This window comes from Marmota monax, unplaced genomic scaffold (genome assembly GCF_021218885.2).
Source record: "Marmota monax isolate L192 unplaced genomic scaffold, Marmota_monax_Labrador192_F-V1.1 WCK01_AAM20220418_F8-fsc00228, whole genome shotgun sequence".
NCBI lineage: Eukaryota > Metazoa > Chordata > Mammalia > Rodentia > Sciuridae > Marmota > Marmota monax.
Genome location: NW_026695240.1, coordinates 516,507 through 636,844, shown reverse-complemented (window position 1 = coordinate 636,844; position 120,338 = coordinate 516,507). Strand labels below are relative to the sequence as shown.

General features: G+C 49.9%; 5 protein-coding genes across 16 annotated transcripts in view; 1 reads left to right on the top strand and 4 right to left on the bottom strand.

The window, feature by feature from the left end:
• The first annotated feature begins 5,927 nt into the window (after positions 1 to 5,927).
• Map3k10 (mitogen-activated protein kinase kinase kinase 10) lies at positions 5,928 to 20,853 on the top strand. The gene is made up of 10 exons (XM_046440183.2): positions 5,928 to 7,018; positions 10,155 to 10,335; positions 13,164 to 13,312; positions 13,770 to 13,945; positions 14,534 to 14,780; positions 16,138 to 16,254; positions 18,081 to 18,255; positions 18,346 to 18,458; positions 18,806 to 19,489; positions 20,253 to 20,853. The coding sequence occupies exons 1-10, from the start codon at positions 6,337 to 6,339 to the stop codon at positions 20,573 to 20,575; spliced, it is 2,847 nt and encodes a 948-aa protein (XP_046296139.1). The 5' UTR covers positions 5,928 to 6,336; the 3' UTR covers positions 20,576 to 20,853.
• Positions 20,854 to 21,010: 157 nt separating this feature from the next.
• Positions 21,011 to 23,370, bottom strand: Ttc9b (tetratricopeptide repeat domain 9B). Its single transcript, XM_046440182.2, has 3 exons — positions 22,935 to 23,370; positions 22,151 to 22,333; positions 21,011 to 21,220 (listed from the first exon to the last, which is right to left on the bottom strand). Exons 1-3 carry the CDS (start codon positions 23,353 to 23,355, stop codon positions 21,117 to 21,119), a joined length of 708 nt encoding a protein of 235 aa, XP_046296138.1. The 5' UTR covers positions 23,356 to 23,370; the 3' UTR covers positions 21,011 to 21,116.
• A 3,176-nt stretch (positions 23,371 to 26,546) lies between these two features.
• Ccnp (cyclin P) lies at positions 26,547 to 30,861 on the bottom strand. 2 transcript variants are annotated; one of them, XM_046440181.1, is made up of 7 exons: positions 30,300 to 30,861; positions 30,037 to 30,216; positions 28,375 to 28,464; positions 28,141 to 28,296; positions 27,443 to 27,601; positions 27,209 to 27,360; positions 26,547 to 26,796 (listed from the first exon to the last, which is right to left on the bottom strand). In XM_046440181.1, exons 1-7 carry the CDS (start codon positions 30,303 to 30,305, stop codon positions 26,631 to 26,633), a joined length of 909 nt encoding a protein of 302 aa, XP_046296137.1. In that variant the 5' UTR covers positions 30,306 to 30,861; the 3' UTR covers positions 26,547 to 26,630. The 2 variants fall into 2 exon arrangements, with proteins under 2 accessions (XP_046296137.1, XP_046296136.1); XM_046440180.2 differs by lacking the exons at positions 30,037 to 30,216; positions 30,300 to 30,861 and having other exon boundaries at positions 28,375 to 30,003.
• Positions 30,862 to 35,010: 4,149 nt separating this feature from the next.
• On the bottom strand, positions 35,011 to 84,946 carry Akt2 (AKT serine/threonine kinase 2). Of its 7 annotated transcripts, none has more exons than XM_058577674.1 (16): positions 84,785 to 84,946; positions 76,646 to 76,760; positions 65,893 to 66,017; positions 55,978 to 56,106; positions 54,381 to 54,492; positions 43,440 to 43,593; positions 42,888 to 43,019; positions 42,097 to 42,162; positions 41,541 to 41,600; positions 41,100 to 41,168; positions 40,208 to 40,330; positions 38,740 to 38,868; positions 38,366 to 38,580; positions 37,803 to 37,890; positions 37,586 to 37,688; positions 35,011 to 36,609 (listed from the first exon to the last, which is right to left on the bottom strand). In XM_058577674.1, the coding sequence occupies exons 3-16, from the start codon at positions 65,936 to 65,938 to the stop codon at positions 36,530 to 36,532; spliced, it is 1,506 nt and encodes a 501-aa protein (XP_058433657.1). In that variant the 5' UTR covers positions 65,939 to 66,017; positions 76,646 to 76,760; positions 84,785 to 84,946; the 3' UTR covers positions 35,011 to 36,529. The 7 variants fall into 7 exon arrangements, with proteins under 7 accessions (XP_058433657.1, XP_058433659.1, XP_046296126.1 ...); XM_058577676.1 differs by lacking the exon at positions 84,785 to 84,946 and adding an exon at positions 79,075 to 79,093; XM_046440170.2 differs by lacking the exon at positions 41,541 to 41,600.
• Positions 84,947 to 98,009: 13,063 nt separating this feature from the next.
• Positions 98,010 to 120,338, bottom strand: part of CUNH19orf47 (chromosome unknown C19orf47 homolog) — a 25,905-nt gene continuing 3,576 nt past the window's right edge. Inside the window, exons 3-12 of one of the 5 annotated variants that reach the window (XM_046440176.2) lie at positions 119,430 to 119,481; positions 114,852 to 114,939; positions 114,641 to 114,755; positions 113,828 to 113,909; positions 109,933 to 110,070; positions 108,466 to 108,618; positions 106,730 to 106,800; positions 104,621 to 104,674; positions 104,117 to 104,465; positions 98,010 to 103,420 (exon numbers count right to left, since the gene is read on the bottom strand). In XM_046440176.2, the coding sequence (XP_046296132.1) occupies positions 103,323 to 103,420; positions 104,117 to 104,465; positions 104,621 to 104,674; positions 106,730 to 106,800; positions 108,466 to 108,618; positions 109,933 to 110,070; positions 113,828 to 113,909; positions 114,641 to 114,755; positions 114,852 to 114,939; positions 119,430 to 119,481 (1,200 nt within the window). In that variant the 3' untranslated portion in view covers positions 98,010 to 103,322. Of the gene's footprint in view, positions 104,466 to 104,620; positions 104,675 to 106,729; positions 106,801 to 108,465; positions 108,619 to 109,932; positions 110,071 to 113,827; positions 113,910 to 114,640; positions 114,756 to 114,851; positions 114,940 to 119,429; positions 119,482 to 120,338 lie in introns of all 5 variants that reach the window. The other 4 variants (XM_046440179.2, XM_046440175.2, XM_046440178.2 and 1 more) reach the window with 4 other exon arrangements.

Below are 120,338 nucleotides of genomic sequence, written 5' to 3'. Positions count from 1 at the left end.
ATGCCAACCTGGGCAATTTAGCAAGACCCTGTCTCAAAAAAAGGGCTGGGTAAAGACCCCTGGACTCAATTCGCACTACAAAAAAATCGTTTTGTTTTGTTGTTTTAAAGGAAAATGAATCTATCATGTAAAGACTGGGAGAAGGAAATAATAAAATACCTTAGACTGGGTAATTTATAAATAATAGAAATTTATTGCTCACAGTTCTGGAGGCCGGGAAGTCCAAGACCAAGGTTCTCACAGATTTAATATCTGGCAGGGGTCCTTCCTCATGGATGGCAACTTCTCCATGTCCTGCCAAGCTGTAAGGGAAAGTCAGCTCTGGGGGCCTCCTCACGAGGGCACTAAGCCCACCCCCATTCCTCCCTCTAGGCTAAATTGGTGTCTGAAAAGACAGCCTGGAGACCATGCTGATCTGCTCAGGCTGCTCAGGGCCCTCAAGACTTGAGAACCTCCCGAAGGCCCTACCTTCTAATCCCATCACCTTGGTGACCAGGTGTCAACATAGGAATTTGGGGGACAAAAACATTCAGAGCATATATAGCACTGGTTTACTAAGGAGAGGCAGAGGAGGTTTGGAAGCCAAGACACCCGGCACCACTCCTGGGTCACCATTAGTTCTTGCTCATCTGACATCATTCCCTGTCTGCGATTCCCCTCATGTTTCTGGACCCCACAGTGAGGCTTGCTCGGGGCTGGGGTGGTGGCTCAGCCGCAGAGTACCTGCTTAGCATGCGCCAGGACCTGGGTTCAAGCCCCAGCACCACAAGAAAGACAATTAATAGTAATGCTTTGTTCCTGTGCCAATTGGCTGGAGGCAGCTTCAGGTCTGAGTGTTCCTCTCCCTCTGCCCTCCCCAACTCCTGCTGTTCTCACCTCTCCCCCATCCTTCTTCTCCTGCCGCTCCCAGAGTTAGCCCATCCCAGGGCTCCCACACAGCATCTTCCCCCAGGCGTCTGCAAGTCTGGAGCTTTGGTAGGATGCTCTATGTCCCCAGATTCATTCCTGAGTAGAAAGACTGGAAACCCTCAGAAACAAGAGGCCTCAGGGTGCCTCAGTGACGCAACTAGGCTTGGGCTCCTTAAGTCTGTCAGTCACACCAGGATGCACTTTGGGTGTGATGTGGACAGCTTTGGAAAGGTTTCCCCCACCCACCCCTTTGTCACCCCCATTCCTCCCTCTAGGCTAAATTGGTGTCTGAAATGACAGCCCTGGAGACCGTGCTCATGTGCTCAGGCTGCAGTAGCAAAGTTCCACTGGCTGGGTGGCTTCAGCAACAATTAGTCCAAGATCAAGGCGTTTGGTGTCTGAGGAAGCCCCTCTCCTTGGCTAGCAGATGGCCACTCACGAGGCCTTTTCTCTGTTTGCACACACACACCCCTGGTATCTGTGTATTTAAATTTCCTCTGTGTGTGTGGTGTGTGTGTGTGTATGTGTGCACACACATGTGCACTGGGGATGGAACTGAGAGCCTCGTGCATGCTAGGCAGCTACTCTACCCTGAGCTATACCCCAACCCCAAATTTCCTCTTTTATAAAGACACCAGTCAAATTGGATTAGGGCCCACTCTAACAGCCTTATATTAACTTAATCATCCCTTTGATGGCCCTAGCTCCAAACACAGTCATGTTCTAAGGTGCTGGAGGTTACAGCTTCAGTGTACAAATAGAGGAGGCACAGAATTCATCTCATGGTAGGAATGCCTTGGATAAGGTATGACCAATCCCTTGGGGTTCTCAGAATATCAGCAAAAACTGTTGCATGGGTGAGTGAATGAGTATGGTGTCCCATGAAAACCAGGGATGTTTAAATGAATAGGTACAATCACTTCAATGTCCACTACCTTTCTGATTCAATAACAGAGAACAGGTAAAGCTGGAGGGCACAGACACCTGGGTCCTTCCTTTTGGCTGAGCCACTGATGAAGGAGACACAGGATACCTTAAAGAAACCAGAAAGAAAAGAAAACAAAAGGATTCTAAACTTCAGAATTCATATCTCAAAGCAGCCTCCATCCTTACAGAACTTTTAAGCTTATAACCAATCTTGCCATGTTCTCTGTGTCATAGGAGTTTTGTACATTTGGGCAGAGGTAGAGCTTGACACTCTCCTGGGCACACAGTAAGAAGAAAGGAAGTGTGGGTCACAAGTCCAAGGACTGAATATCGGGAAAAACCAAAGGAAATACAGTCACGTGTTACTTCGCAATGGGGATATGTTCTGAGAACTGCATCAATGGGCTGTTTTGTTGTGCCAACAACATAGCAAGCACTGACACAAAACTAGATGGTATAGCCTACACCACAGGCTCTATGGCAGCCTGTTGCTTCTAGGCCACAAACCGGTATAGCATGTCACTATACGAAACACTGACAGCAATTATAACACAATGATATTTGTGCATCCAAATACGTCTAAACATAGAAAAGGTACTATAAAAAGTATAAAGGATTTTAAGATTATATACCTGTATAGGCCCTTACCATGAATAGGGATTTAACCCAGGGGCAATGGGATTTAACCCCAGTAACCCTCCCACCCCAATCCACTGATGGGGAAAGGGGGGATGAGAATGGCTTGGCATTAACAGATTAAAGCAGAAAATCTATCTAATCACATCAATCAATACTTACAAAGCATTTAACAAAATTCCACATCATCTTTAAGAAATACTCTTAGCAAATTAGTAATAGAAGATAATAAATTAGATATAGGACTTCTACTAAAAGTCTACTGGAAACATTCTACTTTTTTTTTTCTTTTGGTACTGGAGATTGAACTTGGAGGCACTCAACCACTGAGCCACATCCCCAGCCCTAGTTTGTATTTTTATTTAGAGACAGCATCTCACTCAGTTTCTTAGTGCCTCACTTTTGCTTAGGCTGGCTTTAAACTTGAGATCCTCCTGTCTCAGCCTCCTGAGCCACTGGGATTACAGGCGTGCACCCCCATGCCCGGCAAAACATACTTAATAGGGAAATCTTAGGATCATTCCTTTAGAAGTCAAAAACAAGACAAGGATTGCCCGTTAACACCACTGTCATTGAACACTGTATTAGAAACCAACCCAAAGGGGAGGGGGATGAGAACTTGCATTACAAGGACTGAAAAAATTGAACTGTAATTTTATTTATTCATTTATTTCCAACAACAGCATCATCGAGCTAGAAAAGTGAGAATTATCTGTGAAGCTATTCTAGAATGAGTGAATTCAACAAAGTAGTCAGATCCTAGATCAACATTTTAAAAAATCAACAGAGCCAGTCACCATAGTACATGCCTGTAAATCAAAGTGACTCAGGAGGCTGAGGCAGGAGGGTCACAAGTTCCAAGGCCAGCTTCTGCAACTTAGTGAAATCCTGTCTCAAAATAAAACATAAAAAAGACTGGGGTATAGCTCAGAATAGAGCATCCCTGGATTTAATGCCCAGTACTGCAAAAATAAATAAATAAATAATCAAAAGCAACAACTGATTAGAAAAATAAAAATAAAATCCCAGCCATAAATAAATTAAAACAATAAAGTCCCAGTGAGTGAACTGAAGGAAGCATGTTCAAAATATTTTGAGAAGAAATTATCCAAAGATGACTCAATAGTACAAAGATAAAAGTCCTCCTTAAATTAAACTCATTACAACCTCAATCAAAATCCAAAAGGTTTTTTCATGAAATTGACAAATTCCATGCCATTCCTCCCCATTCCCATTGCAGGGCCCAGGTTTAGAACTAAGTCCCTTTCTTCACCCAAGTCTAGGCTCCTTCTTGGAGAAAACCTGCTCCACGGCCCATCTGCTTCATTGATGTTACCACCCTTTAAGTAATGAGGTCAGCTGAACCCAAGTTCATTGGTTAATTTGCAATTTTCTCTAGGAAGCTAACATTTTGAAGCAATGAGGGACAGGCAAGCTTTCTCACAGGTAAAGGAAGAGTCTTAGTAATGAAAGACCTTCTTTCATGAGTCCTGCAGAGGTTCAGTGACTTGTTCAAGATCCATAAGCTGGCAAAATTATAAAATGGAGTTTGTAAAATTATAAATCTATGAAAGTGTCTTCACTTTAGTGGTTGGTTTATGGCTTTCAAAATGACTACACTTGCCACCATATTATGCCAAATGGCAAAGCTGTAAATGCAGATGAAGAAACTGCAAGGCTATTTCTCCTATATTAAAACAAGAAATTAATTAAGACGGTTACACCTTGAATCACATTTTGAATTTTGATGCAAACAGTCTCCATCAAGTTAATCTTGCCAGGGCTGGGGTTGTGACTCAGTGGTAGAGTGCTTGCCTAGCACATGTGAGGCACTGGGTACAAGTTCAACACCACATTAAAAAAAAATAAAGTTTTTAAAATTACTTTAAAAAATTTACTCTCTCACACCAACATCTGCAAGGAAGCAGCATAAGCCCCTGACTTTAGGCTGCAAAGTGTTGCTAGAGCAAATGCCTGAGGAAATTAAATTGTACTAGCGTTTCTATTAGGATCTTTCTTGGTTTTGTAGCAAAGTTTATAAAGTTGCTTGTGTTTTGAGCAATCTGTCCCTAACTATTTCCCCCATAAGTCTTGTTATTTTTAGTGCACTTGTTTTGCAGAACTCCAGATTGCTTAAAAAGAAAACAATGTATATGTCAGGCTATAGAAGAAATAAAAGCCTGTACTCAAAAATGAAGCCAGTCTTCTCTGCCAACTATCATTCCTCACAGGTCCTGAGTTTTCCTGAGAGGTAGCCAGGTAGCCTCCAATTTCATCTGAGTGAAACAACTTTGTGTGAAGCTGTGAGGACAATTCTCTGGAATTTGGGCACCAGAGGCCCTTATAATTCCTTTCTTCTCTCCTCCCTCCTGACCTCCAGGCCATTTAAAAGAGGACAACTAAAAAGACCCAGTAATCTACCCCTTCCAAGCTTACAGAATTTGAACAAGTCACTGGCTTAAAAATCATGGTGGTTATGACAGGAGGTAAATTTTTAAAACTGCCCTTGATTTTTGTTTTGCCAATTTATGACCTTGGACAAGTGACTTCGCTTCTCTGTGAGTCACCTGTAAAATGGGGCTCTTCGTGAAGATTTATGATACCACCTGCACAAAGAACTTAGCACAAGATGCGCATTTAACCCCCCAAACTGAAACATATTAAGGGCGGTGGGGGATTCTGGAGAGTTCTGACTACGGAGGCAGAGGAACCCCGAGCTGGGGAAGCAAGCGACGTGGCTGTGGCATTGCCGGGAACAGAAACGCTTGGGCCGCCCCCTCTTTCCCGAAGAGGCAGGCCCAGCCACTGATGGGACCCGGGCTTGCTCCTGCCACCATCGGCTCCCCGAAGCCCGCGGTTTGGGGGCCGCCTCCGGCAGCACCCGGGCGCGAAGGCGGACTTCATTTCCCGGCGTGCAGCTCCGGCCGGGGACCCCTAGGGCCGTCCCTCGTGGGGACTTGTCCGGGCTGCGTTCGGGGACCCGGGCAGTAATCGCCATTCGCTCAGCTTCTATATCGCGCTTCGCTAAGGGAGTCGGTTCCCGCGGACCCCACCCTGGGCCGCGGTCCCCACCAGGTGTGTCACAAGCACTGGTCCCCTCCCCACGCCCAGCCCACCGGGCCCCAGGGAGGGTCCGAAGCCGGGATCATCTCCCGCGGGGTCCCCCCTGGAGCCGAGCGCGTCAGCGGGAGCCGGGGCGGGGATGCGCCCCGCGCCCTCGCGGCCCGGGACTACAACTCCCAGGCGGCACCGCGGCGGCGGCGGCACGTCACTCCGGCATCGCCGGCGGCCCCGGGAAGCGGCGCGGGCGGGGGCAGGGGCTGGGGCCGACCGGGATCCCGGTGCCAAGGATGGGGGCCGCCCGACCGCCCCGCGCGTGAGGAGGCCGAGGGGCGCGCCACCCCGGCCCGGGGCGGCCGCCCCCCGGGCCCCGCCACCCCCGCCCGGCCCGGCGGTCGTGGCCCGGGATGCGGAGCCGGGGGCCGCCGGTGGAGCTGCGCGGGGTGAGAGGCGCGAGGAGGGGCGGCCGCCTGCTGCCCTCACCCTCGGCCCCCACCGGCGGGCCCCGGCAGGATTTCGGGAGCCGCGCGGCCAGGCCCTCTTAGCGCCCTGACATCCGAGGGGGACAGGTGAACCTGCCGCCCGCTCGCACCCGCTCCGCCCGGACAGCCGAATCAGAGGAGACGACCCTGCCGGTTAGAGAGGTTCCTTCTTGCTCCAGCGGAGGCCTTCCCCCAGCCATGGCCCCCCGGAGCCCCTTCGGACCCGCAGGGACTGCCCCCCATCCCGGCCGCCCGGGCCCGCCCTCTGCATCCCGCGGGCAGCCAGTGTGAAGCGGCCTCCCGCAGCCCCCGCCCCTCCCCCATGGAGGAGGAGGAGGGGGCGGCGGCCAAGGAGTGGGGCACGACCCCCGCGGGGCCCGTCTGGACCGCTGTGTTCGACTACGAGGCGGTGGGCGACGAGGAGCTGACCCTGCGGAGGGGCGACCGCGTCCAGGTGCTTTCCCAGGACTGTGCCGTGTCTGGCGATGAGGGCTGGTGGACCGGGCAGCTGCCCAGCGGCCGTGTGGGCGTCTTCCCCAGCAACTACGTGGCCCCTGCTGCACCCGCCGCGCCCGCGGGCCTCCAGCTGCCCCAGGAGATCCCCTTCCACGAGCTGCAACTGGAGGAGATCATCGGTGTGGGAGGCTTTGGCAAGGTCTATCGGGCCCTGTGGCATGGGGAGGAGGTAGCAGTCAAGGCCGCCCGGCTGGACCCTGAGCGAGACCCGGCAGTGACAGCGGAGCAGGTGTGCCAGGAGGCCCGGCTTTTTGGAGCCCTGCAGCACCCCAACATCATTGCCCTGAGGGGCGCCTGCCTGAGCCCCCCACATCTCTGCCTGGTGATGGAGTATGCCCGGGGAGGCGCACTGAGTAGGGTGCTGGCAGGTCGTCGGGTGCCCCCTCATGTGCTGGTCAACTGGGCTGTACAGGTGGCCCGGGGCATGAACTACCTACACAATGATGCCCCGGTGCCCATCATCCACCGGGACCTCAAGTCCATCAACAGTAAGTGGTATCCTCTCCCCAATATCCACAAAACTTGAGGTCAAGCCTAGATGGCAGGAAACAGGGCAAGGGACACCAGATGGCATTGTGCCTGGGGCAGGAAGGAGCAGCAGCAGTATACCTTTAGGGCCAGGTGAGGCAGGCCTTGCCTCTATTGAGGAAAAGAAAAAGGTTCAAAAAGGCTGAAAGACTATTCTGCTTCCCAGGTTACGGTCACAGTAGATCAAATAAGTATCCATAAACATGTGGACAGGCCCTTCCTTCCCTGTGGCAACCAGGACAGATGCAGTGCTTGCCCTCTTGGTGCACACCATCCAGTCATGATGCTAGAGTCCACCTGGCAGAAACAAAAAGAACCTACCTATCTGGAGTCAGGTTTTTTCCAGCCTGACTCTACTGCCATTTGTATCTGGACCATTGTGAGAGCCGTTGTGAGGGCTGTCCTGTGCATTTTAGGTTGTTAGCAGTGTCCTTGGTTTCTGCCTACCAGAGCCCATCAGCATTCCCCATACCCAGCTATAACAACCCAAAATGTCTACAGACATTGTCATACATCACCTGTGGGGCAAAATCGCCACTAGGTGAGAACCACTTCCTGATCCCTGCTAGGTCTCTAATGTAAACTGGAAAAGATGAGAGAGGAAGGAAATGGATGTGGCTTATATAAAAGCTCCCAGACTGCCAGGCCTAGCACTCAGTCTCCAGTGTTAATGAGTTGGTTGAATCAATAATGGACCCATCTTAAGGCATCAGCAAATATTAGTTGAGCATTTATTACCTTAGGATCTCAAGTGACCACGACAAACTAACAAAACTCATAAACTACACATTCATTTATTCCATGGATCATTCTGGAATGCTACGTGCCAGATGCTGTCCCAGGGATACAGCAGGGGGAAAACGCTTACCTTCCTAGCTCTTCCATTCTTGTTCTGTCCCATCTACTCCATTTCATATTTTTATTCGTGTCTTCGTTTTTTAATTTGGTATTTTCAAGGCCAGATTGTATACGAAGCAAAAACGATCGATCCACAGTTAATGAGGCCAGCGTGTTTCCTGCCCTCACATGGCTCACGCTTAGGCCCAGAAAAGTGAGGGTTCCCCGTTTTCCCTTGACATTCCTGTCTCATCCATTCCTGTTAGTTCTACACCTCCAAATTTGTTTGAATCTCTATCACTATTTTTATGTTTTTTGTCTGTAAGTCCCTAGAATCGAGGGGCTGAGTCATCCTCCCCTCCCAAGCCTGCCACTTGTACACTCAGCAGAGAGCTACCGAGTACCCATAACATGCCCAGGCCATGCCTGGGCTAGGGGACTGAGCGAGACAGACACAGCTGGTCCCTATCTTCATGAATGCCTACACTCCACCTCCTCTGGAGCATTGGGGCTGGAGTGGAACCATCCTGCATCGCCCTCTTGAAGGTCCTTGGCATGGCCCTAAGGTCCTGTATCCGATCTTCGGCCCTGCCCCTGAGTTTTTCTGTAGTGAATGAACCTGGACAAAGGTGGGTGGAGCTTTTAAGGCTGGGGCTTCCTCCAGGGCCAGTGGGACTGCTCCCTGCTGGAGACAGAGAGCACAGGGTGGCCATGGCACTGTTCTCTCATGGGGGCTCTTCATCTGGTGTCATTTGTTCATTGATTTAATGATTCTTAAGCACCTACAATGTGCTTGGCACTGTTGTCAACTCTGGGATTTCAGATGTGAGCAAGGCAAGGTCTGTGCCCCTCCCCAGATGGTGCTTATATTCTAGTAAACAGGAACAGATGACAGGTAGACACCTGTGGGTGGGTGAAAGGACGGTAGATACCCAAGTTTCAAAGAGTCCCAGGAGCTTTCAGGAAAATAAAGCAAATCAGGGTGGGGCAGAGGGAATTCCTTAGATCAGGTGGTCAGAGAAGGCCATGTTTGAGCAGAGACCTGAACAAAAAGGACCCAGCCTTACAGAGATCAGGGAGAATGTCCTGAGATGGGTATGAGTTGCCTCAGTGGAGAAATAGCAAGTCCAGAACAGCTGAGGCCGAGGTTGGGGAGAGAAGATTGGATGCAGGAGCCAGGACCTTAGGGCCATGCTAAGGACCTTGGATTTTTATTCCATGTAACGGAAGTCATTTGAGGTCTTTAAGCAGGGGGCGATGTGGTCAGATGTAGATTTTTAAAGAGGACTTATTTAGGGCCAGCCTGAGAGATGCAGAAATAAAGTATAAGCCCAGGAGGAGTTCCCTCAGTCGTGGGGCTTCACAAACAGGAGAGCAAAGAAGGGAGGCCATTTTCTAGCCATATGCTTTTGGCAAAGTGACTTCTCTAAGCCTCAGTTTGCTAGTCAATAAAAACAGTTTGCTTGTGAGTCAGTTCTTATAAAGGACTCAGCCTAGTGCAAACAGATCCATGACTTATTGTTGTTAGGAATAACCCTAGGTGTGGGTCAGCTGGAACCATTCCACATGCTTGGGGTTGTATCAGTCAGATTTTCTCAATGCTGCTGCATAACAAACCACCCCAAAAACTTGGTGTCTTGAAACAACCACCACCTATTACTGTCCATACCTTTGCCAGCCAGCTGGAGTGCTCTTGGTCAGCTGGAGAGATTTTGCTCCAAGTATCTCCCATCTTCCTTGGACCAACAGGCTAGCTGAGGCATGCTGTCACGGTGATGGCAAAAGTGCCAGAGGGCAAGCAGACACCCGAGTCTCTAAGGCCTAGGTTTGGAACCCTGCTGTGTCCTCTTTGTTCTTATCAAAAACATATATGACCTTAAGACTGTCCCACAAAGAATAGGAAAACACAGTCTGCCTCATTGGGTAGAAAGAACTGCATAGTCACATAGCAGAGCGTGGACTCAGAAAGGGTGGCATTGGGGACCTATTGTAGGAGACCATATTCCTCTCTTCTGCTCATGGTTTGCAGTGCCACTTTCAGTCTGGTTAGAAGGCAAGGTTGGGACCAATGGGAACCAAGGCTTGGCCTTTGGCATAGTCTGCAAGGAGGGACTGTAGGGGTTGGGGGACCCCAGCCCGACAAGCAGCTGCCACAGAGTAGGGCCTCTGGAGAGAGAAGGGAGAGCCACACTGAGGGCCAGGAGTCTCAGGTCTGCAGCCCCACAGGTCGGGTGACCCACCTTTCTTCCTGCTCCCCAGTCCTTATCCTGGAGGCCATTGAGAACCACAACCTCGCAGACACGGTGCTCAAGATCACAGACTTCGGCCTCGCCCGGGAGTGGCACAAGACCACCAAAATGAGCGCCGCTGGGACCTACGCCTGGATGGCCCCGGAGGTTATCCGTCTCTCCCTCTTCTCCAAAAGCAGCGATGTCTGGAGGTGCTGAGAGGCGGGCTGGGTGGCATCAGGGAAGTCGTGGTGGGACGGGGGAGGGTGCTGTAGGAGGGACAGTTTCCTGATGAAGCACAGGGCCTGGCACAGGGGCCCTCCTGCCCATTAGCACAGCACCAAACAGGCCAAGCAGTCACCTGTGCTGGCAGCAGAGGTGGCCCCTGAGGAGAGACCTTGGATTTTTTATTCCATGTAATGGAAGTCATTTGAGGGTTTTAAGCAGGGGGCAATGTGGTCAGATGTAGATTTTTAAAGAGGACTTATTTAGGGCCAGCCTGAGAGATGCAGAACACAAACTTCAAATTATAGATAGGCAGAAAGTCAGCCCTGAGAGCCCTCAGACGGCAGCCAGAGCCCGGCCCATTAGACAGGAAATGGAGGCCACTGTTCATTCATTGGCTTTGTAGTGGCCCGGGCTGTAGGGACACAGCAGTCAACAAAAGTAGTGTGGCTGCCCTCAGGGATAGTAACTCTTTCAAAAATACACAAGAAACTAAAAGAATAAAAGCTGTCTTTAAGTTAAGAAAATGATAGCTAAAGGATAGTGAAGAGGAGCATTAGGGGGCGTGAGCAGCCAGGAGGGAGGCGCTTCGAGAAGACTTTTCTGAGAACTGCTGCTTTAGCTGAGTTCTCAATGACAAGGAGCCAGCCACGCAAAGTCTGGGTGCCACAAGGGAGGTGCTAAGGTGCAAATGAGCATAGTGTGTTCCAGAAAAAGGCAGGAACCTGTGTGGCCGGAACAGAGCGTGTGGAAGCCGGGTGGCGGGCAGACTGCCAGGCAGCCTATGCGGGAGGGACGCCTCGGTCTGAGTCAGTGCGGAGGAATGCCATCAGGGCGTTTATGAGTGACGTGATCCACCTTAGCACTTGAGCAGCTCCCTGGGCTGCGGGTGGAGAGTGGTCTCAGGAACAGTGAGCGTCGGTGGTGGCACAGAAGCTTCTCAACCCAGGCCTTCTACTTAGTTGGAGCCAAAGCCAGGGTCCCCTCACTGACTGTCCCCTCAGGGCCCAGCTGAGGCTCCAGGTTGCCCAAACAGCACATTAATGGACTTGGGGAAGACCCAAATCAGACAAGAAGTCTTGGGCCAGCCTGGAGCGAGCAGCCCTTGGGAGCAGCCCCGCTGGCCTAACCAGGCACCAGACAGTTCCTTCAGCCCCAGGAGGGAACCACAGGAGCGAGGCCGAAGTTCTGGTTCTTATGGGAAGCTCCAGGCTCCTGGGTGGCTCCTCAGTGTGGCGCAGGTTACTTCTTCCTCGTGTGGTCCTATCCCATACTTTTCAGGACACTAGATATCCACAGCTCCCAGCCACCAAACATCAGTAACGCTCTCCATCTACTGTGACACTCAAAACGTCCTCACAGGTTCCCACGTACATGGGAGAGCGGGGATGACACCACCTCCAGGTGGAAACCAGAGCTATTTTTCCCCACCTTGGGCGGCCTCCATTCCCAAGTTCACTTCATAGTCCAGAATGGCTGCTGGAGCCCCAGCTTTTATTGTCCACATTCCAACCAGTGGGAAGAAGAAACGAGGGAAGGGCGCCCCTTTTCTTTAAGGCCACTTGCTGGAAGCTAACTGCCCTCCACATACCTCATTCCACTGTGCAGCACAGTAGCCCTCTGGACATGCTCAGCTACTAAGAGGGACAGAACATGTCTTCAGGCAGCAACGCCCAGTTCAAATTCACCAGTGCTGTCGGCTGCAGCGAGGTCTGTCCTGTTCTGGTGCCTAGAACAGTGCCGAGCACACAGTTTCACTTAATACAAATGTTGAATGAACCTCAGCAACTTATTGTGTAGCCACCAAAGGCACTGTTGTGTCTCAAAATTTAAAAAGGATCTGGGGATGTAGCTCAGTGGTAAAGTGCCCCTTGGCTCCGTCCCCAATATACAAAAGAAAGAAAGAAATGCGTCAGTGTATACCGGGATCCACTCCAAGTTAGAAACTGCACAGAGAAGTGATCAGGATGGAGGAGAATGAACAGTTCACTGGGGAAGACAAACACACAGCCAGTGATGCCCACTCTGATATTGTGTAGCACCAAAGGCTCTGTTGTGGGCATCAGGCAGACCTGAGTCCATGTGAGGCTCCGTCACTTATAGCCGTGTGACCTTGGGCAAGCAGCTTAACCTCTCTGAGACTGTGCCTGCTCATCAGATAAAGTAGGGGTCATACCGATGCCTTCTGCCTTACAGGGCTGTTGTGAGGATTACCGAGAGTGCCTAGCACAGTGCCTGGCCTGGAGCAGGTGCTCTATAAGTGTAAAATAGTGTTTCCTTGTTTTTAGAGGTAAGTGCTGTGGGCTCTAGGGGAACATAGAGAGGGACCTCCACCTCGCACTGAAGGCTGTGGGATCAAGAAAGGCTTCCTGGCAGAGGGGGCAGCCCAGTTAGCACTTGAAGGACAGTGACATAGAAGGAAGAGCGTTCTTGACAAAGGGGATGGCGTGTGCGAGGCCAGAGGTGGGAAGAGCAGGTCGTACTCAGGGGTTCCTTGGGGCTGCAAGAGGAAGCTGGGGTTGGAATGGGGTCCAAGAGTGTTTAGAGGTGAGGCTGCAGGGGTCACCAGAGGAAGATGAGTTTGCCCAGCAGGATGGGAGACCCAGAGGTGTCCAGGCAGGCAAGGGACAAGAGGCAGAGCCAAGGGGAGACATCAGAGGACAACTGTCAGAGAAAGGTCCCCGCAGGGTCAGAGCGGGTTCTTGTGGCCCCATCTGCTGGGCTGGATGTTGGGGTGAGGGAGGCCCCCATGGGGTAGGGCTGGGTAGGTGAGGATTGGGTAGGCTGCAGCATAACCCCTCCTCTCCCCCCACAGCTTCGGGGTGCTGCTCTGGGAGCTGCTGACGGGTGAGGTCCCCTACCGAGAAATCGACGCCTTGGCCGTGGCATATGGCGTGGCTATGAACAAGCTGACGCTGCCCATCCCCTCCACCTGCCCTGAGCCCTTTGCCCGCCTACTGGAGGGTGAGCCAGGGCCCCATGGAGAGGGTAGGCTAAGCTTTGGGTGGCAGGGGCCCTTGAGCCCAGTTCTCTCCCCTTCATACCTGCCCAACACCTGTGGGCCAGGAGTGAGGGAGAAGGTGCTGGAACACAGGGGCTATGGCTGCGGACACTCCCAGCAGCCTGCTCCTTGCTTCCCCAGACCTTCTGCAGGCCAGAGCCCTTGAGGGCATCCTGTCAGGATCCACTGGCCCTGGGGTTCCTGCCCAATCCCATCCTTGATTCCACCAAGGGCCCCCCATAGGGAGCAGGCCCGGGGCTCCTCTCCCGGTGTCTGAGATGTACCGGAAGCTTAGCTTGGAGTCCTTCCCTTTGGCTCCATGGGAGCTGTTTGTCCACAGTCCCCAGAAGCCCTGCCTTCCTCTGAGCAGCCCGATTCCCCCAGCCTGACTGCTGACAAGCCATCCCCCTCCCACCCCAGAATGCTGGGACCCAGACCCACATGGGCGGCCAGATTTTGGCAGCATCTTGAAGCGGCTGGAAGTCATAGAGCAGTCAGCCCTGTTCCAGATGCCGCTGGAGTCCTTCCACTCCCTGCAGGAGGACTGGAAGCTGGAGATTCAGCACATGTTTGATGACCTTCGCACCAAGGAGAAGGTGAAGGAGAGGGCAAGGTGGGGGGTGGCGCAGGATCCATGAGTTCTGTTGCCTTTGGTGCCTCAGCCCCGCCCCCTGAACCCCAGCCTTTGGGTCCATGCAGGGTCTTTTGCATATTAAGAAAAGACAGCCTCTGCTGGTGGATTAGTAAGAAAAAGCCCCCTGTGCTGAGTACCTACAGGTGATATGCATGGTGTCTGGAACTGGCTTTAAATATACAGCAAAACTGCAGAGAGGGCGACTGAGATTGGCAAAGTACAGATGATTGTTGAGGTTGGATGATGGGTAGATGGGGGGCACTATTCTCTGCTTTTGTGGATGTTTGAAGTTTTACAAATTGAAGAGTTTAAAAAGGAAGGGGCGGGCGGGTGCGGGAGGCAGCCCTTTCTTGAGCTAACACACGCCCTACCCTGGCGCCCAGCTTGGCTCGCAAAGCGTGAGTTGGAGTGTGAACCCAGTGTGCCTCACAGCCGGGTGCCCTTGTGCCGAGGTGCACCTCGAAGACCCAGCGGCCCAGCGGCGGGGACGCCGCCTGGGGCAGAGTGGCTCGGCCCCTCCCCAGCCTCTGCGTCTCCCCGTCTCCCGCAGGAGCTCCGCAGCCGCGAGGAGGAGCTGCTACGTGCTGCGCAGGAGCAGCGCTTCCAGGAGGAGCAGCTTCGGAGGCGGGAGCAGGAGCTGGCGGAGCGTGAGATGGACATCGTGGAACGGGAGCTGCACCTGCTCATGTGCCAGCTGAGCCAGGAGAAGCCCCGGGTCCGCAAACGCAAGGGCAATTTCAAGCGCAGCCGCCTGCTCAAGCTGCGGGAAGGCAGCAGCCACATCAGCCTGCCCTCCGGTACACCCCGATCCTTGAGCATCCTCCGAGGGGCCTTGGGACTGTCTCTGACTCAGGGTTAACTCTTCCCTTGATTGATTGATGATTGATTGATTGATTGATTGATTGCTGTGATTTGGTTGGAACCCAGGGCCTCCAGCAAGCCAGGCCAGCACTCTACCGCTGAGCTACATCCCCAGCTCTCTTCTGTTTTTCAACTTTTCCCCAAAGTCTGGCTCCCAGATAATGTGTCCACCCATCAGAAAGCACATAATGCATCATGTCTGGTTGGTTCTCTCTGTGATATTACAAGCCATAGAGCCAACCCTGTAGCAGGAGCAGCCTATGGAAATGTGGCCAAGTGTGTTATCTTAAACTTTCTAGCAGCCACATTAGAAAAGTAAAAAGAAACAGGTGATGATCAATAGCCTTAATACATCCATGTAACCAGTACCCCAAAATTGAGATAGTTTACTTCCTCTTTTTTACACTAAATCTTTGAAATCCATTGTGTTTTTAATATGTATATCACATCTCAAGCTGGTTGGTAAATTTTCATTAAAAATTTGAATCTGGGGCTGGTTGCAGTGGCTCACACCTGTAATCCAAGCAGCTGTGTAGACTAAGGCAGGAGGAGTGCAAGGTCAAGGCTAGCCTGGGCAACTTGATGAGACCCTATCTCAAAATAAAAATATAAAAGGGTTCAGGATGTAGCTCAGTAGTAGAGCACCCCTTGGTTAAATCCCTACAACCACACACACAAAAGTATTTTTCATCTGGGGGCTGGAGATGTCACTCAGTGGTAAAGCCCTTGACTAGTATGTGGCAAGACCCTGGGGTCCAGTCCCAGCACCACCCCCCAAAAAATTGTCTGCATTTAGATTTCATAAAATTGAGAATTGGAAAAAACTAGATTCACATACTCAGGTTGTTCTAAGCATGCTTTTATCCCCAATGACCAAATTAAGTGTTTGTTTTAAATTTAAACTTAATTATAGTTAGGTAAATAAAGGTTAAACTCCAGTTCTTTAGTTGCACCAACCATGTTTCAAGTGCCCCTTTGATGGAGCCGATGGCTACCATCTTGGACCCTTGGACCTAGATCCTTAGCCCAACATGTGAAGATCTAAGCCTCACCCCCACATTGCTAATCAAGGAAGAGAGGGCGTATTTGCATTTCCAAGAGGCTTCCAGCTGCTGGTGGTAGTGCTGGTCTGGTCTGCATGTTAGAACCACTGCAGTAAGGAATGACAGATGTGGTGTTAGGGAATGACAGATGTGGTGTTCCCATGCTGTCATTCCTACTGTACTTCTACAAGGAAACTTCCCTTCTGTTACCAGAGAACCATTTGCTTAGGAAAGTCTCTTCATTTTGCAGGCTTCGAGCATAAGATCACGGTCCAGGCCTCTCCCACCCTGGACAAGCGGAAAGGATCCGATGGGGCCAGTCCCCCTGCCAGCCCCAGCATCATCCCAAGACTGAGGGCCATTCGCCGTGAGTATCTGCAAGGCCCCATCAATCAGCCAGTCAGTCAACAACACCTCTGAGCATAGACCTGGCACCAGGCCAAAGGAATAACAGGCAAGATCCCTTCCCTCATTCTTATCAGGGGGAAACAGACAACCAATCAATAAGCTGAATAATTTCCAGTAGAAATTAGGAAAGAAAATATAAGAGAAGACTCCGGGGCTGGGAGTGTAGCTCAGTGTTAAAGCCCATGCTTAGGATGCACGATTTCCATCCCCAGTACCAAAAAGACAAAAGAGGAGATGTATTAGGGTGCTACAGAGATATGGAATCAATAGGATGTCTTTAGATATATAGATAGAAAATTAGGGATTGGCTCCCAGGATTATGGAGGCTAGGAAGTTCCCTAATCTTCTGTTTGCAAGATGGCTTCCAGGAAAGCTAGTGTTGGGTTTCCAGTCCACGTCCAAAGGCCTGCCAATCAAAAGCACCACGTACAAGGGCAGGAGATGGATGTCCCCGCTCAAACAGAGAGAGCGCCTTCTTCTGCCTTTTTGTTCAGCCCAGCCCCCCAAGGGATTGGGTGAGGCCCACCTACTTTGGTGAAGGCATCTTTACTCTGTTTACCCACTCAAATGCTAGCGACTTTTCCCAGAAACCCTATCACAGGCACACCCAGAAATCACATCTGCAGCTCTCCTGGCATCTCTTAGCCTGGCCTCGTCAAGTTGACACATAAAATTAGCCATCAGAGAAGGAAAGTCTGTCCGAGGAGGTGAGGTTTGAATAGGCCCTTCATGGAAGAAATGAGACATGTACCAATCTGAGGAAACAGAGAGAACTTCAAACACGAAAATCTGGAACAAGCCTGGAGTGTTACCAGACCAGAGGCCAACATGGCTGAAGCCTGACAGGGTGGTGCACACCTGTAATCCCAGCCACTCAGAAGGCTGAGGTGGGAGAGTCAAAGTTCAAGGCCAGCCTAGGGAGGCCCTCGGCAATTTAGCCAAACCCTGTCTCAAAAAATAAAAGGGTTGGGGGTGTAGATCAGTTCAGGCTCTAGTACTGGAGGGTGGGGGAGAAGGCCAATTTGGCCCGGACAGAGGGAATGGGAGGGACAGCATTAGTTCAGTGGTCAAGGGGCTCCCAGGGACCAGATCATACAAGGCCTTGAGATCCAAGGTAAGGAATTTGACTTTTTTCCCCAGTGCTAAGGATCGAACCTAGAGTCACACATGCTAAGCACATGCTCTACCTCTAAGCTCTGCTGCCAACCCCAACATCAGGAAGGCCACAGGGGGCTGTGAGCAAGGCTTGATGTGATCAGATTGACCTCTTTCCACTGGCTACTGTGAGGAATAAAGGCAAAGAGGCCATTGAGATGACAGGGACTAGACCTGGGTGGGGGACTCAGAAGGAACCGATGTTCACAGTCCAGGTCACACTCAGAGTAGTTGATGAATGCAAAGCTGACTCCTGAGTCTGTCCCACCTATAGTGCTCCCCAGCCTGCAGTCTCTCTGCATGCTTCTCTTTGGACACCAGATTCATAATAGTCCCGGAAGGTCACGGTAGCAAGGGACACAGAGACAACCATAGTAGTTGCAGATACTAGTGTTGGTACATTCAGAGTGGGATGGACAGGGAAGCGAACAGCCCAGGGTCCAGCGATCTAACCCCTTGAAGATGGTGGAGAGCAGCTGGGTCCCCACAGCAGGGGGGAGGCCTGCAAAGATTACAGTGTGGCACTGGGGTGGGAAAGAGCCCTCAGGCTCCAGGGGGGAATGGTTTGGAGGTTAGAGGTTGGGACTGAGTTTCCAAGACCCAGTAACCAAGTGGCTTTTCTTGACCCAGTGACTCCTGTGGACTGTGGTGGTGGCAGCAGCAGTGGCAGCAGCAGTGGTGGCAGTGGGACATGGGGCCGCAGTGGGCCCCCAAAGAAGGAAGAACTAGTTGGGGGCAAGAAGAAAGGCCGGACTTGGGGACCCAGCTCCACCCTGCAGAAGGAGAGAGCTGGAGGAGAGGAGAGGTATGGGCCTTGCCGGGCTCAGGGCCCCTGTGCCCAGCCTGGGCCAGGCAGCCATGGCTGACCGCCCCCATCTCCCCATGCCCGCTGCAGGCTGAAGACTCTGGGGGAAGGGAGCAAACAGTGGTCATCAAGTGCCCCCAACCTGGGAAAATCCCCCAAACACACACCCATCGCCCCTGGTTTTGCCAGCCTCAACGAGATGGGTAAGAGGGTGTGGGTGCTTGAAGAAGAAGTGTGGTGGGGGGAGTCCCTGCCAAAGAGGAGGAGGACACAGGGCAATGGGGGAGGGCAGGGCTCTAGAGCCTGGGGTAGGAGGCATTCTTAGAAAGGGGGATGGCTGGTCCCTGGGGGTTGGAGGTCTTCCCCCCCCCCCCGCAAGGACCCCACTACCCTGAGCCTTTTGGGGGAGAAAGATTCAAAGACGTTGCCTGGGCATCTGGGGTCTTGCTGTTGGAGGGGTCATTGTGGGCCCCTGAGGTCCCTGAGGGCAGCAGAGCCAGGGCCACCCTCACCCCCACCCTAGCTGATTGACATCCCTCTCTGGTCGCAGAGGAATTCGCCGAGGGGGATGGAGGCAGCAGCGTGCCCCCTTCCCCCTACACCACCCCATCCTACCTCACGGTGCCACTGCCCGCCGAGCCCTCCCCAGGGGCGAGGGCGCCGTGGGAATCGCCTCCAGCCGTGCCCCTGGCCCGGCCCTGGCACGGCACGCGGCGGCGCTGCGACCTCGCGCTGTTGGGCTGCGCCACGCTGCTGGGCGCGGTGGGCCTAGGTGCCGATGTGGCCGAGGCGCGCGCGGCCGATGGCGAGGAGCAGCGGCGCTGGCTAGATGGCCTCTTCTTCCCCCGCGCCGGTCGCTTCCCGCGGGGCCTGAGCCCGACCGGGCGACCCCCAGGACGCCGCGAGGACTCAGCCCCTGGCCTGGCGCCCTCGGCCACCCTTGTGTCCCTGTCGTCCGTGTCCGACTGCAACTCCACGCGTTCTCTGCTGCGCTCCGATAGCGACGAGGCTGCACCAGTCGTGCCCTCCCCACCGCCCTCCCCCCCTGCGCCCTCGCCTAGCAGCAACCCTCTGGTGGACCTGGAGCTGGAGAGTTTCAAGAAGGACCCCCGCCAGTCGCTCACACCCACCCACGTAACGGCCGCGCGCGCCGTGAGCCGTGGACACCGGCGGACGCCTTCCGACGGGGCGCTGGGGCAGCGGGGACCGCTGGAGCCCACCGGCCACGGCCCGGGTGAGTGAGGCACCGCGCAGCCATGGCGCTGAAAACCACCCTTCTGTCCCCACCATGTCCAGAGTCCGTGCCCAGCCGCTCTCTAAGGCTGCAGCCTCGTACTTAGCGCAGGGGGAAGCCTCTGTGTCCCCATGCACCACACCGCATTGCTGGCAGCATTGTGAGTTACACCGGGGTGACTGAGACTTAGGATGAATTAGGGGTGGCAAACTGCAGCCAGGTGGTTCTAACTGCAGCGGCGCTCACGGAGCTAACGCTTAAGAGCTACTCCATCGCTATCCGCGTCAAAGGTGAAGGCATTGGGCGGGAGTTGAGTGCCTATCAGGCTGGGGCTGCTGGTTTGGTTTGGCTAGTTACGGTTGCTTTATTCAGTCCTTCCCTAGGTGGTGAGGTGCTGTTTTGATCCCGATTCAGAGACAATGTCATGCCTACTGTCTCTCCCTTATGTCTGTCTACCTGCACCCCGCACCCCGCCCAGTGTAAGAGGGACAGGGCTTTGGCTAGAGGGCAACTAAGAAACCTGTTTCAAAGGGCTAAAGCACATGCCCAGAGTTGAGTGAGCCATGGGAGAGGTGGTGGCCTAGGGCAAGAGCCCGGTGCTTCCCGGCTTCAGACGGCAGTGGCCCTGCCCTGCTGGACAGTGGGCTCACCATCTGAGCGTTTTTCAAGGGAAGCCCAAAATTCCACTCTGCTGTAACTGTTGCTGACTTTGGAAGTTCCCCTTCACCCACCCCACTCACCTCATCTGATCCTCTCTCCCCAGGCCCTCGAGACCCCCTGGACTTCCCCCGCCTACCTGACCCCCAGGCCCTGTTCCCCACCCGCCGCCGGCCCCCCGAGTTCCCTGGCCGTCCCACCACCCTGACCTTTGCCCCAAGACCCCGGCCGGCTGCCAGCCGTCCCCGACTGGACCCCTGGAAACTGGTCTCCTTTGGTCGAACACTCACCATCTCGCCTCCAAGCAGACCAGACACTCCAGAGAGCCCTGGGCCCCCCAGCATGCAGCCTACACTGCTGGACATGGACATGGAGGGCCAGAGCCAGGACAGCACTGTGCCCTTGTGTGAGGCCCACGGCTCCCACTGAGGCCTGCCCACCACCGCCCGCCTGGGCAGCCATGAATGTAGCGTCCCAGGCCCCGCCCCGGCCTGCCGTCTCCCAAGGCGGGGGAGGCCCTGGGCAGGATACTCACTATTTATTGGGGAAGGAGGGAGGGGGGACACTTAATTTATTCTTTGTACCCCAGGGGGTGGAGCCCTGTGCCCACCCTGCAGTCGGGAGGAGGGTGGGCAGGGATACTCAGGGACAGGGCATCATGGGGGATTTGGCACAAATGCAGCATTAAAGGTAACCCCTGCCCCCTACCTTGCTTGGCTGAATGTCTTTTCCCCAGCCCAGGCCCCCTGTGCTGGCTCCTCCCTAGTGGGACACTCCCACACCCATACTTCCTCCCTGGGCTTCTCTGGGTTTCTGTGGTCAAGGGATGAGACCCAGGCCCATGTCCCCTCCCTGTCCCCACAAGAACAACACACAAAGAGGTCATCAGTGACAAGTGCTTTACCAGCAAATGCAAGAGTCTGGGAAGTTCCATGGTGAGGTGGGGGTGGGGGTAGGCAGCCCCTCGCCCTCAGCCAACCACATCCCGGGCCCCAGCGCCACTGTCCTCCCGCTGGAGGCTGCAGCGGTTCATCTTCAGCTGGGTCAGCTGGATGTAACGAAGGACATTGGTGTCTGCAGGGGAGGTTGCAGGGCATTATCTGGGTGTCCCCTGGGTCAACAGGTGACATCCATGCCACCTCAGCTTGTACCCATTGTCCCCCATTTCCAGGGGCTCCCCAACAGCCCATATTGCCAGAGCCATTACCCAGAAGCCCAGCTGCAACCAGCAGCCAGAAACATTTCACACCTCCCTGCTCACGCAGCTGCTGCACCCTCTGCCAGGAATGCCTCTTCAGAGGCTCCTGCCACACTTCCACCCATCCCCAGTGACATCTGCGAGGAGTCTGCTCTCCAAACCACTTAACAGGGAAGTTAATCTTGCTTCTGCTCCAGCTCTGCACCATGCACCCATGGTCAGCCCTCCTCTCTCCTGACTCTTGATACAAAATCAAGTGTCTGTATGCTCGTGGGGACACACATACACCTGGCCATTACCTCCAGAACGCCAGGGAACCTGCCTGGAGTTCTGCCACCCCTCAGCCCGTTCCTCCACACACTAGTATCCTGGCACCACCTGCCCCGGGTGGATGAGTAGGTGAATGAGCGAATGGTTAGTGAACAAGTGAAGGATGAGTGTATTTGGGGTGGGAAAGTATGGAGACAGGATAACAGTGTGGATAGGGAAGTGGCTGAGTAGGTGAACGGGAGGTACCAGGATAGGTCAGTGACAGACTAGATGAGGAGTGACCAAGTAGATGGCAAAGGAACGGTGGGGTAGCGGATGTTTGGTGGAGGGTGGGTGAATGAATGGGCGGAGTGAGTGGGTGGGCGCAAGGAGTAGGTGGATGGGGAGACAATGTCCAGTGGGGGGTGCAGCACTCCTTCCGGGCAGCTCTGGGGCGGGGGGACTCTGTTTTGCCCTGATTATCCCGACCCGGTTCCCTCTAAGCCCTTTCCCAGCCGGGGGCCCAGCCATCACCTCCTTCCCGCCCTGCCCCTCACCTGTGGGCTCCCGGCTGCGGGCCTCCTGAAGGTATCTCAGCGCACGTGCGTAGTCGCCCAGGTGGTAGAAGGCAATGCCGGCGCGGTAGGTGGCCTTGAAGTTGCCCTGCTGCTTCTCCAGCACCTTGAGGCAGTACTCCCGCACGCGCTCATAGTTCACCAGCTCCGACTGCAGAAGGCAAGCTGCAGGGGCGCCGCGCGTGTACTCTTAGAGTCTGGTGGCAAATCTAGAACCCACGTGACTTCGAGGAGTCTGGTCTCCCACCTACAGGGAACCTGGGTCCTACCCCATCTCCCAAGGGGGCTAAGGCCACCAGGAGGCGCCAATCTGCTGTCCCATCAGAATAGGCTCAATCTGCAATGCCGCTAGAGGGCGCGAAAGACAGATACGCCCCGGTGATTAGCAAGGTTTCGGTAGACAAGAGTGTTAAGGGTCGCCGCAGAGGCGAGGGACTAGGCATAGAATGGCTAGCCCTTCTCATCTTAGGGTCACTATTGGCCGGGGGCAGAAAAATGACAGGGGAAGTGGGATTCTGAAGACCCAGATCAAAGCCCATTTCGTGCATCTCAGCTCCCTCCATTCAGAGACCCAGAGCTTTGATCATCTGCCCTCAACTCCTTGCCTTGATCAAGTTTCTGAGGTCTCTCTCAACAGACCATGCATGGCTGTGGCCCCTTCAGCCTCCAGCCCCCGCCCGCGGTCCCCAAGACCTCCTGATGGTCCCTCACTTCCCGCTTCTCTCACACATGCCCCTCTGCGTGTCCCCCGATGGTGGCCCCGTACCCGTGAGAGAGTCATAACATTCCACCTCCGTGTTCTCCACCAGGCGCCGCTGCTCCTCGCTGAGGCGTGCGGGCCCGGGGCTGGTGGCGGGCCCGGGGGCGGGGGTGGGCAGGCCTCCAGGGCGGGCCCCCTGCGCCGCCTTCAGCTGCAGCAGAGCCCGGTGGTACTTGCCGATGGCTTCCCGGAACTTCTTCTCTCGATAGCAGCGCTGGCCCTCCGCCTTGAATGCCACGGCGGCCCGCAGGCTGCTGTCGAGCGCCGCAGCCAGCGCCCCCGACGGCTCTGGGGCAGGACCCGGTCGAGCCGAGCCATGGCGGGGGCCTGGGCCAGGGCCCGGCGGGGAGAGGGCGGGAGGCGGGCGCGGCGGAGGCTCCGGGGCAGCGCTGAGCATCAGCACCGGGGACAGCGCGCCGCGCTGCATTGTGGGAAACTCCTGCGGCCGCCGCTGCAGCTACCGCATCGCCCCCCGCGGGGCCGGTCCCCACCCTTTCTCCGCCCCCGCACCTCCGGCTGCCGATTCCGGCTGCCCCCTATGGGTCTAGAGAAGCCCCTCAAGACTTTCCCTTCTTTTCTTCAAACCAGCCCCAGTCATTCTCCTCTCCCTTATTCAACACTCCTCTCACCCGCCCGCCCTCTGTCTGCTCTCCTCCCCCGTGTCCAAAGCTCCCGAAGATTTTCAGCAGGAAAAGATGGGCCCAAGGGGAGGACCTGAAGATATCAACCTCGCAAAAAGCTGGTTTTCAGCCCACTAAACATTTGGTGTATTGGATATAAACACGGAATAGGGATTCAAGCTGTCTACATCAAATTCCCTTTATTTTCTCGCTAGTTGTATCTCACTTAAATTACCTGGAACTCGGAATCCAGTCACGTGGGTTAATAATATCCACCTTGGAATTCATTCACTTATTTATGCAACAAACAACTATTCACTTTATCTTTTCTGTGCCTGGCTCTGTTCTGTATGATTCTGGGATGCACTAAAGCCCGAGGACTTCAGACCTTACCCTCACCAGGCCCCCCCAGGCCAGAAGAGCGGCAGACCTGTGACCAACAGTGACAGCCCACAATGGACTAGCTAGAAAGAGCAAGAAGAGAGTTCAGGACTGAGATGGTGGAGGCATAACAGAAGGCAAGGGCTCAGAGGAGGCACCTGCCCTTGGCAGAGGTGGCGAGTGAGGGCTTCCTGGAGGAGGCGATAACTCTACAACCGAGAGAGATCGGCCTCTTGTGCTCAGCGAGCTCACCTCCTGTGAGAAAGCAGACACGTCCCCAAGAAGTCCCTGAGAGAGGGGCACACTAATGAAAGAATATGCAGGGAAGGAGATGTGGGAGGTTCACAAAAGCAAAATGGGGTGAAGGGGACGATTGCCCTGCAGCCCTCCTTAGCCCCCCACTCAGCTGTGTGACCTCTGCCAAGTTCTCGGATCTTCCACTTCGACTTCCTTCTGTGACACGAGAATGACAAGTAAGTTTACCTTAGGTGAGGACTGAATTCTATCATGCAGGCAAAGCACTCAGCACAGGGCCTTGGTACAGTCATGGGTGATTTCTTACCATTTTATCCTCAGGTATTTAGCCACAAATACCTGACTTGGCCTCAGCATTGGTATGTACTTGTTTTTTAAATTTTTACTGAATTATGGTTGCACATAATGGCAGGATTTGTTTTACATATTTGTACATAATGGAACAATAATTTGGCCATACCTTTCCCCAGCATTTCCCCTTTCCCTCCCCCTGTACTGATCTCCCTTCCATTTTCATGAGACTCCCCTCCTACCGCCACACCTTTTCTTTCCTTTTTCCCCCTCTAGCTTCCAAATAGGAGAGAAAATGTGGCCCTTGACTTTCTGAGTTTGGCTTATTTCACTAACATAAGGTTCTCAAGTTACATTCATTTTCCTGCAAATGATAATTTCATTTTTATGACTAAAACTCCATTATGTATATGTGTATATATATGTGATACATGTATAGATGTATAAACATACATAGACGTACATATGCATATGTATCACATTTTCTTCTCCCATTCATCGACACCTAGGATGGTTCCATAGTTCAACTATTGTGAATTGTGCTGCTATAAACATAAAATGCAAATGTCATTAGACTATGCATTTTATGGAGGAGTGGTATGGCTGGGTCATATGATAGCTTTATGTCTAGTCTTTTGAGGAACCTCCATACCAATTTCCATAGAAGTTGTACTAATTGACAATTCCACCAACAGTGTAAAAGTGTTCCTTTTTCTTCATATTCTCTCCAGCGTTAACATTTATATCTAATTGTCGAATTAGTAGTGAATAATCTTATGTATCTCCACTGTCACCTTAGGGGCACATCCTCTCCCTGGCAGAGTTCCAAAATTCCATGGCAGGCCCCACTCAATAGCCAAAACCTGAAATCAATACCTCCCATCCCAGTGGCAGCAGCTGACTCTGTTATTGTAATTTTTGTAAATTTCTTTTACTGAATAAATCCCTCCCCTATTCCCCGGGTCCAACATGAACACCCCAGGCATGGAAATATCTTCCTCTCTGCACCTCCAAACCCAGGTTTAGTTAGGAGTCTAAAGTCCCCGAGTGTGAACCCCAAAATCACACTAACTTTTCTGCACCTCAGGGGTGTCTCTGTGTGTGTGTGTAGTTTTTTTTTTTTTTTTTTTGTAAATGGAAAACATGGAAATCCATTGATTTATAACCAATGTTTTCTGACCTATTAACTAGCTAGGTGCTAGGGCACAGTGGTAATTGTGGGTGGTTGTACCTCACTCCCAGTCATTCTAGGATACAATGCAAACACTTTTACTTCTATTGTCCCCCTTGCCCTAAAGCTTTGCATACATATTAACTCACATACCACACCACTGTGAGGTTGCTGCTCTAGGTTACTGACATGTGGCACTTTCAGGGTTAACTAAATCAAACTCCATTTATTGATTTCTCTCAAGGACTCCAACCAACTGATGACCTTCACAGGCCAGCATATATGATGTGTTGGGCTTGTACAGCCATTAAAAAGGACTAAATGATGCCAGGAATGGCGACTACCATATGTATAATTGCAGCTGCTCAGGAGGCTGAGGCAGGAGGATCGTAAGTTCAAAGTCAGCCCCAGCAATTTAGTGAGGCCCTAGGTAACTTAGCGAGACCCTATCTATCTCAAAAAATAAAAAGGGCTGGGGATGTCTCTCAGTGGATAAGAGCTCTTAAGTTCAATCCCCAGTACAAAATAAATAAAAATAAATAAATAAGTTAGAGTTTGTTGAGAACATAAGGCAGAGATGTTTATGGAATTGCAGATTTTTAGACTCACTTGAGTGAAACCTGAGAAGCTGGCACCATGAAGGTAGAATTCTTCAGGACTGGGGCGGGCATCTCGGTTGCCCTCAGTTCCTGTGTTCCCAGCCCTGAGGCCCCGTTTTCCTAGCTGAGGCTCCGGTGAAGTCCTCCAGTGCCCCCTGGCGGAGGAGTTGAGAATTTGCATTTTCTCTCTCCTCAACTAAGAACTGGGTAAGGATATCCAATCAGAGGGAGGAGAGGCCTAGGGAAGCGACCAATCAAAAGCGAGAAGGGGACAGAATTGGACAAGTAGGACCCAGCGCGCTCAGAATAAAAGAGACTCTTTTATTAAGGTGGGGACGAACACACAGTGAGAGTTTGCGTTTGTTTTCTGGGTGGGTCGTGGCGCTCAAGGAGGCCCAGGCTGGGGGCGCCGGAGCAGGAGGGCGGCGGCGAGGCTGGTGCCCTGGCGCTGGGGCCGCGCGTACTTGAGGAAGACCGCGGCGCGGCCCGGCGCCGGGCCCCGCAGAGAGGCGCGGACCATGCACCGCTCGAGGGGGTCCAGCTCCGCGGAGCTGCAGTGGAGAGAAGGGGAGACTGAGGCAGGGAAGGGGCGGGGAGAGCCTATCCCCGGGCCGAAGGCTCGAAGCTGAAAAGATGTTTGACACGGGCCCCGGGGGCGGCCCCCTCGAGGTCGTGATGGGGGCACTGAATGCGGCCACAGGGAACCCAGAGATCCCATCTGCCCCCCGAGGCAGGCCGAAGGGCCCCCCCCAGCCTGCGCACACACCCCTATCCACTCACATCCCCCAGAGAAAGACAGACCCTTCCGGGCATCCTCTCCCCCACCCAGAGACATCGAGTCCAAGTTGCTCCCCGTCCCAAATTGTCTCATCCTGACATGGGAAAGACCCAGAAGGGAGCGACCCAGAAGGGAGGCTATCTGAAGCGGCGGAGACCTACCACCGCCCTCTGCCAAGGCCACACCTGTAAAGCATTGGCTTGGGCCTGGAGCCCGCTCCGTCGAGCATGCGTTGCGCCAGGTTCAGCGCCGCAGCTGCGCGACGACCAGGCTCCCATCCCGCAGCCTCAGCCTCCAGTAAGGACAGCTCCAGGAAATAGGTGGCCAGCAGCATCACCTGCCAGAGAGGCCGGGTGAACCTCAGGCTACGGCTGGCCACGCTGCTCCCTCGCACAGGCCACGCCCTTACCCATGCGCACCTGGGGGCCACTCCCGGCCAGCGCGGTGAGCAGCTCCAGGCACAGCAAGGGCCCAGGATAGTGCAGTCGGAAATCCAAGCGGCTCAGGATGCGGCGCTCTGCGCGCAGCAGCTCTGCCCTCGAGAAGGAGCCGGCACTCAGAAGGCAGAGGGAGGCAGGCTGAGGATTGCGGGGAAAGATGTGAGGTAGCCTTGGACTCCCAGCCCTGGAGCACCTGGGGTCGGCTCAGTCCAAGTTTCAGACCTCAGTTTCCTGGTCTGTAAAACGGGGCCATTGACTTGTGTCTGAAAGTCGTGGATGTCACTAGCATCAGAGTCATAATGACCGGGTTCAATGTACCATTTATCCACTATGTGACATGGGACATTCGTTTCCGCTTTCCATTTCTTCTTCACCCTTAAAACCGAGATGATACTCCCTACTTCATGACACAGCTTTGAGTTTATGCATGTTAACGCTCAAGGGGGACTATGACTACTGTATTCAAGATGGAATCCAAGTTTCAGCTGTTTAAATTCCGGGCAAGAGTTCCCTTATGGTCCGTTTCCTCCTCCTGTTAAAGGGACACATTAGCAGCCCCGTGCCTCGTACAGATTCGTTAGGATTCCAAGAGTACACGAAGAGTTTGGCGCACGGTGGGCATTTAATCAGTGACTACAGCAAAGGCCCCACCCTCCCAAGCCCCAGCCCTCGAATACCTCGGGAAGCACGCACTCTTCCATCTTGCACGCCAGGAACAGGCAGGCCATGCCCAGCAGCTGCAGGCGGTGAAGGCGCACTCTGCCGGCACGCAGGTAGGAATCGAGCAGGTGCACCGCCAGGTAAAGTGTGTCTCCTGCCAGGCACAAGTACTCCTGGGGAGGGGCACAGGTGACCATCAGGGTCTCAGGTAGTGACAGGGAACCAGCCTCGCACCCTCTCCACTTACGTACGTGCACCTGGACCAGCCAGTCCACCACTAGCGCACGCATCTCTGGAGTCACTGGGCGGGGCAGGGGTCTCCGGGGCAGCGCGTGGCACACCTGGGGATGGGCAAGACAGGCCTCATTCTCCACACCTGTGCTTCTGTCGCTCTTGAGCTCCAGCCCGGGGTGCAACAGCCTCCTCCTGCAAAGTTGGATGTAGCAGGAGTGCCACACTGAAATCCGCCTCAGCTGCACCTCTTCCACAACCCCATCTGGAATCCTGGACTTCACTGTAGATACCTCCCTATCCACCTGTCCACTGTGGAGCCCCCATGGCCACACAGCTTCCTGGGCATCTTCCCCTGTCTGGGTTTTCAAATTCCACTCTTGGCCACCAATCCTCAAATCCATCCCCCTCAGAGCACCCAGAAGGGTCCATCCAAAGACAGATCTGACCAAGGAACCTCAGACCCTTAGGAGAAAATCCTAATTCCTGTCAGACTCTCAGACCCTGCTCCCAACCGATGTCACCTCTTCCCTCCCAACCCACATTTCGGCTACACCAGCCTTCTCTTGTTTCAGACTACATCAAGTTTATTCCTACCCCAGGGCCTTAGTGCTTACCTTGCCTCTGCCTGTAATTGTCTTTCCCTTACTCTTTGCATTACCTTCTGAGTCTTCAAGTCTCAGATAAAATTTCCCTTTCTCCATACTCCTCCCTCCATCCCACCCCTCATTATCTCCTATTTCCTTAGTATTTTCACTAAAGATAGCCATTGTTTCCCCGTGTGTGTTGTCTGCTGGCCCTGCTAGGCTGCCAGCACCACGAACGCCCTGAGCTACATACCCCCAGCTCTTTTTGAGACAGGGTCTGTTAAGTTGCCCAGGCTGGCTTTAAACTTGTGATCCTCCTGCCTCAGCCTCGGGAGTTTCTGGGATTACAGGCACGTGCCACCATGCCCAGCTCTTTGGCCCCTTTTGTAAGGACATCATCCCATTCATGAGGCTCGGTCTCTCTGGTCTGGTCAGCTCTCAAAGACTTCAACCCCTAATACCTTCCTACCGGAAATGTGGGTTCAACCTAAGAATTTGGGAACACAGCATTCAGCCTCCAGCAAAGGCTGAGCCCTGTGTTCCGATCACAGGGGCATCTCAGTTCCTGGCAGAGAACCTGGCCCTGGGGAGAGACTGGCGGGTGTTGGCTAAGCTCGCTCCAGCACCTCTTCAGGCAGTGGCATCTCGTGGAGACGGACGCCTGCCACGACCTGTGTGCTGGCCTTTGTGGCCTTCTGTAATTATCAAGTATATTTGCTAGCTGTCTCCCCAGAACGAGGACAGACTGTGGCTCATCGCAGCAGCTCCGGTGCCTAGGACATGCTCAAAAGCGCGATAATAAAGGGTTAAGTGAACTCAGGAGGCACAAATAGGGTAGCCACGGGCTTTCGAAGGAAGGGCTGCCAACAGCCAGAGACCGCGGGAAGGGGTTTCGGTAACTGTGCGAGGGGAAAAAAAGAACCGCCTAGAACTTGAGATCTGGGGTGGGGGCCGGCGCTGGGAAGCCGGACGCGAGGCTGCAGCGCCGCAGGTGTGGACGCCCCGCGGAGCGGAGAGCCCGCCAGGCCCGGCGCCATCCAACCCGAACCCCGGCTGCGCGCCAGGAGTGGGACGGCGCCAGGGTCGCCCGCTCACCATGACTTCAGCGAAGATGTCCCCAGCGTACTCGCGTTCCCCCTCCAGCCCCAGCGAGCTCAGGGCCTCCTCCAGCCCCGGCGGCGCGCACAGCCTCTCGGGGCGTCCCGGGGAGACACTGGTGTCCCCGTCGAGGACTGGGGCGCTCGGAAGCTCTGAATCGAGGGAGGCATTAGGACTCTGAAGGGAAGAGGGGCTGGGGTCAGTCCCTGGAGAGAGGCCCACGCGGCAGCTCGGCCCCGTCCCCGGTCCCTGCCCCTCACCAGCATCCTCGGGCCGAGGCAGCGCGCCAAGCCGAGCCGGCGCTTTCAGGAAGGGCGGGACCCGCGCCGGGCGCTTTAATTAGTCCAGGCGCATGCGCAGTGGGCTCCCTTCACCTGAGCAGGTGCAAATGCAAAGACAAGGGTCGGTAGGCAGGCTCTGCCTCCTCCACAGGCCTAAGGTCAGGGGCTAGTGACAAATGCTCATCCTGCTGCCCAGAAGCCGCCGCCCTGAGCCTCGTTTTCCTCAACCATAACACAGGGATTGCAGCCAACAGGGCTGTCCTAAGGATTTCCTAGGACTGTGCAGGGATCAGCACGGAGCCTGCTACCGGAAAAGCTGAAGGCGTGGGAGTGTTAAGGAACGGCTCTGTGCGCCGGCTCTTCAGTGATTGAATCACCTGTGGGTCCTGCCTTGCAGCTGCTCTCCCTGGGTCCATGCCCCACACTTTGTGCCCAACATGCAGCCAGAGGGATCCTGTGCACACCTAATGCAAATCACACCCTCCGTCTGTTCAGAGCTACACCAGGGCTCCCTTCTCCCTCAAGTTGAAGGCCCAGCTCACCTATGTCTTCTGCTTCCATCCCCCACATAAGCCTCTGAGCTCATCTGTCCATCCCCCTCACTCAGTCCCCCCCAGCCACCCACACTGGCCTCTTCCTCATACCTGAGGCCTTTGCACTGAGTGTTCCCTCTGCCAGAAATGCTTTTCCCTCAGACTGTTTCCCTCCCAAACTTCCTTTAAGGTATTTATTTAGATGTCACCTTCTCCATGAAAAGTGCCATTCTAAGCACTTCTCATCCCATATTCTCTGCACTTATTCTCTCCTTAGCACTTATTGCTTTCTAACCAACCAATGTTCGTGAGCCCCATGATGGCAGGGCTTCTTGTCTACCATTCTCCTATTGCTGTATCCCCAGTACCTAAAACAGTGCCTGGCACATAGTCAGTGCCCAATAAATATTTGTTGAAGGAATGAGTGAACAGGCTAGACATAATTTAGATAGTGGCCCAGCATGCCTTTCTGAGGTGGGACAATGGAGCTGAAACCTGAAGGAGGAGAAAGATCCAGACTATAAAGAGAGGGCAGAATATTCCAAGAGGTGGGACCAGCATGAGCAAAGGCCCTGAGGCAGGAAACAGCTTGTTAGTTTCAGGCACCAAGTCAACAACACTGGGAAAAGTGAACAGGAGAGAGAATTGGATATTGGATCAGTGGCTTCCAGTCACACAGTGAAACCCGTTTGCCCATTGTTACATGTGTCACCTCATTTCCTTCTTTTCCCCCACCTCCACTTGAGAAATCCTGGCCTCTTTATGTCCCCCAGATGGTGAAGAGACCCGAGAGATACTACCCTAACCAAGAGATCAGAGTCATCCCCAGTTAAGGGACAAACGGTCATCCTGTGCCTCCTCATAGTGTGATCTCAGGAAGGCATGTCACTTCTGGAAACTCTGTCCCAAATAGTTGGAATTTAACCCTGGGGAAACATCAGGCAATAAGCTCTGATTGAGAACAGTCTGCAGTATACTTACCCTGTGGGCTTCCAACCTGAAGATGCAGTATGGAAACCTGGTGGACCCATTAGCCAGGGCTTTTTATAACTATGAGGACATTACATGTGACTATTAGTAAAATTTGATTAAGGTCTGTTGACAAGAACATTGTGGCAACATTAACTTTCTGACCTTGATAACTGGACCCTGGCTATGTGAGAAAATACCCTTGTTTCATTACAGATACCTAAATATGAACAGCAGGAAGAGAGAAGGCCAAATAAATGTGATAAAGTGCTACGCAGTGCAGTTTTTGTCAATTAAGAAAGTACTACGAGAAACATGGGTGAAGGATGTATTTTATGTTTTTCAGCCTTTTTTTTTGTTTTCCTTTTCAGTGCTGGGGATTGAACGGGGGGCAGAGCTACACCCCCAGCCCACCCCACTTTCTGAGACAGTGTCTCACTAATTTTCCCAGACTGACCTCAAATTTTCAACCCTCCCGTGTCAGAGATGATGGGATCACAGGCATGTGCCACTATGTCTGGCTATTTTATGCACACACATAAAATTTTTGAGACTTACAGAAAGCTGCAAATACAGTCCCCATCATCCCCACACCGTTTCCCCATTAACATCTTGGTGTGGCACATTTGTCACAGTTAACTGATACTGATGTCATTCACAGAATCTATGCTTTATCCGGTCTTCCTGAGCTTTTCCCTCAACCTTTTGTTTTTTCCCTGCCCCAAGAGCCCATCCTGGGAACTAGCCCAGTCAACACTTACGCTCCTACTGGCTCTGCCACATTCTTAAGAATTTCTTCTAAAGATCTTGACAGTGTTAATATTTTTTTTTTAGTTGTAGGTGGTCACAACAATACAATCTCTTTATTTTTATGTTGTGCTGAGGATCGAACCCAGTGCCTCACACACATGCACATGCAAGGCAAGGGCTCTACCACTGAGTGACAGCTCCAGCCCTGGGTGACAGTTTTGAGGGCAGGTCAGCTATTTTGTTATGTCTCCCAACTGGGCTTTGATCAGCTTTATGTTGGTTCGACTGGAGTTTGTGTTTGGGGAAGCCCAGAGGCGGCCAAGCGTCACTCTAGTGACACTCTAGAGCCAGAACACAATGGCTGAGGGCGACCTTGACCGCCTGGCTGGCAGAGTTTGTCCAGTCTTCTCTGAAAAATCACTTTCTTCCCGTCCTCTGTCCTGTGCCCTTGGAGTCTAGGGCTGGGAATATAGCTTGTCTTGCATGCACAAGGCCCTGGATTCCATCCGCAGCACCACAAACCAATTAAAAAAAAAAAAAAAACAACTAATTTTTTGACAGTCTAAGTTCCCCGGGCTGGTTTCTGACTTGGAATCCTCCTGCCAGAATTACAAGTGTGCACCACGGCATCTGGCCATGATCCCCTTTTGAAAGCTATGTGACTCATGTTAAAATCCAGGAATGCAGAACACAAATGCAGTTAAGATGTACAGTAAGCTTCATTGCAGCACGCTGGTAGCAGAAAAAAAAAAAAAAAAAAAAGACCACAACCAACCAAAAAAACCTGAAAGCCAAGTAAATTCCTATCAACAGGGGAGACAGGCCCACTTGGGATACATCTGCAAAGTGTTGGCAGGGATGTGCACCAGAAGTCCCTCCAAAGGTGGATGTGTGAGTTAAAGGAACCTCATTCTTACCCATCACCTGATATGCAATATAAATACACACCTTGGTAGGGGTGGGGGCAAGATGTGGCAGGACATGCTCAGGGGTGTGGTGGCAGCTGGAAGGGCTGTGCCTTTTTATGTCCTTCTGTCCACTTGCAAAGAAGTGTATGCACTCAAGACTCCAGGACATGGGGTGATAGTCACTTTCTTCTTTATACTTTTATTTATACACAGACACGAAAAAAACTTGTTTAAAATGGACAATGCAGAAGATGGATTAATCTACTTAAAATTTAATTTGCAAAATTTGAAACTCTTCATCCTCAAACTAAGAAGCACCAGTTATCTCAGGGTCACTCCAGTTATCTAAGGGTGTTTCAAGCAAGGGACACAGTTGAGCGACAGTGGTTCCTCTGGTGGATCAAGGATGTACCACCAGACCCAGAGGCAGATGGGATGCACCCACTGCAGGGCCAGCCACGGTGCCTGAAGAACTGCACTCACCTTACCGAGGGCTGCGACTAGAGTGAAAAGGAAAGGCTTTTCTTTATAAGTTCCCGATTATCTTAATGCCACTGTGACATACTTTTGTAATTAAAAAGACAATAAGGTCCATATAAAGTCAGAAAACCCAACACGATGGGGTTGGGATGTGGCTCAGTGCTACAGTCTGCCAAGGAAAGCCAGCTCTACCTCTGAGCCACATCCCTAGCTCGCTCTTAAATTTTGAGACAGAGTCTTGCTAAGTTGCTCAGGCTGGCTTTGAACTTGGGGATCCTTCTGCTTCAGCCTCCTCAATCACTGGGATTACAGGAGTGCCCCACTGGTGAAGATTTGTAATCAGGACCAGACCTTCCCATGAGGCTCACTTAAAAATCACAAAGCTTCCCTGTGTGATGCCCTCCTCCCTGCAAAATCTGAAATGAATTCACCTGTGCCAGGCTTGGGAGAGGGAACAGTCCAGCCCAGCCTGTAAGGGCCAGTGACAAGCTGGGGACGGAGGGCAGGTCCAGCTCCCAGCCAGGATAAAAGGCTCCGGGAGTTGGAAAAGTGACTCTAGGAGCTGCAGGAGGCTGTAACCAGGTGCTCTGCTACTCCCAGCTGATGGCAATCGCAAATGCCATCAACACAGATTCTGCTCTGGAATTTGGGGGCCTCAAGCTGCGCGATTTAATATAAATGAGCAAAGAAACTGTGGCAGCGTGTACCTCTCCAGGGCTCAATGACCACATGAAATGAGCCAGCCCCTCCCACTCAGTTCCAGGGCAGGGACACCACACACAGATTGTTTAGAATCCCTCCCCTCTCGAGCCCTGCCCTTGAGTCCAGCCTCCTCTGGCTGGAGCAGTCTCTGTCTGCTCCACCCCAGCCTGCTCTGCAGTTTCACCCCAGCATCCTCCCCTCTGGCCTGGGCTCCCATGTTCATTCCCACTGCCACCTGCTTGACAGGGAACTCAAAGAGCAGTGGAGCAGGAGGTGGATGGTACCCAGGGGCTGGACTCCATAACCAAGCAAGGCTGGGGGTGGCAGCTGGCAAAGTGCAGGCGGGGCCCTGGTCTGAAATGAGTGTCTTTATTGCTTGTACCGTACAAACACAAGGGGTAAGAAGAGCCAGTGGGGACAGGGAGAGCTGTCAGATAAACATCATACACATACGAGAAGGGAAAGAGCCCCCATACCCTCCCCACCCTCCCCACAATGTCTTTCTATGGACTGCCCAGTAGGGAGGAGGATGGGGAGGTCAAACCACAAAAAACAAACCGCACACACCCAGAGACGCCGGGGGCAGGGGGAGCGAGGACATGGGTGGGGAAGCAAGTGGACCCCAGGTACCCGCTCCCCACACACGATGGAGCGCTGGGCGGGTGGGGCCCAAGCGCACACACACCACGCACACTCGAGGGCCCAGACACACTGCCCTCACACACACACACACACACACACACACACAGCCATGCACACCTGCATCCCAGCAGCTCAGGGACGCCCACGGACACAGTCCACAGCACACACACACACACACACACACACACGTGTGCTTACAGCACTGACACGTTCTCTCCATCACGTTCACCTTAAGGCTGCAGAATTTGGGGCCCTGGAGATGGGAAGGGGTGAGGTGGCCTGGGAGCCTCCCTTCTCAGAGGCCCTTAACCCCAGTATGTACCGAAGATGCCCTCCCCTGCCCCTTCTCTCCCCAAGTCCATGGGGCCCAATACTGTCTCGGTGAGATGTGTAACAGCCGAGGCTAGTGCCCTTCTGCCTCAGGCAGAAAGAAGTGGACAATCCTGACCCCCGTCCTCAAAAGGAGCCAAGGCCAGACCCAGGGTCCAGTGGGAGGTAAGGCCAGCTGGAAGGAAGCCCTGGTAAGGCACAGGGTTGGGGGGCAGGCAGGCTGGCCCCCCATTGTTCCTTCTGCCTCACCCACAGAGTTAGCAGAACAACTTGGGGAGGGAAAGGGAAAGGAAGGGCCAGAAGGCAGTGACCCTCTCCTGGTTCCCCATGACGCAGGGATCTGGCTCCATTCACAAGGAGCCCTAACCCCCGATCCCACCGGTCCCTGGACATTATTGCTTTTCTGACCCCAGTATGGGGGTGGCAGGTGGACCTCCTCTCGCCAGACCCCTGGGGCCTAGGCGACAGGCTGTGGAAGGTGGCACGGGTGCTGTCCGCTAGGCGGCCGTCCCACCAGAGGCAGCTTCATCCAGAAGCAGCAGTGTAGCCAGGCTGCCTGCGTGATGCCCAGCCAGAAATTCAGGCAGGACCCGGGGATCCATGCTTCACCCTCACTGGGGCCTGTTTTTGATTAAAAACCTGAATCCATCCTCCCAACAGCCCATGCTGGGGTAGGAGGTGGACAGTCCCTCCACACAAAGGGGAGGTTAGAGGCCAAGGCTGCGGGGACCACTGAGGTGAATTTGGGGGAGGACTGAAGAAGGAACTGGAAATGGGGGTGAGAGAGTGAGGGATGGGGACACAAACCAAAAAGGCAAAATAAAAAGTCTTTTTAAAAAGCCACCCAGTTGGTGGATGGTGGCCATGCAGGAGTCCTGTGGTGGCAATGGGCTGCTCACTCACGGATGCTGGCTGAGTAGGAGAACTGAGGGAAGTGCGTCCGCTGGTCCAGCTCCAGAGAACCCAGGCTGTCATCTGTGGGTCAGGAGGAAGCGTATTTGGGGTACTGGCCTGCAGAGGGCCAGAGGCACCCACAGACTCCCTCAGGATACACCCAGAGGAAGGACTGCAATGGGGTCACAGAATGAACCCAGCAGGAAGTTCCAGCAAGATTGGAAGGGATGGCTCAGAGGCACCTTCCTGACAGAGCCGCCGCAGCCATGTGCCTCCCCCAGGCCCTGGGTAGTCTTGTGTGGGGAAACTCCACAGGCCATCACCCTGACCCTGTGTCCTCTCAAGTGTCCTCCTCCCATTCTCTCCCCATGCCATCACCAAGGTCCAACCCAGACGCCTCAGGCCCAGTCCCCTACCCTGGCTTGCTTCAATCTACCCTCCACGTGCAGCCAGGGGATTGCACAGAACCCTCCCATGGTTCTCACCCCGTGTTCCTGGGATGCTCCCAACTCTGACCCCCATGCCTCCTGCCTCTTCCCTGAGCCCACAGCTACCCTGTCTGCAGCCTGTCCCTTTGACTGCAAAACTCTCTCCACTACTGGAACCAACATGCCACTCTTGCCAGAAAGCACAGGCCAGGTGAGGCACTTCCTCCATGAGACCCCAGTCCCTGGGCTTCTACACCAGGCTGACTGCTCTGGGCTGTCACAAAACCTAGACTGGGAGCTCTCCAACAGCAGGGCCCGGGGATGGCTGGGTCACTGCTGTGAGGCTTTGGAGTAAAAACACAAATAGCTTAAGAGTCAATGAACTAAAAAAAAAAAAGTCAATGAGCTCATTTAGCCCAAAGACCCCAGCCACCTCCTGACCAGTGCTTTCCCTGCAGCTCTGGACTGCGCTGTAACCAATGGCTCCTGGTGACCCTCACCAGACCAAAAAGAACCCAGCAGCAAAAGGCCTGCAAGCAGATGTTAGGGCAAACTGCCCAGAGGCAGACCCCACCTCTCCTCCACCCAGGCAGGCACTGTGATGGCCAACGGGGCCCCCAGACACTCACAGCGGTCCGGGGGTGTGATTGTGATGGACTGGGCGGTGAACTCGTCATCAAAGTACCTTGTGTCAACCTCAGATGTGACCTGAGGCTTGAAGGGTGGCAGGAGCTATGGAAAAGAATAGCCCAGACTCAGGGACCCTGAGGACAGGCCTTGACCTAGGTCACCCACAAATGGAACAGGCCCCCAGGAGTTGCTGGAGGCACACAGGTGGGCACTCACCTTCTTTTGCACCACATCCTGCCAGTTGATGCTGAGGAAGAACCTGTGCTCCATGACCTCCTTGGCATCGCTGGGCCCCCCACCGAGCCTGGGCAGAGACGGCCATCAGCACCTATCTCCCAGAGCAGCTGGGTCTGGGAGATGGGCTTCAGTGCAAGCAGGCCAGAGCCTCCAGCGGGAAGTATCTGCACAGCCTTTCGCAATTCTGTCCCAGCCACAAACCACCACTTCACAGAGGGGGAAGTCAAGGCTCAGGAAGGGGCGCTCATGACCACCTGGTCTCACAGCCTGCCTCACTGAGTCCAGCAAGAGTGGGCAGGAGGGCTTGGCCACAAGACTGCCCAGTCCTCAAAATCCCCAAACCCCATGGAAGGGCAGGGAGGGCCAAGCATGGGCCTGGCCAAGGGGAAGCCCTTCAGGTGCTAGCTGTGTCTACCACAGGCTGCATGGGGGATGACATACTGCAGGCCCATAGCAAGTGCACCTGTAGACACTGCTCTCTCTAGGCCAAGGGCAGCGGCAGCAGGTAGCACTGAGATGGGCGGGCAGATGCCAGCCCTCACCTCTGCTTAGGGTCCTTTTTCAGCAGCCCAGCCAGCAGGGACTTGGCCTCGGGACCAAGCGTGCGTGGGAAGCGGATCTCCTCCATGAGGATGAGCTCAAAGAGGCGCTCATGGTCCTGGTTGTAGAAGGGCAGGCGGCCGCACATCATCTCGTACATGACCACGCCCAGCCCCCACCAGTCCACGGCCCGGCCGTAGTCATTGTCCTCCAGCACCTGGGGAGGGAGGGGCAATAAGCAGCCAAGCCACAGTCCAGGGCCAGGCAGGGGAGAGAGGAGTCAGTTTTGCCCTCAGCGTCTAAGCCAGGCAGGCACACAGGCCCGGGGGCCCTCCACCCTTGGCCTACGTGTTCCTGGGCCCCCAGCTCCAGACACCTCAGGTGCCAGGTACTCCGGGGTCCCACAGAAGGTTTTCATGGTGGCACCGTCACTGATGCCCTCTTTGCAGAGGCCAAAGTCGGTGATCTTGATGTGGCCATCTTTGTCCAGCATGAGGTTTTCCAGCTGCAGGAAAAGTCAATAGATGAGGGGAACATCCTCATCTTCTGTCACCAGGCTTCTGTCACCAGCCTTCCCCTCCAAGGGGCAACAGGCTTGGGTGGTAACTGTCCAGCCAGCAGCTCCTCAGCACTGACTCCTGGGGCCAGGATGAGCCCAGTGCATGGCCACACAGGCTGAGGCGCAGAGGGAGGCCAGGCCCAATGCCTCCCTTCCTCTAGCCACCCCAGGCAAGCTGAAGGAGCCAGGCCCTGCTCCAGCTGCTGCCTCTATTGTGGGCTGCAGTTACTTAAGATCCAATTGGAACTGAGGGCACTATCCTTCTTCTATTTTTTATTAAACTTTTTTTCTTTTAATTATGATACACACATCACAAAAGAAACAGAAAACACAAATGAGAGAGGCAGTAGAGCCTCTGTGCAAACTGTGAGGTCAAGAAATAACATCAGCAGCCCTCTGGAACCCTAATGTGCCCCTTCCCAGGTATTAACTATCTCCCACCCCAACCCCCACAGTGAAAAGCAACTTTTTTTTTTAGGTACCAGGGATTGAGCCCAGGGGCACCTAACCACTGAAGCACATCCCCAGTCCTTTTTATATTTTGTTTTGAGACAGGGTTTTGCTAAGTTACTTAGGACCTCATTAAATTGCTGGGGCTGGCCCTGAACTCATGATCCTCTGTCCTGCCTTACTTAGCCTCTCAAGTTGCTGGGATTAGGCATGTGCTACCGTGCCCAGTGAGAAATCACTTTTTTAATTCCTTGCTTTTCTCTATAGTTTTGTTTTCTTTTGTGGAGCTGGATATGGAACTCGGGGCCTTGTGAATGCCTGCCACTGAAATACCTCAGCCCTTTCCTCACTGGTTTTGACATCTACGTGCACACCTGTGAGCAGTGCTGGACGTGTCCCACCTACTCTGGCCTTTCCCCCGACTCCAGCCTATGAGCTGCATCAGCACCCCTGGGCAGCTGGGCTGCTCTCTCTGCTGCAATCCTGCCGTGGAGACACCACAGTGCACCGTGCCTGTTCCACAGCAGCAGGCATTCTGAGCTAGTAACAGTGCTGCTCTGAGTACACGCACACTTTCTGGGGTGAGCACGTGTCCCTGTTTCCGCTGTGCACACAGCAGGGCAGGTGGCGAGTGTTCAGCTTTGGTGGAGGCTGCTACTTTCTAGAGTTTGTACCAACTGACACCCTCACCTGAAGCCCTGGAGCCGCACAGCGACTGGGAAAGGCCTTCACAGTGGAACCACCTGGGCCCACCTCCCCGTGTGAGTGCCATGCGCATGCCAGGGGCCAGCCTGGCCTGCCGAGGGCACACCCTCGATCCCAGCCACCTGCTCACCTTGATGTCACGGTACACCACGTCCCGTGAGTGCAAGTACTCGAGAGCTGAGACGATCTCTGCACCATAAAACCGGGCCCGCTCCTCTGTGAAGACACGCTCCCGGGATAAGTGGAAGAACAGCTGCAGGGGACAGGGGAAGGTTAGACCCCAGCCTCGGGAAGGGAGGATGGCCCAGCACCCAGTCCCATGACAGAGTGACACCTGCTCCCTGAGCAGGCAGGACATCAAGAGGCACCAAGTGAGGGGTGGTGAAATAACAGCTCACACAAAGAGAAAAACCAAGCAAGGGACGAAAAATAAGGGGCAGTCAGCAGGTGCCCACAGAAAGATAAGGAACAGGTGAAGGCATCGGTGACAGCAGGGAGACAGGCATGTCACAAGCAAGTGACAGAACATGCTGAGCAAGACCAAGTCAGACAGATATGACCACATCCCGGTCAGTCACATGTGTGTCCAGAGGGTAAGAGGAGGAGCAGGGGACAAGAGCAAGCATGAGCCACTCAGTGACAGAGTGGCTGGATCAGTCTGCACAGGGAGGACCTGGGGTCAGAGGGCTGGTGCGTCTTTACCTCCCTAACAACATCCTTCCTCTCATTGTCGGCTTACCGCCCCACAACCTCTCCCAACCCCTCTGCACCTGGGTTTGGATTCTGCCCTGAAAACTCTCTCAACAGCTGTGTGAACTTGGGCAAGCCATTTAACCTCTCTGAATCTCAGTTCCCCACCTGCAAAATGGAGATGATGCCATCTGGCTCAAAGGAGCAGGGTGGGGGGTGAGGGCGGAACCCAGTGATAGGAAGCCTCCATCTGTCCCTTCCATCTCACCCAGATCCTGCCCCCATACTCTGGAAGGAGACCCCCACATGCAAGGCCGGTGGCTGGGGCTTACCTCACCCCCGTTGGCATACTCCATGACGAAGCACAGGCGGTCGTGGGTCTGGAAGGCATACTTCAGCGCCTGAGGGAGGAGGGTACAAGGGCCACTGGGGTCAGGGGGGGAAGAGAGCTCTGCCTAGTCCGGGAGGAGAAAGCAGTTTATTCTACCTGTACACACCCGCCCTGGCCTGGGCTGCTGTCAGGCAGGTGAGTTCAAATCCCAGGCACCGGTGAGGGATAAAGTGTGTTCTAGGCAAGCAGGATTTGTCTTCCTTCTTGTTTTAACAGTAAGTGTGTTAATAGCTCTCTCTCTCTCTCTCTCTCACACACACACACACACTAGGCACAGCAGTGACTTTAAAGCCAAGTCTAAAGACAGGGTGAACAAGCTGTCAGCCAACCAACAGGTCCCAAGCTGTATGTAAGGAGCCCTCCAGGAGGTTCCTCAGGTCACCTTGGACACCTCTCTGCTCGAAACAACTCTGCAGTTCTGTCTTCCACACTGAGGCACCTCCTAAGATGACATGAACAACACTACGGCTTCACAGGCTACCTGCACAACTAAGCAAGAATCGGCACAGAAACCACCCTCCATCTAGTTCTCCTAACTGATACCCAATGGCCTTGATGGAGACTGCAGCCCTAAGACACCTCCCTCCCCCAAAGAGGGGTCCACTGGGCCAAGGCAACAGGCAATATAATGACCACACATCTGCTTCCATGATACCTCAAAACCAAAATCAAAATCAAAAGTCTTTCCATTTGGACCAGGCAGGTTGGTTCTGCCCATCCACAAAGACAGCTCTGTGCTCTCCCAGGGCTGTCCCACATCATGAACCGCCACCTCTGAGGAAAGTGCCACCCTGCATCAGGGCCTTGATTCAGACAATATGGGGAGCACACTGAGGCTGTGCTCTGTAGTGGGAGGTTTGGACTCTCCCTGAACTCTGCAAAATGGGCTGGCCTGGAGCCCCACCACCCACTGCCATCTGAGAAGGGGGGTGACTCACAGTGAGGAAGGGGTGCCTGGTGTTCTGGAGGACCCGGCTCTCAGTGACGGTGTGAGCGACTTCATCCTGCAGACAGAGAGTGTGGGTGAGCAGTTGTGACCACACACACCCCAGCCTGAGGCCTGGGGGAGTAGCACCTGAGTAAGACCAATTCCATTCTTTGCCATCAAAAAAAAAAAAAAAGGACCCAGATATGGACAGTCAGCAGCTCTCAAAACTACAAGAAGAGTTGATTGAGATTCTACAACAGGAGGGGCTAGGATCTTACAAAGGCTGGGCTCAACCCTCAGTCAGTCTCTCTCTCTCTCTCTCTCACACACACACACACACACACACACACACACACACTCTCACACGGGAAGCCGCTGCTCTGGACTGAGCTCCTGCACTAGGCTCTAGTAGAGTCACTCATACCAAATGTCACATGATCAAATGGAATGTTAAGAAAGCAGCTAGATTCCAAAACAGACCATTATTCCTAAAAATGGGAGATTCCAGTCTACCTGAATCAACATGAAAAGAAAGTCCTCGCTGCTTTAACCCCTACAAAAGGAAGTATGAGGTAATTTGATGTTACCAGGTCCACTTTTTTTTAATGGTGTTTCCTTGTTCCCTGACAACACTCACTGCTCTGCCATTGCCCAGTGGGACTTCTCCCTCTATTTCACAGAACGGAGGTGGCCTCAGTTAACAGATCACAAATAAAAGCTAGTAAGACCTCAAACTACATGAGCTGTTATTTTGTCTCCTGAAACCCCCAAGGAAGCCAGTGCACGGCCACGAGGATCCACCTTGGCAATGATGACCTCCTTCCGCAGGATCTTCATGGCGTAGTAGCGGCCAGTAGCCTTCTCCCGCACAAGGATGACTTTGCCAAAAGTGCCCTTGCCGAGGAGTTTGAGATAGTCGAAGTCATTCATGGTCTGAGGGGAGGGAAAAAGCAGGGGCAGTCAAGGACCTGGCAATCGGCCATGGAAGGAAATCCTTTAATAAGGAAAGGGGAAAGATACCACTACAGGAGCAGGGAGGGAGCTCTGGGCAGCAGCTCTGTTCTGAAGGGGCTATGGCCAGGCACTCCCAGGCACAAGCTATGCGGGGCAGGCCTGGAGCTCTGAATGGGGCCGCCTAGTCTTTACAACCCCCCAGGACGAGTCCGTGGCAGCTCTGTCCATGGCTGCCCCTCACCCCAGGGCCAGAGAAGCCCTGTACCATCCATAACTTGGAACCACCCCATCTTGCACAGCATCTATGAAGTCTCTCCAGAGACCCCTGCACATCTGCATGAAAACCAAGGGAGGCTGGGTTGGTCAGCCCGCCCCAGGCCACCTGCCCCCAGCGCGTACCACTTTGGCCCGTGCTTTGCTGACAGCCACTTCCATCTCCTCGGCTGTGGAAGAGTCACTGGGGGAACCACACTTGTAGTCCATGGGGTCCTCGCCAGGGCCCCGCTGCTTGAGGCTGTTGGCGACCATTTGGATGGCCCGCATCCACTCCTCCCTGTGTGGGGACACACAAGTCTTAGACCTTGACTGGGAAAGCAGACGGCTACCTCGCAGCCCAGACACACCGCCTCCAATGGGTGAGCAGATGGGCAAACCTCTTTGGGAGCTTTGGAGAGATCTAAGACAGGTTGAGCTGACAGGATCCGACTGAAACTTCACAGACCTCTGACTGTGGAGGTGGGAGAGTCAAGAGTGGAATAAAAGAGAGGTCACCCATTGTCCAGGAGTGGCCTGGCCTGAGGGTCCTGTGCAGACAGGTAGCACTGAAATGATCAAAGTGGGCTGACTACTTTTGTTCACAGCCCCTTGAAAAGAAGCCACCAACTTGAACCCTGAATGAGGGAGCCCGTGCTCCTGAGCTGCTCAGAACACACGAGCAGTGCAGGTTTACAGGTCTCAACTGTTTTGTGAAGCAAAACCAAGAGTAAATTAAGCATTCAAGCACCAATGCAGCTAAAGAATTCACAGGGAGAGCTGGCCAGCAGAACTCCCTGGAGGGACTGGCTGCTGAGGTAGAGTGTGGGGGCTGCAAGGCAGGGACAGAAAGAGATGGAGGAGAAGTGGTCTCAGCAGAAAGGACCTGGTTTGAAAACAATAAATTGGCTTTGTCACTCATGATTTAGTTGTTGGGAGCAAATTTTCTTTTGATACTTGCAAACTGTTCTTTGTCTAGTTAGTGGAAATGACCGCAGACCAAAAAGAAAAAAAATATTAGGCTTAATGACACTCAATTGTTCACATCCCCCCATTTCTGACTCACCACACAGCAATTCTAGTGGTTCAACCTAACATATTTTGAACCCCCATGTATTACGCTTATGTCTAGAAATCAGCCACATTACCAGCGGGAAATAGAAAATGTTCACTAAGAATGAGACAATTCAGAGAGTAAGCAGGCAGCCTCCCAAATTCCGAAAACTGAAAGAAGCCACGGTGTGTGCAGCCAGCGCTGGCAGAAAGCCACCAAGAACCAAGAGCGGCCGAGTTCTTCATGCACACGCATCCTCTAGCTGCCCTCCACCAGCCTCTGTCCCACGGCATCAAGCAGGGCCACTTCCTTACCTATCAGCCCAGCAATGCATTTCCCATGTTTTGACACTGCTGGAACACAGAAGTGTCTTACAGTGGCAGCCTCTCTCCACTTAATTGGGCACTGCTATTTTTTGGTATTATAAACACTCAGAGAGCACTCACTGTTATTCACCACCCTCTCCTCCTTTCTTTCAAAGGAGGAAACTGAGGCACAGATTAAAAAATCAAAAGTAAGAAAAACATGGCAGCTGCTGCAAGCCTGGCAGCTGGACTCCCACTGGACTTGAGGCCTTCCCCAGGGCCAATGGGCCAGACAGTTCTTGCCCAGATCTGTGGCTTGCTGAAGCAAGCTGGAACTAAGCTCAGAGATTCCCGTTAGTGCACAGGAGGCTCTTCCTCCTCAAACTGGCTTCACTCCCCTGAGACCATGCTTTGTAAGATGGAGGTGAGTATCCACCATATCATGTTTTGAAACAGATACACAAACATCAAGTGTTGGCACATGGCCCCTTCCCACCCAAGAAAAGTCTGGGGTCCCCATAACCCATATATGTCAACCCCATGAGGAGCTTTGAGTGTGGTATGCCTCCTGTACCTGTACAGGTGTTCAGTAGGTATCTAAGTAATGAACAAGCAAGGCAGCCAAAGTCTGAGTGGCCCCAGGGCCTATGCACAGCAAGGCCACTGCACACCCAGGCAGAGTGGGGTTGGCCTCTTCCCTCCCTGACCCAGCACTTCTAGCCAGCATTTCTCAACTGGTTTTAACCCATGCTCCCTTTGGAACAAGTCACAGCCTAAAGCCCAATGCCTATATTAATTTCCCTGTTTTCAGAAAAAAAAAAAGGGAAAGAGTAGGGACACATCCTATGATATGCCTTGTCAATCACAGCTGTCATAGAAATTTTAAAATCGTAGATAAAAAACAAAGTCACACAGGCAGGCACAGTGGGACACACCTGTAATTCCAGTGACTCAAGAGACTGAGACAGGAGGATCACAAGTTCAAACTAGCCTTGGCAACTCAGTGAGACCCTGTCTCAAAATAAAAATAAAAAAGGCTGGGAAGATGGCTCATTGGTACAGTACCCTAGATTCAACCCCAGACTGCAGAAAGAAAATCACAGATCTCCTAAAGGATACGAACAGTGTGATCATACATACAACCTCATGGAGAGAAATTTTGAGATTGTGAAAAAAGCTGGCTGCAGATTAAGACCCACAGTGTGATATCAACTTTCTGACAAAGAGAGGGATGGAGTGAACACAGCACCCCAGAAGCAACTCTGAGCCTGGCAGATCAGCTGTACGGGTGTCCCATCCTTTCCAGCCTCATCCCCGCCTCAGCACGGCAGCTGCTGAAGCAGGGCGGACTGCCTTGTGGAGAGCAGCAGGCCCAGGGCCTGGTCCAGGAAGCACCAGCCTCGGGGAAGGTGTGAAGGCAAGGCGTGGGGCCAAACGGATCCACCAAGGATGAAGGAGGTGGATGCGGGTAACTGAGGCCCTCCCCAACGCTGACCAGCTGCCGGTCCAGTTCCAACTGGACTGAGGTTACAAGCTTGCAGCACTCAGAATTCCAGAGAAAAAGTAAGAGCCTCTGTCCAGGACACTCCTCAAAGGTTTCAACACAGTGTCTGGGGCAGAGGGGAGCTTCTACCCAAAGCTGGGGCTAAAAGGAGAGCTCTTAAGGAAACCAACCCCCTCCCTGGTTAAGAGTCACAACTTAGGAAAATAACAGCAGTGAGTGTGCAGCTCCACAGCCACAACCTCAAGAGCATGGGAAGGAAGGGTTCTGACATGGAGATGGAGGCACAGAGAGGTAGATCACCTGTGGCGGTTACACAGCTGGAGACAGCAGAGCTGGGACTCAGTGCCAGGCAACCCATTCTTCCCTAGTCCCCACTGCCTTTCCCTGTGCTGGGGGTCTGAGTGTCAGACTTGAGAGAAGCTGAGGAAAGCTCCAGCCTTACTTCCTAGAACAGGTCCAGGAGAATCAACCAAAGATACTCTCGGGCAGGTCCACGGACCAAGGGACATCATACCAAGGGACCTTGAAGCCAAGCAAACTGATGCCTCCCCTTGGAAGCTGTGAGGTGGACCACATTCCAGAGGAGGCCTCTCCCACTGGACACCACCCCCAGACACCCTCCACACAGGCAGCCACCATGATGCTGTGAGAAGTAACACCTTTAACCCTCCCAATGACCAAGGCAGCAGAAACTGTGATCCACGTCATGCTACAAATAGGGAAACTGAGGCACAGGGAGGCTGATGTTTGCTCACTTACACAGCCAGTAAGCAGAGGCCTGGGAACACCAACCCAGGCATTCCTTCTTCACCCAGGAGCACTTCTCCCATCAGGGGTATCTTCCAGAACCTTCTCATCCTCACTTGGGTTTCAGGGCCAAGAATATATGGGGAGCTACATTTGCCCAAGCGGCACTAGGGAGGGCGTCACGTGTACAGCATAGGAGCAGCACTGGGCAGCTGGGAGCCAAGCCTTGAATCCATGTGGCCCTCACTGGCCCAACCTCTCCAGTTGTTGTCTGCCTCCCACATAAAGCACGGGTCACACAGTAGCTAAGAGCAGACTCTAGTGCTGATGGCCTGGGTTCAAACCAGCTCTGCCTCTTCCTTCAGGAGATGCTGGGCAGGTCATCTAACATTCATCAGCGAGCTGATCTGTAAAGCAAGCACTAGTGGTTCACACAGGGGAGATGTGAGCTGCTGGACACGAAGCACAGAGGAAGTGACTCAATGGATTGTTGTGAGGATTCACCTTGCCAGCCAGTCAATGTTTACCAAGTGCCTCCTACAAGCCAGGCCTTGTTTGGGTGCTAAGGATGCAGCAGGAAACAGCTCACTAGAGTTCCTAGTCTAACGGGGGAAGCCAACTGTGTAAAAATACAGCAGTTTGGCTGGGGTTGTGGCTCAGTGGTACAGCATTTGCCAAACATGTATGAGGAACTGGGTTTGATTCTCAGCACCACATATGAATAAATGAATAAAATAAAGGTCCATCAACATCTTAAATTAAATTGCACATTCTTCTGCTGGGCGTGATGGTGCATGCCTATAATCCCAGTGGCTTGGGAGGCTGACACAGGAGGATTGCGAGTTCAAAGCCAGCCTCAGCAATGGCTAGGCACTAAGCAACTCAATGAGAACCTGTCTCTAAACAAAACACAAAATAGAGCTGGGGATGTGGCTCAGGGGTCAAGTGCCCCTGAGTTCAATCTCCAGTACAAAAAAAAAAAAAAAAATTGCATGTTCTTCTGAGTATTGTGATGAACTCTCAGGTTATATCCCACCTAGCAGGACATGAATCATCTCTGTCCAATGTATCCATGCTGTATATGCTACCCACCCGTATGTCACTTAGTAGCCTCTTGGCTACTACAGATCAAATGTAGCAGTACCAAAGTATTTGTGTTCAAGTAAGCCTTCTAGAGTGCTCTAACACATCACTACAATGCCTAGGTCAGTCACTTCATTTTATTTCATCATGTAGGCACTGGGTCATCCTCCAATATCATCATGAGAAGAAGGGTGAGTACAGTAGTACAATAAGATATTTTGATTGGGCTGGGATTGTAGCTCAGCGGTAGAGTGCTCGCCTAGCAAGGACGGGACCTGGGTTCGATCCTCAGCACCACATAAAAATAAAGGCGGTGTGTTATGTCCATCTACACCTAAAAGATAAATATTTTTAAAAAAAGATATTTTGAGAGAGAGACCATATTCACATAACTTAATTTTGGTACAACAGATTGAACCCAGGGTACTTAACCACTGAGCCACACCCCAGCCCTTTTATTTTGAGACAGTACCTCGCTAAGTTGCTTAACAGCCTCCCTACGTTACTAAGGCTGCCTCTGAACTTGCTATCCTCCTGTCTCAGCCTCCTGAGCTGCTGGGATTACAGGCGTGTGCTACCACACTTTTATAACATAATGTAACTTTTACGACAGAATATATGTTCAATGTTACTATTGTTGTTAATCTCTTAAAATTTATCATAGGCATGTATGTATATAAAAAAATACACAGAGAGAGTGGGAGGGTTGGTATCAATCACTATTTCAGGCATCTACTGGAAGAGTCTTGGAACATGTCCCCTCAGGTAAGAGGGGACTACTGTAGCAAGACAGGAATCAGAGAGAGCCCTTTCTTAAAGGGTAGCCAGGAAGGCCTCTCTGAAGAGGTGATACTTAAACTAGGATCTAAAGGCTATTACTAGAATATGAGCCATCCCCAGTGCCCACAACAGGCATCTGGCACATAGCTGTGAAATCAATGACGCCACATGGATAGTGGGAGGGAAGGGAATCCAGGCAAAGGCCCAGGGAGAAGGAGCCTGGGGTGTCTATAGAAGGCACAGCAGGTGCAAGAGTGGCTGGAGCCAATAGAGGGAGTGAAAGAAGGACAAGCCCAGACCACTCTGAACTGTATGTGCCACTAAGTTAGGGATCCATCATGGGAAGTGGCTGACAGTGGGTGACAGCTCCAATTTCGGTGTTAGGCCAAGAACTGCTATGTGGGCTGCAGACCAGGGGCAGTGGACACAGCATTGTCCAGGCAGGAGGAGCCAGTGGCAGGAAGTATAGGAAGGAAGGGACAGCTCCACTGCCCAAGGACTCTACTATGCATGGGTCCTACCAGCGCTTCCACACACACTTCCTCCTTTGTCCCCAGGACAACCAGGGACCTGAGCCCCAAGGAGAAAGGAACACAGCAGTTGCCTTGCCCTGCCCTGGGTTGTCCTGCTAAACAGGACCCAACGTGCCCCAGAGGGAAGCTCAAGGAGGCAGAGGTGGCCGGGCTGTCCTTCCTACTTCAGAAGTAAGAGCTAGCTGTTGGTCTGAGAGTGGGCCTCTGCCCTTCACCCTATGCATGGCCTCCTCTATCCCCAAGGGGCATTTTATGGCTGGACAGTATTGGGTTCCCTTCCTTCTCATAGACAACATCAGCTGGGAGGACAAAGTTGATATGTACAGTCCTTACAACAGGATCTGGCTCAAGAGAATTAGTTTTAATTATTCTTGTATTCATCCAACAAACATTTACTGAATACCTATTTATATGCCGGGCACAAATAAATAAATATAAAATGCCACACTTAGTAGACAGGTTCTATAAAGAAAAATAAAGCTGGGTAAGGGAAACATTCATGAGGAGGCAGGATAGGACACTCTGAGAAGGTGGCATTTGAATAGAGAACTTGTGAAGTTAAAAAAATAGCCACGATATCTGCTCAAGGGGGTCCTAGGCAAGGCAGCAGCAGGTGCTAAGGCACCCACCCAAGAGTGTATTTTGCAAGTTTAAGGAACAGCAAGCAGACCAGCATGACTGAGTGTGGGCTCCAGTGGCAAGAAATAAGTCTGGAGAGGGGCAGGACCTTGTAGAACATGGCACAAACCCTGGAATTCACTCCAAGAAGGACTAACAGCCATTCAGATTCCTGAGCAGAGAAATTACATCAAAAAGATCACACAGGGGCTGAGGTTGTAGCTCAGTGATAGAGCACTTGTGTAGCACGTGTGAGGCACTGGGTTTGATCCTCAGCGCTACATACAAAAATAAATAAGGTTATAAAAATATATTTTAAAAAAAGAGTCCAGGGGCTGGGGCTCGGGTTGTGGCTCAGTGGTTGTGCACTTACCCTAGCATAGGTAAGGTACTGGATTCAATCCTCAGCACCATGTAAAAATAAATAAAGGCATTGTGTCCACCTACAACTAAAAACATATTTAAAAAAGTCCAATGTGTGGATGGACCACATTTTATAAAGAAAAAAAAAAAAAGTGTATTGGATATACACTATTAAGCACTCCTGTCAAGGCTAAGGGTCTGCAAACATTCTATAGACCCAAGTAGCAAATCTCCAGGCTCTGTAGGCCACCAGCTCTGACACAACTATTAAACTGTGCCACAGCAGGGCAAAAGCAGCCATAGAGCAGCCATATACAAATGCACATGGCCATGTTCCAACAGAACCTTCCTTACCAACAGGAGGCAGGGCTATAGTGGGCCAACCCTACTGTGGACCTAACTTCTACTTTATAGGAAATACACCCACCTGTCAAAAGGCAGTAAGGGACACATTCGGCCTTTCTACAACAAGACAGTCAGCCTGGCTTGTCAAGGCTAACAGTTCTTGGAGGGCAGGGGGACAGAGGGCTAAAGTAGATTAAAAGAGGCCAAAGAGACAGCAGGAACCTAAAGGAATCCTTGTTGAAGAAACATTTTTGGAGGTAACTGGGGAAATTCGAGTATGGCACAGATAAGGAGAGGGGAGCAGTAAACACACGTTACAGGTGAGCATCCCTCATTCAAACGCTTTATATCAAACCTTGGAATCTTTTTTGGATTTGGGGATTTTTGCATAGCCCTTATGAGCATTTCTGACAGGAAAATAAAAAATGTTCCAAAATCTGAAACTTTGAGCATCATGTTGGTAGATAAAGTTTCCAATGATGGAGCATTTTGGATTTCAGATTTCCAGATCAAGAGGCTCAACCTGTATACTCATCTCAGGTGTGAGGATATCATGATCTTGTGAGGGAAAGTCCTTATTCGTGGCAGATGCCTGTCTGCAGTGGTAAGGAACAGTGTCATGAAGTACAAACAGAAGCACAAAATAATCAGGAAAATAACAAAAGATTCAGTAAAAAATAGCCCGATGAGGTAAATACAGCAGAAACACCGCACCCAGGCACAGGTACCCGCAGGTTCACACAGTGATACTATTCTTTCAACTTTTCTGCATCTGAAACAAGCTGCCAGCAGGGTGGGGTGCGAGGAGGGTCCCCAGCTTCCTGGGGAAGGCAGGAGAGGCAACCAGGTTCCCAGTAAGGAAGGTGCTGCAGTGTCCAAGCCATGTTCAGCCACCGGCGTGCTTCCTGTCTCCCCTGCCACCCCATCTCTCTCCAGACGCAGGGCAACCAGTGACCTCAGGCCTATGTGGGGCAGAGCAGCAAGGAAAGCATGGCCAGCCATAAGCAGAACAGAGTGGCCTCCCTCTTGCTGGGTTTCTGGCTCACAGTGCCCCCAGGGCTAAGGGCAGGAATCTGGGGTTTGGTCTCTCTGGATCCAACCCAGCGATTCTCTCTCCAAAGGCAGCAGAAGTTCCTAAGAAAAGGAAAAATGCTCCATCCAGCTCCCACAGTCTTAGTAATGGGAGTCATACCACACTGAAGGGTGTGTCACCTTGTGAGAATGGAAACTAGATCATCTCTCTTGCCTACTAAACCACTGCTGGCTCCCTGCTGCTCCTTTTCCAGGCTTGCAAGTTGTGTGCCAGGTACTGCTGAATCAAGGGCTTCCTGTTTATCATCCCCTGAATCTCTTAACAACCCTGTGACAAACCCTAATTTATTAAATGCCTGCCAAGCTCTGCAGGGATCTCCATCTAGGGGCCAAGGCCCTGGCTGGGCCCTCCAGCTTCAAGCGCCTCCACTTCCCCTCTTCCAAGACTTCCGCTGGTGGATTCCCTGGTGACACAGAACTCTCTGTGGTCCCTGGGACACACAAGCTGTTTCACTTCCAGGCCTCTGCATATGCTGATCAGTCCTTTTCCTGGACCTTTCTAATTCCTACCTCCTAACCATCCTTCAAAACTCAGCCCCCCTCCTACCAAAAAAAGAGAAACATAACAAACAAATAAACAAACAAGCAAAAAACAACTCAGCCCAACACCCAGGTCCTAAGCACCTATTTGTCAGATTTGCTCTCACTGACAGCCTATATTTTGGTCCCCAGTTTTCAACTGAGTAACAACTAAGCTGGCCTGAAATGGTAATTCTGTTCCCCTTGGTGGGGTAAGTATATTTTTAACCTTGGGGAGATATGCAACAATAATTACAGAATAGACTGTGGTAACATCTTGTGATATTATTTTGTGCAGGCTCTAGAACTGCACTGTCCAAGAGGGTACCACTAGCCATATGAGTGGCTACTGGAATTGATTAAAGGCAATTAAGATCAAATTTCCACTCTTCAGTTGCCACACTTAACATTTCCATCACAGCAGGAAGCTCTCTTGCATGGCCCTGTTTAGGCGTCTCCAGAGGGAAGCCCTACCCCACAGGCAAGCTAGACGTGTTTCTCGAGGTGATGTCCAAAAGGACGAAGTGGGAGGAAGAACTTTGCCACTCGTTATAAAAGGAATGAGTTTTCTAATATACAAAGAACCTTCAGATATAAATAAGAACAACACCAACTACTCAATAGAAAAAAGATATAAACAGATAGTTCAGAAAAGGAAATTCACATGGCCCTTGAGGCTCAAACTCAACCAGAGAGACAGAGAAACCCTGAAGTGCTATTTCCCACTACTCAGACTGATAAAAACCCAAATGTTTGAAAACACAAGGCCATGAAGACACTCAGACATCACCTCATAGAACTACCTCTGAAAACAACACATGCAAGCTGAACACAGTGACTCAAGAGGCGATCACAGATTCAAGGCCAGCCTCCACAACTTGCAAGCTGCTGAAAAGGACTGGGAATGTGGCTCAATGGTAGAGTGACCCAGGTTCAATTCCAAGTACCATTAAAAAAAAAAAGACAAGTATACATTCTTGTGACCCAGCAATCCTACATCTAAGAATTCCTCATACAGGCTGACCTGCACACATGAGAAATGAGACAGCACACATTTCACTGTGGCATTGCTTACAGTGAGCCAAAGGCTGGACACAACCCCAGTCACCATTAACAAAGAACTGCTAGTTAAACAGGCATGCACATGTCCAGCTGTTAAAAAGAGAAGCAGAAAAAACACTGTGGCGGGGCAGCAGCTCTCTATACGAGACGAGACGGAAAGAGTCCACAAGATACTCAGTGAAGTGCAAAAGGCAAGTTCAGAACAGCGTGGGTGCAGTGCTGCCTTCTAGGGCCCAGGCGCCAAGGCCTCCATCTGCTCTTCAAGCACACAGAAGACAAGTAGTTATCTGGGGGATGGAGAATGGAGGGAAGGGGAGCGGTGACAGTGAAACTTTCACCAGACACCTCCTCATTCCATATGGCAAGGACGGGGGAAGGCAGTTTGTTTGTTTGTTTGTGGTGTTGTTGTGGAGTTGAAGATGGAACCCAGGGCCTTGAGAATGCTAGGTGAACATTCTAGCTCTGAGCTAAGCCCCAGCTTGCCTTTATTTCTTCTTCCTCTTTTTGGTACTGGGATTGAACCCAGGGTACTGGGATTGGTTTACCCCCGCTCTTTTTATTTTTTATTTTGAGACAAAAACTTGCTAAGTTGCTGAAGCTGGCCTTGAACTTGCAATCCTCCTGCCTCACCCTCCTGAATTGCTGGGATTATAGATATGTGCCTTGGTTCCCCACTCTCGGCCTGACTTTTGAACCAGATGAATCTACATAACTTCTTCTGATTATTAAATTGAACTTTTAAAGTGACTTTCTAGACCTACTTTAGAATCAACAAAGATGCGCACTAGGAACAGTCTGCTGACCCTCCATAGTGGTCAGGCCTAAAGTCTGTCATTAACAAGCTCTTTCTAACAAGTCACTGTCATCAGTGACTCTGATGTGCCTACAAGTCCAAGGACAGAGTGAAATTTTCACACCAAAACTTCCAGTTCTTCTCAGTTCCAGGTAGAAGACTTCACACCAGAAGGGTGGAAAACTGGGAATTCCTCAGTTGGGCCCAGGGGAATCTGTCCATTGTGCCTCTTCCCCTCGCACCAAGCTTGACCATTCTCAAAGGGCAGCCACATGGAGGCTCAGACTCACCTCTCATCTGGAGAGTCCACATGGAAGGTCCTCTCGATGACAGTGGTCCACTGCAGACAGCGAATGACGAAGGTGTTGGGCCTTGGCCTCTCGGTCTTCATCAGCTGACATTCTGCAGGCAAGGGAGGAGGATTGGGACAGTGAGGGGATGACCCTGCTGGCCTGCAGCCCATATTCCCTGAGCCACCTGTGTGTCAAGTCCCATGTTAGATGGTGCTGGGGACCCATCAGAGATCAAGACAGCTCTGGCCTTGCCCTCAGGGCAGACCATCAGATGGTAACAACTTAGCAGTCGGGTTGGGACAGAGACAGCCAGCTGCAGCATCCAACCCTGAGGAAGGGGCATCTCTGACCTGAGGCCTGAAGGCAAAGAAAACTGAGTCAGAGGGGATGTCAACTCTGCTCCAAGTGTTAGACAGGGGAAAGTGAGCAGTCACTTAGGAAAGGTGGGCCAGAGTCAGCTGGACAGGGCTTTAGAGGCCATGGTAAGGAATATGAACTTTGTCTTCAGGGCAGCAGGGAGCCATGGAAAGGACATGGACAGACTGAGACAGATCCCCTGGCTGCCATGGAGGATGAGACTGGAGGCCAGAAGCCAGGGAAGAGACTGTGGCAGGACCTAGATGGAGGGGATGAGCTGCAGCAGAGTGGGGCAGGCAGGGGAGGAAAGGGAGCAGGTTGCAGCAGGAGGGAGAGGCATTTGGGACCAACACCAGGCACAACAGAGCTGTCCCAAGGAGACTGAGAAGATGACAAGTTTGAGAGAGGGAAGGAGAAGGGAGGTGGGAAGGTCAGTTTGAAACATGGTGAGTATGAGGAACCTGGAGAATACTTGGGGAGAAATGTCCAGGAAGCTGCTGGGGAAAGGCTGGGAGTACAAGCAAGAAGTCGAGGCAGAAGCCACCAGCATATGGAGAAAGCAGCCAGGAAAAAGGCTTCCTACAGACAGTGTGAGGGCTGGGTTGCAGGAGAGCCTCCAGGGAGGAGTTGGGCTGGGGAGGAAGCTGTAGGACAGACCTGAGAGGATGGTGCTGAGGAGACTGGGCTGCCTGTGAAACATTCTTAGCAGGTACAACAAGGACACAGTACAAATCACGTCAGCAGGGAAGGAAGGAGGTGGGGGTTGGGGGAGTCCCCTGTTCCACAAGAACAAGGCAAGGAAACTGGGTTTGCAAAGCTGACTCTGTAGCACCATTTCGGGTGCTACAGAGGGAACCAAGGACATGAGGTCAGCCCTGATCAGCTGAGTGGGAAGCCATGACCCTTCTAGGTGAGAGGGATGAAGGGAGGAGGCTGTTACCAGAGCAGGACAGCACTCCAGCTGGAACCACAGGGCCAGCTGGAGCTGGAGCTGGGGCCCAGGGAAGGGTGTGTATGAATGCCCTGCTTACGCCCTCTTCTCATTCTCCACCTCCCATAGGATGACCCCACAGCACCCAGCTGACAAGGAGGGAGAGCAGGAGAAGGATGGGAAATGGATCTGAGGGCAAACAAGCCCAGGACAGTCCTCTGGCTCAAGAATGACCAAGACCCATGTGCCCCCAAGATCTGCCAGCCATTCTCCAAGTTCTGCTGGCCTACTTGCCCTGAGACTCACCTGCTACAGAGAAGTTGTTTAAGGGGGGTGAAGTCTGGTCAGGAGCCTCTGGCCTCTCCTTATACCCAATGAAGGAGCCATCGCTCTTCAGAAGGAAGTACCGGGGCCTCCATGTCTTGATGTATTCACCTGAAAGAGGCGGGAGAGGAGAGAGGTCAGGACAAGGTTGAACAGTATCCCAGGCGGGCAGGCAGGCGGGCAGGCAGGCAGCCCAGTGTGACGGTGACTCACAAGGGGCACCACAGTGGGAGGAGGGTGGACAAGTGTGCCTCTCCCAGGGGAGCCCTCAAGGTGGCCCCTGCTGACGCAGGCTGGGGCACTGGGCTGGTCCTGAGTGATCCACAGGGTCATGCCTGGCAGGAAGGCGCCTGTAACAGTGCCCCAGAACACCAGCTGCCTCAGCATGTGGCCAACAGCAAGCTATCCCTGCCAGATGGTCCCATCCTAAGGGAGGCCCAGGCCTCTAAACACACATGCCCTGTGACCCTGTTAAGGCCAAATGCCATGGGCTTGAATTCACCAGCATGGCCACGTAGGACCCAGATGGTGAATCAAATGTCAAAATACTTTTGTGCCAGGTGGGCTATAGCTGCTTCCACACCCTTTGAGCACCTGTAATCCCTTCCACTTTTCTGGAGGCTGGGAGCCAGGAGGAGGCTGAGGCAGGACCCACACGCACTTGCCTGAACACTTTCTACAAGGACCCGCTCCTTTGAGGGCTGCCAAGGGGGAAATGAGATGGTGAAACAAATGTCCACATAAAAACCCACACATGAGCATCCACAGCAGCAGTACTCATAGCAGCCCCAAAGTAGAAACAGCCCAAATATTTATCAACCAATGAATGGTTTATCAACAGAACTTGGTGGATCCAAATGGAAAACTTGTAGACCATAAAAAGAATTGAAGTTCCATGCTATGAAGTGGATGAACCATACTTAGGCTAAGTGAAAGAAATCAATCACAAAGGACCACAAATTCCAGACAGTGTTTACAGTGGTTCAACTTTATGACAGCATGAGGCCAACATGCCTTCAGTACATAGCACACTTCAATGGGAGATTCTGAACTTTTCCCAAGCTACCTATACACAGTATACCTATACACAGTATATGATACTGGGCTCCTGGTCAGCCACATGATCACAAAGGTGCTCAACCAACACTACCATCCCTTACTGCTAAGCTCCAGTGCTCTGTAAGTTAGGTGCATTAAATGTATTTTTAACTTATGATAGGTTTACTGCGATGTAATCCTGCCATGTTGAGGAGTATCTATATGAGTCCACTTGGGATGCAGGGCCTAGGGGAAAACTGGAAGGTGATGGCCAATGGGGACAGAATCTTTTGGTGTGTAAAAAAATCTTCTACAATTGACTGTAGTGTTGGTTGCACAACTCTGAATACTGAACTGTCCCCTTCAGAAGGATAAATTGTAAGGCATGTCCATTATATCTCAATGATGAGACAGCAACCATGAAACACCCAGCTCAAGAGCCCAGCACATTGCATACACTCAATGAATGCTCTTCATTATCAGTCCACTGTGCAAGAAGTATGTGCCAGGCACTTGACTTCCATGGCACATGAAGAGGCAGGACACAGTGGACTGAGGTATATCTGCTGGATGTAAGTAAATCATTTCCCTTTTCTGAACTGTTTCCTCTTCTGGGGCCATCCACTAACTGAGGAGGAAGACAGCAATGAATAATAATGATACCACAGTGCTCTTTGTGTCAAGCACTGTCTTAAGTATCTCATGAGTGGGTTTTAACTTATAAAATTCTCTCAAATGTAGATATAAATTACTCCATTTATATAAAGTTCAAACACTAGCAAAATCCTAAATTCAACAGCATATTAAAAAGATGTCTGGTGTGGTGGTGAAGACCGAGAGCCCCAGCTACTCGGAAGACTAAGGCAAGAGTTCAAGGCCAGCTTGGCCAATAAAGTGAATCTGTTTTAAAATATATATATGTACATTTATATCCCATGACCAAGTGAAATGTATCCCAGGAATGAAAAGATGGTTCAATGTACATTGAAAGAATGATGTGATCGTCCCAATCGACACAGGAAAAGCATCTGACAATCTAAGTATTTTTCAGGATAAAAATACTTAGCAAGCTATGAACAGAAGGAGCTTCCGTAATGTGATAAAAGGCATCTATGAAAAGCCCACGGCTGATGACTGACGTCACACTCAATAAGGAAAGACTGAAAGCTTCTCCCTAAGGTCAGGATCAGGACAAGGATGCCCGTCTTTTCCACTACTGTGCAAAATGGAATAAAAGGTACTAAAGGGAAAAGGAAAGAAGAAAATTACCTCTACTTTGCTGATAATGTGATCCTATGTAGAGAAAAAGCACAAAGAATCTACAGAGTAGCCAGGTGTAGTGGCTTGGACCTAAAGTCCCAGCTACTCAGGAGGCTGACACCAAAGGATCATTTGAGCCCAGGAGCTCAAGGCTGACCTGGGCAAAATATTGAGACCCCAATTAAAAAAAATAAAAATAAAAATACCCGGACTGGGATTGTGGCTCAGTTGTAGAGTGCTTGCCTAGTGCATGTTAAGTCACTGGGTTTCATCCTCAGCACCATACAAAAATAAATAAATAAAATAAAGGTATTGTGTCCAAAGTAACTTCTAGAGTTAATAAGTTTAGCATAATCAACGTACAAAACTCAGGTACATTGTTGGGGGGGGGTGCTGGGGTTGTGGCTCAGAGGTAGAGCGATTGCCTACCATGTGTGGGGCACCGAGTTCAATCCTCAGCACCACATAAAAATAAAATAGATATTATGTCCACCTATGACTAAAAAATAAATGTTTAAAAAAAATCAGCTATGTTTCTATATACCAACAACCAATAGTCCCAAAAGGAAATTTAAAAAAAATTCATTTACTATAGTCTCCAAAAGAATAAAATACTTAGGAATAATGTAACCATGGAGATAAAAGATTTTCATACTATAAAACATTAATTTAAAAAAATGATCTAATAAATGCAAGGACATCCCTTGTTACTGGATTGGAAGATTTAACATTGTCAGGCTGACAATATTCAGAGTGACCAGGTGTGATGAAATCTCTCTCAAAATTCCAACAGCAGCCCTTTTAGAGAAATGGAAAAGTCAATCTTCAAATTTATATGGAATTGCAAGGCGTTCCAAACATCCAAGACAACATTAAAAATTTTTAGCCAAGTTAAAAGACTCCATATTTCCCAATTCCAAAACCGACTACACAAAGCTACAATAACCAAAACAGTGTGGTATAAGGATAAATATATAGACCAATCAAACAGAATCAAGAAATTAAATGACAAACCCAAACACTAAGGTCAAATGACTTTCAACAAGGGGTGCCAGAGCACTCACTAGAATAATGCAGCAAATAGTGCTGGCACACCTGGAAGTCCACATGCAAAAGAGTGAACTCAGACCTCTACCTCATTCTATCCGCCACATACAAAAACGCATTAAAAATCTATTAATCTAAGAGCTGAAACTGTAGAACTCTAACTAGAATACAAAGGATTAAATCTTCACTATCGTGGATTTGGCACTCTTAGATGACACCAAAAAACAAAAAACAAAAAAAAAAAAAAAAAGTGAACTTATCAAAATGAAAAACTTTTGTGCATGAAAGAACACTATCAAGAAATTAAAAGGCAGCCAGGTATGAAGGCACATGCCTATAATCCCAGCTACTCAGGATGCAGAAGGATACCAAGTTTGAGGCCAGCCTATCAACTTAGCAAGACTCTGTTTCACAACAAAAATAAAAAGGGTTGGGGCTGGGTATGCTGGCGCACTCCTATAATTCCAGTGGCTTGGGAGGCTGAGGCAGAAGGATCATGAATTCAGAGTTCTTAGCAAGGTACTAAGTAGCTCAGCAAGACCATGTCTCTAAGTAAAATATAAAAAGGGCTGGAGACGTGGTTCAGTGGTTAAGCTCCCCTGGGTTCAATCATCAATGCCAAAAATAAAAATAAAGGGAAAAGAAGGAGGGAAGAAAGGTAAGAGAGAGGGAGAGAGGAAGGGAAGGGAAAGAAGGAATGAAAAGAAAGGAAGCAGGGAGGGGAAGAGGGGAGGGATGAATGGACAAAGACAAAATTAACCTACAGAACAGGAAAAAATGCTTGCAACTCATATGACAAGAGTCTAGTATCTAGAAAATATAAAATATAAAGAACTCTTACAACTCAACAACAAAAAGACAAATAGCTTATTAAAAAGGGGGTAAAGGACTTGAACAGACATTCCTCCAAAGACTATACAAATGGCCAACAAGCCATGAAAAAATTCTTAATAACACAGTTGTTACCAAAAAAAAAAAAAAATCAAAATCATGATGAGACACTACTTCACACGCACTGAGATGACTGTAATAATAATAATAATCTTTTTTTGGTGGGGGGGTGGGCGGTCGGTGATTGAACTCAGGGGCACTTAACCACTGAGTCACATCCCCAGATTTAGTTCATATTTTATTCAGAGACAGGGTCTCACTGAGTTGCTTGGTGCCTTGCTGTTGCTGAGGCTGGCTTTGAACTCCGGATCCTCCTGCCTCAACCTCCCAAACCGCTGGGCTTACAGGCGTGTACCACTCTGCCCAGCAATAATGATAATCTTAAAAACACAAACAAAAGGGGCTGGAGTTGTACCTCAGTAGTAGAGCACTTGCCTCACATTTGTGAGACACTGGGTTTGATTCTAAGTACCACATATAAGTAAATGAATAAAATAAAGGTACATCAACACCTAAAAAAATATTAAAAAAAAAAACAACAACACAAACAAAACTGAGCACGGTATTACACATCTGTAATTCCAGTGGCTCGTGAGGCTGAGGCAGGAGGATTGCAAGTTCAAAGCCAGTCTCAGCAACTTATAGAGACCCTGTCAAAATAAAAAATAAACTGCAGGGCACAGTGGAGTATGCCTGTTAATACCAGCGGTTCAGCAGGCTGAGGCAGGAGGATCACAGAATTCAAAGCCAGCCTCAGCAAAAGCCAGGTGCTAAGCAACTCAGTGAGACCCTGTCTCTAAATAAGATACAAACTAGGGGTGGGGTGTGGCTCAGTGGTTGAGTGCCCCTCAGTTCAACCCCTAGTACTAAACACACTCTCTCTCACACACACACACACACACACACACAAGGACTGTTTAGTAAGGAGATGAAGAAAATAAAACCCTGTGCATTTTTGGAATGTAAATGGTACAAGACACTGTAGAAAAATCTGGTACTTCCTCAAAAAGCTAAACACAGAATATACTATAAATTATAAATATAGGAAATATGACTCAGATTATATAATTACACACATTTACATATTATGTATATTAGATACTAGATTATAAATGCAAATTACAAATACAGACTACATGATCCAGCAATTGTCCTAGGTAATGCACATGAAAGAACTGAATACAGGTATTCAAACAAATACTGTACATTTTGTTCATAACAGTACTATTCACAATAGTGAAAAGGTAGAAACAACTCCAATATATATCTAGAGATGGATGGATAAACAAAATATGATATGTCCATAAAGTTGATTATTTGGCCTTTAAAAAGGAATGAAGTACTGATACATGCTGTAACACAGAGGAACCTCAAAAACATTATGTAAGTGAAAGAAGCCCATCACAAAAGAGCATATATTGTACAATTCTATTTATACGAAGGGTCTAGAGTAGGTAAACCCATAAAAACAGAAAGCAAACTGATAGCTGCCAGACACTGGGAGCAAGAGGGTACAGAGACTGACTGCTTAATGGGTATAAAGTTTTCTTTGGAGGTGATGAAAACATTTTGGAACTAGTTAGAGGTAATGGTTAACACAACATCATGAATGTATTAAAAGGCCACTGAATTGTATAATTTAAGATGGTTATTATAATATTATATAAATTTCCACCTTTTTTTTTTTAAAAAGACAAAAATTAGAAAACTGCAAGCTTGGGAAGGGAGCAGAGGCTTTTGCAGATTGTTTTGTTTTCTTTCTTTCTGTTTTTTTTGGGGGGGGACTAGGGATTGAACCAGAGGGGCTTTACCACTGAGCCGCATTGCCAGCCCTTTTTATTTTTTGAGACAGGGTCTCACTAAGTTGCCTGGGCCCTTGCTAAATTACTGAGGCTGGTCTCAAACTTGCAATCCTCCTGCCTCAGCCTTCCAAGTTACTGGGATTACAGGCATGTAACACTGTACCCAGCTCTATTTCTTTATTGCACGCACGCTGGCACAGGGGTGAGGTAATTATCCAGAACTCGTCTTGGATATCAAGAAACCTAGATTAAAGAAAAAAGGAGTCTTGTGATCTTATCCCCCATTTTGTATGGGGAACCTGAGGCACAGGCAGCCTTGTCAAGGTTCACAGCTGTCCTGTAAGAGCTAGCACTCCTGACCACTAAGTTGGCCTTGTACGTAGCCTGGCAGAGGGTGGGCACTCTGCTAATGATGGCGGTGGTGTACTAAGGCCATGCCACAAGCAGGACCCACCAGTAGCACAAGGGACTCCACATTCTTAGATCTTGCTGAACAAGAGGCAGCACATAGACTAGACTTTGAGGACATTCATTCATTCAGCAGCCAGGAGGCCTGAATTCAACCTCACACTCTGCACTAAAACTCTGGGTGATCACTCTTGCTGCTAGTAAGATGGTAGCCACCTTACAGGGCATCTATGAAAATTCAACACTGGGGCCAGACACAGTGGTGCATGCCTATAATCCTAGTGGCTTAGGAGGCTAAGAAGGAGGATCGCAAGTTCAAAGCCAGCCTCAGCAAAAGCCAGGTGCTAAGCCACTCAGTGAGACCCTGTCTCTAAATAAAATACAAAAAAGGGCTGAGGGTGTGGCTCAGTGGATGAGTGCCCCTGAGTTTAATCCCCAGGAAACCTCCTCCCCGCCACACCGAAAAAAATCAACACTGGGCTTGTCTGGGGCAGAGTCCAGAGCCTGGCAGGGTGGGCACTCCAAAAAACAGTACAGCAATTATTTTAGCCAGCAAGGGTTGGAGCAGAGGTGCCAAGACAACAGCTGCCTCAATGACAGGCACCAGGGAGGCCTGGAAGTACACGAGCACAGGTGTGCACACGTGTGTTGTGCTAACTCAAGGCAGGTATGTCCAAGTTGGGCCAACTCAGCAGACAGGGACAGGACTGTGGACCACTCATCTGGTCTCGCAGCATGAATGGGGACAGTGATGCCCTAATAGGGACTGAGACCCACTTAATGCCATCGGCTAAGTCCCCAGGCCAGAGATAAACTCCCCAGCCTTTGACAGTTCTCCAATTACCTCCAAGATTCCTGGCACTTGAGCCCAGTGACCCATGGGCCTCAGGAAGCTTGAGTTGAGGGACAGACCCAAGACCCTTGCACACTCTAGCACAGTCGCACCACACACAATTCCAGTTGTTCATCCAACTATCATTTACTGAGTGCCTACTGTATGACAAGCACTTTTTGAGGTGATGAGGACACGTCAGTGAACAAGTCACGTGGAAATCCCTGCCCTCATGGTCACAGAGGCCTGGGCTGTTAACCTAAGATACAGATGTAAAATGAAGGCTCAGTCAAATGACACAACTTGCCCACCATCACCATCTGTCAAATTTTGCAAAGTTCCACTAACAGACCCAAATTCAGGGTTGTCTGTAGGGGCTGGGCTGAGGTGCCATGAATGCTGCCCCTGCCTGGACAGGGCAGCAGGAAATGGGTCCTTCTGCTCATTCTGATGGGGAGTCCTTGCCTGGCAGTGGCCTCTGTCTCCCATCACTGTCTGGTGTCTGTGGACTGGGACAGGGCAGAATGGTTCTCTTCTCCTGGTTCCACAGGGTCAATCCCATCAATCACCTGCTCACCCACCTCAGGACTCGCTGGCCATCCCCTCTGTCCATGTGCCCCTGACCCAGTGAGCTGTGGTGCCCTCTTCTGCCTCCCACAGGTCTTTTTTCCCTGGTTACTGTGAATTGAGCCCTGGGGTACCTTGCCACTGAGCTACATCCCTACCTCTTTTTATTTTTCACTTTGAGACAGGGTCTTGCTAAATTGCCCAGGCTGGCCTCAGCCACCCAAACACCTAGAGTTACAGGTGTGCACCACCAAGTCTGGCTCCTTCAGGTCTTCGTTTAGACATCCTCTTCTTAGTGAAGGCCTCCTCCTAACCACTGAAATTAAGATGGGTCTCCAAGTTCCTGCCCACCTCACACCCCATCCTTCTCTCATTGTCTGGTTCTACTCCACAGCATGTACCACCACAGCATACTCGCATCAGCCTGGGTGCTACCTGCCTCCCACCCAGAATGTAAGATATCATCACAAGTACGGGATGTTGCTACAACCCTGGCACCCGAACCACAGGAACTGATCCACAGGGACTATACCTGAACCACAGGGACTGATCCATCAATAAATGCTTGATGAATGGATGAAAGTGCAAGTAGAGGGAGGGGCTAAGGAGATAGCTTAGTGGTAAAGTGTTTGCCTGACATGCATGAGGCTCTAGGTTCAAATCCCAGCACCACCATCACATACACACACACACACCAAAAAAAAACAAAAAAAGAAGAAGAAGAAAAAGAAAAAGAAAGTGAAGTGCAAGTAGAACAGCTACTAAAAATTCAGCTATGGACAAAGCCATTTCATAGCATGTGCTTCTTCCTGCCTGCATCCCAGGGTCACCTGGCGGCTGGCCCAGGGAACAGGCAACTTTGGGAGTCTTAAGGACTAGTCTCTTCCCCACCCATGACTTTACTAGCGCCTCAACTTCCCATCAGTACACTGCATCAGGTCCCACCATGGGTCACAATACCCTGAGCTTCCACTGTCCAGAGTTAAAGCCAAGGTCCCTTCTGTAGCCTACAGGGCCCAACATGGTGGGAGCTATGTCATTCCTCTCTCCTCCACTTCACCCTACTCACTGCGCTCCAGTCATGCTTTTCCTAGAAAACAATGGGCATGGGCTGGCTGTATGGCACCTTAAGAGAGAGTACCTGTCTATGTGCATAAGGCTTTGGGTCCATCCCCAGCACTGCAAGAACACAACGCACCAGGCATCACCTCCATGTTAGAGCCCTGACCTTGCTGTCCCTCCCCCTGGGACGCCCTTGCTCAGCTATCTGTGTGGCTCACTCCTGCACCTTCTCCAGGGCTCCTCAAAGCAGCCTCCTTTGCCTTGCCCATCTCCCTGGCCCCTTGCTCCTCAGAGTTTCTACGTTTTTTTTTCACAACAGCACTTATCACTATCACATGTCTACTCATTTGTTGTTTGTCCCCATTCCCTACTGGAATGTGAATTCTATGAGGATGCCACTGTGTCCCAAAACATGGGACAATGTCAACGAATATTTGCTGAATGAATGTTGAATACTGCCCTCAATTAAGTGACTTCCTTTCTCTGCCTCTTTCCACACCTATTAAATGAGGCTAGGAGCAGTGGTGCATTCAGGTAATCCCAGCAAATCAGGAGGCTGAGGCAGGAGAACTGCAAGTTCAAGGCCAGCCTCAGCAATTACGTGAGACATTCAGCAACTTAACAAGACCCTGTCTCAAAATTTATAAATAAATAAGTAAGTAAGTAAATAAATAAATAAATAAATAAACAAAACGGGGTTATGAACAAGATCACTGATGCAAGGCAGAGCCTGAGGCCTGGTCTGTGGCTTGTCCAGGGTGTCCAGCTAGGCCTGGACACTCAGCCCCAGTAGATCCTCAGCTCCCTCCCCAGGGACTCTGAAGGATTCCATGAAGTGGTATGCACGTAGCTAGTGGCATGGAGGCTATAAACACTAACTCCTTGGGTCAGTAATCACCCTACGCTTCCACCTCTCAGGGTGCCAGATGCCAAAAGAGTCAGGATAGGAGGGGAAGACACATGATCAAATGGGCAAAAGCCACCCCTTACCACGTTTGTGCAGCCAGCCTTCTTTGATGACAGACACTTCATTCATGGTGGCAGCGTGACACGCTGTCACCTAGCTTGGGACAGCTCAGGGCAGCAGGACATGCAGGAGGTGCTGTGGATATAGTCTGGAAGACAAGAAGGAGCATGTCAGAGTGGGAGAAATTCCGCCCCAGCCCTTTCCCTCAGGACACTCAAGACTCTGAGGCCCTCTGGCCACTTGGCCTGCTATGCACCAGGTATAGCCAGTGAAGATGGGGGATAGCCCTGCCCTTGAGGGCCCAGACTTAGCAGAGACATAACCAGGTCTCCGGAGACCCCAATCCTATGTGTGGCCAGGCCTCTGCACTCAGGCCCCTCCTGCTACCCTTCCTGCTGTCTGGGTGGGCACTGAGGTAGCTATGGCCCTGCCCGCTACATCACTCCCATGCCCCAGTACTGAGGTAACCCAGAGTGAATCACACAGCCCTGGGCACCAAGCGGAGGGTGTGCTCACAGCCATTAGCATCTGCCTGCCCCACAATACATACATCCGCACACGCACTCTTTCTCTCTCATTCCCATTCTCTCTTTTCCAAACCAGAGAACCACCAACCTATCACCTTCAGCAAAATAAATGTCCATCCACCCCATGCTGGACTACCCCAAGCCACTTTCTCAGCCTCAGTTCCCTCCCTGCTCCCACCAAGAGGACTAAGAAAAGACAAGCGTGGCATTCTGGGGTCCTAAACAAGCAACCTACTGTGTATGCGCCTGTCTGGGCCTAGGAGTCAGTTCTGGTCCCTTCCCCAAGACCTCTGCTTCTGTCCTCAGGGACCAGCAGCCGACAGACTGATGGACGCCGAGGCTGCTGCCTCGTCTCAGGTTCCCAAAGCGGAGTGCAGAAGGGTGCAAGGAGCTGCCAGCTGGGCCCTACCTGGAGCCAGGGGCCTGGACTGGAGCCACGAAGCCCAAGGCGCCTTTTGCCTTTCCTGGCCTGAGGTTATTTGCGGACAGCAGGTCAGGAGCTACGGTGGCCCCCAGAGAAGTGTCAGCTGGCTCTAGGGACACCATGGGCATCAGCTTTCTCTCGTGCCCCAGGGGAGCTGGTGGGCCGGATACGCTACTGCCTGGCATGTGACGGTGGCAGGCTGCCCAGGCCCTGGGCAGAAGGAAGGGAGGTAAGTGGGAGGAAGCGGGAGGAAAGGCAAGATGGACAGCGACAGGGACACAAACAGGATGGTGAAAATCACATTTTGGACTTCTAAGCTGCAAAGGCAACGATTCTGGGCTGGGAATAGCAATAAGGCCCTCCTTGTAAGCAGGCATGGCACCTCAGACCCTGAATACAGGCCAGCTAGAACCCTCCACTCTCTCCCCACAATGTCAATCTGCAATGTGACTGCCTGGCCCCATGCCTCCCGTTCCCTTCCCAGTTTATGGCCTGGCTACTGGAATCACGCTCCACCTCCTCCCTGGACTCCCCCTGCATCCTATCCCCTATTCAGCAGCTAAAGGACTCTCAAATTTGACTCTGTTCTTTCCCTGCTCAGAATCCTTCTGTGGCCCTTCATTGTCCTTGGCAAAAAAGTCAAACTCCTCAGCTTGATATCCAAAGCCTTTCAGGACCCGTTCTGCCGCCCTTCATCCCTACTGCCTCTGCGCACTCACCCTGCACGCCTCCCGCCCCAGCACCGGCCCAGTCCCCACAGCCCCCTCCTCCAGCCCTGGCCTCCTCCCTGGGCTCACAGCCTCTGCTCTCATCCCTACAGCTCCATTTTAAATGGACCTTGTCCCTCTCCTCACTCAAAACCCTTCCACAGCTCCCCAATGTGCTCAGAACAAGAACAAAGTCCATGCTGTACTGAGGAGGCCCCGTGGGAGCTGAGACACACATCCAGAAAGCAAAGGCTAAGACAATGGCAATGGTCATTAACATGCCTCGCTACCCCCCCCCCCCCGCCAAAAAAAAATCAGGCATCTGTCACCTAGACTACATCCCCTATGCCTTCTCCCTCCACCATGAGGTCTCAGTCAAAAAGTGACTCCTCCAGGAAGCCTCCCAGTGCTCTGTGCACCCACCTCTGGCAATTCTCCCCACCCCTATCAAAGCTGATTCAGTGTCCAGCACAGCACCAATACCAGCTGAACACGATAAATGAATCACGGCTCCCAAGGCAGCAGCCCAAATCAGAGATTGCTGCAGAAACCTCTGCATTCTACTCATTCCACCAGTCTTTCTGAGTGTATCCTAAAGCTTCAGACACTGTCCTGGGTGCTAGATAGAGCATCACTAAGATATAGCCCTTGCCCTGTCTTATGAAGCTCACATTCTGGGGAGAAGGCAGAACCACGAGCATTCAGAACCATGTCAGCTTTGGCAAAAAGGCACTGAGAGGGAAAACAAAGTAAAGAGAAAGACTGGCAGGAAGTGGGGTGCTGTGTGAGCCACACAGCGTAGAGGACCCATGAGCAGACACCTTGAGGGACCAAGGAGTGAGGAGTGCAGAGGTACAGGGAAAGGCATTTCAGGCAGAGGAATAGTGAATGCAAAGTCCCCAAGGCAGGAAGGAGCTGGTGCGGGCAAAGCCAGCAGAAAACACTCAAGGAATTCCGAGGTGTGGCGGGGAGCTGAGGTGGACACCACACTTCTCCCTGCTGAGTTCACTTCCTAAAGAGCTGAGATGGAGAACTCAGTTGAGGAAGAAAGAGAACAGGGGTCCCAGGTCCAGCCTCAGCTCCTCTTGGCGGCCCAACAACATCACCTCTCGGAGCCTCTGCAACCCAGTAGCACAAGGCTCCAGAGCAGCACCCAGGAACCCACTGTGGGAGGAGGGTTCAACCCACTATCTGGACCTGGTAAAGCCAAATACATGGCTGCCATTATTCAAAAGCTAAGTGAAGGCAGTCAGGTGTGACCGAGAGTGGTCAGGGTTCCAGAGTCCACAAGCCATCCCCAGCTGGGTGGCCTTGGGCAGGGTGCCAGCACTCCTGTAGAGCCTCTCCTGAGTGCTCGTAACACCCCACCAGAGGGGCCGTAACTGTGCCCAGGCAAGGACAGAGGCTCAGAGAGGGGAAGCCATTTACCTCGAGTCTCCCAGCTGAGTGGTGGAGGCCTGGCAGAGGCTCAGCACGCCAGAGTCATGTTTTATGGTCTTGTTTCAGCAACTAAAAAGCCAGCGGCAGCTCAGGCGAGAACAGGGGGAGGAATTGGAAGATCCCCTGTGTCCCGCCTGGATCCTGCCCCGTCCTCCCACTGAGGGTGGCGCCTCGGCTGAGGTGTCTGTGACGCAGTCCTGTGGTGATGAAACACCAGGCAGCATGGCCAAGAGGACAGCCTGCTCACCAGGGAGTGCAGGCCTAGGATGCAGGCAGGAGGGAACCCAGGCAGCATGCAGGGCTCTGCGCTGGCCACTCGGCAGGCAGCACCCCCTCTGCAGGGAGCCTGTATGGCTCTTCCCCACTCGCTACTTCCTAGGACGCCCATGCACGAGTGTGCTGAGGGTTCTGGCCAGGGCTACAGCTGTTGACCAGAGGTGAGCCACCTGGGAAGCAAGGCGAAAAGAGAAAGGGCAACTCAACAGGACACCCAGATGAATAGGGAACAGGCACAACCTCATTAGTTATGGGGACATACAGATTAAAACCACCTGTCTGGGATGCTGAAATTAAAAAAACTGACAACACCAACCATCAGCAGGGATATGAGGAATCACGATTCTATGCACTACTGGGGGAGTACAAAATGGCCCAACCACTGTGGAAAAGTGTTTGGCAGTAAGAATTAAAATCTCGCCAGGTATGGTGGGATGCACCTATCGTCTCAGCACTCAGGAGCCTGAAGCAGGAGGACCCCTTGGTGTGGGAGACTAGCCTGGGCAACACAGTGAGACCCCATCTCAAAACAACAAAATACACACACACACCTACCCCAGAACCCAGCAATTCCAGTCCCCCAAAAGAAATTAATACATTTGTTCACCAAAAAACACACAGAAGAAGGTTCACAGGAACAATAGTCCTAGTGATTGCCAGCATTCCACTCACAAGAGATTGGCTAAATCAACGAGTGAATTAATATTTACAGAAGAACACCATTCACACCACAGGGAGGAGGCATCAGAGAATTAGATGGAGTGGAAGAAATCAGATACAAAGTAACACAGCCAGTGAGAGTCCATTCACAGCTAGATGGAAACAGGACAGGCCATGCTGTTTGCTGTTTAAGAACGTCTTTCTCCTCTGCAAAAAAATCAAGAAGAAACAAATGTCAACAAATGCCACAAAGGCAGGGCCTTAGGGAAACTCTGGGAGGTGACAATGTTCCCTTGTGGTCACACTGGGACCTGCTTTACAACCACTGGTTCTACTGCACTGTAGAAAGTACCTTCCATGTATTTTTCTGCATTTTATGACAAAAGAAGTAACTATACAGAGGAACCCTGGTTTGGAAGTTCAGATGACATGAAGCCCAAATTGGGCCTCCTCCTATGTCCCAAAGCAGGGCTCTTCCCCCTTCCCCAGGAAGGCTGGCCTGCCTCCACTTCCCCCTCAAGAAGGCCTGGCCATCTGTGCACAAGGAGACCTCTGGAGTCCCAAGGAACTGAGTTTCAGCCTCAGGCTGTATCTTGGCCATGTGACCGCAGGCAAGTGACACCCCTGGTGCTCCCATGTGTACACTAATCCCACTGGAGTGGTGGCCTGACCCCTCACAAGGAAGCTGGAGGCAACTTCTTGACCTATGCGTAGAAATGAAATCATCACACACAGTGTGACCACACAGTGGTCAGCTCTAGATGGGGAAGGAGGGGAGGCAACTGGAGAGGAGATGGGAGGCAACCTAACAAGGCTCTGACTATGCTGGTGAGGTTTTATTTATTTATTAAACATTTATTTTTTTCTTTTTAAAATTTTATTTATTTTTATGTAGTGCTGAGAATTGAACCTAGTACCTCACACATACAAGGCAAGCGCTCTACCCCTGAGCTACATACAGCCCCAGCCATGGTTGTATTAATTTTTTTAAGAGCTGCTAACTACATGAGTATCACTGACTAATTTATCTCTATGCTGCAAACGCTCTATAATAAATTACTTTAAATTTTCTTTAAAACATTTTTATTTCCATCTGTCTGGCTCAGGGGTCTATTTCTCAATGGTTTCTAAACTGAAGCCCCTCAGAGGCTGCATCCTTGAGATTCAAACGATGCCACAATGGCCCAGGATTCCAGGCAGAGGTGAGCAGAAAGGGTCCCTCAGATGATCACTTTGTCCTAGCTGGGCAGCTAAAAGGGGCCAGGTCCTCCAGAACCTCATTTGTTTACCTATAAAGCCAGGGTCATTATGATTCCTGCCCCTTTAGAGTGACCCAGGGCAAAAGCCAAAGTCCTGACAGGAGCCCCAGGACACTATGGGGTCTGCACTGTCCCCAACTGATTTTCCAAAGGCACTCCATTCCAGTGGCATCTGCCACCATAGCTCCTGAGCCACACCAGGACACCTCCCCAGGGCCGCTGTGTGCCCCGCTCCCTCAGGGGACTGACCCAGTCTGTACTAAAATAGTCTGATGTTTCTTAAGCTCCTATCTCTGCCTCCCCTTATCATCTTCTTTTTTTTTTTTTCTGTATCACTGCAGACTTATATTCTGTATATATTTACTTGTTTATCAGTTTATTGTCTCTCTGCTCTAGAATGTCAACACAGCGAGGGCACGAACTCTTGCTTATCTTGGTCACCGCTGAATTCCCACAGCCTTGCAGTGCTGGGCACACAGTGGGCACTTAACTAAAAACCTGTGGAATGAGTGTGTGTAGAGGGAAGCCCTGTGCACAGCAGTAGCTCAAAAAACATTCCTTCCCTGCCACTAGCTACGTGCTCCCCCTTCCACACCCCCCTTGCCCCCTCTCACTGACCTGGTTTAGATGCCAGGCAGCACATATGGGTTCAAGGCGGCAGGGAAATCAGAGATCTGCATCTCCTGGAGCTGGTGGCAGTGGGCTAGGGACTCCTTCCTTGCTGTGCCTTACTGAAGTGGTGGCAGTGAGCCCCTCAGGAGCCTCTGTCACCTGTCCTCTTATCTGGGCCTTCCTATAGCTCCCCAGGACCTGCTCAAGAGGTAAAATTCAAAGGAAACTATCATGGTAGAGAGCGTTTGCTTATGGGAATAGGGGGCAGAGTGCAGGGAAGCAACACTCTTACCCGCTACTCGCCACTCTGGAAACTGGCCCGTGGATTGTGAGGGCATTTCAGCAAAACTAATGAGCTGGAGAACATGCGAGTACTCGGAGGAGTCTTTCCTACATAAGACTGTGCCAGGGCTGAGTTTTTTTGTTTGTTTGTTTAGTTGTAGATGAACACAATACCTTTATTTTTTTATTTTTATGTGGTGCTGAGGATTGAACCCAGTACCCCACACGTGCTAGGAAAGTGCTCTATCACAAGCCACAACCCCAGCTAACCGGGACGGAGTTCCAAGACAGGACTCTCAACTTGGCATTAGTGACATTGGGGGCCAGGTAATTCCTATTGTGGGGGCTGTTCTGTGTACTTCAGGAGGTTCAGCAGTATCCCTGGTCTCTAGACACTAAGCCAAAAACACTCTCCCCTGGTTGTGGTCAGCAAAAATGTCTTCAGACATCACCCCTTGTCCCCTTGGGAGCAAAGCCATCTCAGCTGAGAATCAGAGTTCTCCCTTCCAAGCACCAAGCAGGCCTGACCTGCTTAGCTTCTGAGATGAGATGAGAACCACAGTAATAGTAAAAAGCTGGAAGCAACCTAAATGCCCTTGACAGGGGTCTGGTACTACAGTAATGCTTAACATGACAACTCCACTAAGTTCAGCAAATGCTTAGGTAGCATTCACCAGGTACAGGGCCCATTTAGTGCCTTGTACCTACCAATCCAACCCACACAGCAACACCACAAAGTAGACTTTTTACCACCTCCCCTTTAATAAGGAAATTGAAGAACGCAAGTGAAACGACTTGCCCCATAACCCAAAAAGGAAAGAACAGAACTGAGATGTGACCCAGGGCAGCCGGGCTTCACCTCACACCGTACCCGATGGCCTTTCAAGTTAGGGGGACTGAATTCAGGTCCCTGCTCCCCCACTTTATAACCTTCCCAAGCTTCAGTTCCCTTTGCTGTGAAACAGAGACATCAGCAGTTCCTCCACCATAGGCTCACACAGGGAGGACTCAACACAGTCCTCCCAGCCCAAGGAGTGGGTGCCGCTACTCAGCAACATTCTCTGTGGTACCAATCCTGAACACAAATACCAGCCTGGCAGTACCAGCACTGAGACCTTCAGTACTCAGCAAAAGGCTTGATGCTTGGCAGAACTTATAATGTCACCCCTTTTTCTGAAACACAAACAGGTATCCACCACATTGCCTCCATTCTGATGTTACTGAGGGTGTAAGCAGCTCCTGACCCATGCATACAATTCACCCATAGCATCCTTTCAGAAAACCAATGAGTTACAGATCAACAATGAGACTTACAGGGCACAGTGTCCTGGGCGTCAGGACAGGGAAAAACAGATCAGAGGGGCTGTGCTAACAGAGGCAGACTTCAGGATGTGGGAGTCAAGGCAGGCTCACAAACCAAACATCAGACTCTGAACCCCACTCTGCCATTTGCTGTGGGACCTTGGGCAAGTCACCATCCCTTTCCTCATCTTATCCATATACTAGAGATAATAAGAGTGTAGGCCTCCAAGGCTGTGGCAGGATTAGATGAGCTAATCCACATGAGTCCTCCCAACAGAGCTGACACAGCAGCTGTCCAGCACACATCAGATGTTACGATCTCCTCTGGTAGGTGGAGACATGGGAATTTCACTTCCTACACTGTATATTTCTGAACATGTGAATTTTTACCTATTCTACCTCCTTGGTGAGAAGGTGGCGTCAAAGAGACTTTTCTCTTCATCACCCTCCCTACCCTGCCACCGACCCCATCTGTCTACTTGGAGCAGGTGGAAATGGGGACAGGAGGAGGACGTGGGCAGGCTGCAAAAGAAACCAGAACTAGAATAAGCACTAGAACAGCTTTCCTCATCTTCTCTGCCTCCCCCGCCACACGCACCTTCCCCATACTGCCACCCAGGGCCTTACGAACCCACAGAAACTATGTCAAATTATTTTGAGTCTCTCTGGTCATGGTGCCTGGCCATGGGCTCCAAACAAACAGAGCACCAGGCCATAGCCAGCAGGGTCCTCCAAGAACAACTCTGACGCTACTCAGGCCCTCTCCTAGGTGCACATCTAAGGCCAACTTGGAGACTGCCAGGGCCATCTGCCTCAGTCCCTCCTCCACTCTTCAACCTCTTAGGTCAGCAGCTCTAACATACACAACTCCCCCTTCTCCTGGTCCCTTGAAGACTTTGCTTTCTCACTCCAGAGCCTTTGCACATGCTGTTGCCCTGACCAGCATGCTATTTACCCATTTTTTTTTTTTAAGAGAGAGTGAAAGAGAGAGAGAGAATTTTTTTCTTTATAATATTTATTATTTAGTTTTCGGCGGACACAACATCTTTGTTTGTATGTGGTGCTGAGGATCGAACCCAGGCCGCACGCATGCCAGGCGAGCACGCTACCACTTGAGCCACATCCCCAGCCCGCTATTTACCCATTTTCATTTGCCTACTGCTTATTTCCTCAGGAGAGCAGACCTCAGAGCTTGGCCTTCTCTCCCCTTCACCACACTTACCTCTAATGCCCAGCCACCTGGACAATTATCTGGGTAATGTGGCCTCCCCTGCTGGACTGGGAGCTCCACATGGCAGGAACAGAGTCTGCCCTGGTTCTCACTGTGTTCCCAGCCACACCCAGTACGGGCCAGGCCCAGAGCTTTAATTCATTCCAGGAGCGGGTGGCAAACAGAATCACAATTTTATGCTCAGAGTTCTGCCACGTGAAGGTGAAACAAAAAAATCCTCCATTCACTCACTCCACAAACATGGCAATAACTGCATCAGCACTGTCTTGGCCACCAAGGATGCAGCAGTGACCCGAACAGAACCCCTACCATTAAGGAATGTGGGGATAGGCAATAAAATAAACTCAGGAGCGAATTATACAATATATCCAAGATTGACAAATGTTATAGGAAAAGCAGCCTATGGAGATAAGATGTAAAGGATGGTTAAGGGATTCCAACTTTATACAGAGAGAGGCTCATGGAGACAGTGACATCTGAGCCAAAACATGAGAGCCACATGGAGTCCTAAAGAAGAGCATTCCAGGGGCTGGGGATGTGGCTCAAGCGGTAGCATGCTCGCCTGGCATGCGTGCAGCCCAGGTTCGATCCTCAGCACCACATACAAACAAAGACGTTGTGTCCGCCGAAAACTGAAAAATAAATATTAAAAAAAAAATTTTCTCTCTCTTTAAAAAAAAAAAAAAAAGAAGAAGAAGAGCATTCCATGCAAGGAGAAGACAAGCAAGGCCAAGAAGTGGGGTGCATGAGGCTCCACCAGGAGGTTGAGAGAGAGTAGAAAAGAGAGGGACAGGAAATATGGTACAGAGAAGCCTGGCTGGGCAGTACTGTGGATGCCCCTGCAAGGGCTGTGCTCTCCATAGGAGTAAGATGGAGACCTGCTGGCCTGAGGTGGGCAGAGGGAGGGGGCAGCACATGGAACCATCGACATCAGTACAGGGTGGTGGTCTTCAATAGGCAGGGTTGTGTCGCAGTCTTCCTTTCTAGGAGCTGTACCCAGAATAAGCCCTGTGCACTAGCCTGACACTTCCACCACATGTCCCACGTGGGGACCAAAGAACCTGCATTTGACAGATAAGGAAATCAAGGATGAGATTAATTCCCCACAGACAGAGGACCAGGACACAGTCAAGGAGACTGGACCCCTACTGTCAGACCCTGAGTCCTGTGTCTACCTCTCTCTGCCTCCGCTCAAAAGATAAAGCCAAAACTACTCTCTCGTTGCCTATGCCTCTGACCCCTGGGCAGCCCTCTCTTACTTACCACTCCAGTCATTCTGCAGAACTAAGCTGTCCCCAATACACACACAAATACCTGTGTCCATTCACACACACAACAGGACCCCTCCAGACCGGCTGAATGGGCACCTCCCGCACACATGCTGTTCTGTGTCATCACCATCTGCCTCCCCACCCCCAGGGTCCTCTGAATCTGAAGCAGGGCCTGGTCGCCTGAGTTCCTACCTTACCTCTAGGACACCTAAAAGCAAACAGGCAGGGAGTGACCAGGGCCAATATTTAGTAAGTGCTCACAAAGTGCCAGGCACACACTCCTGTTGAATCCTCCCCACAATTCTGAGAGGTAGATAATACAACATCCCTGTTATACAGATGAGGAGATTAAGACTCAAAGAGAGCTACATGCACAAAAGCACAGTGAGCCCATGCAGGGGATGGGCTGAGCCTAGGGTGGAGGCACCCAACAGAACAGAGATGTGGTTACTGAGAGTCTGAACTGCAGCCTCGGCAAAAGAATTGTTTTTATTTCTATTTAATTTTAATTAATTAAAACTCACACCCTGGGGGCTGGGGATGTGGCTCAAGCGGTAGCGCACTCGCCTGGCATGCGTGTGGCCCGGGTTTGATCCTCAGCACCACATACAAACAAAGATGTTGTGTCCGTCGATAACTAAAAAAAAAATAAATATTTAAAAAAAAAAAACAAAAAAAACCTCACACCTGGAGTCTGAAGTAGGAGGAGGGATGTGCCAGTCACCCCGCCTGGATAAGAGAAGCTCCCATACTACAACCCCTCTCCAACACCCCAACCAGCTCACCTCAGAGAACTGGAGCAGGACTCGGAGGCCCAAACTCACACCTCCAGTCGACTCCAATCCTGACTCTACCACCTCCAGGCTTCACAGATTGCTTCTCTGAACCTTAGCTCCTCATCTGTAAAATGGGATTTAATACCATCAGACAGAGCATATATTTATGTCACCTCAAAATTTTTTTGGGACAACCCCGTGTTGTCACGGGAACCCACTGAGATGTGCCTTATGCACAGCTAGGGATAAGACCAGTGCCTGGGGAAAGCAGCAGCAATTACACAAAGGTGAACTCTGAAATCAAGGGCCATCTTGAGCCTCAGTCTGGGTCAGGGAAGTAGGAAGGAATCATCCAGATGACTTTCATCATGCCTACATTAGCTTGTTGAAAATATCATCTAAATGAAAACACAGATTTAAAAAAATAAATAAATAAAAAATAAAAAAAGTAGACATTAAAAGGCCCCTGGATGCCAGCATGAGAAGCTGCGGGAGGGACCCTCCTGCCTCCAAAGCAGAACATGGCCTTCTTCTTTGCCCTCGCCCATCTTCTGAGCCACCACTTAAATCCAGCCAGCTCCCTCTCACACAGTGCCTCCCCACCTACCTGTCTGTCCCTCCTCTTGGGGTCCAAGTCATGGTTCCTCACTATTGTCTGGTTCCTGGGCCCTCCCACCCTCCCATCTCCTGCTACATTGATCAACTCTATGTCACCACCATACCTAGGTCTCTCTCACCTCAGGGCTTTACCTGTGCCGACTCTGCCAGCCCACCCCTTGGGGCTTCCTGCCATGGCTTGCACGCTCCCTCCTCAGGGGAATTCCCAAACCCAGCTCTATATGTTCCCATCCTCCGTACCCTCTGATAGGCTAGGTACCATTCCCGGGCACCCAAAACCACACACGGCAGAACAGGGACTCAATAAATATTTGGTGGTAGACTGGAATACACAAATGACCAAAACCAGCCACGGGCTAGCTCCTATGGCCATTCAGGAATCAGACGTCAAGGCAGGGGAGGGATGTGCCTCCCAGTCTCCTCTCTTCTCCCAGCCTCTAGGGGTCTCTAGGGAAAGGATGTGCCAAGATCAGAGTTGCACAGGCAGTAGGGGTTAGAAAGAAGCAGTCACACCCCACCGCTCAAGCCGGCATCCAAAGGAGGCCTTTCCAGGATGACTGATGCCTACTCTGTGCCAACTGCCTAGGAGAAGAGAAAGCAAGAAAGAATTCATTATAACAACTGTGAGGACCCCAGGAACATTAACCACGATATCTGTCAAAAGAAGATCTGGTCTTATAAAGGCAGGTGGAGCCAGATGTGATGGCACACACCTGTAATCCCAGCTGCTCTGAAGGCTGAATGAAGCAGGAGGATCCCAAGTTTGAGGCCAGCCTGGGTAACTTAGCAAGGCTCTGTCTCAAAGTAAAAAATAAAAAAAGCCGGAGATGTAGCTCAGTGGTATAGTGCCCCTGCTGGGTTCATGCCCCGATACCAAAAAGTGGGGGAGGACAGTTGTAACGAAGATGGAACTGGGTCCAAATTTTCGGTCACTGACACTGACTGATCTAATGTGTCCCTGTACCTCTATCTCCTCCCCTGTAAAATGGGGAGATAATAGTTGCACTGAGTTCCCAGGCTGTGGGACAACTAATGAAGGGAGACACGTTCAGCTTCGGAGCCATGTCCAGCATAGAGAGGCCACTCAGCTAACAATTCTCAATAACAACACAGATAGGCTATGTAGCTTTCAGTTCTGCAGTTTCCCATCTACAAAATGGGGTGACAACACTGTCCACCCCCAAGGCTGTCGTACAGGTTGTAAACTAACTGGCTAACTGGCATGGGGTACTTATTGCAGCTCAGGGTGGGGCCCTCCCAGGTGAGCGCCTCAACTAACAGGTCCCCCACTCTTCCAAGGCTCCAACTTTGAACCCACCCTGCCAATAGACAAGTGCAGGCTGGCTGTCCCCAGAGCCCTTCTCTACTCTCAGATGCCCATCAACCCCAGCCTCCCTTCCCAGAAATAGCAACTCAAGTAAGTCAAGCACTTTCTCAAGAGGCTGATGCTTTCCAAGGCTGGACTCGAACTTTTGATCCTCCTGCCTCAGCCTCCCGCATATGGGGTCAGTGCTCCCTAACACCTTAGCTCCCTAAGCCCTCCCACACCCCGGCTAGGCAGGCCCTTCAGAAGTAAACCAAGGTCCCCGGGGTTCCATGGTAACTAAGGGGTATCAGAAACAGAGCTCTCTGCCATTAGTTGTCCTCAGCCTGGATTATTAGGCAGTCCGGCGAGGTGAGGGCAGGCCAATAACCCACCAGTCAGTGAGGAGCCTGAAAGCAAGCCAATAAGGGGAACAAGGCAGTGGCAGCAGCCCCAGTCCATTAGGAAAGGGCCCACAGGGTGGCAAGCAGAGGAAGGCTTGGATTTCTGGCCTCACCCTTAGAAACAACATCTGTAGACAAGCTTCCCAGGCAGGGCGGCTGGGCTCGAGGAACTTCCTGCAGGAACCTCTGACATGGAGTCTCTCCTTGGCTGGCTCTGGCGTGCTGTCCCTGCTCAGTGCACTCAAGAGCACCCAGGCCCTACTGTGGGTGCTAAGCTGGCAGTGGGTCCTGTCCCAATGGGGCCAGGCCAAGATCCCCACTCTGTCCCCTCCCATACTCGCTCCCTCCCTCCCTCCTGGTCCTGCTCCGGAGCTGTCTCCCCAGCTGGGCCTCTCGCTGCTTGGCTGGCTATCCAAAAGAGCCTGCCACGGAACCACCCCACCACGCAGCCCAGAGGCCTGATGGCTGAAGGCCTTGCTCTGAGAGCTCAGGAAAGCTGGAGAGGCCCAGACAGGGGTGTTCCTGGTCCTTCAGAAGCCTGAGATTAACTGCAGAAGACACTCCTTCCCATTCCCACTTCCCAGGGGATTTCTGGAACCCCAGGAGGTTTCATCTGAGGGAGGCTCTGTTCCATCCAGGATGATACTCCAGATCAAGCCTCAGAAAACATTAGGGGTCAAGCCCACCTAGGGTTACTGAGCCTCTTCATGTGCTGGAGAGACCCCCCGGGAGCCAGACCACCCAAATTCAGCACCTGGAACCAACACTTCCAGTTGGGAGACCCAGAGCAAGTTAGAGGGTCTCACTGCTGTCAGGTGGGAAGTGGAGCTGATTCCTTAAGTCTGCAGGGTCTTCACCTAGGTCGTGCTATGGCCCCTTCCACAGCACTCCTTCACTGCCACGGGGAGGCCACCCTTGACTGTCCAGCTAAAGCAGAGTTAACATTCCTACCCTTCCTTCCCCTGATGCCCACTTATCTTGCCTTTATAACACCAACCACAACCTGATGTGGCACTGCAGATCCACAGGCTGGGCACCTGTCTTCACTGGAGGGTGCCCCAGGAGGCCTGGTCTTTCCAACTCTCCAGCAGCACTGAGCATATCACAGGTCCACAAGCTGAGCAGAGGGCACAATCTGCAGCAAGACTGTTTCTATCAATGTCTGCAGTTCTGCATTATTTGCCATCCACCCAGCTGGCTGCGTTAGGGAGGGGTGGGTGGAAAAGCCAGCCCATTGCCCCTCGCCTTGCTCCCCAAAGGTAACAGCCATGGGCCCTAGGGAACACAGTGTGAAAACCACAGAAAAGGGAGGTGACCATTGGGCCTCTGCCAGTCGTAAGGCAGTGATTCCGCTCAAGGGGGAAGTGGGAGGCATGTGAAACTCCCTGCCCAGCTCAGTCAATGTACCCACCTCCAGGGAGAAGCCTGAGAACCTCTCATGGTGGAAGTCACCTTCTAACTAAAATTTGCCCAGGCTGCTCCAAACTCCTCTTCTGGCAGTCTACCAGGACCTGAGGGAGCTAGGCCCTGCCACCCCTGCCTGCCCTAGCCCCTGACTCCCCTCATGGGCTCCGCCCAGTCACACAGGCCCCTGTGCGGTCCATTCCTGCACCTCACCCAGTCGTCCTCCCTTTGGACCTAACCACTGTGGGTGCCCCCACCTGGAAGGCTGTTCCTTCACTGATTCACCTGCCTGTCTGATGTCAGCTCCCAGGTCCTCCCTGCCACCATGTATAAGGGAGCTCCCCATAAGTCTCCATCATCTAATCTGAATTTGCTGCCTGGCATCTAAACTATTCCATGCTTAGTCACCTGTTTTACACTGTTCTCCCTCAGCTCCACGAGGTTAGGAATTTTGATGAGTGTACCCCCATATCCCCAGTACCTAATGCAAGGCCAGGCAGAGTAGAGGCTCAATAAATGGTGGTGGATGAATGAAATACTTTCCCAGCTCAAGGACCTCAGGATAAAATCCATACCTCTCACCTGGGTCCCACAGGCTCTTCCAGGACTCTCCCTACCAACTCCCACCCTTGGTGTCACTCTAGGAGCTATGGTGGAGAGCTAGGCATAGTGGCACCAGCCTATAATTTCAGTGATTTGGGAGGCAGAGGCAGGAGGATCACAAGTTTGAGGCCAGCCTCAGTAACTAGGTGAGACCCTGTCTCAAAATAGAAAATAAAAAGGGCTAGGATGTAGCTCAGTGGTTGAGTGCCCTGGGTTGAATTCCTAATGCTACCATTAAAAAAAGAAAGAAAGAAAAGCACGTGGAGAAGGGTAAGCACACAGCCTGACATCTAGAAAGATCTAGAATGTTTATCTAGGAAGGGCTCAGGGCAATAGCTATAGGTAAAAGAGAAGGGGCCTGGGAGCTGCGTTTGTCAGCTTTTACTTGATTGTATGCCCACCACACACCATTTCTGATCTGGAAAATGGAGATGCTGATGCTGGCCCCGCCCTCTTCCTAATGTTTTCTGACATGGTCCTGTGAACTAGCAAGGGCCTTCAATGACCTAGCAGGAATGATAAAAACTAGAACTGCTGGCATACCTGGGGGTGCATCTGTCTCTGTCATCTGTCCTAAGTAGAGAGAAGAGGAAGCAGTTACTGCAGGCTTACTGTTCTGCCCACAGAATCCTGGGACGCCGGAGGGGATGCAGGGTGCAGGGTGGGCAATGCAGGATGCCCTCAGTCCTGCACATAGTAACACAGTCGAGGTCACCAACTGGGACATCCACAGATCCAGGTACCACAGTAGGCACTTCTCAGGGATTAACTCACCAAATCCTCACAACAGCCTGAGGTGGGGGTGGGGGCCTTTCTGAGTCCACTGCCTGGAGATGTGTGCTATATCCTAGGAAACTGCCAAAAAGTGACACTGCCAGAACACACACCCATGCCCATGTCCCCACCATTCCTCTAACAGATCCCCAGTAGTTGTGTCACCACCTGCATAGTTCTCTTGCTGAATCCTGCTCCTAGCACACATCTGCCTGGGCTAAAAGAAGCCCTAGCTCAACTCCATGAAGACACCAAGTTTCCCCAGAAATGCTGGACTCCATAAGCAGGAGTCTTCATGGCAATCCAGGCTTAGGAGAAAGGGAAAAAAAATGCCTAGGGCAGGGGCCAAGGGGACAGAGACCCACTTCAGCATGGAACCTGCTGAGCAATGATGTATGTGCAGTACCAGAGTATAACTACCTGGGGTTGCAACCACAGCCTGGCCTCCCAGGGTCTGGCAAGACCTGGGGGAAGGCAATTCCTCCTCCAAGCCTTCTACACACAACACACACAAACACCAAATAAAGCCCCAAGCCCAGTGCCAGGCAGGGTATCCACTCACAAAAGCCACTACCTGTGGGCATGGTGGCACACACCTGTAATTCCAGCTACCAGGAAGGCTGAGGCAGTAGGATTACAAGTTTGAAGCCAGGTGGAGGAGGAACTCTGTGAGACCCTGTCTCAAGTTAAAAATTTTTTTTTTTTAAAAAAAAGGACTGGTGATGTAGTTCAGATATAGAGCACCCCTGGGTTCAATCCTCAGTATGGCCAAAAAAAAAAAAAAAAAACACCACTGCCCAGTTACCAATTACTCATTGACAAAAGGACCACTGTGGGGCAAACATGAGCCGAGAGTTTACATCCCAACTACACCATTTCCAGACCTTAGGGAAGTGGTTTCGCTTCACAGTGAGTGCCTCATTTCCTTGTCTGTAAAATGGGCATCACCCTACCTTATTCATAGAATTCTATAAAGTAGGTATAACAATAAATTTTGAAACTTAAATGAAGTCTCTTAAATAAAGTTGCGTGACCATATGTGCAAAACACCTGTCACATGTCCAGCATGGAGGCGAATGCTCAATAAACACTAATTATCCACTCATTCTGGAAATGGTGCCTCTCTGTACCTCAGTTTCCTCATCCAAAAGTGCCTGTCACTCTAGAACACTAGTGTTCAGCAAGTTAACCTACGTGAACTATCCTTAACATAACGTGGCACAGAGAATTCACTCATTTAATGTCAGGCATCAATTTCAGGTTATTTTTTTTTATTGCTGTTAACCCCATCCAGTGAACCCTCTAAAAGTTAGTAGGAGGAGAAGACTAGAGGAACAAACCCTGAGTGTAGAATAACCCTAGAGAGCACTGCTTCACATGACTCCGGGATCTGTCTCTCCAGGAACCACGACCCATGGAGGCCAGTCAGCTTGGAAGCCACCGGCTATAGACCACAGGCAACCATCTGCCCCCTTGACCATTCATCAGCCCAGTCAGCAGGATCAATCAGGGACTTCAGCCAGTCCAACCTGAAATCCAGACCCAGGGCAAAGGTTATAGGGCAAGTCAAGGTCACAAGTTGGCCTAGGGAGCAGTGGCCACACACTTTTAGAGCTGTCTGCTCCAAACACCCATCCAGTGACTACAAAGAGAAACCAAATCTATGAAGGATCTGACTGTCCCAAACCTTTCAGAGCAGCACTTCTCCCTGAGCTCTGGGCCAGGGAACCCCCCATCCAGGTCCCCTTGGCCTATGCGGAGAGGAACAGCTGGGAAAACAGCTCTCAGCCTCACCGTGAGGCCAACTGTTATCACCGAACTGGTAGGGAGCACTGGTAGGGAGCGTAAACATGACTGGCAGCTGGGCTGGTAACCAGGAGACATAAACACCAAGGTGGTGCCAGGATGGAGGAGCTTGCAGTGGTGCCCACCAAGGATGAACTTAGGCAGGACAAACTCTGGCTGCTTCTCTGGGAAGGGAAGAGTGAATAAGATTGAAAAGGAGCCCAATCAGAGGTCCTAAGTGCTCCAACCCAGGCCTCTGCTAAGCCCCAATTCGTCTTCAAATAAGAGAAAAAGAGTCTTAGAATCCTAAGGATCGAGATGTCCCCTGCTACGCTGCCCTAGGGGAGAGTGTCCCTCCAAACACTTCTTTCTCCCAAGTCTTAACAAGCAGGTCCTGGGGCAGCTCCTCAAATATAAGCCCAACACCCTCTCCCCTCCCTAATAAGGAACCTAAGGCTCAGAAAACTTACGTGATTTCTAAGACCTATTACCCCCACTCCCCGGAAGGAAAAAATTTGCCAAAGGATGTCCCACACACCTTAAAAAGAAATAATCTGAGCAGATTCTGGAGTCCAGAGCAAACAACACCGTGGTTCAAAGGACCCCAGTAACCATCAGTTCTCCCCAAAATCATTAATAAAAGTTCAATCAAGAGTGAATTTCACGTAAAAGCCCACCACTACACATTAAATACGGAAAGCAGAAGCTCCTTCTCACCACTCGGTATCACAGCTCTATCAAAATACACCCCTAAACACCCACCTGGCCCGTCCTGCCCCCTGTTCCTCGTCCCCTCTCCCTCCCTGACCCAGCTCCCCACCAGGCCTCGGTGGTAGGATCCAGACGGCCCCACCACTGACACACTTGGTACAGGCCCCTCTCCAGAAGCCCCACTCCTCTAAATGCACTATAGGAACGGCTCTTAAGCCCCCAGATAACACAGTCCTCGACACTAGACCCCGTGAGCACCCTCAAGGGTTCGGCCCTCAGCCCCCTCAGGGGTTCGGCCCTCGCAGGCCTGGTGAGCTCCCCCAGCCGCCACAGCTGCGCAGCTCGCCACCCCCGCCCCCAGCCCCTCTGGGCTAGTCCCCCCGCCCCCGCGCAGCCACCCCCACTCAGTTCCGGAAGGGGGGGTTCGAGGACTCGGTCCCCGCCCGGCGGGCAAGGGTGGTACGGCCCAGGGCGGCACCGCGGGGGGCCCGGACGCGACCATCGCGGGGGGGGGGTGCGCTCGGGGACACGCGCTGGCGCACTCACCTGTCACCGGCGGCCGCCCAGCCTCTCCGGCGGGGCTCTACCCGCGCCCATCGCCACGCTGCGCTAGCTACAGCTCCTTGTGTTTTCTGGCGGCGGCAGCGGCAGCGGCGATGCCTTCCCCGAGCCAGGCCCAACGGCTCGCGCGGCGCGGCCCCCCCGCCCCCTCCCCCCAGCCCCCGCTTGCCGCCCCCTCCCACCCCCTAGCCGGAAATACCGCCTTCTCCCGCCACAAACAGGAACTGACGTACAAAGAACGAGGGATGGCCTTGGACTGGGCCACGGCGCAAGCGTAGGGAAGGGAAAGAAGCCGGCCCACAGCTGGGCGCCTGCGCTCGTTGGGCAGTTTGGGTCGGTGTGGCTAAGGGCCTGGCCTACCTCTCCTGGAAAGGAGAGGTAGGGCAGCGCAGGCGCCGTAGAACTCGGACGCCTGCTTTCTTTAGAGGCCAGCCACAGAGAAAATTTCCCGGCAACCCCCGGTCCTTATTTACATACGCTTTGATCTGCTCCGCTCTCGCCTGTACTCCTAGTTCCGAGGCTCTTAAAGAGCCCAGGAGCCGAAGTTGGAAGGTTCTTTTTCAGCGTGCCAGTCATGGTTGAGCTCAGGCTCTGAAGCCACACAACCCCAAAATTTGAGTTTCCTCTTTTTCAGTGACTGTGGGCAGACGGTTTTCTGTGCCTCAGTTTCCACATCTGCAAAATGGAAACAATCACACTTTAAGTAAACAGAACAATTTTTATCAATATGACAATCTCTCATTCCAAAATCTATATCCAAATAAATATGGGCTGTATATCTTTTTTTGTGGATCAACTTGGGCCCACAAAAGTCTTAAAATCGCCCTGCTAGAAAAGAGATTTAAACGGATCGCGGCCCCATGTATTTGCTAGTGTACCAGACAATTGAAAGACCTCTGGCTCCCAGTCCCTTCTCATCGTTTGGGAGAGGATTGCTACCTTCTGAATTTGGGTTTCACCCTGCCAAAAAGCTTGGCAAGTATGCACCGGTGAGCGAGAAAAATGGCTCCAAGCTCTATCCTGGGTCCACCTCTGTGAGAGGGTCTCAGGCAAGTCTCACCCAGGGCTAGGCTTTAGTTTCTCCAAAGGTCAACTAATACTGGTACTAGCTCTTAGTTAAGGAATTTCCAACTTGGAATTCACTTGCTCCTCTGTATTCCTCTATTCCTCTTTTCCTTTTTTTTTTTTTTTTCCACCAGGGATTTAACCCAAGGGCACTTAACCACTGGGCCCACATCCCCAGCCCTTTTATTTTTTGAGACAGGGTCTCACTAGGTTGCTTACAGACTCACTATGTTGCTGAGGCTGGGTATGAACCTGCAATCCTCCTGCCTCAGCCTCCCTAGCTGCTGGGATTACAGGCATGTACCATCACGCCCAGCTGTGTTCCTAATTTCTGAACTTCCCTCCTCAGGGTTGATAATTCTCACCAATGCCTCTGAGATCTCTCACCATTTGGGTATATTACTGTCTGGTGACAAGTCTGTCTCACAACACAGGGAGCCCCCACGAGAGGAGAGACCAAGACTCTCAGTCATCACTGTGTACTCAGCACTGCCCCTGCAAGTCCTGCAGGGAGTGGGCTCTTAAGGAATATTTAAGAATTAGCTCTGGGGCTGGGGTTGTGGCTCAGCGGTAGAGCGCTTGCCTAGCACGTGCAGGGCCCTAGGTTCAATCCTCAGCACCACAAAAAATGAATAAATAAAGGTATTGTGTCCAACTACAACTAAAATAAATAAATAAATAAATAAGAATTAGCCTACTCTAGACCAGTTACTGTGGCCTACCCTCTTCATTCTCATCAGTGCCAAATAATTCACAGCCCACCGTTTCCCTCCCTCTGAGTCTCCCTGGGCTAACCCTTTTAGGGCACCTGGTGAATTACAACACACTAAGACCTCACTGAAACCTCCCATGTGCTTATGTATAAACTCTTTGGGGAAACCTGTCATCAAGGACAATGGCTTTCAAACTGTTTATTTGAAGACCTATTACATCCATGTGTAGATTTTCAGAATAATGAAACTAGAATATCACCAAATGTATTTACCCTCATGTATGGTACACTCTAATATTTAATATTCTTTTAATTTTTTCAATATTGAGACCTTGCTGAACTTATTTTATGAGCCACTAATGGGTTTGAACCTTTCTATTTGAAGATGGGCAGGTTCTAGTCACATCTTTCCTGTGTTCTTGTCAAAATAACTTTCCTTTTCTGGACTTTGCCTTTCCTTATTGGAAAATAGTATTAATGGCATTTATTTAGCATTTATTATGGCCAGGTTCTGTGTCTAATACACTCCTACTGATGCTACCCTGTTGCTATCTACACAGTAATCTTGAGGATGAAGTGCAATGGTTAAAGGGTTAGCTCAAGTTCCCAGGACAATTTAGGGATAGAGATAGAGACTCAGACTGTCAGATACCAGAGCCTGTGCTTTTAAGTCACATCATGCTGGAAAACAGAAAGTACAGGCCCTACTTCTTGGGCCCACAAAAGTCTTACTACTTCTGGGCCCTCTTCTGCTTCAGCAAACCACCTAATTATTGTTTGAGGGCCTCAGTCTTTCGATTTCAACATCAAGGGTGATGGAAGAGAAAATTCCCTAAAACCCAAATTTGTTCTTTTCCCTCTAATCTAGTCTATGAACTCCTGCCCATAACTATAAACATGGGTTGCACATACATTATTTGGGGGGTGGGGGTGAGATTTCAGATGAAATCTTTTTTTTTTTTTTTTTTTTTAAAAATATTTATTTATTTATTTATTTTAGTTCTCGGCGGACACAACATCTTTGTTTGTATGTGGTGCTGAGGATCGAACCCGGGCCGCACGCATGCCAGGCGAGCGCGCTACTGCTTGAGCCACATCCCCAGCCCCCAGATGAAATCTTGATTAACAACAAAAAAGATTAAGGATCCTTCCCTGAGGGATAAGGAGGGTATTTTCTCAAAGCCTCCTACTGTCCCAGGAGAGAAGAGATCAGGCCCCAGAGCCTGTTTCAATCCTTGCCACAGAAAACAGTTTCCCAATGGTGACTGGACAAGCTGCATGGATCAGCCACAAAGAACCTCTTAGCACTCCATCCCTGTGAGGTCTAGGAGTCAAAGCCTGGCAGTGATGGAGGATGCCATTAGGAGAGAACCTTCCCTTCCCTTCTACGTGGGCAATCAAGAGATACAACCAGGAGGAATGAGAATCCCCCCTTTCTCACCCTAGTAAAGCGTTTGGGGGTTGCAGGGAGCAAGTCCACAGCGTTGATTACATTATTGAGTCTGGAACTTTTCATTTTAATCTAAAGTATTTTAAAGAGGTCCCCATGTTATAAAGAATCATTGAAACAATATCTTCAAATCCCCAGCCAGAAGTCACTAAGCTCCCCCAGTGCTACTGTATTGGGAAGATCTTTTTAGAGTAATGTTATGTGTTTGGCAGAAGTACAGATAAGCCTCAGGGATTATGTTGGTTCCAATTTCCTCGTTTATAAAATGTTTCAAACTCTTTCAAAATTGTTAATAGAAGACACCATCACATTTCTTGTTTTCTTTTTTTGTATGGGGTATTTAACCCAGGAGGATTTTACCACTGTGCTCCATCCCTCAGCCCTTTTTGAGACAGGATCTCACTAAGTTGCTTAGGGCCTCACTTAGTTGAGGAAGCTGGCATTGAACTTGTGATCCTCTGTCTTAGCCTCCCGAGTCACTGAGATACAGGCATGCATATAATGCCTGGTTTTACACACTCCATCTTGTCATACATCAGAGATTCCCAGTTTAAGCAGCTGTGCTAGGTTGATGCACTTTAGTGCAGACTTTTGGGAGGAAGTTTTCTCAACTATCATTAAGACTGAACACCTTACCAACGTGCTTCAGAGACACAGATGGCTTCCCATCCATGTGAATAAGAATCAAAGATTTTACCATGGCCTCAGGGCCCTATACAGACTGCCCCTGCATGTTTTTTAACATCACCTCAAACTACTCCTGCCTGGACCCATGTTGCAGACACACTCACCTCCCCTGGTTCCTGCAGAAAGACAAGCTTGAGCACAGATTGGTCCCTGTGCCTGAACTCTTCATTGTCCCCAGCCCCATCCTGATCCTTACATGATTGGCTCCTTACCTTTCACGACTCAGTCCAAATTTCACCTCTTAACCTTAGCTCCGTACCCCAAATCTGAAACAGCCTTGCTGTTACTATCTTGTTAGCATGTTTGAATCCCCTGTACAGATGTAACCCTAAAAGATACTTTGTTCATTTTGTAGCTTTCTTTTCACAAACCACTATACAAATATGCCTGTAAGGGTGAAGGCCTTGTCTTGAGCATCACTATCATCCCAGTCCACAGTACAATGCCTGGCACAGAGTCAGGACACAGGGATCAAAATATAGTTTTTGACTGAATATGGTTTTAATAAGGTTAAAGCTCTGTACTGGTCTAATTTTTATTATACATCTGAACTGGTAAACTCCTGAAGAATTGAAATGAACAGTAAAGTATCTTCCCAGCCTTTATTGAAGAATTTCCATGTATCAGGCACAGTATTAGGAACTATATCCACATTTTTACTTTTTTTCTTTCTTTTTATTTATTTATTTATGTTTGGTATTGGGATTGAACCCAGAGGTGCTTAACCACTAAGCCACTTCCCAAGCCCTTTTTAATATTTTATTTAGAGACAGAGTCTCCCCAAGTTGCTTAGGGCCTTCCTAAATTGCTAAGGCTGGCCTCAAACTTGAGATCCTCCTGCTTCAGCCTCCCAAGTCACTGGGATTATAGGCATGCACCACCAAATTCACCTCCACAACATCTTTACATGTTCTTTAGGCAGAAGTCTCTAAGGCTGATTTTGCAGAAGTAAACATAGACCCAGAGAGGGGCAATCCCCTGCTAAAGATCACACAGCCAGAATGTTGTGGCTCCCAGATTATCTTCAAAGATATCTCAGATAAAGCCCAACCTTCTACCTGCAGCACAGGACTCCTTTATGTGGGTCCAGATTTGAGATACAGCAAAGTCTCCTTTGTGTTAAGCTAAAGTAGGTAATTTTAAAACAGTGAAATACCTAAAAGTCTACCCTATTATTAAAAATTAAAATATCAACCATTTTTTTTTCATATAATGTCATCAAGAAGGGAAGCTGGATGCTGTGGCACTTGCCTCTAATCCTAGGTTCTTGGGAAATTGAGGCAGGAAAATCTTGAGTTCAAGGCCAGCCTGGATAACTTTGCAAGAGCCTGCTTTATAATGAAATAAACAGGGCTGGGATATAGTTCAATGTACAACACCCCAGGGTTCAATCCCCAGTACTTCAAAAACAAAGAAAATAATTTCTCAGATACTGGAATGATTTATTAACTCTATTCACACTACTGCCACAAGATGGCACCACACAAGCTGGCCATCCCTGCTTGAAGGTATCAAGACTGATTTTTTTAAATATATGTATTTACTTTTTGGGTTGTAGTTGGACACATTATCTTTATTTATTTTATGTGGTGCTGAGGACTGAACCAAGGTCCTTGCACATACTCAGCGTGTACTCTACCACTGAGCCACATTCCCAGCCCCTAGGTGTCAAGACTTTCTAGAGCAATTGTGGGGACCCTGGTCCCCTCCCTGTTACTTCAACATTCATTGTACAAAAGGAAGTTCTTATATGACACCTAAATGCAACATCTGAGTCTAAACTGCATTCTAAGTCGGAGGGGGAATAACAATAAGGAACATTCTTCAGACGGATGATGAAATTGGAACAATAAATATGAATTTGAGTACCGTTTCTCTGTTAAATTGATTTTTCTTTTTGTTCTGTTTTGTTTGTGATGTTAGGGATGGAGCCCAGAGCCTCCACCATGCTAGCTAGGTGAGTGCTCTACCATCGAGCTACCTCCGCAGCCCAATTTCTTGATTTTGATAGCTGTGCTGTGCTTATGAAAGAGAATGTTCTTGGACTGGGGGTGCTCAGTGGTAGAGCACTTGCCTAGAATGTGCATAAGCTCTGGGTTTTTTCCCTAAACGCCCCCCAAAAGAGAGGATGATCAAGGTAAAGGGAGCATGATGTTCTCTGACTTAACTCTCAAATGTTTCAAATCAGGACTTGCATACATATATAATTGTTTCCTTATGCAGGGGAGAATTGCCAACAGTTAAGACAAGCAGCGCAAATTGTAAACAACTAACCAATCAGGGTATAGATTTGCTACTTTTCTTTTTTTCTCTTTATTGGTACTCCAGATTTAACTCAAGGGCTCTTAGCCACTGAGCCACATCCCCAGCCCTTTTTGGTTTTCATTTAGAGACCGGGACTCACTAAGTTGCTTAGGGCCTTGCTACGTTGCTGAGGCTGGCCTTAGACTTGCCCTCCTTCTATCTCGGCCTCCTGAGTCCCTGAGATCACAGGTGGGCACCACCACGCCTGGCTTGTTCCTGCCTCTTTTCTAAACATTTACAATTATATTAAAATAAAAAAGCTCTCTCTTTTTTTTTTAACAGCCTATAAGAATGTCATTAAAGGGTTCTTTAAATGGTGGTGCCAATGCCAGTGCCGAAAACCATCAATTTCAGAGATAAAGCTAGATAGCTCTATGTGCCTGGCACAGCTTTAAGCCCTTCACACTAATGGATTCATTCGATTCTCATAATCATTCCATGGGGGAGGTGCTATTATTAATCCTCCCATTTTAGTGCAGAAGAAATTGAAACAGAGAGGTTGAATAATTTGTTCAAGATCACACAGTTGTAGAGCTTAGGTTCTTAATAATAATACACTGTCCAGAAGGCCAATCAAGGCAGATGCAGGCTTCAGAAGGGTGAGGCAGGAGGATCACAAGTTCTAGGCTGTGGCAAGATCCTATCTCAGGGAAGGGGGGGAAAAAGAGATAAGAAAGCTGGGGAATGTAGTTCAGTAGTAGGGTGCCCCTGGGTTCAATCCCCAGTACCCCCCGCAAAAAAAAAAAAGCCAAACAAGGGGCTCAGTGGTATGTGGGCTTAGCACATGTGGGCCCTAGGTTCAATCTGCAGCACTAAAAAATAAAAATTAAAAGGTAAAGAAGACCAAATAGTTGCCAGAAAATGTGATACTGGGGCTATTGCTAACCACAGTACAAAATATAAAGGGATAGAGAAGGCAGCTGTAGGGGAAAACTTTGCTAAAACAAATGTAGGTTGATGTGTTCTGAATCTCCTGCCTCAAATGCACATTTAATCCATATTGTTTAACCAAAATAAAACAGCAGGAAAAATAAAATAAATAAAATAGGGAGATAAGGTGGCTGCTGAGTATAATGCGATTGAGCCCACTAACCATTATTATGGAGGAAAAATCAGAATGTTCCTCAAACAAATCTGGTTATTATCAATGTCCACTTTTAAATACACAAATGGCATAGATTCAAACTTATTTTTAATAAGTACTTTTTAGTTGTAGTTGGATACAATACCTTTATTTTATTTATTTATTTTTATATGGTGCTGAGGATTGAACCCAGGGCCTCTCATGTGCTAGGCCACCACAGTTGAGCCACAACCCCAGCCCCATAAATTCAAACTTATAAAGCATAGGTACACTTCCCTTTGACCTTTACAATTTTACCCCTGGGCATTTACCCTATGGGTATGTTCACATATGAACAAAATATAGCGTGCATAAGAGGCACTGTCTCTAATAGCAAAGCATCAGGAAACCAACCATCTAAGTGTCCACAGTATAATGACAGTTAAACACACCATAGTGCGTCCACTTGAGGGAATACTATGCAGTTATTTTAAAAGGAAGTTTTTTTCCAATAAGCATACTAAAAGGCATTTAATAACATTTAACAGTATTAGCCATCAGGGAAATAAATGCATATCAAAACCACAATAATAAGCTACCACTTTGTACCAGGATAACTATAATAAAAAATTCATCCGGTCACAGTGGCACACGCCTGTAATCCCAGCATCTTGGGATGCTGAAACAGGAAGAGCAGAAGTTCAAGGCCAGCCTCAGCAATTTAGTGAGGCCCTTAGCAACCTATTGAGAACCTGTCTCCAAATAAAAAGTGCTGGAGATGTGGCTGAGTGGTTAAGCACTCCTGGGTTCAATCCCTGGGAAGGAAGGAAGAAAGAAAGAAAATGAAGGGAAGGGAGAGGAAGGAAGGAGGGAGGGAGGGAGACAGGGAGGAAGGAAGGAGCTCACTGGTAAAGCACCTCTGCATTAGATCCCCAGTATCCCCCAAAAAAGTTCACTAGGGATAGAACTTAGCATGTTAGCATGTGCTTAACATGCTTGAGACCTGGGTTGGATCCCCAGCACCACAAAAACGAAACAAAAAAACTTAAGTAATAATAAATATTGGCAAGAATGTAGAGAAATTGGAACCCTCATATACTCCTGATAGAAAGGTTAAAATGGTCTAGATTCCCTCAAATGGTTAAAAACAGAATTACCAATGAACCAAGAATTCCAATCCTGATATCTGGCCAAAAGAATTAAAATAGGAGCTGGGAATGTAATTCAGTGGGAGAGTACTTACCTATCATGAGCAAAACTCTGGGTTCCATCCCCAGAAACCACCCCCCCAACACACACACACTCAAATTGAAAACACATCCAAGATAGAGCTGGGCACAGTGGCACACATCTGTAATCCCAAAGTTTAGGAAGCCGAAGCAGGAGGATCGAAAGTTCAAAGCCAGCTTCAGCAATTTAGTGAGGTCCTAAGCAACTCAGTCAGACCCTATCTCTAAATAAAATATAAAAAAGGTCTGGGGATGTGGCTCAGTGGCTAAGCACCCTGGGTTCAATCCCTGTACCAAAAAAAAAAAAAAAAAAGGTCCAAGATAGGATGGATGGCACATGCCTAGAATCCAGGAACTTGGGAGTCTGAAACAGGAGATCACAAGTTCAAGGACAGCCTCAGCAACTTAGGGAGACTCTGTCTCACAATAAAAACGGAAAAAGGCCGAGGATATAGCTTAGTGGTAAAGCACCCCTGGATTAAATCACCAGTACCACAAGAAAAGAAAAAAGTACAACTCACACATGAATACTTATAGTAGGGGCATTGTTCATAATAGCCCCAAAGTGTAACAACCCAAACTGATGAATGGGTAAAAAAATGGTGATATACATTCCATACAATGGAATATTATTCAGCCATATAAAGGAATACATGCTAAAACCTGAATGAACATTGAAAACATGCTACATGAAAAAAAAAACAACATGCACAAAAGGCCATATATGGTACAATTCATTTATATATGTCCAGAATAGGCAACTCTATAGAGATGAAAAACAGATTAATGATTGCTGAGGGGCGGGGGAGGGGCAAAGATGGAAGACTTGGGGAACGGTGTTTAGTGGGTGTAGGATTTTTGGGGGGAGGATAATGAAATGTCCTAAAATTGGTGATGGCTGCCCAGCTCTGAATAACTAAAAGCCAGTGAATTGTGCACTTTAAATAGGTGAATTGTCTGGCTTGAAGATTATATGTCAATATAGTGTTTAAAGGGAAGCTCTTTACATACTGTTATGATCTCCAAAATATATTAAGTGAAAAAAAAGTAAAACACAAACAATTATTTATGCAACTGAGTGGGAAAATACAGCTGTTTGTATAGGTACAGGATATTTCTGGAACACACAGAAAGCTCCAGTAATAGAAATTGGTTCTAGAGAGGGAAACTGGAGAAATGAGGGACCCAGAGTAAGAGAGGGAATTGCTAGTTTTTAATTAAGAGAGATTTAGAAAAGCATAAAGAATAACACAATGTATACCCACGTGCCCTCCACCTGCCTGTATTTTTTTATTGTACTGGGTGTGAACTGAGGAGTGCTTTAACCACTGAGCCAAATCCTTAGACCTTTTTTTTTTTTAAAGTTATTTCTTTTTCTTTTTTAATTTATTTTTTAGACCATAAGTTTAAGATCAGGCTCAGCAACTTAGCAAACTCTTATCTCAAAATAAAAAATAAATAAAATATCTTTATTTTATTTATTTATTTTTTTATGTGGTGCTGAGGATCGAACCCAGGGCCTTGCACTTGCTAGGTGAGCGCTCTGCCGCTGAGCCACAACCCCAGCCCCTAGACCTTTTTGTTTTCTTTAATTTTGAGACAGGGTATCGCTAAATTCTGAGAGTCTCACTAAATTGCTGGTCTCAAACTTGCAATCCTCCTGACTCACCCAAGTCTCTGGGATTACATGTGTGTGCCACCAGGCCCAGCCCTCACTACCTGCCTTTAAAGGTCATTACTAGTTGGGCACTGGAGGTAATACCTGAATTCAGGAGCCTGAATCAAAGGATCATAAGTTTAAGATCAGGCTCAGCAACTTAGCAAACTCTTGTCTCAAAATAAAAATAAAAAGGGCTGTGGATGTAGCTCGACAGTAGAACACTTACCCAGCATGAGTGAAGCCAGTTCAATATCCAGCAACACAGACACACACACAAAATGTATACTGTTGTTCAATCTCCATGTGTCCCTCTCCAATCACATGCCAGCTACCCCTGGAGGGAACTACTGTCCTACATTTGGGGTTTATCTTTCCCATGCATTTTATATATTTACTATACTTTAAGTATCCCTAATCAATACTGCATGTTAAACTATACATATTCTTTTACAATTGTTTTTTTCACGTAATATTTCGACTCATTCATATTGATACGTGCAATGTTAGTTTGTTTTCTTTGCTGTATAATATTCTATTCGGTATATAATATATCCAACATTGATGCCTAATTTTCCAAGATGGCCATAATGCAATTTCTCATCCCACATGCTCTTATTACTGATGCTCCTCTCACTGAGTGGTAAAGTCTATGATCCCTCCTGTGAATTTGAGTGGGCCAGTCACTGTGGCAAAAGTAGAGCAATGCAACTTTCAACGCCACATTAGAAGAGACAATAGTTTCCTCTGGTTCTTGAGAAGCTCCCTCTTGGAATCTAGCTGCCATGTTATAAGGAAGCCCAGGCCATATGGAGAAGCCATGCATAGGCATTCTGGTCAATGGCACACACTGAGGTCCCAGCTTAGTACTAGCACTGGTTATCACCAAATATGTGAAGAATCTTTAAGAGGACACCAGCCCCAGCTAACATCTTTCTGCAAACACTTGAGAGACAGTAAGTGACAACAGCCTAATTGAACCCAGTAAACCCCCATCACCATAAAAAATTTTTTTAAAAATGATTGTTGATTTAGGCAACTAAGATTTGAGGTGATTCGTTAGGCATTGGACAACTGGACTCTGTCACAGTCTGTCCTTTCTCCAGTTGATGGATATTTAGGTTGTTTGCAAGTTTATGCTACTACAAATAGTACTTCTATAAATACTTTTATACATGTCTTTGTGTGTATGTGGAAGTTTTTCCAGGGTACATTCCTAGGAGAAAAATTGCTGGGTTGGAAAGGAGAGTATGTCAACCTCAACTTTTCACAGCCCATCAAATTATTTCCAAAGTGGTTGGCACAAAGTTATGTCCCGTCAGCAGTATATATACTCTCGTTATCCAAATCTTCCCTGACACTTGAGACTTAGATTTTTGCCAGTCTACTGAGCACAGGATGGACTTATTGTGTATCTTTTTTCCCCCCCTCAGTACTGGGGATTGAACCCAAGGATGTTCAACCATTGAGTTAGTTACATTCCCAGCTTTTTTTTTTTTTAAACAGAGTCTCATTAGGGGGCTGGAGATGTGGCTCAAGCGGTAGCGCGCTCGCCTGGCATGCGTGCGGCCCGGGTTCGATCCTTAGCACCACATACAAACAAAGATGTTATGTCCACCGAAAACTAAAAAATAAATATTAAAAAAAAAATTCTCTCTCTCTCTTTCTCTCTCAAAAAAAAAAAAACAAAAAAAACCCAGGGTCTCATTAAGTTGCTGAGACTGGCCTTGAACTTGCAATCCCCCTGCTCAGCCTCCTAAATTGCTGGGATTACAGGTGTGCACCACTATATCCAGCACTGTGTATCCTTTTGAACCTTTGAATTGTGTACTGTTTGCATGAATTAATTCAAGATAAGTACTTCAATGTATGTGAATAAGTGCTTTTCTGTTTTAAACATGTGGTACATATTTGGGTTCCATATTAAGATTTCATTTTTTAAAAAAAGAAGATATGCTAGTAGCAAAAACTATATTTCACAACTAGACATTTGTCTCTCTCTCTCTCTCTCTCTCTGGTGCTGGGGACAAAACCCAGGGCCTCATGCATGTTAACCATGCACTTTATTACGGAGCAACACCCCCAGCCCAAATATCTTAGTTTCTAATACTGTTCAGCAATAAAAGCAATTGGGCTCCTTGAAGACAGGGCCAACTCTAGGACCAGGGCAGGAAACACACAAGATGAACTGGAGCACCATGCAGTGCCAGAAAGTAAGGATGGGCTGGAAAAACAAAAGCCAAGCATGGCGGCCCACACCTGTAATCCCAGAGGCTCAGGAAGCTGAGGCAGGAGGGTTGGAGTTCAGGGACAGATTCAGAAACTTAGGGAGGCCCTGTCTCAAAATAAAAAATAAAGCAGGTAGAAGTACGTCAAGTCAAAGAGACACAATAGCCAACTGAAAGAGCTCCGATGGCCAAACCCAGAATAATGAAAGAAGGAAAAAAAGTCACATAGGTTTATAACTTAGAGTAAAATAAATATCCATGAGTCTGGATAAATAAATATAGCCAGGCATGGTGGCATATGCCCATAATCCCAGAGACTTGGGATGCCAGGGAGGAGGATAACAAGTTGAGGCCAGCCTTGACAATTGGGCGAGACCTTACCTCAAAATCAAACAAAACAGAAGCTGGGAATGTAGTTCAGTGGTACAGTGTCCCCACTTAATTTAATTAATTAACAATGCTTGGTTGATTTTTTTGGGGGGGTGTGGTATTGGGGATTGATTTATCACAGAGTTACATCTCCAGCCCTTTAATTTTTATTTTGAGGTAAGGATCTCTTTACGTTGCTGAGGCTGGCCTCAAGCTTACCATCCTCCTGCCTCAGCCTCCAGAGTCACTAGGATTATGGGTATGCACCACCAGCTCAGTTAAAAAATAATTCATTAAAATTTAAATTAAAATAAATTACTGGCTGGGTACAGTGGCACATACCTGTAATCCCAGCAGCTCCAGAGGCTGAGGCAGGAGGATTACAAATTCAAAACCAGCCTCAGCAAAAGCCAGGTGCTAAGTAACTCAGTGAGCTCCTGTCTCTAAATAAAATACAAAATAGAGCTGAGGATGTGGCTGAGTGGTCAAGTGTCCCAGTACCAAATAATAATAATAAAATAAAATAAATTTTTGAATAAGTTAATAAATCAGAAGTGACGGATCATGTAGAATTCCAAATAATTTACGTAGGTACTTTGCCCTCAAAAAGGACAGCGCAGGGCTGGAGTTGTGCCTCAGAGGTAGAGTGCTTGCCTGGCATATGTGAGGCACTGCGTTCAATCCTCAGCACCACATAATAATAAATAAATAAAATAAGGTATTTTTAGGAAAAAAAGGAGAGTGCAACACCTCCCCCAGCTCCTTAAATGTGGACTGCACTGAGTGATTTCCTTGAAAAAAAGCACAAGATGTAAAGGGAAAAAGAAAAGTAACTTTACAAAGTGAGGAACTTGACAAATATAATCACAACTTACATAAACAATACTAACTTGGGTTGGAGTGTGAAGGCTTGATATGATAGTGAAGTGGCACTAGATGGTTAAGGTCTTCTGAAAAGCTCCTGACCTCAGTCTGATCTTGAAAACACATCAGATAAGTTCCAGTCAAGGGGCATCCTATAATAAACCTGACCAGCACTTTTCAAAACTATCAAGGTCATCACCCAAACCAAATAAAATCTGACGAACTGCCACTGCTAAGGGAAGCCTAAGGAGACATGCAACTTCTTATTTGATGACAATGTCACATTTGACAACATAAATGTAATATGGTATCCTGAATGGGATTCTGGAATATCATCTACTGTCATGTATAACTAATTAGAATATATAAAAGAAAAAAACTAAGGCCATCAGAATAAACTTTGGATTTTAGTTAATACTAATGCATCCATATGGGTACATTAATTATAACAAATACACCATGTCAAGGTACTATGTTAATAACTGGGAAAACTGGGGACGGGGCATATGGCAACTCTCTGTACTACCATTTCAATTCTTCTAGAACTCTAAAACTATTTTTAAAAACCCACTAACATCTATTACTAAAAAAAAAAAAAAAAAAAACATGAAAGAAAGGAAAGAAGGGATGGGGAAAAAGATGAAAAAAAGTTTTGCTATCTCAAGTCTGTGAAGCTCTGGTTTGGAGTTCATAAAGCAAGTGAAGTTCAAGGTAGGGAAATACATCCTCTCCAGGACTCTCAGACCTTCCAAGGCAGATCAGTCTGTAGGAGCAGTGTTTACCAAACTAAGTCAGCTCAGGATCCCAAAGCAAGGGACAAGGTCACTGCAGCTCAACTTTTGGCTCATCTCAGGCACTGGAGGAAGGGATAGGGAGTGGCCTGTGCCCTGGCTGCCTGCCACAGGTTCTGCAAGTTCCTGTTTTCCTTTAGTATCCACTGATGTGAGCCACCAAAGGAGATGACAGGTCCAGAGGCGACCAAGACCACCGTCCAAACAGAATCATTCTGCTGTGCTGTCTCAGATCTGACCCTGGCCCTGGGCTCACTGCACTTGTCTCCTCACCTGCTCACCTGATGAGAACGGAAAGGCCCTGCATGGTGCTGCCCCTGGGATTCAACAAGTCCACCAACTTAACCAAATGCTTATTTAGTACTTCCTAGCGCAGAGGTGGTGGTCAGTGTTGGCTCTTGGTATCCCTTGACCCAATTTCTCAAGCAAGTCTCCAATTAGAAGAGTCCAACTTCTATTCATTTCCTTTTATCTTGATTTTTTTTTTTTTTTTTTTTTTGCAGTACTAGGGATTGAACCCAGGGGTGCTCTACCACTGAGCTCCATCCCCAGCCCTTTTGATTTTGTATTTTGAGACAGGGTCCCACTAAGTTGCCAGGCTGGCCTTAAACTTGAGATCTTCCTGCCTCAGGCTCCCAAGTAGCTGGGTTACAGGTGTGCACTACTATGACCTGCTTTTCCATTCCTCCTCCTCCTCCTTTTTTTTTTTTTTTTGTAGTTGTGGATGGACAGAATACCTTTGTTTATTTTTTTAATATGGTGCTAAGGCTCGAACCCAGTGCTTCACACATGCTAGGCAAGCACTCTGCGGTTGAGCTATAGTCCCACCTCCCTTTCATTCCTTTTTGAAATGGGGTGGTCATTATAAAAATATGCCAGCTGAAGAATACCAATAATCTTGGGGGAGAGCCTGGGTCAAATTTGCTATTGACCCACCATCAGTATTTGCACTTTAAAGATATCGCTGGAGCAGGGCACAGAGTTTCGGGCTTGTAATCCCAGCTACTCCAGAGGCTAAGGTAGAAGGATTGTAAATTCAAGGTCATCCAGGGCAATTTAACATGACCCGATCTGGTCTCAGATAAATTGGGTTGGCCTTGTACTTCAGGGATAAAGCACTTTCCTGGCACGCACAAGTCCTTTGGTTCAATCCTCCAAATCTTAAACATAACAAAACAAACAAACAAAAAAAGCCAGGCTTGGTGGTGCACATCTATAATCCCAGCAGTTTAAGAGACTATGGCAGGAAGATTACAAGTTCAAGGCCAGCCTGGGCAACCTAGCAAGACCCTGTCTCAAAGTAAAAAATAAAAAGGTTTGGGGATGGAGCTCAGTGGTACAGTGCCTCTGGGTATAAGCACCAGTACCACAAAAAAAAAAAAAAAAAAAAGAAAAAATGATATCATTGGAGATCTTCAAATTCCCCTGAGAATTGATCCTACATGTGTGTCATTCATCATAGCACTACCAATGATAGCAAAAAATTGGAAACAATATGGATTTCCTCCTAAAAGGAACCAATTAAACAAATGAGGCTGTTAGTATGTATGTGTGTTTGCTTGTGTGTACGTCTTTTCCTCTGGTTTATGTATGTATCGTATATGTAAATTTGTGTGTGTGTGTCACATACGACTCTGTAATGTTCACACAAAAAAATTAGTAACCTTGGTGGCCTCTGGGGAAGGGATAGGGTGCTAGGAGACATAGGAAGACTCTTCATTCTTGTTCCTTTTCCATCTTGAACCATGTGAGTATATTATTTGTGTTCAAAAATGCTTAATAGAATCAAGAAAAGAATAATCCAGCCCTGTGGGGCACAGCTGTTTGGGTTAATTTGGAGGAATCTCTGAGTCAAGTGAATGGGACATTGTAAGTCTGGAGAGGTTGAGAGCTAGAGAAGGCATCAGTTCTGGTCATTCTGAGGACAGTGGCAGGACAGGGCAGTGTCTTAGAGCTGTGGCATCTTAGAGCTACAAATCCTTCCTAGGACAAGTTGATGGGGTGTTGAGGACATGTTCACATAGATAACTGTAGTCTAAAACCACTGTTGGAGGACTGGGGTTATGGCTTAGTGGTAGAGCGCTTGCCTTGCATGTGTGAGGCGCTGGATTCAATCCTCAGCACCACATAAAAATAAATAAATAAAATAAACGTATCATGTCCACCCTCAACTAAAAAAATTATAAATAAATAAATGGAACCACTGTCCTAGGACCCTGCCCCCATCCCCAAAGGGTCATGTTTCAAATACAGAATGGAGGCAAGACAGGGTCAAGGTAAGGATCCTGGAGTCAGCTCCCTGAGGTCAACCCATCCAGGCACATGCCAGCTGGCTGAGGCCTTCAACAATATACTCCCCTCTGTGAGCCTCTATGAAAAGCAACAATGACAGAACTTACCTGTGGTGCAGGTAAGCCTTCTGTGGTAAGTGAGCTAGGTGTGTTTTTCTATCATTGTAGTTCCTATTACACATCAAGAAATGACAAGGACCGGGGGTGTAGCTCAGTGGTAAAGTGCTTGTCTTGCATGTTTGAGTCCACAGGTTCAATCCCCAATACCACAGAAGAAAACAAATTAAGTAAAATAAAGATATGAGGTCTAGTCTGATTATCACTGGCTCTCTTAGATATCCTCCAAACCCCTGCCCCCTCCTGGGTGACTCCTTTATCAGATCCTGTCCTCTCAATAGGAAAAGGTCCACCAATTCTCCTCCAGGGACCTCCCAATCTCTCTGCTCTTACCAGCTGGTATCACCGGGCCTTCAGCTTTGGCTCTAGCCTGCAACCTACCCATTGGGAACCCTAGCAGTGCCTCACTCTCAGCATGGTCAGAACAAAGCTCCCTGATCCCCAGCCTGTTCTCTCTCCTGCCTCCCTGTCTCTGCCAATGGCTATTCCCCAGCAGCTCGGGGGTAAAATCTGGGTGGGATGATGATTCTCTTCTTCCAATCAGCGTCTGCTGCTGTACTTCCAAAGCACACACCCTATATCCATGGTTTCTCTGCTCCCCCACTGCCACAGTATCAGGCAGGTCACTTTCGTTCCCTGCCTGGAAACCTCAGTGGCCTCCACCTCTGCCCTCCCAACAACGCACTCTCCTCACAGCAGCCAGTGCCACTGACTGTCATACACAGCAACTCAGTTCATCACTCCCCTGCTTCAAACCCTTCAAAACTCAGAGCCCTCAGCCCCATATCCACATTCCTCGCCCTGCGTCCCAAAGCCCCAGAGCATCTGCTTCCTGTCTACCAGCCCCCATCTCATGGGAGACAGCTGCCCCTCACTGGCAGCCCCGTGGTCTTCTTCATGTTCCTTGACCCACCTCAAGGCCTTTGCCCCTGCTTGTCCCTGTGCTAGAATGTTCCTACTGAACTTCACAAAGCCACTTCTTGTATCCCAGTTCAGTCAACATGTCACCTCCTCTGAAAGGCTTTCTCATCCCATATACCTACAGTGGCCCTGGCCTCTTTCTCTTATCCCTCCAATTTTTTGGAGAGCACCATCCTGTAGCCTCCTTCTCCCTCATTACAGAGGCTGACCATGCAGCCAGGATGCTGGCCAGCCCTGCCCACCTGCTAGAACAGGTGGGGGCTGCGCAGAGTGAGGGGGTGAACAACTGAATCAACAAAAACTAATTTCCTCACAAATGGAGCCCACAGTTTGAAGAGCCACCAACAGGCAGAGTGGCAGAAACAGGTGGAATTGTGGAGGAAGGGCAGAGTGGCAGAATAGTGGCAGCATGTTGGGGGAGGAATGAATGGTGACTGTGACCATTACTCCCTCTACTTGAGGCCCACACGTGTACAGGAGCTTGACCTTCAGTGACGGAGCCCAACCCTTGGCCGGCGCCCCTACCCCACACTAGGCTTGCAGTGAACACCCTTAGCTCACCCTGAAGGAGGGGAGAGAAACGGTTTGGAAGTCACAAAAATATATTAAATCAGCTGTTGTCTTCTCTCTCAAAACTGGCCTCCCTTCCCAATGCCCCTTGCCCACCACCCACCACAGACTTTTAGAGAAAAAGATGCCCAGGGCAGGAAAATGGAGGTGCCCCAGCAGTAGCCCAAGGCCTGGGAAGTCCCTCCAGCCTGGGCGTGGAGGGCAGCTAACAGTCTCTACAGGCTCGACGCCACCGTCGACGAGGGGGCCGCTGGGAGGCCGGAGGTGCAGGAGGGTCAGGCAGGACGCAGCGGACAGTCGGGCCTTGCCACGGGGACAGAAAACAGAAGAGAAATGAACAGAGTGAAGAGGAAGAAAGAGAGGAGTTACAGCAATGGGGAGGGGCAGAGGAGGGAGAAAGGCTGGGTGCCAGGAGAAGGGAGACCCCCAGGGGACACCCACTTTGAGCGTGGGCAGGGGAACAGGGAGCTAAGGAGCTGGAGTTTGAGGCAGCAAGTGCTGCTGAGAGGGAGGAAGGGGTCACAGGAAAGATGATGGCACTTGGCACTTGGCAAAGGTAGAAAAGTGGATTCTGCCAAGGCCATGGCCAGAGAGCGGAGAACAGAGGGCAGGAGAGAAGGGAAGTCCCATAGCAGGCAAAGCCAGGCCAGTGACCAGCCAGACCAGGAACTATGGGCAATTCCTCAGAGTGCTCAGGCCCAGTGTGAGTGCCTGAGGGAGACAAGCAGTGTCACCAGGAGCTGGCAGGTGGGCGGACAGGCCCTCGAGGAAGGCTCTGAAGGGACCAGGAGCCTGAAGAGGGGCCGGACACAGGCCGGCAATTCTGCCATCTGCACCCCGCCCCGCATGTGGGCTAGAAGGTCCTGCGGCCCAGTCTTTTGAACACGCTCACAGTGCCTGCATGGTCCATCTGGGCACCAAGGCCCTCAGTGGAGCTGCTCCCCCGGGGCCCCACCAGAGTCCTCTTAATGGTGACCTTGACCTCAGCCGAGGACTTACTCTTGGTGCTTGTGACCTGGCTGTCCTGGGCCTCAGGCACAAGGGTGGCCTTGCCCAGTCTCTGGATGATGCTGACTTTGGACAGGGACTCCGGCTTCCTCTCCAGCCCAGGGCGTGAGGAAAGCGTCAGGCGCCGCAGTGTTGGGGCAGCCATCGTTGTCATTGAGCTTGTGGCCTTGGCTTTGACAGTCAGTGCTGGCTGGGGACTGGCCTTGGCTGGGCCCCGTCCTAGCTTCTTCAGGACCCCAGCATACTGCAGGACAGAGCTGCTGCTGTCGTTGTCGCTGTCCCATGCCAAATCCTCATCCATCTCTGGAGTGGCCCCGAGGCGACTGAAAACTCCCGTGGGCTGTGGACATCAGAGATAGGACAGTGAGTCATGTAGTCACTCAACACACTGCCTTCCTGGAACTCAATGCTGGAAGAAACACCCATCAGTCAGATGGTGGTGACAGCATGGGGTGGAGATGACAGGAAGTAGGAAGCCCAGAGAAAGCACCAGACCTTGCCTGGAAGTTCAGGAAGGCTCCCTGGACGAGGACACAGCTGGTCTGAGATCTGAATGGTAAAAGAAAGGGTCCAATAAAGCAGGGAAGGAACAGGGTGTGCCGCACAGAGGGACGACACGGGCGGGGTCTACAGATGAGCATGGGGAAAAGTCACTCGGTCATTTATTCAGCAAATATATCTTGAGCCCCAACTCTGGGGCCTGGCCCTAGACCAAGCAATGCTGGGGATACAGAGCAGTTCCAGACCTGCTCTCAAGGGGCTCACAGTCCAGTGGGGAAGACAGGCTTGGCTCCAAAGTATGACAGCAATAACTGCAAGTATGAGGCTGGGATTGTGGCTCAGCGGTAGATTGCTCGCCTAGCATGGGCGGAACCCGGGTTCGATCCTCAGCACCACATAAAAATAAAGGCATTGTGTTGTGTCCACCTACACCTAAAAAAATAAATATTAAAAATAAATAAATAAATAACTGCAAGTATGACAGTGAGGTGTTCTGTGAGGAAGAGTATGCCAGGGTTACCAGCACCCCAGTAGCGCAGATTCCCGCTCGGAGGTGTGAGCCACCTGGGAAAATAAAAGTCTGAAATAATCAGTAAGAAATAAAGACAGGGGCTGGGATTGTGCTCACCTAGCCCATGTGAGGCACTGGGTTCCATCCTCAGCACCACATAAAAGTAAATAAAATAAAGATATTGTGTTCAACTACAATTAAAAAAAAAAGAAAGAAAGACAAAGCCAGCCAGAAATCAGATTTAAAAGTGGGTGCTTGATGGGTCTTCCAGCCCAGCTAGGAACTGGAATTGAACAACTGAAAAAGGCTCCAATCCTTTATTTAAGGGGAAGGATTCAAAGGCAGGGATCTTGAGGTAAACAGGTTATTGGGTGCTTGGCAGGTTATGCCCATCTCCCCACCTCCGGGTGGCTGTGTTTGATCCTGAGGCTTTCTCAAACTGGGAAATTTCACCCAGGAGTTCCCAGAAAAGCAGCTTCCCTGCCTTACTGGCTCAAATAAACCCATAATTTATACAACAGAAGAACACGGGAGGGGAGGAGCTAGGGGCAGCTCAACCCTGCTTAGAGTTCAGAAGGACTCCAAACTCCAGCTCCACAGCCAGGCACCCTGCAGGATGGATGAGCACAGGGATGCCTCCACCTGGCTGGATCCCTCAGCCACATGACCCTAAGAGTGATTATCATCCCAGTGGTAAGAGGAGGTGAGAGACAGCCAGAGCAGTGGCACCTGGTGAGCAAGGGAGTGAGGAAGCAGAAAGAGCCAAGGACCCACAGATCGGCAAAGGTGACATCGGCTCATTACACACCCATGCCCTTGCACCATGCAGGGATTATCTGACTCATGCCTCATGACCACCCTTTGAGCTGGTACTGTATAGATGAGAACCTGAGGCACAAAGGGCCTAAGTGAATGGCCAAGGTGACGTGGCCAGCCACAGCGCAATCCAGGGTATGCTCCAAAACATACTCCATGCCTGGGTCCCAGGGAATTGCAGCCCACTACAAGACAGTGGGCTTCGTCACAGGGACAGGGAAAAGCCTCAGAGGGGTTTCCAGCAGAGGAGGAAGCCAGCCCATCCTGTGGGCAGCACACCCTGCAGTTGGGGAGGCAGGGGCTGGAGGGGGTTAACGGCAGCTGTGTGAAACCAGTTAGGTGGCTGTCACCCCATCCAGGCAGGAAGAAGTGGCAGCAGAGGTAGAGAAAGACAGTTACCCAATTCAAGGACTAACTGGAATGGAGGAGGGGGACATCCCTAAGAAGGGGTCCTAGAAGAGGAGTGACTTTGGGGGAAGATGCTGAGGACAGTTTGGGTTGGTGAGAACAGGAAACGACCGGCAGAAATCAGGACAGATTAGGACTGGAGCTGGAAAGGGAGAGAGAGACAGACAGACAGACAGATAGACAGACTACAGACAGACACGGGGGCAGAAGACAAAGGGGAAAGCCACCCAAGCAAAGAAGGGAGCAGCCTGGGAAGGTGGGGAGCCCGTGCTGGGGCCCATAAGGGGCGAGATGCAGGAGCATTAGGAACAACATCCAGGAAGACAAGAGCTTTCAAGCCCCACGAGGCTCCACCTTTGCCAACTCACTTTATTCCCCGTCGTCGTGTCTGCCTTGGTCTCAGCACCCAGGCGGTCAAACACGGACTTTCTGTGGACACCTGTGAGGGAAGAGAGGCCATGAGACAGCACCTGCCCAGCAGCCCTGCAGGCCCAGGCCCAGGCTGAGCAATGCAGACCCTGAGGCAGGGACGACAAGGCCAGCAGACTCTAGTCAGCTCCACTACAGCCAAGTGAGCTGTACACCCGCACTATTGGCCACTGTTGACCCTCACCCTCACACCGGCTAGAGTCAGTGTGGGAAAGATAATCGCAAGCTGACACCCTGACACCCTAGACTCCTTACTCCTTAGTACAAATTCATGAAATGTGTGTAGGGAGAGTCCTTAACTCCTATTTATTCCTTTCTCTTTGGGGATCATGGGTCCTAGGAGACTCTGATGAATGGTAATGAGTTCTCTCAGCAAATAATAACCTAAATCTCCACCAACGGAATGTTTACCAAATCATGGTTCACAAATACCATGGAAATAAATGGCCATTAAAACCGAATGAAGAGTATAACTAATTAGAACAAATTTTAAAAAAACAATAATGATGAGGAACCAGGCACAGTGTACACACCTGTAATCCCAGAGACTCAGGAAGCTGAGACAGGAGAATCACAGGTTCAAGACCAATCTCGACATCTTAGTGACACCATCTCAACATAAATTTATTTTTAAACACATTTTTAGTTGTAGATGGACAGAAAACCTTTATTTTTATTCATTTTATTTTTATGTGGTGCTGAGGATTAAATCCAGTGCCTCATACGTGCTAGGCAAGTGCTCTACCACCAAGCTAAAACCCCAGCCCCCAACATAAAATTTCTAAAAGGGCTGGAGATGTGGCTCAGTAGTAGAGCACTTGGCAAGCATGCTTGAGGCTCTGGGTTCAATCCCCAATACCAAAAATAAACAAATAAATGAAAAAGTAAGATGATGCTATTTGTGTTTAAAAAGAAAAAAATGTCCATATGTGAGCAGATACACACAAGTTCACAGATGTTACCCTAAACAGGTTAACAGCAACCATGGGATACAGAAATGATGGGAAAGTCTTTTTACTGTATGATTCTGCCCCATCTGAAAGTTTTTCTGTAAGAACAAACGTAACATTCTTCTATTCTTTTGGTACTGGGAATTGAACCCAAGGGCACTTAACCATTGAGCCACATAGCCACATCCCCAGTCCTTTTTGTAAATTTTGAGACAGGGTCTTGCTAGGTTTCTTAGGGCCTCACTATATTACTAAGATGGCTTTGAACTTGTGATCTTCCTGCCTCAGCCTCCCAAGTCACTGGGATCACAGGAGTGTGCCATTGTACCTGGCCTCAAACACAACATCCTAAAACAATGCTACCATAACAAAGTACATCTCCATGCTACCAGCCCCCGCTTGCACGGACTCTCAGTCTAACTTCCCTGGCTCTCAATGACAATGCTCACTTTGGGGCACCTGCCCTCACTCAGGCAGGGTCATTCACTTCACAGGCAGCCATCACTGACTCCTTGCCCCTGCCCCTCAGGAGCCTGGCTACACTAACTGCAGGACGACAGGACACAGGTGATGTGTTCCCCTCCTCTATGGCCACTGTTGCATCTCCTTGGCCCAAGGTCCCCTAAGTCCATTAGTCTACTTCTCAGCCCCCACCTTCAGGCCATGATGGGTGTTGTGCGACGTAGCCAGGAGACCCACAGTCTCCAGGACACACAGGCCAGTACCTTTTGCTGCCTGCTGCTGCTCCAGGATCTTGCGGGTCCGGGGGGTGGTACCCTTGGGCATGTTGATGATGTATTTCCCCTCCATCTCAGCAGTGACGCGGCGACGCTTGGTGGGAACAATCAGGCTTTCCTCCTCCCTGCGGGCTAGGGCTGCTAGGGGAGGGTTAGGGTTAGACTTTAGGCAAAGGGCACATATGTTCTTTATTTCCATATTTGCATGACTGGACCCCTTATTGGCCCCATCACCACCAACTGAGCCCTGAGGAACTCAAAGGTCTGGGTGTCACAAGGTCACAGAAGGCACTCGGGATCTCCAGACGTCGGGGGCACCCAGGCTCTCTGTGATTCACCCAAATCCAGCCCAAAAGCCCTCAGATGGGGATCCTTCTGGGTGAAGGGAAGGGTCTACACTTTCACAACTGTGCTTCCCCCCCCCCCTTTTTTAATGCTCATTTTATGACAACTAATAAAGCTGTATATGTATCACTTAGGCATTGTGCATAACTAAATTACACTTCAATTAAAAAAAAAAAGAATTCCTCAATGTGTCAAGAGGTGAAAGAGCCAGTCACCATTATTTCAACACCTTATAAACTAATGGTAGCCTTCTTATTTGTGGCACACAAATCAAGGCCAAAAGGGGGCGAGGCTTCCAAAAAAACCAGGCAAAGGGGAGCCCATGTGATAGAGGTGGGAAGAGTACGATGGAACTGGCCTGGGAAACCCGCAGTCCCCCCTGGGCCTCAGCTTCCACAGTGCCTATGACACCACACTGTGGGGCCAGGGCCAACCAAGGCACAGGAGTAGGGTAGATCTTGGTGTCCAAAGGTTCGAGTCCCACTCCCAGCTCTCAAGGTGAGACTGGGAAGAGGAACACAGGGCAATCGTGGAGAAGCCTGAGGAGGATGCCCACAGAATGTGAGGGGCAGAGGTCCACTGTTAGAAGGAGGCCGGAGAGGCACTGAGCCAGAGCATGCAGAGGAGATGCAAGAGATGAGTCCAACCCACGCAGGGCCCTAGGAGACCATGGGACAAGGGTGGGCTTCATTTTCAGAAATGGGAAGCCCAGAGGGTTACAGACACAGGGTTACAGGCTCAGACTGACAGCTGGAAGGAGGCAGTAGGTTCTTTACCTTTGACCCAGGCACTAAGCACAGGGTCCAGCACTAGTGGGGCTCAGTGAATGGCTGCTAAAAAAGACTGAGCCACTGAGTGACAAGAGCAATGCACACCTGCGCCAACATGCCATTGAGCACTGCCCACCATCCTCCCAGTTGGAGACGTGAAGTGAGCCCTACAGAGGTGTGGTGACTTGACCAAGTTCACAGAGGTGACAAGTTCAAAGGTTTTGTAGCCCCTGTAGCCTTCAAAGAACCTTGCAATATTGGGGATATGACCCCCCCCAAATACCGTCTGTCAACACATATTCACCTCCAGCTCTGCCCACCACCTGCCCAAGTCCCTCACCAGCAGCCTTGGCACTTTTTGCTGCCATCTTGTTGGACACAGTGACAGAGATCTTGGAAGTGCTGGTGTCTGACCGTCTGGCGGGAGTGCTGGGTGGGGAGTCTCGGTTCAAGCTGTTGGCGATCATTCGGGAGGCAGCTGAGGGGAGAAAAGAGGGGGGTCCAGTCAGGCGGGGCCCTGGGAGGAAGGCCTGAATCCAGCAGCCTCAGAGCCAGAGTGGCGAAGGCTGGCACTGGACAGCACAAGGAAGGGGCAGCCCGTGTCACCCTGTGGCCGCACTCTCCTCATAATAGGGATGCTTGGAGGAGGGCTTCACCTTCCCTGTGAAGCTCACCCCTCCCAGTGCCCCGGACCAGACTCGTTTCTACCACACCTCGCCCATCAGGTGCCCAGCCCTGGGCTGAGCTCACTCCTCCCCTCCCCACGCTCCTCAGCCGTGCCAGTCTCCAGGAACTTCCTCACCTGGCAAGCGGGAGCCTCCTGGGCACTCTCTGTTCCTTCTGGCTAGAATGCTGCTCCCCAAGGACCGACAGGCTGGCTTTCTCTTCACTCAGGACTCCTCTCAGTGGCAACTCTGGGTCAGCACCCCTCACCTCTATCGCCCTGACCCACACTATGCTTTCTTGTTCTTGTAGCCCTCAACTCTGCTTGACAGTCAGTTATATCTGTTTACTGGTGAACTCCCACACAAAACCAAGAGTCTGTGAGGAGACATGGTCTGCTAACCGCAGGGTCCCCAGTACCTAAAGTGGTTTCTACCCTTCATACGTCCACAGTGAAGTCTACTGAAGAGATGAACCCGTCGCTGAAAACACCAACATGCCCACTAGAAAGGAACCCCTTCGAACCAATTCTACAGATGAAGGATCGGGACTCAGGGAGGGGAGTCACTCAGCCAGGCTCTGAGCAATGGGGTTGGCTCTAGTTGTGCTGGGGCAAGAAAGAGGTGGCCTCCCTCTGGTGATGGGTGGGCAGTCTCTGGTAGTCTGTCGCCTGTGAAGCAGAAGCGGGGATGCCTGGGGTGCGAGGGTGGGAGCTACAGCATGCCAACGGGAGGGCCGGCCCCAGAATGAAGAAGATGGTCTTGCCTGGGGTTTGTTGCTGCTAGCTCTAGGGCATGGGTTTCAAGAGCTCTTGGGGAGCCGCTGCAGGGGAGGGAAGGGGGAAAGTCTTCATGCTGCCATTACTTTCTGACTAGTCCCAGAAGCCTCACCTCAACCCCTACTTTCTGCCAACTAGCTTTCAGATTGTGTGTTGATGTTGTCCAGGTGCTAGGGATGGACCCAGGGCCTCGTGCTTGCTAGGCAAGCACTTTACCTCTGAGCTACATCCCCATTCCCAGACTTCAGTATTTTGTCTCACTACCCTCCCAAAGTCATCTTCTTTTCCTGTAGGAACTTTCTCTCCCATAATGACCCTCAATGCACTGCTATAATTACCTATTGCTTTCTTTTTTTTTTAAAATAATAACTATAACATATAGAAAACTAAATTAAACCTACCCAGACCATTTAACAAAAGATGATCCTCACATACCCAGCACCCAAGTCTGGAGGCAGAGCAATATTAGTTCCTCAAAGTCCTAGGACTAGAGCTGGGCATGGTGGTGCACACCTATAATCCCAGCAACTAAGAGGACGAGGCAGGAGAATTGCAAGCTTGAGGTCAGCCTGAGCAACTTAGTGAGACCCTGTCTTAAAATAAAAAAGTAAAAAGGGCTGGGAATGTAGCTCAGTGGTAGAGAAACCCTGGGTTCAATCCCTAGTACCACACATGCACACACCAATGTCCTGGTCCTATCAGACCGCCTTCCTCTATGGAGAGAAATGCCTGGTTCCAGCCCTGGTCTCTTCTCTGCTAAGGCTCTGGTATATACCCAGGGTCAATTTCCCAGAGACATCTCTCCAGCTCTTCCTTCAGCTGGATGGGGTGGCGTTATGACCAGCAGCTACAAACTCTTGGGCTGTGTAGAATCTGCCCCAGGAGAGCCTCCACTCACAGCATTGTACCTGGCCAGGTGCCCCATGATCAGGAACTTCTACAATAAAAGGAAGGCAGCTAAGACGGCCACACTTCTTGTATTGACACAGAGGGAAGTATATTGCCGACAGAGGCCAGGGACCTGCTGCTTTATCATCATGACAGTTAAGCACTGTTTGGGTGGAGGTGAAACACTCTGTCTTGGCTCCACTGAATTTTTGCTTTATTTTCGTTTTGAGACGGTCTCTCGTTATGTTTCCCAGGCTGGCCTTGAACTGCTGGGCTAGAGCAATCTTCCTGCTGCAGCCTCCCAAGTTGCTGGACTACAGGCATGCTCCAGCCTGCCTGGTTTTCCATTGAAATTGAGTTGAGTCAGGATGTCAGGGAACAATGAACTGTCCTCCCTCCTGCACCAGAGAGACACACGTGACGGATGCTAGGAAATGCATACAAGTGATCTTAGTGGGAATGCTGCTTGGAGAGCTCTTCCACACCCTTTTCTTTCTTTCTTTGCCTGTTACCCCTTCTCTTCTTAATTGCCTACTTTCTTCACTAGTTCTTCAGTATATGTGTTCTCATTTTTTAAACTTTGTTTTGGTAGTACTAGGGACTTGAACCTAGGGCCTTGCACTTGCCAGGCAAGTACTCTACCACTGAGCTCCACCGTCAGCCATTTTTTGTTTTATTTTATTTTATTTTTAAAATATTTTTTTAGTTGTCAATGGACTTTATTTATTTATATGTGGTGCTGAGAATCGAATCCAGTGCCTCACACATGCTAGGCAAGCGCTCTACCACTGAGCCATAACCCCAGCCCCACTTTTTATTTTTGAGACACAGTCTCACTAGGTTGCCCAGGCAGGCTTTGAACTTAGTATCCTACTGCCTCAACTTTCCAAGTAGCTGGGATTACAGGTGATGCACCACCACACCTGGCTAAACTTAAACTATTAACAATTTTCAGAAAGGTATAAAAAATGTCCTCATTAAAGACTTGAAAGACTGGCAAAACTACTCTATGCTATTAGAAATCAAGGCAGTGATGCCCCAGAGAGGGGAAGTGACTGAGAGGACCTCAAGGGGGATTCTAGGAGGCTGGTCATGTTTGTGTTTCTGCATTTGGATGCTGGCAACACGGGTGTCCTACACATAAGTCATTCAGCTGTAAACTGTACCATTATGATCAAACCTTTTTCTGCATATATGTTGTGGGACTATTGTAAAAATAATCACCGATTTGTTCAGCTTCCCTGAATTCATGCCTTTGAGTTGGCGCTGCCTACAGTGATTCTGGCCTTAGCACAAGGTGCTTATGCTGGCCAGTTGGGAAGAGCAAATATTATGCAAGCAGAGACTAAAGATGTGCTTTACACACATCTGGGGCCTAACTCTGTCTCAAAACAATAAAAAGGGCTGGAGGTGTAGCTCAATGGCAGAGGGCCCCCTGGACTAGATTCCCCAGTCCTGCAAAAAAGAAAAGAGGGCCTGAGATGGCTTTGCTTCTACCTCTTAGATTGCTTTTGGGCACCCTGGAACATGTCCACAGTGAATAAGAACACACTATAAGAACAGCCACTCACTTCCCAGTTTATTTCTCTCCCTTAAAGAGGGCTGCAGATGGCTGGGCACTGTGGCCCATGCCTATAATCCCAGCAACTTGGGAAGCTGAGGGAGGAGGCCAGTCTGGGCAACTTAGCAAGATCCTGTCTCAAAATAATAAAAGGGGCTGCAGGTGTAGCTCAATGGCAGAGGGCTCCTGGACTAGATCCCCAGTCGTGCAAAAAAGAAAAGAGGGTTCGAGACGGCTTTGCTTCCACCACTGCAAAATTCAGAAGTGATGCGATGGATAACCAGGTGTGTCCTCTTTGCTGACAGAGTGTGAAGAGCAAAAGAGGCCTGAATAAATGAGACTCACCACTAGAGGCACCACGGCGAAGTTCTCCTGGGAGCGGGCTGGGGCTGCAGGGCACTGACTCAGTGGCAGCTTTACACATGTCCTGTAAAAAACAGGCACCTGGGTTAACACAACAGAACCAGGGACAGAGATCCGAGCAACATGGAGAAGGATCAGAACCTGACTGCCAGAGAAGGGATGTTCAAACATTTCATTCGTGACCAGGAAAATGCACCATGCACACCCAAACCGAGGGACATCCCACAAAGTATCTGACCAGTACTCTTTAAAACATCCAGAAGAGGGCTGCGGATGCAGCTCAGTGGCAGAGTGCTTGCCTTGCACAAGACCCTGTGTTCAATCTCCCCCCCCCCAAAAAAAGTGTCAGGGTTGGGATTCGGGTGTAGCTCAGTGGTACAGCGCTTGCCTGGTATGCACAAGGCCCTTGGTTCCACCCCAGCACTGCAAAATCAAAGCAAAACAAAACAAAACCCTGCTGTCCTGGGGACAGATAAAGTTCTAGAAATAAATGATGATTATGGGGAAGGTACGAATTCACAATAATGATAAAAGTTAGAACCTTTACTGAGGCTCTGCTTCAGGCAGAGTACACTGTGCTAGCCTAACACAGCCACACTTCAAGATAGGTTTACCTCTCTGCTCTTTATAGGCAGAGAACATAAGACACAGAGAGGTTAGGCCATAAGTTAATGTCACAGAGCAAATGGCTGAATCAGCTTCAGAACCCAAGTCCCCCTGCTGTGCTGCCAGGTCTCCTGCTAGATCTGCAACTGCCCTCCATGCTAAACCCAGAGGGCCAGGCAGAGCACCCACCTGGCGGTGTACCACCTTGGCATGCTTTAGGATGGCAATGATGTCACCCACCACAGTCACGCCCAGCTCATTCATGATTTCCTTGTTGAGATCTAACAGCATGCTCTTTTGGATCCTGCAGAGGAGGGTCAGCAGTGAGGCCCAAAGTGCGCCAGCCAGCTCCCTGCCTCCCCCCACCCAAGATCAGCCCTGTCCCCTCAAGTCACCTCACCTATTATCCACAAACATCACAGCATAATTAACAGCAGGTCCTGGAGGAATGCCAGCTTCCTTAAAGAACTGGATCCACTCAGAGGTGGCTGGGGAGTTGAACAGAGCTTGTTATTCTCGTGATTCTCTTGAGGGAAGAGCAGCAGCAGAACCCCAACGGCAGTGGCTCCCTGAGATTCAGAGCGCATCACCTGCCAGGCCTCCCACTGAGTGCACACACCAAGGAAGGAAACTGTCCCCTCACCACCCGACTTAAACACTATTGAGATTCCCCCACCTGCCAAGGAGGAAACAAAACCTAGGCTGGAGAGGTTGGGCAACCCACCCCAGGGCACAAAGCTAACCAGGAACAGAGCTCCCAAGCTCTCCACCTTCTCCTCACAGCTCTGCCCTGCCCTCAAGCTGCCACAGCATTGCAGGCACTTGGTCAATGACTAATTTGCAAGACCTGGGATGAGGGGTTCTCTTCCCTTCCCCTCCCCAGGCCCAGGGGGAAGGGTCACAGAGCTAGCCCACAAGTTTCAGCAAGACCCTACCCGTCACAGAAGCATCCCTGCCTCAGAAAGAGGCATGAAAAGGACCAGCATAAGCTTTGCCTTCTGGGTTCAAGTCTCAGCTCTGCCATTTCCTGCTTGACTAAGGGACTTTGGGCAAGTCAACAATGCTCAGTGCCTTGTTTTCTTCATCTATTAATTCGGGAAAATACTGTGTACTTGGGACAGTTCAGGTTTTGTTCCAAGCACTGGGAGTACCACAGGGGACAAATTGAAGTCTCTGCTCTTGTGGAACTGACATTTTATTGGTGGCATCACCAACATCCTTGGATCACTGTGCAGACTCAATGAGAAAAATCACATAAAGGCCTTCAACTGGTGATTGGCCAGAGGATCTCCTCAACCCATGTCATCTTTTATATTTATTATTTATTTATTATTACCATTACTACTGGTCCTCCTCTCTCCTCTCACCACCACTAAACATGAAGCCGGGCTGGGGGTGTAACTCAGCGGCAGAGAGCACACTTAGTATGCTCCGGGCCTGAGTTCTATCACCAGAGCCAAAACAAAACAAAAACACATGGAGCCACTGGCAGACTCTGCCATGAAGCATTGTAATACCTAAACTTCTTTTTCTGATCCTGACTTGTCAGGTGAGGTGGAAGATAAGATCAATGATCCCAAGGGCTGGGGGTGTGGGTCAGTGGTAAGGCAATTAAAGCTCTGGGTTCATTCCCAGCACTGCAAAAACAAAAACACACAACAAGACCAATGGTTCCTTGCAGGGCGGGCTTAGTGGCTATAATCCCAGCAGCTCAGAGAACTGAAGCAGGAGGATCACAAGACCAGATTCTGCAGTTTAGGGAGGCCCTAAAAGACTTAGGAAGTCCCTGTCTCAATAAGGGCTGGGGATGTAGGTTAAACACCCCTGGGTTCAATCCTCTGGTACAAAAAAAAGGGGGGGTTCCAAGTAGACATTTTCTTTTTCACATTTTAATACCTCTAAAATGAAGATCTACCTCATAATTGATGGTGTGCCAGTTTCACCAGCAACTTCTTTCTCGTGGTGATAATAGTACACCTAACAATCCATGCTATTTTGGATTAGAAAAGATTTGGGCCAAGTACGGCAGGGCACGCCTGTAATCCCAGCAGTTCAGGAGGCTGAGGCAGGAGGACTGCATTTGAGGCCAGCATCAGCAACTCAGTGAGGCCCTAAGCAACCTAGCAAGACCCTGTCACAAAACAAAACATAAAAAGTGCTGGGGATATGGCTCAGTAGTTACCCAGTACCCAAACAAAAAAGATTTAGTATAATTTCACTCATTTTCCTTTTAAAACAACTGAAGCTTAGAGTGGAGAAAAAGACTCAATCAGGATTAGGTGTTTTATGGGTGGCATGCAGGACTCAGGCACAGACCCCTAGGTCACATCTTGCCAAGGAGGACCCTGCCTAGCCAGTGTCTTTCAGTGGCCTGAGCCCTGTGGGGCTAGAGAGCAGACAAGGCTTCCTGACCTTAAGGCTCCCTCCACCAGCCCACAGGAAAAGGGAGCTGTTTCACTCTTTTGAACAGGCACTACCCACTGGCCAAGACGCAGGGCTCTGGGTGCCATTAGCCCACAGTAGGCAATGTGTCTATGTAGCAAAAAGTACCACATAATGATTCCATTTCTACAAATGTCTAGAGCAGGCAAATTCAGAAACAGAAAGTAGATTAGTGGTTGCCAGGAGCTGGGAGAAAAGAAGTAGTGACTGCTGATGGGCATGAGGTTTCCTTGGAGAGTGATAAAAAGGGTTTGAAATTGACTGTGGTGGTGGCTGTACAGCCCTGTGAATAGAGAATGTAAAAACCATTAAATTTGTATACTTTAAATAAGTAAAATGTCTCGTTTATGAATTGTATCTAAATTAATCTATTCTTCAGCAGAGAAAAAGCATCACATAGGTTGGAAATAACTCTCTGCCTGAGGAAAATCCTGAAATTTTAACCATAAGATTATTGAAACCCAGTGTCCAAGAAACTGCAAATGTCCCCACCCAGCACATATCATCATCTCACTTATTACTAAGAAGGAAAACAAGCAGCCAATTAAACTGTCATAAGCGGCTGGTTGTTAAGTTGTAGCCCCACTTTAGAAATGTTAACTGAGCAACAATGTATCTAGGAATGGGTGAGCGGGTGTTTGCTGTACACACCAGGAGGAGACAGATATAAGAATATACATGGCAGGGCTGGAGTGTAGTTCAGTGGTAGAGTGCTCGCCTATATGTGTGTCGCTGGGCTTAATTCTCAGCACCAAAAATAAATAAATAATAAATAAAAGGTCCATCAACAACTAAAAAAAAAAGTTAAAAAAAAAAAAGGAAGAAAGAGCTTCAACCCTTGATGGTGGCATTATGAATATACGGTGTCACTTAGTGAAGTACCACACAACAGCGAAAAAGAAAGGACAACAGCTATGTTTGGCCACAGAGATGACCCTCAAACAAGGAAGTCAGACACCAAAGAACACAGAACGGAAGACTTCATTGCATAATTTTAAAATCCAAGACTGGGGCTGGGGGTGCAGCTCAGTCAGTGGTAGAGTGCTTGCTAGCATGCACTAGGTTCAATCCCCAGCACTGAAAAAAAAAAAAAAAGTCTGTAGAATAGGAGAGTGATAAAAAGTCTGTAGAACAGGAGAGTGATAAAAAGGTTTCTACCAGTGAAACTACTACACAGAAATAGAAAGATAAGGAAATATGTCCAGAAAAGATCAGAGAGTGGTTTACTCCACCTGGAGGAGCAGGTAGGACCAAGGCAGGACCCCAAGGCATCTGAAAATATTACACTTCTTGACAAGGATGGTTAGAGGGAGTTTGGTTTTTCAATCATTCTATTGCACTATGTATAAGCCAAAAGGTACACAAGTCAATAGATTTTCTTAAACCAAACACTCCATGTAACCAGCACTCTGACCAAGAAAGAAAATATGCCCAACATCCCAGATCCTCCTACTGCCACTATTACCCCTTCCCAAGGGCAACAACTACCTTCTAAAGTCATGGATTGGTTTTGTCAGCTTCTATGCTGTATTTAAATGGGATTATAATTATTTCAGATATTTGCTTTTTAATTGTTTTAAAACCATGGGAGGGCTAGGGTTGTGGCTCAATGGTGGAGTGCTCACCTAGCATGCATGAGGCACTAAGCTCCATTCTCAGCACCACATAAAAATAAAATAGATATTGTGTCCACCCAAAACTAACAATATAAATATTAAAAAAAAAAAACAAAAAAACATGGGAGCCAGGTGTGGTGACACATCCCTGTGATCCCAGTGACTCAGGAGTCTGAGAGGAGGATCTCATGTCTAAGGCCAGCCTCAGCAATTTAGAGAGACCCTCAGCAACTTAGCAAGACTCTCTCAAAATTAAAAATTAAAAAAAGACCAGGGTGGGCTGGGGATATAGCTCAGTTGGTAGAGTGCCTACCTTGCATGCACAAGGCCCTGGGTTCAATCCCCAGCACCAAAAAAATAAAATATAAAATAAAGGACCAGAGAAGCACTCCTGGGTTTAATTCCCAGTACCAAAACAAATATCATGTTAATGGGTTTCCTGTACTTCACTACACGTATAGTAAATTTCAAGATTCTCCAAAGCTACCAAGTAATTTCTGTGTCTGGGCAATCCTGAAATCAGAGTGTAAAGAAAATCAGGTGATACAGCTCATGAAAATCACAACAGTTAACATTTGTTGAGATCATATGACCAAGAAATGACCTGCGGTAATCTCCAGAATGCCAGGATGCAAGGAGTATTATGATCTCCATTTCACAGGTTAGAAAACCAAGGCTCTGAGAAGCCCTGTAGGAGATCTGTCAGACGTCATACTGCAAGTTCTTTATGGCTAAACTATGCAGTCAGTAGATCCAGATACACAGAAGGGGCAGGCAGCCTTGAACTGGCCCCAGCCCTGCCCCCCACCTTCGTCAGAGTACAGCTGTTCCTGCCAGTTTCCTTCCCTCCCTCCCCCTCCCAGCCATACCTCAGAAAGGGCAGTGGGGAGAGGGGGCCATCCAGAGAAAGACAGACTCACCCATAGTCACTGAGACCATCGTCTTGCTGGGCCAGATACTGCTCCCTGGAGCCTGGAACAGAGAATAAAAGAAGGCCCATGAATCGCCACCATGTGAGCACACGTCCCTCTCCCAGTGCCTGCCGGCCGGCCTGCCTGCCTGCCTGCCTGCCAGAGGAGAATTCCTGGGCTAGGGGCTCACAGTCCAGGAATAGCCTAGAGCAACTGGCGGACCGTCAGCTCAGACAGAGCTGCCACAACTATCACTTGTGCCTGGGACAAGTCACAGGGAAAACAAATGTCCACAGCTCCGATCCCACACACCTCAAAGGTCTGATTAGAACAGGGACAGAAAAAGACACTTCCTGCCCCAAAAATCTTCTTCATAAATGCTGTTCACTCACCCATTTACACGTTGTTTACTGCGAATGTACTCCGTGTGAAGCACTTAGAATACTGAGATGAACAAAATATGGAGCCTAGCATGTGCAGAGACAGGGGAGTGAGACGAGAGTCAACAAGCAAAACAGCTCACAGTGCAGAGTGTTGGAAGCTACCAGTGTTATGGAGAAAACATGTAGGGCCTGGGAGGGGACGGTCGCAATCTTCAATTGGATAATCAGAGAAGACCTAAAGTGACACAGAGACCTGAAGGAGGGGAGGGAGGAAGCTGTGTTTTTTGTTGTTGTTGTTGTTGTTTTTCATATTTGTTTTTTAGTTATAGATGGATACAATTTCTTTATTTATTTTTATGTGGTGCTGAGGATCGAACCCAGTGCCTCATGCATGCTAGGCGAGCACCCTACCTCTGAGCCACAACCCCAGCCCAAGCTGTGTAGTTTTACAGAGAAGGTCCAGTGAGTCCGGTGCCCTAAGACAGGGGCTCTGCTGGCAGGTCTGAAGGATGAGGAGCCAGTGTGGCTGCAGTGG

Coding starts and splice junctions, on each gene's coding strand:
- Ccnp (XM_046440180.2), bottom strand. CDS start 28,758: ATGGATTTGAGGATTGGTGGCCAAGAGTGGAATTTGAAAACCCAGACA. Junction 27,602..28,140: donor AAGAGTGCGTGCTTCCCGAG/GTATTCGAGGGC, acceptor CGCAATCCTCAG/CCTGCCTCCCTCTGCCTTCT. Junction 26,797..27,208: donor CCCAAGCCAATGCTTTACAG/GTGTGGCCTTGG, acceptor TCTCCACTGCAG/CTCCGCGGAGCTGGACCCCC.
- Ttc9b (XM_046440182.2), bottom strand. CDS start 23,355: ATGCAGCGCGGCGCGCTGTCCCCGGTGCTGATGCTCAGCGCTGCCCCG. Junction 22,334..22,934: donor ATGTTATGACTCTCTCACGG/GTACGGGGCCAC, acceptor GCGCCCCTGCAG/CTTGCCTTCTGCAGTCGGAG. Junction 21,221..22,150: donor CCGCAGCCGGGAGCCCACAG/GTGAGGGGCAGG, acceptor CCTCCCCTGCAG/ACACCAATGTCCTTCGTTAC.
- Map3k10 (XM_046440183.2), top strand. CDS start 6,337: ATGGAGGAGGAGGAGGGGGCGGCGGCCAAGGAGTGGGGCACGACCCCC. Junction 14,781..16,137: donor CCACATCAGCCTGCCCTCCG/GTACACCCCGAT, acceptor TTCATTTTGCAG/GCTTCGAGCATAAGATCACG. Junction 16,255..18,080: donor AAGACTGAGGGCCATTCGCC/GTGAGTATCTGC, acceptor TTCTTGACCCAG/TGACTCCTGTGGACTGTGGT.
- Akt2 (XM_058577674.1), bottom strand. CDS start 65,938: ATGAATGAAGTGTCTGTCATCAAAGAAGGCTGGCTGCACAAACGTG. Junction 41,169..41,540: donor CGAGCAGAGAGGTGTCCAAG/GTGACCTGAGGA, acceptor CTCCTCCCTCAG/GCGCTGAAGTATGCCTTCCA. Junction 38,581..38,739: donor CGGAGTACCTGGCACCTGAG/GTGTCTGGAGCT, acceptor CTCCCTCCCCAG/GTGCTGGAGGACAATGACTA.